The 124,884-nt window shown below is 37.5% G+C and overlaps 7 protein-coding genes and 1 long non-coding RNA gene across 12 annotated transcripts in view; 6 read left to right on the top strand and 2 right to left on the bottom strand.

Annotated features, from left to right (window-relative positions):
* The first annotated feature begins 4,651 nt into the window (after positions 1–4,651).
* Positions 4,652–10,271, top strand: LOC124154566. Its single transcript, XR_006863959.1, has 2 exons — positions 4,652–5,265; positions 5,983–10,271. It is a non-coding gene; the product is annotated as an uncharacterized LOC124154566 (long non-coding RNA).
* Positions 10,272–12,293: 2,022 nt separating this feature from the next.
* Positions 12,294–19,279, bottom strand: LOC124154568 (3-oxoacyl-[acyl-carrier-protein] synthase, mitochondrial). Its single transcript, XM_046528383.1, has 2 exons — positions 19,181–19,279; positions 12,294–13,778 (listed from the first exon to the last, which is right to left on the bottom strand). Exons 1-2 carry the CDS (start codon positions 19,220–19,222, stop codon positions 12,462–12,464), a joined length of 1,359 nt encoding a protein of 452 aa, XP_046384339.1. The 5' UTR covers positions 19,223–19,279; the 3' UTR covers positions 12,294–12,461.
* Positions 19,280–19,356: 77 nt separating this feature from the next.
* Positions 19,357–52,615, top strand: LOC124154567 (serine/threonine-protein kinase Sgk1-like). The gene is made up of 11 exons (XM_046528382.1): positions 19,357–19,448; positions 19,815–19,931; positions 20,022–20,117; positions 22,673–22,809; positions 33,294–33,434; positions 36,572–36,677; positions 41,098–41,265; positions 42,857–43,126; positions 48,701–48,874; positions 50,337–50,477; positions 50,597–52,615. Exons 2-11 carry the CDS (start codon positions 19,857–19,859, stop codon positions 50,825–50,827), a joined length of 1,539 nt encoding a protein of 512 aa, XP_046384338.1. The 5' UTR covers positions 19,357–19,448; positions 19,815–19,856; the 3' UTR covers positions 50,828–52,615.
* A 2,853-nt stretch (positions 52,616–55,468) lies between these two features.
* LOC124154569 (nicotinamide/nicotinic acid mononucleotide adenylyltransferase 1) lies at positions 55,469–81,497 on the top strand. Of its 3 annotated transcripts, none has more exons than XM_046528384.1 (9): positions 55,469–55,630; positions 55,873–55,955; positions 56,159–56,247; positions 57,073–57,207; positions 59,302–59,499; positions 59,622–59,723; positions 65,552–65,715; positions 68,998–69,274; positions 79,043–79,171. In XM_046528384.1, the coding sequence occupies exons 2-9, from the start codon at positions 55,880–55,882 to the stop codon at positions 79,067–79,069; spliced, it is 1,068 nt and encodes a 355-aa protein (XP_046384340.1). In that variant the 5' UTR covers positions 55,469–55,630; positions 55,873–55,879; the 3' UTR covers positions 79,070–79,171. The 3 variants fall into 3 exon arrangements, with proteins under 3 accessions (XP_046384340.1, XP_046384341.1, XP_046384342.1); XM_046528385.1 differs by lacking the exon at positions 68,998–69,274 and adding an exon at positions 80,585–81,497 and having other exon boundaries at positions 55,470–55,630; positions 79,044–79,172; XM_046528386.1 differs by lacking the exon at positions 68,998–69,274 and having other exon boundaries at positions 55,471–55,630.
* A 4,288-nt stretch (positions 81,498–85,785) lies between these two features.
* LOC124154572 (exosome complex component CSL4) lies at positions 85,786–103,986 on the bottom strand. The gene is made up of 7 exons (XM_046528389.1): positions 103,905–103,986; positions 103,651–103,862; positions 103,389–103,504; positions 103,189–103,263; positions 99,261–99,434; positions 96,214–96,295; positions 85,786–86,070 (listed from the first exon to the last, which is right to left on the bottom strand). Exons 2-7 carry the CDS (start codon positions 103,679–103,681, stop codon positions 85,940–85,942), a joined length of 609 nt encoding a protein of 202 aa, XP_046384345.1. The 5' UTR covers positions 103,682–103,862; positions 103,905–103,986; the 3' UTR covers positions 85,786–85,939.
* Positions 103,987–104,024: 38 nt separating this feature from the next.
* LOC124154571 lies at positions 104,025–107,977 on the top strand. 2 transcript variants are annotated; one of them, XM_046528387.1, is made up of 4 exons: positions 104,025–104,130; positions 104,826–104,912; positions 105,060–105,967; positions 107,140–107,977. In XM_046528387.1, exons 2-4 carry the CDS (start codon positions 104,831–104,833, stop codon positions 107,266–107,268), a joined length of 1,119 nt encoding a protein of 372 aa, XP_046384343.1. In that variant the 5' UTR covers positions 104,025–104,130; positions 104,826–104,830; the 3' UTR covers positions 107,269–107,977. The 2 variants fall into 2 exon arrangements, with proteins under 2 accessions (XP_046384343.1, XP_046384344.1); XM_046528388.1 differs by lacking the exon at positions 104,025–104,130 and adding an exon at positions 104,300–104,589.
* A 4,751-nt stretch (positions 107,978–112,728) lies between these two features.
* LOC124154573 (melanoma-associated antigen B18-like) lies at positions 112,729–121,285 on the top strand. The gene is made up of 5 exons (XM_046528390.1): positions 112,729–113,112; positions 113,188–113,353; positions 113,659–113,756; positions 115,957–116,088; positions 120,984–121,285. The coding sequence occupies exons 1-5, from the start codon at positions 112,891–112,893 to the stop codon at positions 121,071–121,073; spliced, it is 708 nt and encodes a 235-aa protein (XP_046384346.1). The 5' UTR covers positions 112,729–112,890; the 3' UTR covers positions 121,074–121,285.
* Positions 121,286–123,912: 2,627 nt separating this feature from the next.
* Positions 123,913–124,884, top strand: part of LOC124154574 (serine protease Hayan-like) — a 17,159-nt gene continuing 16,187 nt past the window's right edge. The window contains exon 1 of one of the 2 annotated variants that reach the window (XR_006863963.1): positions 123,913–124,884. This exon is cut by the window's right edge and continues 342 nt beyond it. The gene's annotated coding sequence lies outside the window, so the exon portion shown is untranslated. The other variant, XM_046528391.1, reaches the window with a different exon arrangement.

A 124,884-nucleotide genomic window follows, 5' to 3' on the forward strand; every position in this document is an offset into this window, starting at 1 on the left:
AGGGCGATATGCTGTCGCGGCGATAGCGAGAAGAAAGCGGAGGAGCACGTGAGAGGATTAGCCGCCGCACCACGAGCAGGAGCAGGCGGCAGTTTGGGATTGAATCGGGTACATCTCGTCGGAAGTGACTGCGGCGAATCCATCCTGGGGGCGCTGATTAAGAGAGGCCTCCACCTTTTGGCCTAACAATTGTGACGTCACATTTGTGAAGGAAAATCTTCTTACGGAAAACTTCGTGGGGATAAATCTTAAAGTCGGGCAACCTGCAATTCTGCTCTTAAATTTATCGAGTCATCAACTGCATAGATTTCCTAAAATATTCCTATTATTAGCATTACTTCCTCGTAGTGGTATACAGTTTTCAAGGAAAGCGGCGACGGCAAAGGTCATTTTGCACCTCCTAAGTCAATGATGTACAGTGGCGCCGACTCCATGGGGCCTGAGGGGGCCCGAGCCCCCTCAAAAATTCGTTATGGATGTGAGGAAAATATGTGTCAGGCTTGTCGATTTTCCCCGGAGTGTCCACATGTCGAGACTCGAGTTATCAGGGTTCTTATGCTGATCATATGACTCTTCTAAAATGATTAAAAAACTTAAAACTCACTACTTATATAATTTTCCGGGGCAAGATCCCCGGTTTGGCCCCCCCCCCAATATTTTTTGTAAGTCGGCACCCCTGATGATGTAACGTATCGATCACTATCTCTGGGTGATAGGTTGTAATTGATTTGAAAATGGCGATAATGCGTGCATTATTTTTTATTTCTCTCAGGTATATTCCTTATGTTTTTAACGTGGGGCCAGTTTCCTTCAGAAACAATGTGGGGTTTTCAAAGCATTCGGCGTTATCGCCAAGGATTTCCGGGAGATCCCTTCTTATTCCAAACTTTTCCCGCAAATCCCGATATTTTATTGTTTATTTTACGTATTGCGCCTGAATATCAGTGCTCCTTTCAATACTACCCACTCACTATACTTGACTTAAAGGCTATTAGTCATGAAACGATGATAACACTGTCGCTGCTTCCTACTTCGGAGCCTACCAGGTTCACATCCCGGCAGAGATTTCAATTGCCTCGTGAGCAATTTTTGGAGAAGACTAAGAAATAAAGTTCATCACATGAGACGAATTCATTTTTCTAGCACCCTCTTCGGCCCTTTGATGAAAATAAATTACAAAATAATGGATATTCTAGGGTTCCCCTCATGGCTTAGGGTTCATCGCATCCATAGTTTCGAGTTCCGACTCGAACTTTGTCATCATGGATGCTGAACCTTGTAATCATTTATCTTCCCTGAAGGTGAGGACTATATAGGTACTCGAATCCTTGCAAAAAATCCAAGCATTTAAAGCAAATTGAGGGATTTCCATCCGAGATATATGGTATATCGAAAAATCTTCCATCTGATTGTATCAAACCTCGAACTGGAAAAAAATTAGGGTTGATAGTAACCATTGAAAATTATTTTGGTCTCTAAGAAGTCTTTCGGAGAGGTGGGAAGCGGCCCTCCGTGGAAGTTCAGGAGTATCCTTGTGTTGTGTCCATTGATTTGACGATATTGAGAAAATATGTAAAGAAGAGTATTTAAATCAGGATAGTGAAATAATCAGTTAACTCGCCTCGACATAAAACGTGATATATCTTCTCTTGACCACTGAAATTATAATTCCTCCATGTCTTTCTCATTATTCGACCAAACCTCAAGCAAGAAAATCGACAGTAAACCTTTGACCATATTAATCATCTGTTTTTTCTGGATCTTTAATTGGTCTACTAATTGCGTGGCTCGAACTTTAATAATTATGAAATACATTCATGATAGAACTAACCACTTGGATATGCTTGTATGGCTTCAAATTAGAAACTTATTAACTCTTTAAAGATAAGTCATATATATTAGTTTCATTTCACCGCTAAGATATAACGTAATAGTCCTGAGACTCCTTCCAGACTGATAGCTATAATTACAATGACTTTATTTTGGTTTTCGATGTTTCATTAGTATAATGTTGGTGGAATTCTTTAGCGACAGTTCTCATGCTACTTCAGTATTTAAATTTCATACGCCAGCAATGGAATAATTTTTAAATATAAGATAAACATAAATTATTAATAAAAATAGCCTGCTCAGGAAAACCAAAATCATTTATTAAAATTATTTCTGGATTACTATTGAATTAAACATCTATTACAGAAATTCCTCTCCAAATTTACCGTACGATGAAATTCCACTAATTTATCACGTAATCCAGGATATTATTTAAAAAGGTAGAATATGTCAATGGCTGGAATGGGACAGCATGCAATTCATGGCTAGATTTAACGTATCGCCGAATAAAGTCACTGAGGCAAGCTAAGCCGAATTAGTCCCGGGCGCACCGGGAAAACAATTATATCTGCAGGGCGATGACTTCCTTCGAACAGGTCTTCGGCCATCCCTTCCACCGGAATCCATGGGTGCATGTTTTTCTGAAGGGGAGCACACTCAAATGATTCATCTCATGCGAGCCACCCGGAAGGTGGGGGAGGAGTCCATGTTGATTGTGTCAATCTCTCATATGAATAAGGGTTGGGCCGTAGAGGCTCTTACCCTCCCATCCTCCGCGGATATTGCTGCTAATGGGAGGACGGTAGGAGCCCTTTATCACCACCCGGGCATCGGGGGAGAGGTGGTGGGGGGAAGAGGGGTTAGCGTTAACTGAGGCGGTCGGGGGTGATAGGGGGCGCAGGGGGAGGGGAGAGACAAGAGTCGCGATGGGCTGAGAGTCGGACTCGGCGAGACGCCCGTGTACCCAGATGTCTCTCCTCTTCGCCACTATATGAACACTACGGCCTCCGGACCACGCCTCAGTCACCCCCCGACAACTAACGGTGGTGGTTGTGAGTCGAGTGCAGGGGCTGTACACCAGGGAGGAGTGTATCACCGCGGGATTGATGAACACGAAGACCTACGGGCCGCAGTCGACGAGAGGAGTCCGCCGCGATAGGAGAGAATCGACTGCAGTGTGGGCCTCGTGACGAATCCGCGATCACGCGCCGATCTTTGACCCTTTTGAAACTCAGGCCGGGACCCGAGTCGGCGGCTCGTGACTCCACCTTTCGGAAGAAGAGTTCTGCCGATGAGTTCGGGGCAGTGAGTCGAGGAGGAGCCGTGATTGAGTGTGCGTCGCTGACCGCCGGCGGACGTCGCGACGCCGAACGTCGACGTGTCCACGAGAGGGCGACAGTACCTCGGACCCTCGAAGCCGTGGCCCCACGGCGGGGCACCCTCTTTATCTCCTCGCTCGCGAGCATTATCCGCGGAGAAGGAAGGGACAGGAAGAGGGTGGACGAGAGAGGGAGAGGGGAGAGGGATTTCCTCATAGAGTGCTTCTGTCGCCCGCGGAGTGGGTGGACGCCGCAGCGGCGGGAGGGCTCGCCAAGGCCGCAAGATTGGCTCTGATTGGCCCTGGCATCCCGAGGCCGGCGGAGGCAGGACGTGGTCATTAGGCACCGCTCCACTTGGGGCGGCAGCCTTTCTTTTTTACTCTTATTCCCCTTCCCCCCACGCCAGTCATCGCCGGCCTAGGGTTCCCACTGCATCGCCCCGCAGCTATCGCCACCGAAGATGCCGTCCTCGGAGGGAACAAAAAAGCATAACAAGGGGGGGCCTTATCTCTGCGGTATGTTTTGAGTGACAAGCACCTTCGTTGGAATTCCCGTGGCATACAAAATTGCCGGAAAGGTTAGTTTATTTATTTAATTTCCTAATAGTACGATTCCAAATCGCTTCACTAATGTCATCTCTGTCCCGGTAATAATTATTTTCACAGTTAAATTGCGTGTTTGGATGTTTTCCCATTGTGATCTTGGACTTTGATCTACTGAAAGTATCGCGCAATGTTCAGTCCGACAATACGTTTTCAAATAACTTACTAAAATACGTTTTCCTTGTGTCATTCTCCTCCTTCAATTTAAGTGAAAGAAGCGACTTTGACACTCGGTATAAATTATTTAAAGATACCTGATTGTCCTGATACCAGAAAAGGAAAAAAAAATAGTTTCCACGTTAAAGTAAACATGTGTAAAGTCAAAAATATGTTTACTCACTAAACGGGTACAAGGCACACATGTTATTTTTCAGTAACTCTGTCCTTTCGTGTCCCAATGATGCTCACTAATTCATGGGAATTGATTCTCAGGAAGGTTTCTATAAATAACGCGCGACACAAGAACCCGTTAGAAACATCTCTTATCATCATGAACCGCGCATGTTTTGATCAAGCAGTGCAAGTAAAAAAAAAGCTTTCATAAAAAATGTCACATCCGTCTTGTCAGCTGCAATCGTCATATTTATCCAATATCAAGTCCAATACGTATTTTATATCGGTGACCATTTTCAAGATTATTTTTGTTGTATATTGAACGGCTAATAAAAAATTCCCTCGGCAGAAATGAAGATCTAAATGGACAGGGCTGGTTTAAGCGGTGAACAAAGTACGCGTCCGCCTAGGGCGCCAAGTAATAGGAGGCACCTAAGCGCTGGTTTTGAGCTTTTAAAAATATCACATTCGATATATGAGAGCAAGTACGTATAAATTAACGCTGATATTTAAGTCTCGACTCTAATTCCTAAAGTATTTGATTTATTTTAAAATGTATCCAAAAGGAATCCCTACTACCTCTCAGTTTATTTTTGAAATGTTGTTCGCTTAGACTAGAAAAATGTCTAGAAACGGCCATGTACCCGGGCTACTGATGGACACTATGGAACAGTGGCGGATCCAGAGAGGGGCGAGGGATGTCCAATTTACGCTAGATGCTTACACTAGTTTTGTTCAGTTGTCGAATTGATATCTACGGAAAGGAGGGCCCCCTAGCCTCTACCTTGTCCCAATCCCTGATTCGCAACTGCTATGGAGGGGACACAATGGTTCTACATTGAAGGCCGGAGAGATGATCGTCTCAGTGAAGAAGAAAGTTGCAAGGCAAGAGAGCGATCGGCGGACACGTGGGCTGAATGGCGGGTGGGGAGATGGCGCAGCACGGGGTACCCTGTCCCGTTCCTAAGTACTAGTGCCGCAGGAGCGTGGAGCCGCATCCTCCTGCTGCTCGAGTGCTTATCAATGGGACGGCTCTGCCACTGCTTCATCCTCGCCCCGTGACCATCCCATCAACGCATCCCACAACATGCGCCTTCTCCCCATCCCAACGCGGGACTAATTGCCGCTCATCACACCCACGACGATGATGTAACGGAGTCCAGTTTGCAGCCCTCGCACACGTAACTATGCACGCAGCGTGTACTTATAATATTTGAACAAAGTGAACGGGGGCGGTCTGGGGAGATGGGGCTCATAATGGAGCCATCCTTACCGGATGGTGCGGGGGTCTTCCGTCGGAAAATTTTAGGATATTGCATGCACGGAAATGGATTTTGACATTATTCTCGCTCTTAAAAATTGGATGAAAGATAATACAAAAAAATTGCAAATTCGTAAGATATATACTATGAAAAGTGAGAATTAAAATTTAATAATTTTAAATGGTTCTATCGTCTATATAGTGAATTTGTTCCTTTAAACTATATTGAAATCTAAAAAAAATCTAAAATAACCATTTTGAATAACCTTTAGGGCCCCCGTGCACTGGCAACTTTTACAAAGCAACTGTTTATTTGCTTGGAGGAAGTCCCAATGAAACACACAGCAGTTGCGGCAACTAAAAAGTCGCCCGTGTGCGGGGCCAGAGTCAATGCCGTGTGTTTCATTTGAACATCCACAAAGCAACTGAATAGTTGCTTCGTTAAAGTTGCCAGTGTGCCCTTTTAAAAAAAACGTCAGATTCTCTTTTATCTACTGACACCTATATTTTTGTATATAATCTTTTTACACTCAGTATGCTGTATACAAAGCAACTAATGAAAATACAGACTTTTATCATTGCAAAAAAGTTGGTTCAAGTAATTCGTGTCTTTTTTTTGTTTTGAATTTCATAATAGACACAAACATTGTGGGGGCAGGGGGGGACCGAAGCTTAGGACCCACCGCGATTGCTGACCAGCCGACCTAGCCAGACCTCCCCGACTAATTATGACACCGAGGAGGATGATGTAATGGTACAGAGTTTGCAGCACTCGCCCACATAACTACATGCATGCAGCATGCACTCAATGTTTGAGCAGCGTTAATGTCATGCATCTTTGTAAAGACTCAGAAAATTAAAACTTTCAATTTCTATAAAAATGGGTTAACTTTGATTTTAAACAGTTTAAAACTACACATGGGAATTCAAATTTTTCCCCATGATTTAAAATATATCTCCACATATCCTTAAGAAAATCACTCACAAAAGAAAATCTAAGACACTTATCATATTTTTTCACAAGAATATAAAAATTTATTACATGGTTTTTCAATTTGCATGATTATAATAAAAGAGGAAAAACTATTAGTCGATGAAATTTAAACCTTTAAAAAACATTTCCCTTCAAGCAGTTTATCCTCTGAACATGCTGAAATTCAAAGCACATCTGAATGGACCATTCCCGGTAGTTCCTGGAATATATATTATGTATAGCGCGGTTGAGAAAGAAGTCAGTACATACTTTGAAAGCTTCCAAGTTTATTTTCCAGTGTGAGTCTTTTTTTGTGTCTATGTGTTATATATATATATTCCAAAAGTAGAGGGAGGGAAAGGATAAGAAGGAAGAATGGGGGAAAGATGACAGAGGCAGAGGTAGAATAGAAACATAGTTAAGAAATATACATCATACAGACCAATAAACAAGGGCTTACCCAGGATCAAAACTAGGGGAGGCAAGCCATGTTTGTTCAAGTTATAGGTAAGATTTAAGCATGGAAAAGGTGAATGAAACCAACATTTTAATGAAACTGTAACAGCTCTTTGTTAGTTTTTAAAATTATTTGCTGGAAAAAATATTATTTTTCAAACAGACATTTGCTATTTTTGCTTCTAAAGGGGGGGGGGGGGCAGCTGTCTCCTCCTGCCCCTCGCTGGGTACGCCTGTGCCAATACAATCAATATTCCACAAACTTGAATCATGTCACAAGGTAAAAAAGTTTCAGGGAAGGGTGTGGGGTTATAAAGCCGATCATGGATTACATCAAAAATAGGGGAATGATAAACATACTAATTTTCTTTCAATAAATCAAATTTATTCCTCTTCTTTCTTAATATTTCCCACTGTTCAACCGCATCTAATATTTGTCTCCTTTTTCTTTAAAAGGAATACTTTTTACATCAAAATTGGAGAGCTGGTTTCCAAAATTCATGAACTCATTCTTATGACCAAAGCGGTGCTGAACGTGTTAATATGGAGGAATTTGGAATGCAATGGGAAGGATGCTATGTGTTTGTAACTATTCACATTCCACAAGTTATTCCAAAGAATTTTTATATGTTTTTTTTTGTTTTACAGACAGCGGCCACCATTGATTGCCAATCAATGATTCAGTCGCATTGCCCTGGCCTGATGTTGCTACTGCATCAGAAAATGTAGTATAGCATTGCTGAAATGAGCAAAGGCAAACACATGCTTTTTTAGATTTATTCGTGTAAGTTCCTTAAAAGAGTGCTTACGAGTAACTCTCTGCCCCACCCCATGATAACTATAGTCTCTCATGTAAGCAAGCATCCTAATGTATATATGATTAAAATTATGTATATAATTTTCTGCTATGTTCCTAATTTCAGCAGGACATAAGAAACTAAGAACATTTCATCCTCTGGTTTTAAGGGATTTTTTTCCTACACTAGACCTTTTGGGTTTTCAAGACAACTTTTAAGCCCTTTGGAGATCACACCCTGTTTACACAGCCTAAGCCAAAAATTCCACACATGTGCTGTGTGGAGATGTAGGTAGTTGGAGGAGGCACTTCCATTGAAAAACTTGCTTTTCTTGGAATGGTCTCGTAATTACCCTCCTCACTTAAAAATTAGGGAAATGAAGAACTGGGATGAGTGTAGAATACAATGGATATTTAAGGGAAAAGAAAGATAATTTACAGTTTGTGAAACATCTCTTGGGCAAAAACATTCACAATGATATTTTTCTGGACATAATCCACTCAGAGGACAGAAAGAGGCAGGGTCCTGAATTTCAAGGAAGAAGTGAGCGAATAAAAGAGTATTTCCCAAACGAACACTTGCAATTATTTTCCCTAATAAGCTTACTAAGCTCAATAGGGAAATGTAACATTCACTAATGCAAATCAAGCACCTAATTGTCTGCTCTGCCTCTTTATTTATAGTGGCAGGGCAATTAGTAAGTAACAATTAGGACTACTATCTGCAAAATAGGAGCCTCTCAGAAATAACCTGTAAATTGTGCACATCTATATAGTCACTTATATCAACTTTTCCTCCTCATTCAACATTCCTCGAACGAAAACATTTTAAATTAAAAAACATAATTTACCAACCCCAATGCATATTCTCCATTCACCTTCCAACTTGAACCTTCACTAACTTTCAGTGTAATGACCAGGCCTATCCTTGTTAACCGAAATTACTGATCAGAATAACAATTCAATGCGTAAGTCTTTTCCCTCACAATGTTCTTCCCTCCTCATTCACCCTGAAATTACCACGGATCATAAAATCGAAGACGGAAATACCAAAAAAGCCCCACTTCAGTGATAGAGGAGCTGCTAGCTCAGAAAATCAGAATTACTAAGCAATGGGTATGCCTGTCCCCTCTCCATATTCTTCCCTCATCCACTGACCGTACGGCATTGACCATGGACTTGAACATTCACTTGAAGATGGGAATGCCAAGAAAGCCCCAAGCCCCACTCAACACAACCCTGCAGTCAAATTTTTACTGCTCAATTTCCTACCCATAATGCCGTGCAGCATTTCCTGAATTTTTTGATGCCTCTACACAAATTCTAAACAAATCAGACCAGCAAGCATAGAAAACTCCTTGACCATCCTTGTCATGATCAGCACCACTGATGTGCCAAGCAAATGAACCAGATTTCTCGGCCTTCCCTAACAATGGTATATTTGGCCATAGCTAATTTTTTACAAATACATATTAAAATAGCCCCAAGTGATAACAGGAGGAGTTGATTATTGTGATAAAATTATTTCAGCTGGGAGGAGTTGGACCACTATCCCACTGACGATGCAATGCCAAAGAAAGAAGGGTGATGAGATCAGCAGTTGGGTATCCGGAGAGGCCAACCACCTGACCACTGGGAGTCATTTGGAGAGGGGTTTTGTTTTGAGGGGAGTACCTTGAAGGATGTACACACAAGACCATATCTTCCCAACCATTTCTTGAGGGTTTAAAACCCTTGAATTCCCTCACGCTCCACAGCCTTGGTCTACACACCAAATCCTTCCCAATACTGGTGTGGTACAATGTCTCAAAATTTTAGTAAAGAAACAGAGTCCAAAGCAGCAGAAAGATTAAATGCATGATCAGGAAGAGACCGCAATGACTGTGGAGTTAACTCATTAAGTATTCATTTTCACAATGCTAATTGATGGCAAAATCTAAATGCATAAAGAGAATAATTAAGAATTTAGGGAAAGTTAAGGTTGGCATTATTATTTTTAGTAAGCTTACAGAGAATACGAGAAAATTAGCTTTACTTAAGAATGAGCAAGTTTCTAAAATTTTAAGCATTCTTGACATTCCTTTCCAAATTCTGAGACAGGTCTCTCACAAAATATATTGAACATGTTCTTTAGTTGTAAGCCTGCATCTTTGCCTTCCAATTTATTTCTATTTTTATACCTATTTCTGACTCCACTATTCCCCAATTCATATCAGCTGTCTTTTCTTTCCACCCAGATTTTCTTTGAATATTGAAAGAACTGTGTTATCTTGAAAATAATGTAAATCCACCTTGGAAGGTAAATGGTCAATGGCAATCAGCCTAATTGTAGTTTCCTATCCTCCATAGAACAATGACTATCTTCACTATGTAATTACACTTGAGCTCTCACCGATGAATCTCAACGGCATTATAAGTCTTTCAAGGTTGCTGGTTGAAACTTAAGATGAAATTGGTCTTTTTGACAGCAGGTATTCAAATATGTATAAACAAGAATGATTGATTTCTAACTATTCGTCCATAAGATAAAATTTTTAATGATTCAAGCTGTTGCACTTTCAGCATATATTCTATCCTAAGTGCCTGGTCCTATTAAATAAACTTTTGCATCGATTCCTACAATTTCCACTGTTAGGACCAAAGCCTCTAAGTAATATTGTTGTGTCAATATTTTGAAAAATAAATGCTATTTATCCATTTTGAGTGTTTGTTGTCATTTCTTTGGCCTGCAATTTGTTAATATGCACGAAGACAAGTTTGTGGCAATTTCATGGGTCTCATAAGAAATTGAGAAAATATAATTCTCACACTTTTCCAGAATAATGATCTATGGATAAAAATTACTGAAAATTTATCAAAGGGTCATAACATTTTTTTCTTCCTGATCCCTGCCCAAAAACATAGGACTACAACTACTGTAAGTTTTCTTTTCATGAACTTAGTGATTCCAATTCAATAAAAATTGAAAAACTCACTCACTAAATAAGATATGATATGGTTTTTTTAATTTAAACTAAAGAAAGTGGAAATGAAAAACCTTAAAATATTACCTATGAATATTTAATTTCATAATAAGGCCTATTTATAATGTAATCTAAAATTAACTAAGGATTATTTTACATCATTACAAATATGAAATGCGATATAGAATACAGTAGTCTGGCTACCTTCTTTCATGATTCTATAGCTGCTGGCAGGAAGTCCTAGAAACGTTCATTCACCTACCGAGCAACTGCCTACAAAGCAGTGCACTCCCTCACCCCTTACTGAACGTTAGAGGGGGTATGTGGAAAAGTCTTTTTCCTTTCAAACATATACCTAGGAAGGGAAAAATTGCACTCAGATGCAGGCCTATAAAAGAGCTAATTTCTTTTTTTCAGTAAGAAATAAACAAACTGTTTCAATTCCATTCTATGGACTGTAATCTGATGTATAGATGTAATGTAACTCAAGAGATTTGGTGAAATCAATATGAAACCAATACGGAACCTCTCTTCAGTTTCTTCCAATGTGAAGTAATGCAACCACCTATGTATGCCTACAGCAAATTATTAAGAATTGTGCTTTTCAAAGTGGCTTTGAATAAATTTATGCCATATCTTTTGTCCATAAATAAAGCTACTGCCATTATTTTGGCATCACAACTAGACTGTCAACAATGTGGGAGAAGAGAATGCAGATTAAACCCCTTATGATTACTTCCACCTTGAGAGATAAAATTACATTCCACGTGATCTGCTCCCACACTAAGTGATACCCTGTGACTTTTAACTAACTCCATCCCCCTTAATATCATCTACCTAGGATGAGGGGCTAGGGTTCAGGTCAGAGGAGAATGCCCGGTACCTTCAATCCGGAATTAAAACTGCAAACATTGGCCCACTCCTTCAAACTGTTGCCAAAATTACTTATGTTTCCCTTAACTTTGAGTATTGGTACACATCCTTGTTGGACCACCTTCTCTTCTTTCTTATAACTATGGAGAATTTATTCCTATGAGTTATAATAGCTATTGAAGCCAAAATACTGATTACGTATTCCTAAGTCCTTTTTGGCAATCCAATATATGAATCACCAATATGTATTTGTGACATGTAAAGATATAAAATTATAACTACTACTGGCTATAGAGACAAAGTATAAAGCTATAGAGACAATGGAAGTGGAACTTAGAATTCAAGTAGGACCCGGTATGTTTTTACTTTCTGTAAAAGCCTGTAAGTTACTGGTCAGTGTATTGGCCTAATAACTAACATCAAAAAAGGGTTGAGGAAAAATTTTTAAATTCTAATTCAATTAAATCCATGCCCAATTCTCAATCAAGAAAATCAATAGCCCCTGCTCTAATTCTGAACTTGTGTTCTTGCAATTTCAAAAATGTTTTCAATGCTGACCTGCGCAATGACATGCCCCATGTAAAACAGTCTTATTTAAGAATATACAGATAGACCTCAATTCCAAATTAAATGTGAAAATCATTAAAAGATATTTGATATCAAGAAAAAGGTACTTGATATCATTGATGTTTTTTAAATCCCCTTACAGACAAATTTAATGATAAAAACTTAACCTTAACTTCCACCAACTATATTAGTGTTTAAGTTGAAAACCTATTTAAACTATTGATGGAATAGTAAATATAATTGCAGTTTGAAACAAATGCTGAAGCTATTTGAATATCAAGAATATCTGAAAGGAAATAATAAGCACAAAAACTATGAAGTTTAGTTAACAATTGGTTCATTAAATCTCTTCAATTTAATATCATAAATTCATGTACACTTTGTATAGTCAATATATAAATGTTTACATCTCTAGCATGATTTTGTGGTTCTCCAATTAGCCACAGATAAAACCCAGAGTCCTAAATATAAATACATACAAACAATATTTATTTTATATATTCTTTAAAACATAGAGTAACATTAGTTCCACCAAAACCAAATGAGTTTTTCAATGCAACTCTGCAGTTCAAATTTGCATTTTTCCACAATTGCTTACTTTCAACAACAAATTTTAAATTTTTAGCCACGTCTTCACCTACCACATCTAAATTTAGAGATGCGGGTAGATAAGCTGAGTGCACTGCCATTACAGTGAATACAGCTTCTAAAGCACCAGCAGCACCTAACAAGTGTCCATGAGCCCCTTTAGTAGATGAAATAAATGGATTACCTCCTAATAGTTGTATAGCCCGACTTTCAGCAGCATCACCCAATGGAGTTGATGTTGCATGAGCATTGATGTATCCAACAGCATCAGGTTGCAGTCCTGCCTCCTTGAGAGCTGCAGTCATGGCACGAAAAGCACCAGCACCATCTGGAGGAGGAGCAGTGGCAGGCCCTGCATCACTAGACCTTCCGTATCCAACTAGCTCCGCATAGATACAAGGTGCCCCTCGAGCAACTGCATGGTCCAATTCTTCTAGCACTAGAGATGCCGAACCTTCGGACATCACAAAACCATCTCTTTTGGCATCAAATGGACGCGAAGATTTTGAAGGACTAGAATGAGACTGTGTGCTGAGGGCTCGCATACGACCAAAGGCTGCGATTGAGAGAGGGCCAATTGGAGCCTCCGTACCGCCACAAACCATGATGTCAGCCTCCCCATACTTGATGGCACGGAAAGCATCCCCAATGGCATGGGCACCAGAGGCACATGCCGTAGATGTTGATAAATTAGGGCCCCACAGACCAAATCTTGAGGAGACATAGCCAGCAGGCATATTGGGTAAGATTCGTGTGACAAAGTGTGGGCTGACACGATTCAGTGCCTTGACAGAGTTTATTTCTTCAAGGTCAGGCATTCCTGCTCCAAAAGCCACTCCACTTCTCAGTCTTATATCATCGGACTCTATTCTCAAAGCGGCATCAACGATTGCTTCATCTGCTGCTACCAATGCAAACAATGAAGCCAATGATATTGAACGTATTTCCCCCTTTGAAAATATTCCTTCAAGATTTAGTTGTCCAGGGAGGGATCCCCTAGGGATTCGACCAGCAACTTTGCATGGAAGACTTTTAAACTCATCTCCCTCCAGGGCAACAATTCCACTCTTCCCTTCCATAAGCATTTCCCATGCTTTCCTTAAGCCACACCCCAAAGGAGACACTACTCCCATTCCAGTAATCACCACTCTCCTCTGATCATTTTTCATTTGAGAAAGCCATCTCACCATCTTTGGAGATGACATTTTGACAATTCTCTGAAAAGTAGTCACAGTAATAAAAAAAATTGGTAAAATACAGGTCTTAGATAGTAATTTTGCAATAAAAGCATTACAAAACAATTCACAACTTTAACCCCTCCACCCACCTGAAAATATTTAGATAGTAATTTTGTAATAATTATATAGTAATAGATAGTAATTTTGCAATAAAAGCATTACAAAACAATTCACAACTTTAACCCCTCCACCCACCTGAAAATATTTAGATAGTAATTTTGTAATAATTATATAGTAATAGATAGTAATTTTGCAATAAAAGCATTACAAAACAATTCACAACTTTAACCCCTCCACCCACCTGAAAATATTTTATTTAGCCACAGTGACTGATTCAGAAAGTGAAAAATTACTTATCTTTGATGGTGAACTTAGTCACCGTTTAAGAAATTTTCAAGCAATGGTTGATTAGGGATTTTAAAATATTTTAATAAAAATAAAACACACTCCCGATTATACGGTCTAATGATGGGGAGAGACGGCACGAATAATCGGAAAACACAGATAACCCAAACTTTCACTTTAATGTCTACTAATGTTCATATTTTAGGTAAATCAAACAATATATTATTATTTCTGTGAATATTCTGTTATTTTACATTCTTTCCCAGTTCCCTAAGCCAGGCTCCCTCCGCCAGGCTCCACGTTTTCTTCGCCGAACCGTGAATTTTTAAAATGGTGATTACATGATTGTACTCGTACTCCTACTCTCCATGTAAGACCTGGTTTCAAAAACCACGCATCTGTGGCTGCATGATCACGGATACAGAAAATTGGTTTACATGAATGCTTCAAAACCACTGCGCAACGTCGGAAATTACACTGTCAGGCATCACGTCACGTAGTCGTGTCTCGCACAAGTTGCAACCAGGGGTGCCGACTTACAAAAAAATATTGGGGGGGCCAAAACCGGGGATCCTGCCCCAGGTAATTTTATACGTAGTGAGTTTTAAGTTTTTAAGCATTTTAGAAGAGTCATAAGATCAACATTAGAACCCTGATAACTCGAATCTCGATATCTGGATATTCCATGGAAAATCGACAAGCCTGACACATTTTTTCCTCACAACTATAACGAATTTTTGAGGGGGCTCGGGCCCCCTCAGACCCCATGGAGTTGGTGCCACTGGTTGTAACTGCTGTGGGACGTGTATCCATGATCAAGGAGCGTGGTCGCACATTGCAAGGCTTGGAAAACAGGAACACGGAGCTCTCGTGAATGCAGCAAGCATGCAATGGCTTTCGTTTTAAGGAGGGGATTCAAATGGTAATAATAAGCCTGGAGTATCCTAGCATTGAAATGCAATAATTCCGGTGATTTTGCATCTGATTTTATTGTTTTGTATAGATCGCGGAAAGCCTTGGACGACAGTGAAAATCATGAACGGATAATCCACAACACGGATATGAGGCAGCCGGATAATCGAGAGTCTGCTGCATAAGAATATCATTACACATTATCATTACAAAATGAAATTTTCTGAGAGCACTCGACAAAACCAGATACTAAAAAAATGGTAGAGGCATTAACCCTTCCACGCCGGACGTCGGGTGGAGCCGACGGGCATTTTCAAACCCATAACACCTGACATCGGGTATGGCTGTCGCGGAGTTTTTAACGCAAACGAGTGGACGTCGTCTCTGACCAACGCAAGGGAAGGGAAGTGACTGCTGTCTGACGCATTCAGACCCAGCCTGACACCCAACTCAGCGAGTCCTTAGAGCCACTCCTCGGCAATTAAGCCCGACCCTCCCACTCATTTACGACCATCCACACCGCAGGAATCTGTTGCGAAGAGGTTATATTTTCAATAGTTTTTTTCAATAATATATTTTATTGCATACTGCAATGTTGTTATACTTTGAAATGAATTCATCGATTGTTTCTGTGTAAGCAATTTTTAAATGAAATTTTAGCACTAAAAATTACGGAATTCCGGGCTTATAGCTTTATTATCTTGTGTTTACTAACTTTGTTGTTATTAAGACTAGCAACCCATTTAAAATTCCACATTGCTTAAAAAACGTTAGTAATTCTTTTAGAAGAATAAATTATTGAAATTGAACTGCAATGTTTGTTTGAAAAAAATACTGGTAACGTATTAAGTCGACCGTGGATTCGTGCTATGATAGGGTTTGAGGGTCTAGTCCAGTGGCCGGGGTAAGGGATGGGTGCCCCATTGAGCTGTGTCCCAAATCTGAGAGACGAAAATACCCAGGCAACTCAAAAAAAAAAGATCTCCGTACAGAGACGCTCAAAATATTCTTATTCTACTCTTAGCACGAAAATGTTTTCCAACTGTAGGCACCAGTAGGAAAGAGTTAAGTAATGTACTAACAAGCTCATGAAAATTTACAAAAAGTCCAACTATTGGAGATGCAATAAGAAAGTAACATTTACCTCTTTTTCTACTCCTTAAAAGATATAAATGGAAAGATATCAGAAGTCATCTCAATGAAGGTCACTTTTTTTTCATAAACAATACCAATCTATATGCCTTCTTGTTTGGTGGGACTTGCAGAAGGTATAAAAAGTAGAAGCCAACTGCTCATATTTCTCAATCTCCATTCTATCTGCTACATTCCAATGACCCAACTATCTTTATGGACTCATACCTCATGATTGCAGAGTAAAAGGCACACAGCCAGGGAGGGAAGGAGGGCTTTCGAGGCTTGAGACCCCCACAAATATTTTACTGAGTGGCAACTACATACATCTGCTAAGGAGTCCATTACCCCAGAGGTATCTATCAGCTCACTCTACATTTTTTTTATAGGTACCAATTTATATTGATATATCACAATATCTGCCAACAACCAACGATGAATTTGACAAATGAAAATGAAATTCCAGGATTATTTAAGCGAAATATATATGTAGCTGATTTTAAAAAATTACATGGTTTTCCGTTGTCTGCAGAATGACAACAAAATATCAATACAGACAACCCAAATACTGCTTATCTGCTTTGAAAAAATTTCTAGCTATGCACCCACTGAGCGATATGCACATAATGGAAGAAAACCATTAGAGTCTAACGTAAAAATATGACAGCTTATATGATGAAAGAAACGACTCAGTTTTTCAAAAACCAATGTTTTTAGATTGAGATCCAACCACTTTTTTAGATTGTAACAACCACCCACAATCAATAATTGGTACATTTCAAGTGAATATAATACCTGCCATAAGGGACATGATTGATAAAATTATCCCAAACACAGGTTCAAATTATTTAACAGATTTCACAATAGCCTGAAACCCATCTGATTTCTGGCTGAAATTGGGACAGGGTACTGACTAGAGGCCAAAGCCATGGACAGGAAAGAATCCCATCAAGCAATGCAGTTTCATGCATGGGGATCATTTGGACCATGTCAATTACGAAGGCCATTTTTTTTAACCTCTGATAGCTCAGCAAAAACACCATAAAAGCTACAGGAGGGTACAGCGCAGATAAGGTAATTGCCCATCCTACACACCACGCGCTCAAGTCATTTCTGACCGTAAACTGTTAAAGGTAAGTAGCAATCTCATCAACTACACAGCCTCAATTGATTCTCCTGCCAAGTATGCATTTGTGGAGCAACAGCGAGAAAACTCGTCGAATGGCTTCAGCACTGAAATGTCTTCTGATGCCGATATGCCGATAAAAAATAATTTTTTAATGCACTGTGGCTAGAGTGTGAAAGATTACGACCACTCCCATTCCAAACGCAAGAGGAGACATGCTGACTTCTGGTGGTGTTCTGATCCATGACAACGACCATCATCTTAGCACTGATGCAGCCCAACTGCTCCTTCAGCAGTTTCAATGGAGCATTTTCGATCACCCAACTGTCGGTTTGAGCAACCAAAATGCCGGTCTATTGCCGTGTGACTCCCATCTTTACGCTGAAATGAAGATGTGGCTTGGAGGGAAGTGTTTTCAAACGGGCGATGAGCATCAGGACAATGGCAACATTCATTGGAAGTCATAGGTGGCAACATTCTATGAAGAAGGTATAGTAAAGCTTGTCCACAGCAATGCCAACTTCCTCGATCGCCGAGGAAAAAGGGTGTGGCATGGGCCTATTTAACAATTGAAGCGTTGACATAGGAAAGGTAATAAGTCACTAAATGTGAATTTTATAGGAGATGAAAGGAAGAGGTTTGCCAAAATTGTAAAGCTAATATTAGCGTACAAACTTCGTCAATCGTAGCCACTGATATATTGTACCAATTGACTTTCTACCTTGTCCATGCCATTGGCATGCACTACCTTCTTCATGAAAAAAGGAATTTCGATTTTTTTCCGACTTACTACTTAGCCATGTCAACGCTTCAATTGATTTAAGGTATATACCCAGGGTATTTTTGTGAAAGCTAGAGGATTACAAAGTTCCCAATAACTGACATAAGTATCAGGAACAAACCTTCATCATATAAGCTAGAGAAATTTGTCTGAAAACTCATTCCCTTGTTCTGAGGTCTGCTCTTGGTATTCCCTCCTCACTGAACCCTTCAAAGTTCCCCTTCCCCTTCCTTTTATCAAAACTTTGAATCTGACATCAGCTTCCATCATTAAAAGAATGTAGCCTGAATCTGAATTCACTGGGAAGTCGAGTGATTTCTTCACACTGATCCTAATCCTCTGCCTCACCATTGCACAATCTTTATTATTTCTACCGATATCTTTCAGATAACATAAATCTATACAACCGATTTTCAAGGAAGTAGGTGATCCAAAATCTCATAAATCTCGCTAATGCAGAAACAAAAATAATAGCCTTTCGCTAACGTTCCATAATACACGTCTGTGTGTTAATGTGACTGCCATGCTTCTAGTTGAGATCTTGGTTGAGATAGTGGACACACTTGGATACCATGACAACAGAATAAATTTCCACATTTTCACGATGAGTTATCACAATCAAAAACTAATTTTTGAAAGAGGGTATAACATGCTTTCCTTAATTAACCCTTTATAATCAGTACACGACATGAAAATAAGATGTAAAATCGAACGACCCAGTCGCTCGCCCACGAATCTATAAGCATTTATGTCAACAAAAAGTTGTTGTGGGAGACAATAATCGCTACGAGGGTGCAGTATAAACAATTCTTAAATTAAAATGGAAAGTTTATCTCCTCATTTCCTGTTTCCATAATATGCCAGGGCTTTGACGAACCGCGGCAAAAGGCGAGTGGATATCACAAAAACACATGGTAAAAACAAGAAATCAAAGAAGGGAAATGCGAATCCAGCCCGTCGTCGACAAAATCATACTGTAAATAATCTAGTGAAGAATTCAATAATATATTCATTGAACGTAATCGCCTCACCGCGTCTCGCAATGGCATTGAAAGGAAAATTCGTCACAATAAGTTTTCCCCTTACCCAACGGTGATTTGCGTTCCAACATTTCCGAAAGATATTCATGAAGGTACACGATTTCTATAAAAATTTCCCGGTAATCAAAGACACAAACTCGCAGGTGCAGCAAAAACTAACTTTTTACGGATGATATTCCGAACGAAAACATTAGACAAAAGAAAATCGTAAATGATTGCCAGCCTGTGGAACAGTCAAAAAGAGTGGAAATGAGTAATCAACTGATATCCCTGATATTACCAAGTGATGCTAGCACCCAGCTTGGGCGGCTCTGGTAAGAACTTAATTGTTAAGAGATGTGAGATTGAACTCCGTTATTTGGAGGGTATTCTTTCGGTTTGAAGACAACTTTCTGATGACCACAACTGTGGTCGTTTTATATGCATGTCTCCGAAATCATCTTATCTAATGATTCTGACGGTGAATACATGGGAGTATTTTCTTCTAAGTAGATCCCTATGTATTTATATACTCGCTTTATATGAATTCTTGAGGAGACAATGATTTTAGCATGCTTTCATTAATTGTTTACTGGGCATTTCCTGAGGTTCTCATGTGGACATTTTCGCATACTTTTCTTGCTGCTGGAAGACCACCAAACGTAGTATTTCTATTAGCAAATGTATTTGCATTTTTACAGTGTGTGTTACTAGAAAAATTACGGTGACACTTCGGAATTACTATGTCCTCGGGTAGAGAAGTTGTTGATATATCGGTGAACGATGCGGAAACTCGAGAAAAAAATAAGAAGTTCACGGCAAGTGTTACATGAGAATTTTATTTAAACATATCATGACTGTAAATGAATGAGGAATAGTATTTTTTAAAGAGTAGAGACATCTTTCAGGTGTATAAGGTGCTCGTTAATGGTGATGTCGGCAGTTGGTACGTTTTTCGTCGCTACAATGAATTCCACAAATTGTATGAAACAGTGAAGAAGCAGGTAAGAGAAGTTCTTTTTTTTAGCGATTTACATTTAGGCTTCCGGTGTTAGCTGTAATTGAAAATTCTAATGACGAATAAGTCCTCTCCTGTCTCAAGACTGCATGCGATTCACGATGGATATATAATTAAGAAGTATGATTCAATGATAATAATCTTCGTTGAAGCCATCACTTGCCTCACAGCTTGTGTTTTCTTCAGCAGTCTCTTATAATTATATGCTTGAGGAAAGGAGTTAGAGCCATCAGCGAAAGTTGCATACATTTGGAAAAACATTCCAAAATTGTGAAATGTGTTTCATAGGAATTATTTAAAACTACAGTGAGACCCGTTTTAAGTGACCTCCTAAGGTGTTAAAGGAAAGTGGCCACATATGGAGGTGACCAATGAATGAAGGGTACAGTTTTTAGGAATGAATAAATGTATGAACAGGAACGATTATCTGCTGAGAGCTTTAATATTTTAATTTCAGTTGTAAATGTCTGTAAGTATGAATGAAGCGATTTATGTCTCGTTTCATCTTTGTGGGAAGAATAGGTGTTAAGACCCTATGTACGTTTCCTCAAGGCTCTTTGAACCATAGATTTTTAAGATTAGAAAGGAGTCATGCCCAAATGATCGGTAAAAGTATTTTGACAAAGGTTTGGTGCTGGTCACTTAAGGATTGGCCGATGGGCGTACCCAGAATCAAAACCAGGGGAAGGGAATGGGGGGGCAAGCCATGGTCGTTCAAGTTGTCACATTTTAGCATTTTTGTGTAATGGGTTAACGCCCTTAACAATAAACATTATTATCATCAGAAATAGTTAACGAAACAAAAACTTTAAGAACATTATGACATCACTATATTTGTTTATAAAATTATTTCCTTGAAAAAATAATTATTTTTATTTTATTTCCATGACTTTTACTAATTTATCATTTTTCTACAAAAGAAAATTTGTGCAAATACATATTTGGTTTTGAACTAAATTTCTTTTCACTTGAGGGGGGGCAGCTACCTCTCCTGCACCCTGCTGGGTACGCCCATGGATTGGCCGTTGGCTAAAACAATGTGGTCACTGGTAATTCAAGGAGTGGGTTGCTTAAAATGGGTGGTATTGACTTTTATTATGTGGAAAATACTTTTGATTGAAGGGAAAGTGGTGACTTGTGGAGGTGGCCACTGAATAGAGGTTAGGGCATTTTTTTACGGTATAATTATTACTACTGATTAAAGCCATCAATAGATATGGAAAGTATCTGAAAGGATTATTTAGAGATGCCCTGGAGACCATGGCTCCCAAACATTACAGAAGGGGAATTTGAACCCCATGATTCCCCATTTGCTGTGGTCTTGGTTTTCACAACCATTCTCTCTCCCTCTCCTCATTTCCTTTAGAAATTTTTCTTTCCTCCACCACCATTCCTCAAAATATACTGTTTGCAATCCTTTGCATCTATGCCCACTCATTGCACTTCCCTGATGTTGTCCTTTGCTATTGCTTCTATTGCCCTCATAGTCTAAATCACGGGCGTCGCCACCATAGGGATATATTTATAGGGGGATGCGTCCCCCCCCAATATTTGAAAATTCAATTTTGTCCCCCCCCCCAAATTGTAAAAAAATTTAATACAACCCTATTTGTCCCCCCCAAAGTGTTGATGCTGACAACGTCAATGGTCTAAATGGCACACACGCATCCATGTCTAAAATCCTTGACGTCATAAATTATTCTGTGCGCTTTCCTTCTCTTCACCTTATCTCTCTGGCCTAATTTTGCTATCATAAAGAACTTTCTCATTTTAATTTGACTTATTCTGAACCTCATCTCATCCTGTCCTCTCATAGTAATTCGATTTGGTCACCATGTCACAAGGCTGTAGCAGAGACTTAGGGTGGGGAGGGATACGATTTGAGGGGGCCTAGGACTCTCTGAAAAATCTTAGAGGGTTAGTACCCCTCTACCTTAGTGCTAGGTATGACCACCCTCCTTTTCAATTATAATCTGTTGCACATCTCATTGATTTTCACTTGGCATTCTTGTTGCTGGCCTTTGCTCAAATTATACTCTTAAAATGCATTACATGTATTGCTAAAGTTATTTCATTTTGGACTGGAATTTTTAGTGTTGGTCATCTTTGAATTGTTAAGGTGTGCTGAGGAAAAGGATTTAATGCCCTTACTTTTATGTATTCATTTACAGTTTTTGAAAAGACATCTAAATAATGCTGCTACAGAGTTGCTTATTTGACTCATAGTTCACCAAAAAATCTTAACCTTTTCAGTGGAAGTATTAACTCTAGCACATAAACTCGTACAGAACCTATCTAGAGAAAAGTTTATAAATGTGTATTCCATCAGCAGAAACGAAAAGCTAGCTTCAGAAGTTGAGTGTGGTAATATTTAGCACGTGAGGAACTGTGGAGTGAAAGTGACACTATGTGATTATCATTTATTCTTGACTTATTTGTTTTGGTTATGCTAGCATTTTACTTTATTTTCACTTGGGATGTTTTTTGAATGGGATTTGGTAATTTTAATTTCACAGTGGATAATTGTGCGCTTTCTTTTAGTTTCCACATCTAAATTTGAAATTACCCGGTAAGAAACTTTTTGGTAATAACCTAGATCCTGCATTCATTGAAAGCCGCCGGGAAGGATTGAATGCTTTTATTCAGAAACTGGCATCTTGTGAACCTGCTCTGAAGCTGTAAGTGTTTCATTAATGATTCTCGTCCCCTTTGTATGTGCTCTATTTGAAATGAGTAATAGTAAATATGTGTACTCAGTGCTGTAGTTGGGAAAAAAATTCATGCGGTACTCACCAAAATTTGCCAACAGCTGAACATGTATTATAAGTCCGGCGGCGATTGGAATGTCTAACTCTAACTCCTATATTAGCTCCAAGTTGTGCCACGAGAAAACTCTGAACAAGTAAATAAACATTTCCGATTTTTCTTTCTGAATTCCATTGGACGATTTACAGTAGGGCTGGCTTTTACAGATTTAAAAAGGTAGTTTAACTAGTATGCTTATAACGAGTTTGGATTTTAGGGGGCTCGCCATACCAGCCCAACTAAAGCACTGTATGTACTCTATTTTCTAGTTAGAGATTTTGTTTGAGTTACAGCTTGAGATTTTCTCTGGATGTATTTGAATTATTACAACTGGTTGGATTGTGGGTTATCGGTTCAACTTTTTTCTTATAATTCAGATACTTGGGAATCCTCTTAAAACAATAGAAAATGCCCTGAAATTACTCATCATGGCGATGAGTAAATTCAGGGCATGAGTATGGCGATTTTTTTTATAATAATATATTTTATCAGATATGTTACATATATCGTACATGTGCTATAAATGTTAATCATTTTGCATGCAGAGCTTTTTGAACATGGGGAAGGTGTGAGGTTGATGCTCATGAATATGATAAATATGTAATAGCTGTGCTCAAAGCCATGGCAAGCTTTCCATCAATTAGTGTCTGGAATCATGTAATGTATCTATGATCTTATGGTATTTAAAAAGAGTTGCCAAGGCCTATACATCTACAACACCTAAAATGTTTGAACATGAATTGAATGCATATGGGCAGTTCCATGGTGTCGGACGTAGAATTTGTACAAATATTCTCATTGTTTTGTAATGTTTCATTTACTTAAAAGTATTAAAGTTAGTTGTGAGTTATATCACTTGAAAGACCAGTTTTCTAGGAACATTTGGACATATAACCCATTACAAAAATATGTTTAATTATTAGTGGAATAAATAATTTCTTTGGTGTCGGACGTAAAGTGTACAAGTTTCACTTTATTCTTTTTCAAACTTTTATTCAAAACTCTACGATTTGTGAATGCCTATGCAAATGACAAAAATTATGATTATTAAATGGACTATAAGCTTCAAAATGGGACCAATTTCACCTTTATTGATTGAGTAGTTTTACTTCAAGAAATATTTTTCTAAGGTGTCGGACGTAGGAGTTTTGGTGTCGGACGTAGAATGTACGCATATTAAATGGATTTTTGAGGAAAAAAATTGTAAACCCTTATTATATTTTTATTTTTACAATATATATATAGTATAGTACTTATTAAAACAGATTATTACACAGAAGTAATTGGTATATCAATATTTAAACCCTAAATATAATTATGACGTACTTATAGCTAGCCTGGACTAAATGAAACTGGTTCTATAATACTTTTAAATTTATATTGTTGTCTTGTTCTTCCGTATTGTTCAGGAGACACAATTTTCTTTATAATGTCTGTTTTTAAAGACTAATGCAGTCTTCATCGGCAGCCCAGAAGTAGTTTGCACCTGACTTGGAGCAGTGCATTACTTTCACCACGGCTTCATTTCCCAAAACAGATTGAACTTCGCCCGGATAATAGGTATCATCATACCAACAACCCAGTCCTGCATTGTTACTAGGTCCTTAAGACTTATGATTGTGATGAGTGTTGCGAAATCTTCACAAACTTCAGGTTCTGACATTTTACTGTCAGAATCAAGACGTGGTACTAGTCTTTCTTTGCGCTTCATAGTGTCGTCACTTGTTTCGCCAACTAGCACTAATTAGTTTGAACCAGCTGGTGTCGCAGAGTGCACTTTGTGTGTATTCAACATCGGAATGGCTGACTCCCAGACATGTTGCACTTCATGTGCCTTTTCTTGCACATCATTACTAGACAAATAAATTATCACAATGTTGGGGTTTCTTAAGGTTGTATCAGCAAAGTTATCTGCAGGGCTGAAAACGATTTCTGTATTATTTGCTTTGGCATTATTCCAAACACCTCTCTTCATTGTTCCTCCTATCCAATCTACTACCCCTTTCCCATGGGAGGTTGCGAAGTAGTACCAGTGAAAAATTAATGTCATACTTACTCTGAAGTAAAGGAAGAACAGAAAAAATGAAACGATTCTTGAACTGGGCTGATGTTCCATCAGAAAAATTGTGTACCGTCGAAATATCCGCATAAACAGATTTCAGATGTGCCAGAAGAAAGCTCACATAACAATAAATTTGATTTTTTGTGTGACCAAGGTCATTGGATACAATAACAGAGCTCTGGCTGATTCCTTCAGAGATCCAAGCGTGTGTTATGAAAACTGTAGCCTGACTGTGAGTCCAATGGGCCGAATGAATTTTGTTTTGATGAATAAGGGTGACATTTTCCGAAAAATCCATCTGTATCAGTATTTTACTTTTGCTTTAAGTTTTTGAAATACATCAGCTTGTCTTCTTTTGATGTATGTATAAGAATATATTTCGTCTGGGGTTTTAACTCCTCAAATGCTTCATTAACTGAACTAACTATTTCAACTTTCTGTATCTGTCCATCAAACTTTTGCCATTGAATGTACTTCAAGGGTTCGTTGTCACCCATGGGCTTGAACAGATATATCTATCTGATTTACGCAATCATTGCATTTTCTTGCATACAGGTTTTAGATTCTTAGTTACAAATAACATGGCATAAAAATGTACTGTATTTTGTTGATAGTCCTGTATGTGGCTCTAAGGCTGTTAGCAACAAGCGAACATTCTCGTGATAAGAGCAAACACAAACGTTATGTGGAATGTTTGAGAAACATTTAACATGTTAAGGACGAAGGCTGCAAAATTTTGATAGCCCTATTTTAACATTTGGGTTTTTATCTTTGAAAATTGTCCAAGCTTGTTTTAAACTCACAACTAGGTATCGAGTGTGATCGTGTATTTTATTTTTTTGCTCATATTTTTTTCTATAAATAACACGGTCCTTCCAACCAGGAACCTGCCAGGTCACAACATCACTGTTGTAAACTTCTACAACTTCTTTATAATAAACTTCATTACAGGCATCCCCCGAGTTACGTAAGAGATGCGTGTCGGCAGACTATGCGTAAGTCGAAATTTACGTAAGTCGAACCTTTGCGTTGGCGCTTCAGAGATTGCTGTATAACAAGTTGTATCGTACAGGAATGAGCGCAACCACATACGCCACCACATCCATCGCTAGAACTGCAAATTTTCACGTTGATTATTGACTTGGGATTTATAAGCGATATTTCTACAGAAATTAATGAAATTTCCTTCGAGGAATGACAAAAATGGGTCACTTTGTTATTTTTAGCACGTAAAAAACTCTATAACTATTCGATATTTTTTCTACCATAGGTTGTACAAGCGAATACAGTAAAACTTCGATTTTACGCACTTTGATTTTACATCAAGTCTCGTTTTTACGCAGCGACACTCAAGTCCGGCCGGAAAGCATAGGGAATTGCAATGGTGAAACTTCGATTTTACATCTTTTCTTGATTTTACGCAGTTTTTCGATTTTGCACAGCATAACCCCAGCCCCAAAGAGGCCGCTAATCTTGATTTTACGCAGTTGTATTTCGACTTTTTTTTAAAATCCCGACTGAAGCAATATGAAGTTAGGTTATTTATTCGTCTCAATGGGTTGCAAAAATGAATACAGGAACGGTTGAAATGACGTCGCGCTGTTGAGCGAGAAACTAAAAACATCGCGAATCTAATTATTGCTTCCCCCTGCGCCCTCTCAGTAATATTTCAGTCTCCTTTACGAACGCGAATATCGCTCTTAGTTAAAATTTGCCGTTGAAGGATATCGAAACCTAAAACATACGGCAATCGCCGTGTATTCGTAACTATTATTGATTGACAGATGATCGCCGGAGATATTAACATTATCACCTTTCGTTTATTATTCGACTTATTGGTCGACGCTGTTTATAACATATTTATTGCAATTACAGTAGATGGTCGTTAATCAGGAATTATGAACTACGGAATATCTATCCCCAACGGAAGGTTTTCTAGAATTTTGCCAACGCTATGCTTTCCGTCGCCCCAGCGAAATGAGTCGTTAAAAATCCTCCCGTGCCAAATTTTGGCTTCCAAGATGATCCAATAAAGATAGTTGTACTCTTAGTATGGACGTAAGTCGATGGTGATTCAACACGATGGTAAAAGCAGCATGCGTTGTCTTATTCCGCGGGCTAACCCCACATCTGCGGGACGAATGGAGGCGAGGGAAAGTTGATTGCGCGGCGCGCTTATCAGAACCGACTCAACTTGTATCTCATTGTCAGTGGGTTTAAATGAAACATGGTTGGATCTTGAATAGCTATTAGCTTAACTCCGTTAGATGGCAAGCGTTTATTTTTAACGGAACGGGAGTTAATGCCCTCGGAGAATAACTCGCGTCGTCAATCGTCATGTAATCATTGAAGTCAAATTCAAGACGTGAGTGATAAGGCAGTCCCTTTAAATTCAGGAATGGCTTAGCACCATTAAATCGAAATACAAAAAGTGTCCGGTGTTGTTATCAGATATGGGGAGCAAAATATTACGCGAAGATGAGTCACACATCGGCTTGTGAGTCGAAGGTTCCGGCGCTGAATTCGCGGAAGAATGCCGACAGAGAAGCTATCCCCGGTAGATTCAATCTACTAATGCTAAAATTTAATGGGAAAATGATTTTTTAATGCGTAAAAATTATAAAGAGGGAAAATTTTTCCGGACTACTAATCATTTGTTATTCATCACTGGCGGCATGACGGTAGTTTCGCCGTTATTTAAAAAAGTGATCTAAACACCGGAAAAATCTGAATTACCGAATTTCCCGGGTCCTGCGTGCTCCGTATTACCTATGGTATGCTATTTGGAAGGAGGTAACGGACAGCTGGGGTCATTAGCGCCATGAAGTAAGGGCTGGGGGGATAGGAACCCTGTGTTGGCATTAGCCAGGTTGTAATGATAGGCTCAAAAGGGACCAGGACTTAATGTCCCATCTAATGGACAGAGTGGTGCACTGGAAGTGCCCTCCACATTACACTCAAGTAGGGATAGGGCCATCTCTGTGATGTATAAGCAAAATTTTGCTCCCTGTCAATGGGGTTAATTTGGGTGACTATCCTCATATATCTCATTTCTTCAATCTCCAATCTTTTTTTGTCTGCAGGTGGTTTTCCTGAAAACTGCTTTTTATGAGAATATTTTCGAAAATTAGCTTCTCTGCGAGCATTTAGTATCACCATTCCGAAATTTATCCAGGGTAACAGAAGTAATTTTAGTGCCAGAAATGCTGGCAATTCAACCATGTTGTTCAACCAAGGGAAACATTGTTCAGGAATGCAACGTTGTTTCTCTTAAGGTAACACGTCATCTGTGGTGTTGCTTGTGAGTAAATGAGATTATTAGGCTTCAATTTCTAACCTCCATATGAGTAATTGAATCTGGGAAACATATATCTGATGCGATCGAAAAGGATTTCATGGTCTTTTATCGTAAAACCTCACATAGGAGACTTTTTCTTGTTCCGGTTCTGGCTTAAATCAGAACTATACGAAAGTGTAAGACGAAGCATTCTAAAAATAATGAGCAAGTGTTATCCTGAAAACTATACTCCACCTCAATACCAACTCTTGATTTTACACACTTTGATTTTACACAGTGCCCATATTTCGGTCCCTCCAAATGCGTAAAATCAAAGTTTTACTGTATATACTTCTTCGCGCTCGCATTCGAAAATTAACGTAATCATTTGAAATACGGTTATCGCTTACGTAAGTACGGATTTACGTAAGTCAAGACATACGTAACTCGGGGGATGCCTGTATTATCTACAACTTTGCAGGTTGAAGATGTATTTATAACTGAAATACAACATGCTTGGCTTAACAATGTGAGCCTAATGTGGTTTACAACATTGCTGTTATAGTGAAGTATTTTTTCTTAGAGTATAATAAATTATTAATACCAGATTTCACTTTTAGGTTATCCTTTATGGATTGTGCTTAACTTTAGTTTAAATAAACACAATTCCTACCAATGATGATAATAGTCTAATAATTGAAACTTAATACAGCCAATATAAAAGAAGTTTGCAGCATTTAAAGGCTGGTGTCGGACGTAGAGTCGGACGTAGACTTCTTTTTCTACGTCCGACACCAGTATAAAAACAAAACTATGGGACATAATATTTTTCAACTCCAGGATCCTTTAGCTATAAATAAACTCACTTTAAATCTTAACTTTCATGGTTTAAAAAAATTTTGTGTGACTGCTATAAAACTAAAACTCCTTTTTTGGTGTCGGACGTAGAACGAATTGTAACTCAAAGTTAAACTACTCTGTCATGGTAACTAAGAGAGTTAAAAAGTTGTAAATGGCAAGAATGTTTTATTTGGTTCCTTAATCAGCCAAAAACATTAACTTTGGTTTGATATGATTTTTCTTTTTTATTCCATTTATAGTAATATGACGTTATTGCAAAAACCAACTAGAAAAACACTAAATAAAATTGAAAAATAAAGTACCATATCTTTTTATTGTGGAAAAATTTCCTAAAACAAATACTAGAACTTTATAACTGGTACTTTTAGCTTTCCAAAAATGTATAATACATAGGGGTTTGAAATAAAAAAATAATAGTGTTGAGGTTTACCGTTTTGTGGAATTGCCCATATGTTTCCAGTGGAAAAAATGTGTTACTCTGAAACTCATAATAATTAAAAATTATTCCTTATGTGAAACTTTCCTTAAAATATACATTTCTTATAGTTTTAAACATATCCCTGTCTTTCCTTATTTAAAAATAAATTCATAATTTATCTGTGTTTCGTTTACTGTGAGAAAGAGAACTCCTTGTAGTTGTTGCACCTTTATCACCAGAACTTTAATGCCATTGAGAGATGGGGAAAAGAGAGTAAGGGAGAGCTCAGAAAAGTTCTTGATTATTCTCGAAAAGGGGAAATGAGGAGACAGAAGTTGCTGAAGGTGGGGAAGGGGGCGTGGCCGATGACAAATTCAGATGGTAGCTCACAAATATATGCACCAATCTCTCTTCATTCTCCCCCCTCCCATTCATCCTTTGACATTAGTGTTTTGCTTAAACTGCATCATGTAATCTGGAAATGTTCAAAGTTGTCTTCCTTAGACATTTTTGCATAGTTTCAGACCTCTAGAGTGCTCTAGGTATAATACATATTACAAAGGGGAACTTGCATGGTTTGTCGATTGCAATAAAAACTATTTTGTACAGGTAAAATGGATATATTAGCTTGCAAAAATACCTAAAGTTTTCCATTCATCATTTTAAAAAAATCACAAAATCGACTTAAAAATCGAGCAAAACTTCTCTGAGCCGACCACTGTGCGAAGACACCCGAGCTTTGCCAAGGCCAGGTGTGACAGCTATAGTGCCTAAACTGCTGTAGGGAGTCAGGAAATATGCTGAGTGCATGCTATAAACATTGTTTTGGTGGAGTATTTAGCCACTCATCGTCCTTGTTTATGTGCTATTATTCTTGGCTTTTCCTTGGCTTGGCAATAGGAAGTTTTCCTATTGTCATTGTCCATGATTATTACTTGGGATATTGATAATGTGACATCAGCATGATGAAATACAAGCGTTTTACCTCATATATGTATTTCCGTTATCAGAAAAATGGATAATGTTGCCACTTGTTCAAATAGTATACCTGAAATTGATGCCACGACCCTTGTAGAATTTGTTATGACTAAGTATTGCTATACGTCAGGGGAAATTCCTGACGTAAAAGAAACTTTTAATATTGGAGGATAACGAGCGGTTTAATTATGCATGAATGCCTCAATTTTCCCAGTTTATTGGGATGTTCCATGCTTCAGTGCATTTTCTAACAATGTACTACTCTGTGTATTCCATTTTCATCTAGTTTTATGTTTAGGTCAAAGCACTTGCATATTACTTGACGCACTTGTAGATTTTCAAGGGTTCTTCGAAAAGTACCTACGTTAAAAATTTTAATGTTTAAGTTTCAACAGGGTCACTACCCCTGCCTTTGCAACAAGGGAGTTCAATGCAGTAGTGATGGCATAAACGACTCTTTTTGGTGAGATTATTGAAGTGAAATATGAACTGTTTACCATTAAATGAATACCTACTCAATTGAAAATCATAGGTAGACTCACTTATGGGTTGAGTAGGCACACTTGAGTCACCCGTATTAGTGCATTGTTCAAGGGTGCAGCTAGGAATTAAGGCTATGGGGGGTTTCAGGCGCAACTAATACTGGGGAGCCAGGGGGGTATGGCATACCCACCAGGATGGGAGTGGGAGGTGTGGGGGCCCTGCACCAGAAAATATTTCAGATAAATGGTTTAAAATGGTGAGTTTTATGGCCTTCTGAGGGATATTTTATTAATCCTTACACTATTGTATAATTAATATTAATCCAATTGTGTAAAATACATTAAACTTTAAAAAATTTATGAGCTCAGGGGGGGTTTATATCCCCCAAAACCCTCCCTCCCTGTGCCACTGTCGCTGTTAGCCAAGTGGTAGACTGCTTCAGGCAATGCCTTCATAAGCTTATACAAGCCATAGTATTGAATTTGGCAATGCTGCATTAACAGAGAAGGTAGTCCTATTTGTCCTATGGTGGTCCGATTCTCTCCTGCTGAAAATCTATCGCAAACACTTAGCTGGAGAGCCTTAATCACAGATAAAAACACTTAACTCCTGTGGAATAACAAATCATCTGTTACTCTGCATTCTTTTCATGTAAGTAGCAGGGTTGGAAAGCTAATGCCAATTCAGAGAGCCAAGAGAAGCACTTTTCTATAATAATGAAAAATAACTTTTGGGCTGTTATCTATGAAAAGCGATGGACAGTGAAAGAAACACAAGACATGCACCTATTGTTAAAAGAAACTTTTATTTCTTGATAATGTGACAGAGTTTCACGATAAGAATTCACAGCAAAACAGTCTTCACACAACTCACATGTGAAATTACGAATCGGTTCTGCTGCCAATACACACACACTAATCTCAATAATATAGGTAAATCCACAAACGATATACTAGTACACACCTTAAAAATATAATGGGAGAGAGGCACATACAATAATTAATAACTGGAAGTCACTACCATTCATATATTCTTCATTTACAATCACAGACTTCGCTATGATGAACACTACTATTTATTCACTGATTTGAAGCCTTAAATTAGTACATGCAAGTGGCACAGGTGACTTTTCTCTATACTATTCATTGATTTACTAGAAAAACAAACTTCACACACAGCTGTGATCTTGATAGCTTGATCGTGAAATGCCATATCTTTGGTGAATATCAGAGGTGAACACGCCACTACAATTTTTACATTACTGTCAGACATTTATCGCTAGCATAATAGCTCTTTTTACAATTCAATCATGATGGAACACTGATTAATACAACATTTGGCCAATATTTTTCAAACCTGTCAAACTTTGTGCATTGCCACCACTGGCACTGTGATTATCAGCAATAAATTAACAGGAGTTGTCACATTGAAAATAACACTATTTTGGCATAAAAGATGTTCGTAGAAATCTCCAGCGAGCAAAAGTTGTATTGACTGGAATTCACCTTATACTACAAGCACAGGCAGTCCTAAACGACGAATTTTCCGGTACCTATGAAGAAATGGATGAAGTTATTGTATATAAAAGCACAGCGGGCATTAGAAAACATCAAAATTGTTCTAATTGCATAAATGAATGAGGTGCCATCAACATCAACTTACAATTGACATATCCCCCTCCAACTTCCGTAGCTCAAGACTTCAACAATGTTATTTAGGTAATATTAAAGTTTTGGTTTAACTGCTCCAGTTTTATATTTTATGTGCTTACTCAGATATTAATATTATAAGTAATACAAAATATGAGGGCTTCCAAGCCTCTGTCATCAGATATTTTGCTTAAATTTGAAAATAACCAACACATCTCACAAACGAAGCTCCCACAATTGCTGGCAACCATTACTAACAATCACAAAAAGTGCTTCGGGTGATGTTTCGGCACAGAAGACGTCACGTCACCGTCACGTTCTTCAGCAGTGGGTTGGGGGGTGAGGGAGTTTTCGGCATGCTTTAAAATTTGTTTTATTTATTATTGAATATATCGCAAAGGAAAACTCAGATTTACGTGCGGTTTTCTTTGCTGAAATCAAAAAATAATTTTCTGTCCGCCTGTGAAACAAAAAAAATCATGCAAGTTCCCCATTAGAAGAAATGAGGGTCAGACCATGTTTAGTTGTATAGAAGACTTTTCTGGAGATCTCAGATCTATGTATTTTCAAATTTGCATACTTCTATGTTGGAAGATGGAAGTTCATTTTTTGTTTAAATTCTATTTCAGGCAAGATGTTAGGACATTCCTGATGTTAAATGACTCGGCTACACTCAATAAAGATTCCTTGTCAAGTTTTCCAGAAAATCAAACTTCAACTGACCAAGTAAACAAAAGGAAAATTGATCTTGGGCCCTCTGAAAGACCTCAGTAAGACATTCGTTTTGAATTCTCTTTTATCAGCCTGCATTCCTTCAATGGTTACAATTACTCCAGGTTAAAGACTTAATTTTTATTTTCTTATTCTTTATCTCAAAAGGGTTTATTGTAGTGTTGTCCATGATCAGAGCATTATTTAAAAATTTTTAACCGTCTGAATTTTAGCTTCTTTATTTTACCACTCCAACTTACACATTCTATAAAACTTTCTCTGTGTCATGACTCTTGTTCTGTCTGTTTTTAATGCTTCCAAGATTGTGTGAGCATTTTCAAACAAATGATGGACCTGTAAATACCTAAGTTTCCTCAATTGGAGTCCAAGTTGGGACTGTTCCTATAAAGTACATGCTAAATTAAAAAGGAAAATTATGATTAAACTGTTCAGAGTTGAGGCTTTCAGATAATCTGGTTTTGTATTTCATGCTTTTCTCAGACTCTTTAATTGCGGTGACAAATAGTGTGCACAATGTGCTCAATGGCATACTTTGAAAAATTGTTGGCCCATTTTTGGCAGAACATCGGTAGCACACAGCACAGTGCTGGATGGAAATGGTTGCCATGAGGACAAAAACCACAAATTCATTAATGTAATTACTTCATTTTCAGAGTACCTCAGGGGGGATGGGTAATAATTCTTCAAATAACTCATCGGAATCGTGTTATTGAATTTTTGTTAAGATATTTCTGGGCTTAGTTTTGCATGCAACTCCGTCTGGCTTAGGCTGTTAAATACTTGGTTTTTTAAGGAAATTTGCGAAAGAGAGAAAAAGAAAAAGGTTCATTTGTTCTGCTTTCATTGATGGTGGAAATTTCAAGTACAGGAGCCTTGATTACCTGTTATTCCGATATGGTTGGTTGGATTATCCACCTATTACTTTCTAACCACTACTCCATAGCACTCTCTAAATCTCCCTTTCAAACCCTCCTCTATCCTCCTCCTTCCTCTATCCTTCCCCCTCCTTTTCCTCCTCCCTCCTTATCATCCTCCTATCATTTCCCTCCTCAAAGCAATTTGTTTTTACATGAAATTCTAATGCCAAATTCAAGGAAAAATTGCAATTTTGATAATCCTGATTGAGTTATCTATTTCAGATATCTACACCCATGTCTCGTATAGCGCAATTTCGATTAGCGCAATTTCGATATAGCGCAAATTCGTTCCTCGGGGAAACATTGCAACGCAGTGTAGCCTAATCAAAAATCTTAAACGCTCTCGTGATAAAACGTGAACTTGCGCTAAGTACACACGAAATTGCTATCATTTTACGCATATTAATAGTATTGCTTGCTTCAAATCTTCTAATTTGTTTATGTATTAATCGAAATCTATTGCTGTGCAATGGCCAAAAGCATTACTCGTCATTGGGTCCAGATAGCCAGCCTACCGAAGTAATTTATCTCGTCTCCTTAACAGAATGAGTTAATTTAGATCATTAATTGAGCGTGGGGGTAGTGGAAATGAGTTTTTTTTAAGCAATACTGGTTGAGACGTAATTTTTGCCGTCATAGGATATCGGGCGATTGACTTCCAGGTAGAGGGTCTACGCTAAAACCTTCAAGGTCATCGGTATTCACGGAGGAGAAATGGAGCGGTGGCCGAGTTGCGTATGAATAGCATCAACACATAAAAGGGTCCGCTATAGAGTCTTAAACACAATAGTTCCCTCCCCGCAGTCGTAGGCCCTCTGTGTCTCAAGAATACAGTTCAGCAGTAGAAGGTGATTTTGATAGAGCCATGCCGAGTAAAAACCAAGAGAAAATGGCAAAAAATAGGAATGCGGGTAGAAAAATCAAGAATTTATCAAGAAAAACCATAAACCTAGAAGAGAAATTGATATAGGCCAATTGCTTTGAAAATGGAGAACGTCAAAGCGATATTGCGCGGAAGTTTAAACGCACGATGCCTTATTCTGAATAAAGACGAAGTTAAAACATCAGTGACCTCAGCCGCACCAACTTCAACCAAGCGGTCTACACATACGGAAAGTTCAAAGTGATTCAGTACAAAAAGACGAGAGTAGTAATCGTTCCGAGACATTAAGTGAAAGCTCCGGTTGGTTCCAGAATTTAAACGGCAAGCAGGTATTTTCAGTGCAGCAATATCAGGTGAATCTGCAAGTGTTGATAGCGCAGTCACCACAACATTTTCTGATGAACTCCAAGCTGTGATTGAAAGTGGCTCCTTTCCCCCTCAACTAGTTTTTAGTGCTGACGAGACGATATTCTTTTGGAAAAGAATGCATTCTCGTTCATTCATTTTCAGGGAAGGAAAACCTGGGTCAGGTTTCAAAGGCATTTAAAGACTGTTTCACGTAGCTGCTAATGACTCGGAGGACTTTAAATTAAAATGATTTATCATTCATAAACTCCGCTAGCTATGAAATGGCATTCAAAGTAGCATTTGCCTGTCACTTCGATGAGCGACAAAAGGGCCTGGGTGACACAATAGTTGTTTTTAGACTGGTTTGAAAAATCGTCAACTGCCGGCAATGCATTACGAACCCCTGAGATAGCAGATGTTAGCCCACCCGCACGACAGGAGGGAATTTAAAAAGCACGTAAGAATTTTTTTTAACGCGAATAAAAGTCTTCAAATGCGTGCTTACTATCTTTAAAAATGTTTTAAACTATAAAAATTTATATATACAATGTTTTCTAAGGCTATTTATGGGAATATATATGTTTTAGAGGAAATTCAATACCCAAGACCTATGCTACCAGGAACACATCCCTATCTTCCCAATGTTAAAACGCTCTCGTACAACGCAAATTCGTATAGCGCAAAGACCCCAAGGAACGCATCCCTTGCGCTATACGAGACATGGGTGTATTTGGCCTTTCCCTCCATTAGGACCAATAATAAAAAACACTTTGCATTCCTATTGGGAATAACTATAACATTAATGAATTTTTAAAATTAAGCATTTTCTTAAGGGATATGGCTTATGGCCTATTTTGTTGCTAGTGGTTTGACTCGTGCCCGGCATTTCCCTTGTCAGTTCATTGATCCAGAGTCAACTTATTCAATTAGTTAAAGTAGAGATGAAGTTGTTATTGACATTATGTGCTAGGTTAAAAAATATTTGTAAAAAAAATGAAGTGATTTTTGTCTCTCTTCCTTCTCCCAGAGTTAAACCAAGTGATTTTGAATTTTTGCGTGTTATTGGAAAAGGAAGCTTTGGAAAAGTATTATTAGCACGATATTGTGCTGATAAAAAGTATTATGCAGTGAAGGTATGTACAAAAAGTCATATTCCATCATCAGATTTATAAATACTCTGTCACTCACCATTCACTTACCTGAGGCTTTTCTATTGTTTACCTTTTCCTAAGAAAAATTTCATGCAATTCTCGATTTAAATCAGATCTGAAATTCGTGTGGTGAGATCTGGATCAGTAATTTTGACCTAGTTGGAAACTGAAGTTCCTGAGCTGGAGTGGATGGAACTGCAGTTCCTTATCTAGATTGAATGTGGAACAGCTTTTCCTGGTCTTGATATTGTGGGCACAAAAATAACTGCTTTTATGTTCCATATCATTTCCAAACATTCCATTTCAGTGCCCTAACTGCTGGTTCCTAACTGTCTATAGAAAAGACATTCCATGCAGTCCAGATGTAAAATTTATTTTTAATGGAGAACTTGCACATTTTTTGGAAAAAAGTAGAGGAGATAGAGGACGTTGAATCTTGCACAAAGCAAAAAACCCGAGGGCTTGGTAATGCTTCGTTCCCGAGATAAAAATTCTCAAAGTTGTTGAAAATCCAACGGCGTGAAAAACGGCATTCGAAAGGGGGCGTGGTTGTTTCCAAGGGTCTGACGTCATATATGCCGTTCCGAGGACTCCGAGGCAGTACTGCAGTGGGGGCTGCCGTTCCGGCCGCTTCCTCCGGGACTCTCTGTGCGGCAATTACGGAGAAAAGGAGCTAGGGTGGAGAAACTTTTTAAAAGGTTTTAAAAAGAAATTGTAAAGCAAAATCCATCAAAACGTTTTATTGAAATCAAAGGGCTTAAATTAACAGGGGGAATATATTTTTTCTCCAGAATTCCCTGACCCTGTTAATTCGCTAAATTTTTATCATAATTGACAATTTTAATTTCAATTTTGGAATTGACTTCGTACCTAGGGTCAGCAACGCACAATATTCCTTTTTCCTTCCCATAAAGCAACATTTGGAGTTGCAATTGTGCATGGCATCTACTGCCCACTTTCCCACATTTGCTAGTATAATTTAACTTGCATCTTTCAGATGTGGAAAACTTAACCTCTACCACATATTCAGAACTAATGGCATCAGGCGATGCCACAAATTCAGGGAGTTCAGCCTTCAATAAAAGTCCTGTACTTTCAAAACTAAAACCCAACTCTCGTCTTAATGACTTAATTACATCTCCTTCTAGGTCTTCCCCCCTCTTCATTGGCCCTGTGATTTTAAAGGGTCGAGCACCCATCAGCTGCTCTCAAGGGCACCACCACCATCCATATTACAGTTAGCCACTGCATAAATCTTTGAGGCACCCACTCGTGCATACCTCAACTTATGCCACAGGTGACATGATGCCTGCCCAACAGTCAATGATGATGCTTGTAAAAAAAAGGGCAGGGTCATTTTATACTTAGCAAATTGAATGAAGTCCTCATAGAGCTTATTGGTCAAATTTTGAGTTATAAATAAAATGCCCAAATGAAATAAGCCCAACTGCTCAAGTGAAGTAGAGGGAGAGTTGTAAGCCAACAGAACACAATGATCGTTATTTTCCCTGCAGTCCATCAATACCCGGTCCTTGAAATCACCAATTCCAAGAATTGGGTCCACAGGCTTCAAATTTCCTAGATCAGTGGCCTTAAGGAGTTGGTTTCTTACACTAGACAAAGGTGGTTTGTGCCAATAGCACTCAACTTCAGTTGGGGAAGGCTCTAAGCTCTTGTTGTGGAGCCACACTAGGAAAGTCAAGGCATGCTTGCATCCCCCTTAAACATGAAGTGGTAAACATTGCATCATTAGTCATCTTACAGAAAAATAATTTACATTTTTTTAATTTTTATTTTACATATTACCATAGATTCTACGTGCATATTTTGTCCATAAAAAACGTTGGTATACATCTAAACGTTGATGAAATTACATTAAATTTAAGAGCTACTTGAAACCACTACAAATAAACATCATAACATAAAGGTACATACATACATACTTATAAATCCATTAACTGTGGTCTCAGCAACTAATAAAGAAATGCATGAATTAGGTAAAAACTAGTATTAATGAATCATTATGCCGAAGCATTATAATTACCTGACGACACTGTGCATTTGTGATAGTCTAGGCTCAAAATCATTTTCGACGCTTCGTCGAACACCATGGTGGCATTATAATTTTTGGCCGTAACTTTATGTTCCGGACAAATCTCACACTTCACCCGGCATAAATTATTAGATCTTTGTAATCGCACACGTCCAATCATGCTCTCAATGTATTCTTTTCTCATTGATCTGGAATAAAGATTCATAATGTAAACATTGCGAAAAGGTCATATGTATTATCACAACTTTGCTAATAATGACGACCTACTGCAACAGAATTCACATGAAAACAATTCATGCATTCATTTATCTAGTAAATAATTTAAAATACTTTATACCTTTTATATTTACTTAATTTATTTATACTTAATACCGCAAAGCCTTTACATTTCGTAGTTCAGCTGATGTGTACTGTTAACAGCTCATTAAGTACTCCTACATTATAAGAGAGTCGACTTTGGGCAGATTTGCGGACTCCACACGAATATATCCAGCTTCCATGCCGATAATTCTCTTAAGTGTGAAATAATAACAGCTAGCGTACTTCTTTAACTTGTACTACAGCGCAGGAGATGTATATCCTAAGGTAAATCCACTTTCCAGCGTCTCGAACTGGTAAACACTTTGTTATGCCTGGTTACCATGCCACGGAACCGCATATATGACGTCACGCATCATAAATGCCGTAAAACGATATCATTATTTTCAGGGCGCTACTGTTCAATTAATATGCGTCACTCAGGTTAAAGAAAAGTATACATATTAAAGATTTTCGATTTTCTATACGATGCATGAGTTAAATTGGCTGTACAAAATCCTTGCAAGTTCTCCATTGGGTTTTTTATGTAGAATTACATTCATCACTAACATTGGTAACCCATACTGCATGCTTAAAATATTTTATTGTATTGGTGTGCTTACTTTGAATGCAATTCTTTAAAGAAAATCTATTGCCTTTTTATTTGCCAAATTTGCTCTTATGAAATATTCATTGCTGTGATGGGCCCTTATTTCATTTATCTACTGCCTTTCAAATTAACGTAAGTGCTTTTGTTTGGGTATAGTGTGTGCCAGTCATAAAATGGTGATTCAAGGGACACAGAGGACCTCAATTCCATTTTTCTTGAAGATGATTTTTTTAAATCGTAATGATTTGAAAAATAATTAACCAGTGGTAATAGTAAATAATTAATAAGTTTTTGGGTATCTATCTAAATTGTCCTTAAAATTTCTTGTTAAAATTATGGAAACAAAATTTAATCTTACTGTATTTCTGGGAGCCTTAAAAATTTATTTTGTCACGTTTGGGTAAAAGAGAATTTTTACATATTTTCCAGAATTGTCTTTTTTGTGTGTGGTTGAGTTGATGATCAATTGTTTGAGGTTGTGTTTCCTTAAAATGTTATTGACTATTGAAGTTAGGATGGATTTCATTTAGCAAATTCTTGAATGTAGTGCAATTCTTAAGAGGTTGAGGTGCTTAAAGGAACAATTAACAGCATGTGTGTTAGAGAATGGAAGGCTGCTAAACTATCACAAAGATGGTTAAATGTTGAAGTATGCATTTTAGTTTGTAGTTAAAAATGTTACAGATATTTATTGGAGCAATTTCATATTCTAATACAGCACACTCCCGATTATCCTAATGGCTAACGATGGGGAGAGACGGCACGAATATAATCGGAAAACACAGATAACCCAAAATTTCACTTAAATGTCTTGTAATGTTCATAATTTGCGTAAAACAAACAATGTATTATTATTTATGCAGTTATTCTGTTATTTTTGAGTGCTTTCCGGCCTCATTGAGGGCTTGCTTCACCAAGACGCGATCTTTTTAGTGGTGATTACATGGTTGTATTCGTATTATTAATGCTCCATGTAAGGCCTGGTTTCGAAAACCACACATCCGTGGCTATGTGATCACAGATACAGAAAAGTGGTTTGCATGAATGCTTCAAAACCACTGCTCGACGTCGGAAACAACACTGTTACGCACCATGCCACATAGTCGCGTCTCGTCAGGTTGCCTGGTTTGCAACTGCTGAACTGCCCGATTTTATTTTTTTATAAAGATCGCTAAAAATCTTGAGTGAAAGTGAAAATCATGCACGGATAATCCGCAACACGGGTATACCATAGCTGGATAATCATGAGTCTGCTGTATTTCAAGAATGTAGAGCTTATAGATCTTGAAAATGTGTGTGTTAAGAAATTAAGCAAAAATATTTACTCTATAATTATTTCATTATGGGTTTAGCTTACATTGGTGACTTTATGTTGGAAGATCTTTTGAAAATAGTTTCATTGGGTCCATGATGCATAAATTCATTGCCATTATTTTTCTCAGGTTCTACAAAAGCGTTTGATACTGAAGAGGAATGAAACTCAACATATCATGTCTGAAAGAAATGTTTTGCTATCCAATCTTAAGCATCCTTTTCTTGTTGGTCTCCACATCAGTTTTCAAACTCAAACCAAATTGTACTTTGTTTTAGACCTGGTGAATGGAGGTGAGGTAAGTCAGACTTATGTGGTGATACTGCATTTTTTATATAATTAATCTGATTTTAGGGGGTGCCTCAATAGGATCAGTCTTTTAGGCCCTAAATTGCAATTTGTTAAGAAATTTGTTCGAAAGAAGGGAGAGATAAGTTACCTCGCAAACAATCATCCTGCTTCATCTATTCAATTGTAAGTGAGAAATGAGAAAATGCAAAAGTTGCTGTCCTCCTTGCATGAGTTGGCGACTTTGTTAGATTCTCCAATTTCTTAAGTTAATCATGGAAGGCCTTTAATTGAGGGAAGGATTCGCTCACAAGAGTGTAAACAACAATTAACTGTACAAGACTCACGCAAGGAGTCACTTGGAGGTGGTGATGTGCTTGGCATGAGCTGGTGACATCATCAACTTATCTGATAAAGAGTTAAGGCCATTTACTGTTCATAAATGATAGCTGGAAAATTAGGAAACAGATCAGAAAAGGAAATAAGTGTAGGTCCCTCTATAATTCCAAATCTATTGCAAAAACAATATAAAAAAATTGATGAAAGAACCCATTTTGAGAAATTTACAAACTCTTTGAATTTGCCTGAATATTATATTTTGGTTATGAAGTAAGGATAGTAATTTGTAATTTCTCATACATTATCATGCATCCCTATAATATGCCCAAAAAAATTAGACCTTTTGATGACAGGAATGTGCAATTGCACGATCAAATTGTTTCATTAGCCAGTGGTGTGGAAGTGTTAAAGAATATCACCATTATTGTCTCTCACCAGGGTGTCCAGATCCCTCATTACCCATCCCAGAGGATGCTCTACGCTGAAATTTTAAAGTCATTTCCTAATACTGTCTTCATTACTTGCCGTGATTAATCATTTCTGAGGAAATATTTTATGGTAGATGGAGGAAATTTGCTCTAATGGAAGTGGAGCACTATATTGATTTTGTTCCTCCTTTGAATTTGAATCACAGCCCATTTCAGTGGCATTCTCCTAAGTCTTTAAATGGATGTAACCATTTTTCACCATACAATACATAATATTTCCACGTAAAGACTCACACTTCAACAGCAACTGTGAATGAAGTGGCTGGTATCCTGAACAGGATGCAACCCAACTCACTTACCTGTATACGAGGCCACTTTGATAGCATGAAATTTGTTTTTCCTGTCACAGGAAATGCAGAAAATTCCTCCAAATTCCTTTATAGATCAGACACATTTTTAACACTATTTGTAGAGATTGCTACGTTGTTCGGATTATATATTAGTGATTATATTCAAGAGCACCTTGAAAATTGTTGATAAAAACATCTATTACCTATGATAGGATTAATATAATGTGGCAATAAATTTAAATATACTAACAGAATAGCTTTTGTTGGCACCAAGTTGTATGATCCACAAATATTTCATTAGTAGAAATAAAGACCTTATTCTAGCGAAAGTACAATACATATTTCTATAAAGCATTACCAGTAAATCGAGTGTGGTATTTTCAAAATTATGAGCCTATTTTTAAGCATCTAAGTATTTATGTATCACTGTATCTAATGAAAGCAACTGTGTGATTTCAGCTAATATTTGGACTTATTTTTTCAGCTTTTTTTTCATTTGCAGAGAGAGAGAGTGTTTTCAGAGCCTAGATCCAAATTTTATGCTTCAGAAATAGCATCTGCGCTGGGTTACTTACATTCTAGAGGAGTTATATACAGAGACCTTAAGCCAGAAAATCTTTTGCTGGATGCTGAAGGCCATGTAATTCTCACGGACTTTGGGCTTTGCAAGGAGGGCCTCTCTCATTGTTGTGACACTACTTCTACCTTTTGTGGAACTCCTGAATATCTTGCTCCGGAAATTATTCAGAAACAGGTGATGGTGATGCCAATGAGTTGGTCATTATTTCTTTATTGAGTAATCATTTTACTCTGAAATATTCAAGTTTTTTGGAAAATAACTGCAGAATTGGCTGTGGTGAACCTTTATGGATTCACCTAAAAGTGTGCTCAAATCTTCTACTGTAAAATTTTCTGCTGTTCAATCAAAACAATGGTTTCCCATGACAAGTTTTAATGACACTTCTTAAGCATTTTGGTGTGTAAAAATTATTCCAAGTTTATACTCTGGGTTTATGCAATCAAAGATTTTTAAGTCATATATAAAATTCAGGGGTTTAACATACTGCAAAAAGTTATTTATGTTTGATTAATCATCCTGAATATCATTGACCCTTAAACCATCCTGAAATAAGACCCTTAAAAATTTTCTCACTCTCTACACAACTCGTAAGCGTCACTACCTCCCGTATCCACTACCTTTCCACCCCTACCCATCCCTGCTCCCTGCCATCTCACATAGATGGGTGCCATTTTTTTTTCTACAAAACTTTTACATTCAGCTTGCCTGCTGGGTTTTGGTTTATTTCACTTTCAACCAAGATTTTCCTGCTTCAAAGTTGTATTACCCCAATGAAAGCATTGCACTTTGGCAGATACATATTTAAGTTCATATTCACTCTTTGCGTGTCCTAGACAGAAAAGTTTGTATTGCTTCTATAGTTGTGTTATGTTTGATAAATAGGGGCACCAAATTTTTGCGAACAGCGAAACGCGAATTATAACGCAAAATTTCCAAGGCTGCGCGAAATTCACATGGTTCCGCGAAATATCGCGTTTCAGCACTTTTTCTGTGAATTTGGCACGATATTTTCTGCCATTGCTGATAAAAAATACCCCATCACTTCAAGGTCTATTTAAAAACCGGTATCAAGAACTGATCTAATAAAGTCGGTGCTTTGCAATCGGCTCGGAACTGTGGCGAGGATTTGAATTTGACGCCTAAAGCCGAAACGGTCTGCAGCGTATTCATGGCCAAAAAGTGAAAAAAAAGTAAAAAAAACGCATGTATTACTTTCCGATTGCATGGCGTCCATGTTATTTTTCTTTTGAGAGTTGCTTGCTAACTTGCGGATTTAAGGGTTCGTCAATTTGTCGCTCTCGCCAACATTGTAACATTCTGTAGCCGCGGCCATGGAAGGAGGAGGATATTACCTCCTCCTACTTCCATGGCCGCGGCCACGTAGGCCGCTTTCAAACAAGCTGACTTTTCGTCTGCCACCGTCCACAGCACGGTGACGTTCTCTCAATTGACGGTCTCTATGGATATCTTCAAACGAGTCGAATCGCGCCGTTGACGGCACGGCGCCCATTTCAATCCGGCCCGGCGATGCGCCGTCTACTGAGGGTGCGGTCCGTTGAACGCAATATAGACTAAGCTCCATTGAGGCCGCTTTCAGACGAAACGACCTTTCGCCGGCCGCCGTTCATGTGAAATTCAGGCGGCTTTCTGATGAGATGATTCTCTGCAACGCCGTGTGCAGTGCCGTGGACGGCGCCCGCGGAAAATCGTTTCGTCTGAGAGTGGTCTAAAGATTGATTAATGTATTATTAATACAGTAATTCTTCGACAAACGAGCAAAATGCGTTTCGAGAGCCTATTCGTAGTTTGATAAACCTATGCAAGGCGTGGAAAAGGGTGGTTATCCTGCAGAATGCAACACCGCATTACATTTTTGCGTTAATTCATGGCTGCTCAATTTATCCAGTGTCGCTGTATCCTCGTGTTGAGCAGTTTATTTTTGAGGTTATAAGAACTGTGGCAGTGAAGCATGCAAATAATTTGTCAATTAAAGCAACAATTTAAGCTAGCTACATCACAGAATGTATTTTGATCTGACTTACAAGTTACAACAAAAAACCTGGTGAAAGAACCAGTGGCTGCCTGATGTAATGAGACATATTGGTCGATCATACATTCTTAACAACATGTTATTTAACTTTTTTAGGTGGCAAATAAAATTATGGAGACATTTTTTTACAGAGCTTTCCTGCTGATTAGCATCTTTCGTGAAATTATTTTCATTCACTTCTTGTGGTTGTTCATTTAAATTTGCTATTAATTCAGATAATTAGAGTTCATCCTTGGAACAGTATTGAGAACCGGTGGGGGAGAACCAGACCGGTATCTATCGAGAACCGAAAAAATTTAAGAACCGACTCAACCTTAATTTATTGAATTCCTTTACCCTAGTCAGCAATGCACAGTTTGGAAAAGAAAATGAATCTTCTCTTAATAGTCTCAAAAAATCTGTGCAACTTTCCATGTGTGAGGTCCTGAAGCAAATAAGTCGAAAGACTAATATAAAGTTATCATTCCTTGTACACAGTGACCCAGGGAGGAACATTATTATAGCCATAGGAAGATTATTCAACACAAGGTCTATATTGACAACTGATGTGAAGGACTTAAGCACAATTGTTACTAATGTCCTCATATTATCATTGACAGAAACTCAAGAACTTCTTGGCTATTCTGCTTTGAAGGATTCTGTTAGATCAGTTCAGGAAGAAGGAAAAGAATTTTCAGTACTTTCACTTATTCTTGCCCTTTAAAATGATTTTCCCCATTTTGTAGAAAATTATGTGAAAACCCTGTGGATACCTGTAGCAAATGTAGATGCAGAAAGAGGTTTTTCCATGTATGGAAATATAAATAAAAGAGCCACTAAACTTTCAAAAAATTCCGAATTAAAGTCAAGTTTGACCAATGGATCTCAATTCCAGTAAAAGAAGGATTAAGCCAATTTTAAATTCCATAGCGTGAATAATTTCAGATGGCATATTCCAAAAAAAACTTTTATAGATAGAAGCAACCTATTTAGTAGATAAATACATATTTGTGAGTGTTGATATTATATTTTTGTGTAAGACCTTAAAGACTTTTGTTATCAATGTGTTAAGTGAAAACTATACGTTTTTTACATCATGCAGGCCAATGAGACAGTGAAATTTAGACCAATCAAAAATATTCCCTGTCTGTACAACTCTGACATTTCTTTAGCGTTATGAGGTTGAAATATGTAGATACATAGCAAAGAGTGTTTATGGTATATGTATCTAACAAATGCTTAACTTATTCCTTTAGCATTTGCTTTGACTCTTCTTAATCAAGGTTTTTACTAGAGATGTGCGAATAGTATCCGCGAATACTCGAATACCTCGAATACTAGAAAGTATTCGATATTCGAGGTTTCGAATAGTTATGCAAAAAGTACCGCCTCGAATACCTTGAATACTTTGAATTTCGCGTCATACACTGTCGCACGCACGTCGTTGGTAGTTGACTCGGAAAAATGTAGAGAACTATAGTCATTTAGTGCTCGCAGCGCCGTTTTACGCAAGTTGACGAATTACATCAAATTCGTGGATTTTAGCGGTGAAAAGAGTTCGACGAGGGGAACCGAAAATGGTCGGGTGAAAAAATCCGAAAATCCCCGATTCCCCCCACCAGGAGAACCTCAGTGCCGTGGGATAGCAACCTTAGGGCATTTCCCACAATCCGCTATCCCCCTCCATTCAGCACTCGCCTCACCCACTCTGACGCTTTCCTCTTCTCCGAAATCAAACAAAAGGTCCCAGCTCGCGCAGGGATCGCATTACGAAGACCCCTGCTTCGAAAAAAATATTGAGTTACGAGAACAATAAAAACGTGTTTCACGCCCTCCCCCCTTTTCTCACCCACTGACCTTTTTCTGGCTACCTGCTTCGAAGTTCCCCATTTCTGGAAGTCAACTGCTGCATGAGTACCGTGGGATAGTAACATTAGCGCATTTCCCAAGATCCGCTGTCCCTCTCTGAGGCTTTCCTCTTCTTCGAAATAAAGAAAAGGTCACAGCTCGCTCAGGGATCATATTACGAAGACCTTAGCTTCGAAAAAATACCAAGTTACACGAGAACAATAGAAACGTGTTTCGGGCCCTCCCTTTTCTCCCCCACTGACCTTTTTTTCCCTACCAGCTTCGAAGTTTCCCATTTCTGTGGAGGTCAACCGCTGCATGAGTCATCTATTTGCACAAAAGGTGTCTAAGAATGACTTTCGTCAATTGATGTTACACCTATATTGAATTGAAATATTAGTAATGTGCACGTAATTTCAAAAAGAATAAGACCAAACACGACGTATTTCTGAGTTTATTTAAGCATTTTACGCAAAGAAATAAATGTCAAAATACGACGGAGACTTAGCATTCTGGCGAAACTCGATATGAGCAGCAGAGCTTCTGGGAAGTTGATGCGGTATTTTTTTCCGAAAACATATATCAAGTTACAATTTATGAGTGGTGCTATAAATCTTTATTGTTACAGTCCCAGACAAAGGGATATTTTCTCAGAATATTTGGTTTCTCCCTGATAGCAATTCCAATTCATCTTCTTATCTCGTGAGAACTCCCAAAGATGGACTGAAAATAATTGAAGAAAATCTGGTGGAGAAGAGCTTGTATTTTACAAAATGCCTCAGATTGTCAGCTAGCACTTGGCAGCAGGAGTAGGGGTAAGGCGATGTTAGTTGAATTAATTATATGCCCAATTGTTTCCATAAAATTAAAATATTCATTAATCAGCTAAATTCCTGTTCGAATCATTTAAAGGAAATCAAAATTACTCCCCAAAATCTTGTGTTGTCTGCTACATAGGCAACCGAGTCAAACATTCCAGCATTCATCATTTAGTATTCGAGGTATTCGAAATTCGAGGTATTCGAATATTCGAGCAATGATTTAATATTCGAATTCGAGAAATATGCTATTCGACCCATCTCTAGTTTTTACCATTAAAAATATATTTAATATTGTAATAAGCATTTCTATTGTTGAAATTAATGTTGTGGGGATAAAAAAGGAATATGTATTTATGATGAGTGAATTTTTATGACGAAACTGTATTTTTTGTGACGAAATTTTAAACCGAAATTGACAAATTTTTATGACGAAATTCACAGTTTTTATTCACCGATAATCTTTGCCCCTATTGATAAGTTAGTATCAGAAAAAACTCGGGGTTTGTGTTTAATATTTGGTCTAGTCTGACCTTGATGTACTCACTTTCAGAGTGGGCTGTGGGTTGAAGATTTTGAAACTCCCAAAATGCATTCTTATTGCCGCCAGAAGCTCATATGAGATCAGATTTACCTTGAGATGAAATATATAAGAATGTCTCATCCATCATGGTATTGGTATTATTCACCATGATATTGACATATAGGGACTTCTTGTGAAAGGAATTGGTATGATATATCATCAAAAATTTCCTGTGATGTCTTGACTTCCATGAATCTCAAATGGCCACTGCCTGTGATGAAAAATAGGGGGTGAGTAGAGGAGGACATCAAGGGACTTGTAGAGACTCATGGATGGATGGATAATCAAGTGTTGAATAATTGGTGCTCTATTGTATAGTTGGGACATAAATATTTGTTCTTTTGGTAAGAGAATTTTATACAGAATATGATAATAAATTCATGAAAATACCGGTGTAAATAGGTTAAGTGGTATGAATTATACAAGCATACATATTTCCTCATTTAATTAATTCAATGATATACTTTCAGCCTTATGATCTCTCTGTTGATTGGTGGAGTCTGGGTGCTGTCGTATATGAGATGCTGCATGGATTGCCACCTTTCTATAGTAGGTCAACTTCAGAAATGTATGAAAATATTTTGAATAGGCCTCTCAAAGTGAAATCATCAATTTCAGAAGCTGCGAGGGATTTCCTGACTCAGGTAATTTTAAGTTTTACTAATTAGTATTTTTTTAAAGTACAGTGGAAGCTCATTTTAGTGAGTGCAGCATGTAGGGAGAATCATTTTATAACAAGAGATTTTCAGTGTTTCATTTAAGGGTCATTCCATGTCAAATCAACTAATATTTTGACCAAATGAAACCCACTGACTCGGATTTTCATGAAACTTGCCACAATCCTTGATCATACATTCTGGTATGATCAGAGATTGTGTAAAAATTTATCCTCCAATTGTCAATTGTTTATGAAATAGAGCAATTGAAATTTGGGCATGCCCCCTGAAGTGCTGCAACTTGCAACGTATGGTGATTTTTATTTTCGTCCATAACTCCATTTCTGTGCAATGAAAAGTCATGATTTTTTTCTATAGCTAAGTAGTCCATAATGATCCCACGATTATCATTAAATATTCATTGCATGAAGAACTTCAGCTGCAAAAAAATAAAGATTACAAAAAAATCTCGCTTGTACCATTTTTCAATGTCAGCATCCACAGGGAAAGGCCTTGCAAATACAGACTCATGGTTCAGTTTAAAGGAATCATTAATGTATAAGCAAAGATCCTGAGAAAAAAAGTCATGAGTCCGGCATTCCTTTTACTAAAATAATTCTTATAAATACATTTTCAAATTATATTTTTTAATAAAGAGTCACATTTGACTCAGCATAACAAAAAATAAAGGTTTCCCCAGGGATCATTTCGCCAGCGAAACCTTGAATTGAATGGAATTGAGTGTTATCACAAGAATCGAACATCACAGAGGTGCAAGTAATAATGGCACTGAGGCTATTCACGGACGTCTTCAGAGTGTACGACAGTGCATGAGCGATACATTGGCTGATTCTGTCCTTTCCAAAAAAAGTTGAGTAGAATACATGGGAATGATTGAACTCTCATATTAACGAATTTGTACAAAAACTCAGGTGCGTCTTTCACTGGAAAAAAAGTGGTAAAATAAGGTTAGTTTATGAGAGGCATTAGTGTTTCGAAACAAATGCATTAATTTTGAAATCAGCCGGTTGAAAGATGATATATTTTTACATGGTGGAGTTAACTAAAGTGGTATCATAAAAATTAAAATTTAATTTTTATAATACCATTTCAAAGTACCTTGAATGTCTTTAATAATGCTCATTTCTTAAACCTTAACATTTCAAATCTCGATTCAGCGGTTACCTCCTTTGATTGGCCCACTTCTTTCCACTCATTGGTTGCTTCTGGCAGCTTTTTCTACATTTCAATCTTTTGTCACATTTTTTCTGACACGTTAATAGTTGGGGAATGGTTTCCAATTTTTTCATGCCAGTCATTGTAGAATTTCATGATATCCTCTGTCTAGGGTCTTTAGCACATGCTATGATTGTATTGAAAATGAAATAGTAAGTCCTTGCTAATTCAGTTTTTCACGTTTGGTTGTTTTCATTTGAAAATCCAAATTTAGTTGCTTCAAAAAGATCCTTCACTGCGACTTGGGTCTGGCATTGGAGATTGGGACGATGTGCGCTGCCATAGATTTTTCGCATCTATTGACTGGGAAGCTCTCCTGGAAAAGAGAATCAAACCTCCATTTTGTCCAAATGTTGTGAGTATCACTCTCAATGCTTGCTTAAGCTGCTCTTGAAGTATGAATTGTTGTTTTTGCTTTATTTTAATATTCATGAGTCTAATCTTTATTCCTTGCTTGTTAAAATTTTCCCATAGACTGGAGCATTGGACATGAAGAATATTGATCCGGAATTCACTAAGGAACCCGTTACATCATCTGTTGGCATGTCTTTAGCCTCTGGTGGAGAGGAAGGAAAGGGATTAATTGATAGAAGAATTAGCTCGGGATACAATGGAGTTTTATTTTCAACAAGTATTCGTGATGCTGAGGAGAATGAAGCTTTTGCTGGCTTTTCATATGCACCACCTGTAGATATCTTCCCATAATTTTTGTGATGCTTAATTATTATTGATCTCAAACTGTTTTCAGTTACTTATGTGATAATGCATTTATGCCAAAAAAACGTTATCAGAATATTTGAAGAAATTCGACCACAGGAATGTGTTGTAGGAGAAAGTGATTTTGTTCTTTACTTATTATGGCAAATTCATTTAGTCTGGTTGAAAATGCGATATAAAATATGACCACTTTATCATTAGTAAAACAATATTTTTTGCTGGTTGAGAAATGTATTTGGTCAGTCTTTTTCTAATTCAAGGATTTAGCTTTTCATTTCAACTGTTTGATAGCCTGCGTGAATGTTTGATGTGCTTGGATTAAGTGATGCAATTTTAATACCAAAGTGGAATTTACTTTCTATTTACTCTGAGCAGTAAATAATATTTTTCTTCGAGTCATTTTTTGCATGTTTATTGTGAGAATATGTTGAATTTATTAAATTTTATCATTTGTTACACTTATGTATTTTGATTTATTCATATTACTGAGAAATTATAAAAAATATCCCTGATTAAATCTTGCAGTTCAGTTTCAATATTTTCATGATTATTGTGTTGAATGGATCCTCCTTTTTAGTTATGGAAATCCTAAATTTATTTTGTAACCATTTATCATTTTCAAGGCCACAGTTACTGGGAAAAAGATGGGAAGGTCTCAAACCTGCTTGAAATGTTTGGGAGTTACAATCTTAAGTGATTTTCCCCGTAATGCACCATCCCATAGCAGTGAGCCCTATCCAAGTGGTTCCCCTTCCCATCTCCTTTTATCTACACATGGAATTTTCTCTTTTCGTATCTTATTTATAGTTACAAACTTTTATTGCTCATCTTGTTTTAATTGTTGTATTAAGTTATATTTGTCTGACAACTTACATTATTCATGGTAGATTTGAGGTGTCTCAGACATTTGCTGTGATGATTTTTAATAATATATTTTCAATTACATATTAATATTTTATTTTCCAAAATATATGTATACAACTATGAAGTCAAAGGTGGATATACAGGGTGAATATCTAAGTGATCAAAGAATAACTTTCCTATAGTGAGTATACATTATTTACAGGTGTCTGTATATAATTACATATTTTGTGTTTATCCAATTTATTTGATTTTTGCTGTTATATCCGGTAAAAGTTGTACTGGCTATCATATAATGATAAAAAATATTGTATAATACTCGATTGAATGTCTCCATAATCATCTCTTGTGTAATTAAATAGGTTTTCAAAGTTGTAATAACATAGATCATAGGACCCAAATGCGAAAAATCAAAAGCATCAGTTTCCTGAAATCCAGAATGTTTTAGGGAGGAGGTTGAAATGATTTTGGCTTGTGTGTTTCTTTTATTTGAAATGGCCACATTATATTATTTTTTCACGTGGCTACCGAGTCCTTTTTCGTGAGAGCATAGTAACCCATGATATTCTTAAATTCAAAAATTGTTTGGCCATAGGCTTTCCAGACTTCATGTGCTGTACTGTATATGTTGGGTTTTCATTTGTCAGAAACGATTTGATCTCAGTATATTTATCTCGGGTTTATAGTTCATTTGAATGAAAGTTGTTTCTTTTCCAGAAAGGAGGTCCATATGCTTTTGTAATGCTCAGCCGGAAAGATACTTCTTTTACTGAGCCATTCCATCAGAGACTGAATTATATTTATAACTGAGGACAAACTTGTTGAGAATTAGCTTTTTAACTTGTAAAATATTGTATTTGTGTCAGTCGAATAATATATTTTTTCTATTTAAATAATAATGTTTGTTAATATTGATTGTGTTTTTAATTGTGTTGCTTTTTCCAAGGGTAGTATGGGCACTTTTTTTTGGCAATGTTTAGACCTTTAATGGTTATTTGACCTTTATAATTTTGAGTTGTGTTCCTACCCTCAAATTATGGTGGGTTTCTAATGGCCTCTTATTTTATTGATATTCCACGAGGCTCTATTAAGTTAATCGGAAAAATGTAGTAATCAGATTCATGAATATTTCATTGAAATAATTTTTATTGTAATCTTCCGGGACTTTCCAAGCGGGTTTAAATTCAATCGAAACCAAATTTCTAAGAAGCAACTTATCACCCATATTCAAGGCTGATTTTCGGTATCTTGTAGTCACGGTAATGGGTGAGGTGCCTGAATGTGCCATTGTAACTGAGTTGACTTAAAGTCGTCTTTGCCATCTGTCCCAGCCAGTTGGGGGTGTTAGACTGGTTGAAAGGAAATGGGCATTGAGGGTTTGGAGGGTATGGAATATACTTAGATGAGTGTGGAGTCCAGCAGGGATTTTCATGAAATTTGTAGAAAAATCAGTGAAAATTCGTGAGTTCGAGGCTTTTTTAAACCTAAATATATGTTGAGATATGAAGTGAAACACTTTGCACTTTCTACATGTGCAGCGAAACATGTCAACTGTAGTGTAATAAATTTTATGTGGAAAGTGCATAGTGTTTCACTTCATATCTCATTATGGATCTCCACAAAGTATCTGCCTCATCCATCCAATTCTAAATACATGTTGTAAAAACGTAAGTATATGCATAGTTTTAGGCATATCTTCAATCTTAACATCATATCTATTTCGAAATCAAACACATATGAATGACTTAGAAAATCATTAGTTTGATTTTTTATAGCTTTGAAAGTCCTAGCTGTGTCAGCATGTAATCCGAGCCACGTCTTCACTTATTGATTGAATCAGACATCACTGGCCATCTTTGTCTAGTCTAGGGGACTCATTGGTGCCGGTGGTCAGTTTTCCCTCAAACTTAGATATGCTTATGGTTTATTCATTGCATCACCATCTACTGAATATGAGGATAGCTTGCCGATGTATTTGCTGCACTAGGTTGGGATGAAGAGCATTATTTTCCTATGACAAAGGCAAGGAAGTCGTAATAATCAAACTAGGGTAAAAATCAGGGCCGACTCTAAGGGGGGCCCAAGGTGTGGGGCTCTGGGCCACCCGCCAAGCATAAAGGCAAATCTCACAAAATCGGAAAAAAACTTTAAAAAAAACATGTATTGTGGGATTTGAAGTGAAGCTAAGTTATTTTTGGTTCACATGCAGTTATCAGCATATAAAATATATCAGCTGATAAAAAAATACTTAATTCATTGGAGTAGTTGTCTGCAGCAGTGCATGCAGTTGTACGTACCTACTGCCTGACAGCAATGTACTCCAATGAATAAAACGGGCCCCTGACCACCCACATCCTAAATCCAGCCCTGGATAAAAGAAATAGTAAAATACATCACTGTTGAAAAAAGATATTACATTTGTTGTTAACTTTTGAAAATTTTCCAGCCAGGGGTTGCACTGGGACACATTCTTGTGGGCTCGGCTGGGCTGAATTGTCATCATAATTTGAGTCCCGGATATAAGAAACTGGATTTGTTCTATTAGAAAATATGATTGTGAAATGACTTGAGGAGTGCCCGATGGAGTTGAGCATGGGTTAGAAATATTAGGATTGGTCAGTCCCACTTTTATGCTAATTTTGACTTTGGTTTGGGAATTAGAACTGGTTCTCAGTTCCAATCCTTCATTAGGTCACATTAATTGTTTACATTTTCAAATATTTTTATAATATTTTAATAGCTTAAGAAAGTACTGAGAAACATAGACACATGCAAATGTCTTAAATTTTTTTGTTATTTTAACATTTCTTTTATTTGTAGGATTGATAAAATATCAGCACATAGCTAGAGCCATTTGTATAACTTCATTTTTGTGCCCATTTAGCTGACAGAGTGGCTTCAAAGCTGGTCTGGAATGTTTTTGTGATTGCTCTGATAGGAGTGTGGGAATTAATATTAATTTGCACACTTCTATCTTAAGTGCACTTATAGGCAGTCTGACATATTTTATCATTCTGTGAGTTTTGAGTGGTACTGAGCGAGGAGATCTACTAATAAAAATTTTGGACTGCTATGAGCATCCAATTTGTTTACTTTTTCAACTAAGAGTGGTTATTGCTCCCAATGAAAAAACAGGCAAATGGTGCACGTTATTTTATTCATGACCTCTTCTAACAAAAATGTATTTGATGTTGGTGTCATATGTAGGAAATCTTCAAGTATTTGACGTAGTGTGAGTTTGAGGAATCAATTAAGTTATGCATTCAAAATAATTTTAATCTCTATAATCCCATAATGTTGAGTCCCTAATTGTCTCCTTCCCGAAAGACCGATAAGCGGTCGAAAACTATAAACTATGTGTCTATTTATTTTATTTGTGCCTACATTTTAGTGGCACTTATAGGCAAGGTCGAACCTGCTACTCGTGTGTTCCCAAAGGATGTTTTAAGGCCGTTTTGCACGGTACACGGAATTGCGCAATCTGACGTAGTACATACAGGTCGTAGTACGGTACGTGCGAAGGCGCAATCAAAATTGCGTCGTGTAAAGCGGTGAATTGCTGGAACACATGCGTGGATGCGAGACGGAAAAATAGCCCCTCTTCTAATTTGTCCATGGATTCGCGCAATTCCACGCCATTTTAGAAATTAATGCAGCTCTAACCTGCGCAATTCTATGCCCCGTGTAAAACGGCCTTTAAATTGGCGGTTCGCTAACACGCTCGCTGCTCTTCTTCCTTCGACGCAGAAGTAGCAGAAAGCCGCAAAAACAGAAGAAGGTAGAGGTAGCGAGGCACGAGAGCTGACAAAACTTGCGAGAGGGTATTGGGATCGTTAAGAATTTGCTATTTTCACCTTCGTCATGTAAATTCAGCGTAGCTTTTGTAAGCACCGTGGGTTTCGATTTCCGGTTCACAAAAGAATGTAATTGGTGAGCAGTCCCATTTATTATTTATACTTCCCTTATATTCACCCCTATAGATTATTTATGGGGTTAACAATTCAAGGTGACTCATATATTTTATTTTTTCATTTCTATCTTTGAGCCAAAATTGCTGCATTTTAGATTTCATGAATTCCTTTTGTCTCAATTTCAAGTATTTTGAATGTTTTTCTTAGAATATTTTTTTCCTACTTATATAGTTGCCATTTCAAAGTAGTTTTTTTTTGCAGATTAGTCATGGCACCATCCAAGGTGTTACTTTTGGCATGTGGGTCTTTCAACCCACCAACGAATATGCATCTTAGAATGTTCGGTAAGTAGTTTATTTTTATTTATGAATTCCAAGTCATTATTTCGTGCCAATTGGAATTTGGATTGGATAAAAGAAAATTGGCATTGGAATTTGAAAATCCTGATATTTAAGTTATGTCTCGTTGGGCAGCTAAAGTAACTCTGTCTCAAATTTATGCTCCTCATTTTATCTATGGGCGTTAACGTATTTTCTTGTATTTTCAGAAATTGCCCGGGATCATTTTAGAAAGTTTGATTACCATCAGGTAGTTGGAGGTGTTATGTCACCTGTTCACGACTCATATGGGAAAAAGGTAAATATTTTAATCGTGTGTCGTCGTTTATGGAAGCATCCTATTTTTTCCTCCTTAATAACGAAGTCTGTGCGGTGGGATAATGATCTCCATAGCGTTCACGCCGGCCGTGACAAGTTTGCCGCGACAAACCTATAACAAGCAAATCATATGCTTGCCTTAAGCTTGGTTGCTACTTCGGTGTATGCTAACTCCGCGTTATTTTATGTGGTGAAAATTATTAAGTAATAGACCAGCCTAGATATGCAACCAGATATTCCCCCATTTGCTTCAACTCTCTTTATCAAGTTTTTATGGTTATAAAACTTGATTGAAAAGGGCTTAAAGGTGTTCTGCCTTCATTCCACTCCTTGGCCTCTTCGAATTTATTGTAGTTTTTCTTATATGAATACATAAATTATTAAAGTGTGTGATATAGCATTCTATTCAAGCCACTTTTTTCTCATGTGGAAGTAGCAATGCAATTTTAACTTCATATGCTGCAACCTTTTCTGAGATGCTTTCATTTTACTCAGTATTTTTTTGCTTTAAGCTAGGATTGTCACATAGTTTGGCAGACAGCAATACATGGATGGCACTCCATTGTCACTTGTTTGTATGACACTCGTAAACACCTATAGTCTATGTATATAGTATGGTGGGCCTGTGCATCACCCTACTGGGTACAGACTATAACACCTGTTCTATTAACTGTTGCATTGCCACAGAAAAATATTTCACCAACATAGGAAGCTTTGTTCTTCATATTAATGCTTCAGTAGTGTTATTACTTAGTTAATTACTCTTTGATTTCATTTATATTGTGTAATTTGTATATATTTTCAGAGCTTGGTATGTGCTAATCATCGTTGTGCAATGTTGAAGTTGGCCCTGCAGAGTTCAGGGTGGATTCATATATCAGATTGGGAATGCCAGCAGGAGTCATGGACCCCCACAAGGCAGGTCCTTGAGCATCACCAGGTATTTATATAACATCCTCTGTTTATTCATGCTTCATTGTTCAGCCAGTTAGTGAAGTAAATTTGTGCTACCCTCCATTAAAACCCATATCCTTAGTTAAACCGATGGCTACATTCACAACCGGTGGATCCATTACCAACTGAAGGGGTGGCTTGGAATGGATTTCTCCATTTGTAGTGACTGCATTTTATACCATGGTACCCATAACTTGAGTTCCAATTGCGACAAGAGCAAACTCAAGAATTAACTAATGAGTATGTATCCTTGACTGTAAATTTTTGGACAGGTCCAGGCATGTCATTTTTCAAAAATTTTCCTGGACCTTCCGTTGCCTGGAAGGGGGGAGTTCGCCACCCCAAGCCATCCCATCCCCCTCCAAAGCATAATCCTAGTTACAGCACTGGCTTCAGCAGAGAACTTGTCTTTGTTTGCACTCTTCTCCCAGTGTCATTCCGTAGGCGCTCTCTCTATTTGTTGCTATTGACCGTAACATTATACAAACGCTATGAAAAATGACTTAGGTTTAACCTCTTAGAAACCAGGTTTAACCTGCGGAAAACTGTTGGTAATAGAAAAATTTTGTTATTCCTATGTTCGTAATATCAAGGTTCTACCTTAAATGACTGGAAACTTGAAGTACATTGTGTGATGTCCTCTTGTGACAAATTCTTTACATTTCTAAGCCACTCCTCTAATGAATCTAAAACACTTGGGTACTTCAATCATGAAGAAGCTCTACTGCAACACATTCATATTTCCCTTCACCAATGGAATATCGATCATTCATTCTTTGTAGCAAATGCAGTTTGGGTCTTCATCTTCCTCATTTTTTCAATCTCCTCTGATATTCTGTGATATAACTCCATGTCCTTGCATCTAAAGACATTTAGTCAATGGTTCCATTTAATTTTTTTCCACTGTGCTGCAAATTCAGCATAGAGCATGCAAACAATGTCACTCAAATTTTAGAAAATTACCACAGACTAGCCCGCGCTAAACTTTTACAGAGTTAGTTGTTAGTAGAGATGTGCGAATGGTATCCGCGAATACTCGAATACCTCAAATACTGGAAAGTATTCGATATTCGAGATCTCGAATAATTATGCTAAAGGTACTACCTTGAATACTTTGAATTTCTCGCCATACACTGTCGCACGCACGTCGTTGGTAGTTGACTTGGAAAAATGTAGAGAACTTTAGTCGTTTAGTGCATGCAGCACCGTTTTAGGCAAGTTGACGAACTACATCAAATTCGTGAATTAGAGCGGTGAAAAGAGTTTGATGTGGGGAATCGAAAATGATCGGGTGAAAAAAAACCGAAAACCCCCACCAGGAGAACCTTGAAAGATATGGTAGTTGAATCAACTGTATGCCCAAATTGTTACCATAAAATAAAATGTTCGATTAATCAGCTAAATTCCTGTTTGAATCCTTTAAAGGGAATCACAATTACTCGCAAAAAATCCTGGATTTCCTGCTGCACAGGCAACCTAGTCAAACATTCCTGCATTCATCGTTTTTTTGTCCATCCCCATGAAAAATGATAGATTAGGGTTCCACTGTTTACCATTTTATTTTTCCATTCAACTAGTGAAATAGAAGAAGAAACGTACGTTGAATTTGCTTTGCGCAATTCTAGTATTGGAGGTATTCGAAATTCGAGGTATTTGAATATTCGAGCAATGATTTAATATTTGAATTCAATATTCCACTTCAAGAAATCTGCTATTCGACCCATCTCTAGTTGTTAGTCCTCAACAAATGTGAAATTTCCGTAAGCACTATGGTATTTGGCTGACTAGGGTTCAAACTGGGGTCATTTTCAGTTTCAATATATATTCAAGGTTGATTTATACAGTAGACTCTCATTAATACGAACAATGTTATTACGAAGTACTTGGATAATTCTTTGAACACTTGCTGTATTTTAAGACAGTTTATTATTTTCATTATTTATTTCCAATTATTATTTGCTTGTTAATTTGTGCAATCACCTGAAGAAAGTGCAAAATTTGGAGGGGAATGGTAAAATTAATAAGTCTCCTTATATTAATTTATCAGTGCTGTAATCCTATTTCCTATGTCTTGTTGCAGGAAATTGTTAACTCAATGCTCAATGCTAATAACGAGGTATCATCTCCAAATAAACGTCAAAGGAGCGATGATTACTCATGGGTTCCTGATGAAATCCGTTACTCATCTGGAGGAATTGAATCTGTTCAAATGAAATTGCTGTGTGGAGCTGATCTGCTTGAGTCATTTGCTGTTCCAGGCCTCTGGAAAGAAGAAGATGTAAGTTATTAGTAAATTAAATCATGATCATTTTTTTCTCTTCATCAAATGAACATAGTGACATTTGATGATGTAAAATTTTTATTTCAAGAAATTATCAATTTGTTGTTTTCTCTTCACAGATTGAAGCAATTGTGAATAACTTTGGACTTGTAGTTGTTACTCGTGATGGCAGCAACCCCTACAAATTTATATATGAAAGTGACATTCTCTATAAATTGCAGGTAATATATTGAAGAATATATTCATGTATGGGATATTTCGTATTTTTGTTTGTATTAGGAATAATCATTCATTTTAATTTCATTCCATCTGTCAACACATGTATTCTATTGATAAATGTTGGGTATATTAGGACCTTTACATCTCAAATCAGATAGATAGTACAAAATCATGTCAGCTGACCATCGCCAATTTCTCTAAGGGTTATATATATGTATGCATGAAAGCAGTATCCTCATGATGAATTATGATCTTTTTAGTGACTTTTTATGCAGTCACACACACGGGTGCAAAGTTAAATACACAAATGGATGAAGCTCGCCATGAAGTCAAATATTTTTTAATGGCGAACTTTATCCGTTGGTGTATTTATCTTTATATCAGCTTAGAACTGAAATGATAAAAACTTGGAAAATTGCTGAGTCAGTTCTCAGAGCAAAATATCAAAAATCACGAAAGGCGATTTATAGATGTTCATCCATCAAAAATGGCAATAAGAAGCACAAAATAATACCACTGCAGAATTACTCAAAGAGATGCAGCAAAAGATATTCAACTGTGTCATTGCTACAAACCAAGAGCATTCGTGTGCTCAAACTTTGCTCCCTATCCTCACAAGAGCTGCTAAGCGTTACTATGAGAAGCCTAATGAGCAGGGACTCGCTGGCCTCGGTGGTGACTAGCCTACCTAAAAGCCACAGCTGTCTCCATTGGAGGGGATTAGCGAGGGTGGTCGTGGCAAGCAGAGTTGCCAACAACAGAGATACTCCACTACAAGCAAAGCTGGGGCTTGTTTTGAATGGCTTTACATAATTTTTTTGCAACAATTGGAAAAACATCCATTATACCCTTACTTTCAATTGTTTTCTGGGTCGTTCTCAAGTCTTCTTTGTACTTTTCATTTTGATTTAGTCATCGGTGAATTCAGGCTTCACCATTGGATGAAAAGAGGGATACAGGTTTATCTATTTTGAATATCTTCTTATGAAAACATTACAATTATGGTTATGACATAATTTTTAGAGGTGGAAGTAGGGAAAAAAGGTGGACTTCCCCTAGCAATTTCAGATGATACACATCATGATTTAATAACTTACTCGAAAATATTCTTCTTGTAAATGAAAGATAGCAGAAACGATATTTTTTCAAATTAAAACTCAAGGCCTGTGGGAGTTGTGGTTAACATCATCCTATTCTGAGAAGAGTCTGGATCCAAGAACCTGATATCACTCCTCAACCTTTTCCCATAGGAATAATTTGATCACTCCAAAAGAATCTTATTGTTCCACTCCATTATCTAACCTAACTATAGTTGAAATTAGCTAACATGATATGCGCTTCTTAAGAATTGCGGTAATCGCGTGGAAACTCTGGCCATGGCTTTCACTGCACGTTTCTGCATAGAGGAGACTGTGGCAGCAGCTAGCATTACCCCAAAAAAAGATGCCATAAGTTAGGTGAGGCATAATATATCATTTTCAGAGTATCAATGGCAGTTACTTCGGCCAGTTTTCTTACAATAAATATGCCAGTGGATAGTTTATTCATTATATAGTCAATATGTGATGACCAGTCAAGGTTGTCAGTGAGGAGAACACCTAATAATTTTGTTGAATGTGTCCGAGAAATCACATGAGGACCATCATTTAAGATCGTACTTGAGTTACATTGAGACCGGTTGCCATGGAACTGAAGAAAAACTGTTTTGTCAATGTTGACTTGCAGGGCGTTATCATGACACTATTCAGACATGCTGTTGATACTGCTTTGGGTTGTATTTACTAGGTCGGTCCAATTTAACTCACTTGAAATGATCGAGGTGTCATCTGCATATAGAATGGCATTTTGGAGGAGGGCTTTGTCTGGCAAGTCATTAATAAAGATTAGGAAGAGCAATGGCCCTAGGATGGAACCCTGCAGTATTCCTGCTTTAACAGTTAAGGGATTTGACTTGACTACTGTAATACTTTTTGCTGTTCTGGAGGTATATTTAAAAAGTTGCTTGCGGTCAGTTAGGTATGATGACAACGAGGAGAGAGCTTTCCCCAAGATGCCCACTGACTGCAGTTTCAAGAGGAGAGTTGCATGTTTAATGCAATCAAAGGCTTTGCTTAGATAAAAGAAAACACCAGTTGCTAATTTATGCTCCTGAAAAGCTGTGCATAGTTGGTCTAATAGTTGAAAGATGGCAGTACTTGTAGAGTTGGATTCACGGAAACCATGTTGAGCATTGTTCAGTATTTTAAACGTTTTGAGATGACTCATCACACGATGGTAAAAAAGTTTTTGAAAAGATCTGGGAAGACTCCAAAGCATATAGAGGTCTTGAATATGTCAAAAAGGGGACCAGCAATGTCTTTGGCAACATGCTTAATGAGAGGCATGGGTATACCATCAGTACCTGCTGACCAACTATTTTTGAAGGAGTGAATAATCCGAATAATTTCAGGTTGCGTGCTTGGGAAGAGAAAAATGTCTTGTTTGGGGTTGCCTGCTTTGATGTCAATTATGGACCTTAGGGTTGAGGGTGAGTAACAGAATTGTTTATTGAAGCTGTCTGCAGTGATTAATAGATCAGAACAAGGAGTGCTATTGAAGAAGATCGGGGGGGGGGTCAGGGTTCCACAGGAGGATTTTGAGTTATCTTTGATCACTTTCCATGAAGCCTTTATAATGTTGTTTGAATTTTTAATGTATGTATCAATTTTAATCCAATGAATTCTATTCCAGGTGAGATATTGGTAAAGATAAAATTTGAAAAATATTGACTGAATTCTTGATTTGGTCTTCTACATGCTGTCGATGTGGGGATACATATGGTTGAATTTTACTGGCGCACAAAATTATTGAAGATTCCCAGTTGTATGAAAAATTTTCAACGGCTAATTTTCTAAAGATTGACTTTTTCTCATTGTTTCCTTGCTCACCTTTATAAAACACCAGTGAGCTTTGCATTAAATTTTTTATCGCTACACCATTTTCCCATTGGCCAGGTTATCAGTATAATCATGCACCTGACTTTTCTTTGCCTCATTGGTAATGGTGACATTACTCTTCTGTGATTTTCGTCCCTCATTTTCATGCCACATATATTTCCATGCACAGCATACTCCTGATTATCTGGGCTAATAATGGGGGAGGCGGCAGGAATAATCGTAAAACACGAATAATCCTAACTTTCACTGTAATTGTCATAATTAAGGCAAATCAAACTATCAATTATTAACTATGCACATTGTCTGTTATTTTAAATCGCTTTCCAGAATCATTTAGAGCTTTCATTCCCCGACCGCGATATTTTTAGCGGCGATAACATGATTTTACTTATATTCCTATTGCTCCATGTAATACCTGGTTTCTGAAAACCACACACCCGTGTCTGAGATCACGGATTCAGAAAATTGGTTTGCACAAATGCTTCAAAAGTTCTACGTGACGTCAGAAACTACACTGTCAGGAACCACGCTACGTAGTCGCGTCTTGCGCAAGTTGTCTGGCATGCAACTGCTGTGGGACGTGGTTCCTTGATCACTGAACGCAATCATGCACCGTGATGGTTATATAACATGAACACCGAGCTTCTGTTAAGGTAATGGGTGCGCAATCATCTCATCGTACCGTAGCGATTATAGGAAACCTGGACTGTTGGCAATTTGTCTACACAGGCAAGTGCCTGGTTATAACTTATGCCATCTATACTTCCACTTCCCTCGCTGCCTTCATTCTATTATTCCCTACCTCTCCAGTTTGACCTTGATTAGTCTCGGCATAAATATGTCCGAATGTGACGAAATTCCCTTTTACAAAGAGGATACTAATGGAAACAATAATCCCATTGTAGCCTTGCATTAAAATGGTGCATTAAAAAAATGGTGCTTTTGTGTCCGATTAATTTTTTATAAAGATTGCGGAAAACATCAATGAAATGTAAAACTCGTGCACAGATAAGCCGCAACACGGATAAACCGCAGCCAGATAATCGGGAGTCTGCTGTAGGTCCTTTTTAATCATTCTAATTTCCAGCATGGTATATGACTATACATGGCCATGTTACTACTAATACATTTACGGCTAATATTGGTAGTACCATGGAAATGGCATAATATGTACAAAGCACATGAAGCTGATGCTTTGGGTTTCTGCTATGTAGTTTAGGTAATAAAAATTTCCTGGTACATATTTGCCACAAATTAAATACAGTAGACTCTCGTTATTACAAAGTTCACGGGACCGAAAAACCGGAGGTTCGTAATAACGAAGTTCGTAGGAACGTTTCTTTTAATAATCAACGAAAAAATAGTATATTAAAAACGCGATTAAATTACGCGGATATGTATATATATAATATATATACTAGAAAATTCGTTTCAGTTTTTCAACAGAAGAATGCGGCAGGACGCAATCGAGGGTTGATATCTTTCCGAATACATTAAGTTAGATGTTCAAACTAGATGCCTTCCAAGACCTTGTTCCTAGGTTGATGAACTTACAGTCTGGCCGCCGAGAGTTGTCCAATAACAGACAAAATGGTCTGGGTAGGGGGCAAGGCTGTCAGATAAGAAAGGGAAACGCTTACAAAGGGTTCCGTGAAGAAAAGAACCGGAAGGGACGATGAGCGTGAAGGACCAAGAGGAACGATCACTTGTTTTCGTTATTCGAAGAATGGGCTTATTTTGGTGGATCAGGCTTATTTAGGTGCTCCTTTATGCATTTGACAACGTTGAATGACTAGGCGAGGGTGTGAGGTGCGCTTGGGGGACAGCGATTGGCTTTAAACCGTGCTGGAGCTGGATTATCCGCCCCTCCTATTGTGTCGTAATCGGACAACTCTCGCCAGCCGGGCTGTATGCAAGTTATCGAGGAGTACGGTTATCCTGCAGAATGCAACACTGCATTACACGTATGCGCTAACCCACTATTGTGACGAACTGATCTATCTGGGCGTGCAATGCATCCGGAGCCGAAAAAATAGCTCCCCGCGGTGACGAAGAACGGGCGAAACGCTGAACAGTTCCTAAATTCACACCGGATTCAATGATACCTTGTTCAGATTGTAATCACGGTGAGAGTTTCTCAGCCCCACTCCGCGTAGTATCGGCCAAATTGAAAGGCGCCAAATTCGAAATTTGAAATTTTTGAATGCTCGTATCTCTGAAAATTCGTAAATCGAATGTGCATAGGAAGAGGACTGACTGTACATCCAATTTACGAACGGTTATGAGTGGGTCACCATGACTTCACAGAAATGAAGCTTATTATATGATGTTGCATGTAAACTGAATAAAGAACCATGATTGACGCTTTTAGGCGCAGTACACGAGAAGAAATTAAACGTGGCGCGTTTATTAAAACTTAAGTGTAGTGAATATCCACCTAAATGCCGTGACTTGTGCGTGGAACTTCGTAATAAAGTTCTTATTGTAACTGCCGGGACCGGGACTGAAGTTCGTAATAACGTAATAACGTTTCTTTTTAGATAGGCCTTTTCGTCGGGACCAACTATTTGCTTCGTAATAACGAGAACTTCGCAACAACGTTGTTCGTATTAACGAGAGTCTACTGTATTTGGAGTTGGGGCGAAGTGGCCGAAGTCAAAGTTTTTCATGGGGCCCAACATATCCAAGTAGAATATGATTTATAGCACCTCCTAGAGGTTCCACCACTCAGCAATCTACTCTTAATTGATACACATCGGGCAAGGTTCACTACAACAATATGGATTATGAATGTGAGGAAGTCTGCTTTGTATAGCTTTTATTGTTAATTGTTAATATTTATTTTTTCTTCAGTTGAGGCTATTTTTTTAAACAAGCCTTTTGCTTCATTACAGAACAACATAACTATAGTCACTGAGTGGATTTCAAATGAAGTAAGCTCAACAAAAGTGAGAAGAGCAATTCAAAGATCAGAGAGTGTCCGATATTTGATTCAGGACTCTGTTATTGAGTTCATCGAACAGCATGGTCTTTACAAGAGTGAGAAGGATAACAACAAGTGAGTAATTTTGGCTGTGAAATTTTTGCACATGATGCTTTTTAGCCTTTTGAATTTTTTTTTGTAAATGAAAATAAAATTGGAATTATTTTAGTTAAGTGTGTGTTCATTTATTTTACCTCTCATTCTTGATGTGGTATGATTTAGCTATGCACACATTTTTAGGTCGTGTTGTTTGTTTGTGGGGACATATTATGTAGGTTGTGGTTTTTCCAATATACAAGCAATTAAAGTTAATATCCAAGTTTAGGTGTTTAGATGACATTTTGAACATGGCAAAATATACTTTTTGTTCACTATGAAATGAATCTGGTTAGCCTCTTATTGTTGGTGCCATCGACCTGTGGATTTCAACATAGCTGTCGTTGATGGTTTCTGGCGATACTTTATGGAATTTAATCATTTTGAATGAAAAACAAAGTTTAATTTTTCGTTCAAAATATATAGTTGTCTTTAATTGTTTGCTATACATGTTTTTTCCTTTATTCAACTATCTAATGTCTCATTTAAAAATACATGTGATAGTGTTGTAATTCTGCTCATGCCACCTTGAGCCTTCTGTATTTTAATCGGAAATTGTGCAGAATTGAAATTTTTCTTCATGATTTAAAACAGTTTAATTTAAATTTAGTGTTGGCTAATATGGCTTACAATTTTACTATTCTCATGCACCTAGGAGTAATTCTTACAGAAGTTAACTCTGAATAATTGCACTGATCTATTCCATTAGTTATTATTGCTTTTATCATCACAGATTTCATTGCATGAGATTTTATTGATAAATAACTCTCTAGTTGTTTTCCTTCATGCAGTGACATAATATCTACATATTCGAAGTTTAGCAAGCGTGTGATGAACCAACTTCTTTTTCAGAATATGTATCTGTTTTTACAATAATGTGTAAATAATCCAGATATCAGTCGTCCAATATGTTTGTTAACTCAATGCATTCTAAACACAGGAACGTTTTCATTTGAATCCTTCCTCTAGAATATTGTATACCTTAAGTATGATGATGTGGAAGTTCTTTACTGAGTGAATTATATATTAGACTTTTTGAAGTGAAAGTGAGAAACTTACTGTTTTAACGTCATTTATTGTTTTTTATCAAAGTGTTAGTAAGTCCTAAAGCGGGTGTAAATTTAACAGTGATGAGTATGTCATATTTGCTTATTTGAAGTGTCAATGTATGCATTAGGTACAATGGGAAGGGTGATCAGATATTTATGAACTTTTAGGATATTGCAACTAACTTTCAACCGTGCTGGTATAGTGAAGAATGCATATAAAAATGTTATTAACTCAACTTAACCACTGAGAAAGGAATAACCAGAGTTCTTTATGGTATAGGAATATCGTGGCAGGTTTATTGGTTTATCTATTCTGGATGGACTTTCAGTGGCAAACGAAGTAAATTGCTCCTCTCAATACCTCCTCTTACTCTCTGCCAATAGGGCACCAGCTTCTGGCTTTGAGTTCTCAGTACGTGCTCTGTCTTAGAGGATCTGACTGAGGCACTGCTTGGGTAGTATGAATGCATGCAGTTCATTCTTAGGCTTTCACATTCCTATCAAGGACATTAAAACACCTTGAGCAAACTTGAGCATTTCATGGTGACGAGTCAGCAAGGGAATGGAAGGTGTTTTATGGTTCAAGAATAAGGAGGGTAATCCTGGGTCTTCTCATGGGGTCTTATACATAACCTTGAACTCATATTGAAATTTATTTCCTAAGGCTGAAGGGCAAATATGAATGAAAAATTATGTAAACTATTTTTTATTTCTCAGGAACAAATAAATTAAGTTGTAACATATTATTCGTCGGTAAATTTAATTTGTGATAAAAATTCATTCATTTTGCTGAACTGCTTTTGTGAAAATAAGTTTAAACTAGGTACTCAAAGTAAATTTACAATTTGGAAGGCCTTCATGTTTTCATCCCTCTGTATTGGAAGAACACTAGCTTTCTGGCTTGAGCATCAACGTCTTCCTTTTATTTGATTGGTTTATTTTCCATTTAAAGAAATTACCCAGAAGGGTTGATAAATTCACGTTCATCATTCTTCAGATTTTGTAAAAAATAGCAATTGTGAGTTAGTGAGGCGAGTTCTCTCGTCATAGCAGCCAAAATTTCTCCTACGGTCTTTCGGGCTAAGTAGTTCAAGAAGTTCACCGTGGAGCACTTTACCAGGGTGATATTTCTGCCAGGTACCCTCACTTCTCATGGAGATGGTTGTCATTGAGGAAAACTGTGAATGAAAACATCAGAGGAAAACCTGGAAGATAATCCACGTGAGCCCATCACAGTGAAGATATAAAGGCTGTTTTTCACTCAACTGTCTCCAGGCATTTAACACTGGTGGGCTAAGTATTGTTTTGAAGCTACTTGGAAAAGGTGTTACTATCAAACAAGTCAGGAAGCTCTACTACTGCCTGCCATATTCAAAGAATGCCGAAGTACAATGTAGACAACATTGATCCTAGACAGTGTAGACAACATTGCCCCTGCATATTTCTAGTATCCCAGAGTGGCAATAAGAAGCATATTTGGCAGTGGATGTGACATTAAGACACCTACAGTTCAGTGGTGGAACTTTTTGGGCCTCTGTTTCGTTTGCATATTTTACTTTGCTGAGAGAACTCAGATTATTCCTTTCTCGGTGACTAAATTATGTGCGTAAGCTTACTTGTCGTCTTGCTGCTATTGTGGTAAACTTTTATATTCTTAATCCGTGTTTTTGAAAATTCATTTCATTCTGGCAATTCCATATAAGGACTCATCCCTCTGCCAGAATAAAAAATTTCAAGCCACAAACTGTGGTCATGGTACCAACCATTCTTAATGAAAACCGATTGGAATAGTTCCAACCAGTATCAAACACATCCTCTTGGTGAGGAATATGAGTCACACTACACAATGTATATAATGTAGCGTACTTGTTCCTCATCAATTGAGATATGAAGCCCATCTTACTTGCACCACCTGATGCATTTAAGACCTTATATTTCAAAACGCATTGTTTAAAACCATGAATTTTATGAAATCATGCAGAAATATATTAACACAAGGTGGCTAAATAGCCTTGAGCTGAGGGCTGTGAGAAAAATTCCTTCCCCTCCAAAGCAAAGTGGTTGAAATAAAGTTAGACTAAAGGATTTAACATACTTCACTTTTCGTATTGGTCTTACATTGGTACTTATGGTCCTTATCTTTTTCATTATCTTGCATTTAATGAGAGTTTCCTTTGCTTTATGCTTTCGCATGGAATTTGGATGAAAACAGTAAGTATGAAATGAAAAGTCTTTCCTTCCTCACACCATCTCCAACTGATATTGTGATGGACTCTCCAAGCCCCTTGTACCCTCCTGGACATAATAACAACAACCTGGCCAATCAGTCGAATGTGCAGCAGGGTATCATGAGGGTGAATAGCGAGGTGAAGAGCAGGGGATCTTCAGTAGTCATTCTGACAGGTTACCCTGGTGCTGCCGTGAAGGTGTATTCAAAAGGAAAAGAAGGCCTCAGTGAAAAGAGAATTACTGACAATTCAGTGACAGAGGTGAGCTCTAAGATTCCTTCTCCAAATCATGAGGGAGGACCAAAATGCGAAAAAAGCAAAAAAACGCACAAAGAGGTTAATGATGATGCACATACAACTGAGAGTGAGGTACAAAAAACCGAAGAACCAGTGGCACGTGTTCAGATTGAGATTACTAAAGATGGTATTAGAGTAATTAGTGATAAAGAAACTACAGTTTGATTGTAAATATTGTTAGCTGGTACAAATTATTGATATTTATGAAATGAAATGCCAAATTTCTATTTTTACTCTTACTACATATTGTGGAATGGTCATATGATACATATATTGATGAATTTCCTGTTTTTGAACGGGTTGTGTTTCTGGATAAATTAATGGGGTAGTATTTTCATCTATTTTTTACTTTGTGGTTACTATTGAAGCAGAAATTATTGCATCTAGGCAAAGCATGTAAAGATCCATATTTCTGCAAGGACAAGCTCCCTTAGCCTCATACTTTTTTCTTGAGGAGACTACTATTAGCGGCTCCAACACTTTGGTTTGGTCCCATTACACAGCTTCTCCTTGATGACAAGAGGCAATTGCATCTGTTAGGACACTATTAATATTTGTCACTTTAAGTTCAGTGATTTTGGCTCTTATGGTTTGCCTCAATTTCCCGCCTGGCTAGTAGTGTTTAGCAGAAGTTTAAGGTGATGGATTTATAATGGTGGAGGACTGGGGTTCACTATTTTTGAGAAGCTCTTTGCATCTTGCTGTTGTGAGCATAAGGTGCCTTCAGTATGATTTTTTTGTAGTTGTTAGTATTTCAATGAAAAATCTCTCATTTTGTTTCTCTTTAAGAAATATTTAATTTCATTCATGGTGGTGACAAACTTGAATTTTGCACTCTTGCTAATGTTGATTCATCCTGTGATAAGATAAGTAATGATTCCAGGCATAAGAATGTTATGAAAGAAGCAATCTTGATCAGAGAATTTGACTGTGAAATGGGGCATTCCACTGAATTATATGATGCAGCAGGTGAGACCATTTTTATGCATAAATCTGAGCACCTTTACAATAATAGAGTCTGATGTGATAGAAGAAAATGTCTAATCACACTATAAAATCAAGCTTATGGTATGGAATTCAATTCATTTTATTTTAATGGAAGGTCACTTAAATTTTTCATTGAGGGCAAATTTTTGTCAGCCACAAGTATACGTTTTGCTTATGAATGACAGGAAAGTTAACTTGAATGTCAGAAGCAATGTAAATTACCACAGATTATGTGCAAGAGATGTTTTGAATGCCTAATTATGCTTTAAAGAGTGGATTTTCATTACTTAAGTAGCATTGAATTTCCGCCTTTCAAAGGTGAACAGTGAAAACAGAACATAAAATCAAATTTATTTCAGACCACCATAATTAAAGAATACCTTATCCTGTGTGGATGAGAAGAACATTCATAAAGTTTGTGTGTGTCTGTTAAACACCTTTGTTAAATTTGAAATGTCACCAAATCATTACATATGAGTTGTTGCCGGTGTTGAATACATGTTGCCTTTAATCAGGAATTACCTCTTGTTGATTACATGAATCTTTTTTCTGATGAAATTATGGCTCATGAAAATGGCACATTTATGTTAGAATAATGTTTGAAATATGTATTCGAATTCATTTTCATTGTCTTATATGGGTAGATAACTCCAAATAGTTTTTTTATTTAGGTAATGGACAATAGTGGTAATTAGTTGGATTGGTAGCTGAAGAGCATTGAGTGAGAAGGTGTAATGAGAATATAAAAGCAAATTCCATCAATCTACATTTTATAAAAGGGACCCTTGATAATGGCACAGTATGTGGCTATACTAGTCGCATCAATAAAATTTTGAGGAATACTGTTTCCAAGTTATAAGCTCAGTATTATGACAGATATCTCTTGGGGTAGATGAACGGCTGAGCAAATATTAACTGCAGTGGAAGCTTGTCTTACTGATTAAGGGATATTGTAGATTATACCATTATTAACCTTCTAGATGACAGAATATTCACTACCTTAGAATGCCAAGTGAAGCAATTATGGGTCAGAATGGTGGAGAGTTACTCCCTCTTAAATGTGAATATGTATTGTCTACATTTAATGGGGAATTTGTAAAATACGATGGTTATAGGTGGATCCCCTGTCCACCCCTTATTACAAAACATGCATATTAATCAGAGCTTTTTATACCAGTAGTGTTTGGGATTCTGTCGTGAAGTTCCTTCATTGGAGTATAAACTTCGAATTGAGAAAGAGAAGTCTGTATTTGTGGTATGTACATCAATTATTGCTTCCTATAAATTTCAGTGCTGGTATGATGGCTAGTCAGTTATTTTATAAACCAGTCATAGTACATATAATTTAAGTATTCCACTATACTACCCACAGAGATAACTATGTGGAGACATCCCTGTCAAGGCGAATGATTGCATTCTATGGATTTTGTGCACATTTATAATATCTTTTGATGGAACCATATTTTTATTTATACTTATTTTTGTGTATTCATCTTGGGAATTAGTATTAATTTGTGAACTTTATTTATTTTCCTCATCTATGCATGTCAAATCTCCTTGTGGAATTTGGTTCTCTATATGCATGCTTGATCCGTCTAAATTAATTCTATTTTTGCTGGTTGCAAGATTTCAGTTAAATTCAAGTCAATGGGAGAAATAAGAATTTGGTTATATATTTTGCACAATTTTATTAACCTGACTGGTTTCAGCACTCCCTACTCCATTATCAGTCTTGGAGTCAGTAATGGATACAGAAACAACTCGAGGGGGGGGGCTAAAAAGATATTTTGTGCTACCTACACTTTTAATGTAGTAAAAAATTATCAAGTTACATGCAAACTTTATGATAGTTTCATTTAAACTGATCATTCGCATATACAAGACAATGCTATCTTATGATATCAAAAAGTTACAATTTTGGTTCTGCAATGTTCGGGCAAGGGGGGTGTGCACCCCCCATATATGTATATCCACCATTCCCTGGAGTTACCCTTGATAATGGCACAGTATGTGGCTATACTAGTCGCATCGATAACATTTTGAGGAATACCGTTCCCATCATGGAGAAATTTGAATAAGTCCTAAGACAGGAAATCCAAGTACCAATTGAATTCGGTGCAAGAAATATCTCTGAAAATGGTGTTTCAATTGTGTTATATTTTTGGAGACTCTTAGCCTAGCCGTTGGTGGTTTAACCTGTTTACCTCCCCTGTGTTGATTTCCTGAGGCAATCGAAAAACCAATTTCAGAAATACTTTTCCCACCAAGTACAGTGGAAGCCCACTACAGCAAATTCGGCATAATGCGAGAATTGGGTTATAGCGAGTGGTAGTCTTTGTACATACAAACAGATTATATTTTCCATAAAATATAAATAGGATTTAGTGAGGCCAAAAAGTTCCTTCCAAGTTATAAGCTCAGTATTATGACAGATATCTCTCGGGGTCGATGAACCGCTGAGCAAATATTAACTGCAGTGGAAGCTAGTCTTACTGATTAAGGGATATATGTAGCAAGAACTGCATTGTATCAAGTTATTGAAACTGTACCACGAGAAGGCCAATGACTAACTAGAAATACAGGTAGAGGGAGGTCAAGAGGTCTCTGCCACACTATGTATGTACTAGGTATTTTGAGCCACAAGCAATATCTCTTTAGAGCAGTGCATAAGATATCTAGAAACCCATCGGGGTCACTCATTTTACCAGTGATAGCAGAAAGAGTAACTCTGAAAAGAGGTGCACGAAGTTTATTGCGGCAGCCAAAAAACTTATTGGCTTCACGGATACAGTACAGGTGATCAAATCGCTGTGCACAACTCAACTGAATGAATTCCCGGCTTGCATGCATGGAGCACATGTAAAATCCATTATGTTAAAATGAACTTCATGGGGGGAGAAGGCTTGGTCTGCGTGCCAGGCTGCCTGTCGTCAATCAGGGGCAGTGTCCAGAGCTCATTTTGGCCACGTGCGGGAGTGTTGATTGCTCTCAAATACCACGGGTGGCACCATTGCATTGCGAGTTCACTGGACCCTTGTCTGGTTATGACTACCTCTCAAGCGATTTTGTGCGATGTCTTAGTTTGGCGCAGAAATGGGGAACTTGGTTTCAGCTGACGCACAGAGCTTTGACACTCAGCAATCCCTGATCCGTAGTCACGTCGCTACATATCAAACGACAAGCACCTAGGAATGCATGGTTTTGTGGAAACAAGACCAGTAATTGTTTTGCGATATTTTATTCGCAAAATTATGTATAACTACGTAAGTTTAGGCAAACACAGATTTTTTACTCAGTGAATTGCACTGATACGAAAGTAAAGGTGAATTTGGGAATTGAGGGGCTTCACCTCAGCTGCCAATATATCGAGCGATTTTACTGTTTCTGAGCACTCATTTGATCAAGCTTTCTCTGCTTAGTGGGCATTTGGATTTCCTCTCTTCTAACTTATTTCCTCTCTTCTGACTTATTCACGTTAGCCAAGAAGTAGCTCATACTTCATTATTAAAATGGCAACATTTAACAAACAAGTGTCAGAAACTGTTCTTGAACCAATTAGTTGTAGTTCTAAATGATTAAGTTTTAGTTCAATCTTGTACGACAGCTGAATATTTTCAATAAATCTGGATATTATGTTATCTAATTCTCTCTGATGAATGGAGTTTTAGGCCTTGAAATGTAATTGAATATGTGTAACAATCATAAATTGTTATTGAGGTCCTTACCTTAAAGAGGGATCTATTTTTAGTAGAAATGTGATGGTGATACCCAGGATGATTAGTCCACTATGTGTGTGTATTTTTTAAAAATATTCTCTCTTTTAGGATCCAAGTATTCATTATTCAAGATTACTTAGTAAAGAAAAAAATTCATAGCTAATTTTTCCCTTAATTAATTATACTTCCCAACTTTGACTTTTCTGTGTCATTTTTAAATGATTCCTAAAAATAATTCAATTTACCTACTTAGGAAATAAGTCCTCTAAGCTATTGAGCCACCATGGTATAGTATGAGGAAATAATATATTATATATAGCCCAAATATTTGAGCTAAAAAGACATGTATTTCTAAGTTAGCAAATTTCTCAGACTTCTTAGTGGAATGGAGTTACAATCTGTGATGGAGTAGTCACTTACGTACTTTAACAGGTAGTGAAAGTTAAGCATGAATGTTTGCATTTTGAGATTATTGATATTAGAATTTATAAAATCATGTTACTAAGAGGTATCTAAAGTGATCTATTTTCACTACCTCTATTCCCCGAGGTTGTACAATGTACAAAATGCTGAAGGGGAGAGGTGGGAATTGAGTTCTACAGCCACAAAGGTTCAATATGGAATTCAAAACACAAATGGCTGCATATTACGTCCCAATGCTCATCTTAACATGAATCAGTGTTGGTGTTTGGGAAGGGGAGAGATTCATCACAGAGACCGAACCCCAGCCTCTCAACTGGAAAGGGTTGAGGTTGGGGTTTGGTCCCAACAGTGAAACTCTCCTCTTCCCGCACACCAATACAGAAATTCATTTTTAAAAGGTGAATGAGTGTAACAATAATAATAATAATATTGTCTTTATTTCCATATGGTCTTAAAGACATTGGGAGGCGTCAAATTAAAAAAATATCTCATTACATTAGAGAGAAACAAATAATCATTACACAAAAACACGCAAAACTAACACATGACATACGTACATTCCTAGAAATTTACAGTTCATTATATTCAGCAATGCTATAAAAGGCATTCTCAAGAAGAAAAGACTTTAATTGCCTTCTAAGTTTTACTAATTCAGAGATTCATTTAAGTTTAGGAGGAAGATGATTATAAATTCGAGCGCAAGTAAAATGTGGCTTATTTTCCTGAAACAGGAGTTGAATCTCAATAGGTGAACATCCCTATTCTCTCGGGTGTAATGAGAGTGGAAGGAGCTATTTGGTCAAAATATACAAGAATTTTCCTTAACAAAGGAGGAACATTGCAGAATGAATAGACAGGGACTTTAGGATTTGAAAAATGGTCTGCCATGTTCTCTAATTGAGATTCCTGCGATAGCTTTCACAGCTTGTTTTTGCAAAGAGAAAAGTTTGCTAGCCTGGCGAGAATTTCCCCAGACGATAATACCATATGTAAGACTGAATTTCAGAAAAATACAATAATTTTAAGTATTCCTGCAAGATAACTGAAGTGAGTCTGCGAATCATAAAAAGTCCAGTTGCATTGGGTGGTATTACAGAGCCATTTGAGTTTTTCATTCCATATTTCTGTAGAATAAGTAAATCTTGACTCGCAATTTGAAACAATATTAAATAGGTAAATTGTACACAACAAGAAAATCTGAATTCATGAGACCAGGAAGTAAATTTCATATGGACTAAATGAAAATGCAAGTATTGTAGGCAATCCGAGTGATTCTTTCAAGATCATTTGTTTTTGTGCATGTATTTTCATGTTCTGGCCTTTTTTCAGTTCTCTGCACATCGTGGCATTTTGCAAAACCTTATGATGCCTCTAATGCTAATGATGATATCAGATTTGAAAATTATGACTAATTTAAACTTGCAAAAGACAGAAAAGGCTGAAGCCTCAGAAATTTTGCGTAGGTACTCTGGCTGACATTTCGTTGGAATTCTTATCCAACTTCCTCAGGCCTGTAGTTAGTCGCCATGTTCAGTAAATGCCAGAAATGTATTATGTTCTCGTTCGCCTTAGTTACCTCTGATTCGCTGAGTAGGTCACAATGACCTCGGTGAGGAAGATCAGTGTAAATATCAGGCACTAATGGAACACAGCATCAAACCTCAGACACGAGGATGTGGGAAAAGAATTCCAACAAAAGATAAAAATTCTGCGATCTTAGAGATGATTTGTTCAATGTATGTAGTTATTTTTCAGCTGTGATACTTCCTCATTAAATGGATCTTCCACTGTGGTTTTCACCATATTCATTACTATAGTAATAGTATAGTAATATATTAGCAGGCTTGTGTAAGGTGTTTTTGGGTTGAATGATTTAATAATTTTTAACGTAATTCTGTCCATTATTCATGGTACATAATTTGTGAAATAATGTCTTCCAATTGAGATCACAATATTACATTGATATTAAAAAGGATTTTTTGGGTTTAGAAGTGTTTATATTGCTGTTGCTGAATTGTTTATCTTCATTGCACACCCGAATTTTATCAGACCCAAATCAAATTCTCCCTTGATAATTCAGATTTGTATGCAATTTTGACTTTAGGAAAGTATTAGCTCTTCCTGAATAAAAGCTTCTCAATTAGTATGCTCTATGGGAGAAAATTTTCCACACAAATGGAGTAATGCCACTGTTGCATTCAAAGGGAATTGGTTACCTTTGTCATGTCTTACTACTTGGTCTAATTAATATTGTGGGAAATTCAAACATTGTATTAATGTTTCTCATGTATCATCATAAAATCAGTGATAGAAAAATGGCGGCTTGATTTCCCTAGAGTATAAATTGCATTGGTTACCAGAGTGGAGTTGCATAAGGTATCACCTAAATCTTGCATGGACTAGAACTGAATTAATTTGACCATTCATTTCTTACTCGCATTAATCCTTGAGTGAAAGTGCTTTCATCGTGATCTGATTTTGCGAGACTCAGAGGATTCTTCTGCGAGTTTATAATATGCACTACGCTATCTAAATTCTGTAATTGTTTGGGCCAGCACAAAAAATATGTATGGGAAAGATGAATTATCAGTTTTCATCTCCTCCTTGAATGAAAACAAAAAGATGGCATTGCCGACTTTGAATTTCTCCATTCATGAGGAATATGTAGAATAACTTTAGAAAAGAACCTGATTTTTCCTCAAAGAAATAGTGGCAGGAATAAATTTGTATGGAAACTTTTTCCCCACCAAGAGGATATTGTCTTCCTATTCTTTGTATCATGTACTCACTGCCATGGATAAGTGTAATCTTCCTGATGGGTTGACATGAATGCAAAAGACTGATTTATTTGGCACTAATTTTTCTGGAAGTTATAGACAAGGCTGATAATTCTGTCTTGGTCTAAGGCTTCATGAGCTACCCAAAAAAATCCATCCGCTCCCCAAATGAATGAATGGAAGTATTTTTGGTTACAGCCTCAGTAATCAAGTTTGAACTAATTTGTCTGAATTTTGTAGTGTGCGTAATTGGTATGCTCTGTTTATTGGCATTCGAAAGAATATAGAATTTGAATTGTATAGAATCATATGGACTCCTCAGCATTTTGTCATTGTGAAAAATATTGCTGAATATCATCTAAATATTTCATCCATTGTCGTAAATCATAGTCTGAATTAAGTGCCACATTTCTCTTGGAATAAGAGCTTTCCTACAATGTGTACAGTATTTTATAGTTCTTTCATGTAAGAAAGTTTTTCTGCCCTTCATGGTTGTTAAGGTGTGTGATTTACATGGTGCTGATTATGTTAGTAATTCCCTTAAGGTCTATTGGCATAGGTGATTTTGTACCCCTTGTTTACTTGTGTGTGCTTATAATACTATAACTATACTTGTACTTGTAACTTCCTCCTTATCATGTGTACGTATTTACTTTGATAATCGGAAACATTGTCTGTGCAGTCATACTGTTTATTGCATTGAAATATAAGACATGCTTCTTGTTGTCAGAGTAATGTCTTCCTTCGTTAGCGAGTTGGTTCCATCAGGAAATCAATTGTATGTATAAAGTTAATAATATGTGACCATGTAGATTGCCAAAGTAGAAGAGAAGATGATGTTAACTAGAGCCTGCTCGTGTTTTCTTGGAGGTTCCCTAATTTTTAGAACAAAGTACAAGCAGGCAGTTTCCGCGATTGAGTCATATATAAATATATCTAGATAAAATTGGACTTACTTCTCTTGGAGGTATTCATTACTCTCCTGTAGCTCCCTTCTTGACAAGTTTTTATTACCCACCCCCAGGCAATTTTTCTGGTTCTCAATTGCAGTTGCCAACTCAAGACAGTGAAGAAACGAGCAACTCACACTTATGAATCGAAATGATGGATCCTTTGATATGGCCTGAATCCGGAAAAAAGTACCTAATTTTCTCATGGTCTTTCACAGAATATTGATTAAACAATGTTTTTGTTGGTATGTGAATCCTCTCGTTGTGTGTGTTGTTGATAAGTGATGTACCTTGAACTATTATTAAATTTTTCTTTTACGAAAGTGATAGTTATTTGATAAGTGTTCCCTCTTACTTAAGTACTTGAGGCATTTTTCTGAGTAAAATGGAGATTCAATCTGTGTGTATGACTAAAAGGGTAGTCCAAACCTTATATAAAATGAAAGCTATGAAAAAAAATAATAGCTCTAGTGAAAAGGTTTTTGGTAAATTAATTAATGGCTTGAAAAATATTTTTAAAAAGTTAATAATCTAGAACTTGCGTTGCAAATAATTTTGAGCAATTGAATTTCCATAGAAATCATTGATTGCAAATTTTTGATCAAATGGTTTTGCCGTTAGATGGAATAGGTATGGATATTTATAACTTAATAATTATTTTTGTCAATATATTTATCATTTATCTTCATCTAGACTGTGTATGTATAATTATGCAAATGCTGTAATTTTTATGTTTTTTGTTTAAAGAAGTGATATCATCCCATGTAGCAGTGTAAAAAAATGTACTCCATTACATACAGTGATTTTTTCCTTTGGCATGTGCAGTGGTTATAGTGATGCTAAAGAATGTTGCATGAATTATTTTCTTTGTCATTTCAGGCCCTGAGAAGTGCATGCCCTCTATAAGAGATTTGCTGATACTGGTGGAAATGATGAAATGTACCCGACCCTTGAAGCCTGCTTTGCCTGCTGCTCTTGTTTAACCTTCAAATATGTAAAAGTTCTTAATGTAAGGAAAAAAATCCTGCATGTTAGGGGACTGAAGACAATCTGCACTAACTCCCTAGCTTTCGTTGTTCTAACAATCATTGTTGTATAAAAGCAATGATAATGTTAATATGAGTAGTTTTAATCCACTATTTATGGATTTAGTGAAATAATTAATAGCATAACCTTTTGCATGCAACTCTTCTAATTTATCAAATTCTTAATTGTGCTGCAAGTGTAATGCGGCAGCATTAATTAGTGATCTTGAGAGCTTTCGTTTTGAAGCCTGTAACCCAGTAACTTGCATACTTTGTTTACACTATGTGACAGCAGGGTAGACTGTGCACACTGTTGTTTACTGTCACAGTTTTTAACTGTGAAAGCAATCATGGCACATCTCAGATTACAATGCAACCCTTTGAAACGTGGAGACAATGTTTATTCCGCATCTTGAGTGAAGCATTGCGATATCATTATTCGGCAAACTATTGTGTGCTGTAATGATTAAACTCTGTTAATATCTTTGAATTTTTTCTCGCTGCACGCATTATATTTGAGGATAAGATGTGCCTTACTTGGTATTATAGAAATGGGCTCAAATAATTATGATTTTTTCAAGAATACAATTACCATGTATGCCCAATTTCTAGATTGCAAGGTTTGCACAAGCAAAGAAAGTATGTACATGAAACATAATGCGTCCTTAGCCATATTTTTCTACATCAATTTATACATAAATTGGATTATATTCCTCAAATTATTTTAAAGTACATGTTAGTAGAGATGTATGTATGTTGAATAATTTTCCTAGTAAAATGTGTAAGTAGTAATTTAAAAGAGCAAAAATTGGCATGTAACTTAAATTTTCCCCTGATTTACATAATCATTTGAGAAAACCAGTAAAGTAATGGATCATAATTTTTCTAACAAAAAAAAGTCTTTTAAAACTAGCTTATTCAGACCTAACTAAAACTGAACTTCTGTGATTGTCTAATAATGCAATTTTGTTGATGATGCATGAAGGTTTACAACTCTTGTCCATTGCATTGTTTAATGTTTCATATGAAATATGTTATTTCCTTAAAGTTGATAAAAGGCAGCAGATTGTCTATACAAACTATACGAGATAACTTCATTATGAAGAGAAAAGGTGCCATAGACTACAATTGAGTAAATGGTATTATTGTAGGTTCAACTCCACCCTCCACTATAATTATAAAATTCAAATAAGTTACTGATATAATTTTATTTCCAATATTTTCTATTAATTTCTATTTGCCAAAATAACAAGATTTTAGCTATTTTTGAGAAGAAACAGGCACATTTTAACCATGTTGATTTTTGGGAATTTAATACATTCCATGTCATTTATGCAATATTTTTTTTTAAATAGCAAATTTAGGTTATTTGACCATTGCTGTTTCCACGTTTCAGCATCATCAAAGCATATTGGCTGTACCACTGAATAGAATACGACATTTTTCTTCCCCTGCTGGCATAATCTCAAACTTTATTCATCTGAATAAATTTTGATGCATGGCCCAAGCATATTGGACTGACGTTGTGCTGATTATCTTCTACGATATTTTTTAGGTATTTCTTTAAATCAATGGGATTTTTTTCCAACTCAAAGAATTATGTAAATATTTATCTGATGTATTTCTATAGAATGATTAAGTGTAAATGATTTTCCGTGGCATGCAAGAACTTAGATTATTTTTTAGAGATTTGCTTACTTATTACTTAAAAGTTGGATACATACAGGTATTATATATATTTGTCAGTTTTGCAGAGAGTGGTGCATAAAGGATCTTTTCATTAAACTATAAGTATTTGATAATTTCTTTTGCATTAATTTCTAGTCATGTTTTATTACATTACCCTGTTCCACATTAACTGATTTTTTACCACAATTAGTTTTCAGTGGAAATGTAAATCAATTGAAATATGTACAGCAAGTAATGATAATTGATCCATGCCCTCATAACTTCTGTCCAGATGCTGAAAGGATGATTGGTAAAAAAAATAAGACAAGCTCAGCTGACAGATTTGTCCACTAGCTCTATCAAACAAATTCTAGTATGTATAATTAAAATCACTCATAGCTAATGCTATAACCCATGCACCAGTCTATTCAGAGAGATCTCCTACTCTATGTTGAGGGAAACTTAACTATGCTTTCAATTATTCAATAAGAAAAGTTAAGCCTTTATGTTGCGGATGTCTTCTTCTGATAATTATGATATTGAAAATAACTCTTGTTTCTAGTATGTCTTTTCAAAAATATTGCCTCCATGCTTACCAATTTGTTATGCTTTCTATACAATAAAGAATTGTCAAACCTTAATAGAACTTCTTTTAAAGTTGACATGAAAATTGGTCAACTCTCCAATGGTCATTTGACCTGCAATTGCTAGAAATAATCAACTTAAGGTCCTTCATCACCTTCTCCCTGATCTTCGTTTTTGTAGAAAATTACGCAACTGGTATTTATGACTCTTTCAATAAACATAGCAGAAATCACTTAGGTCATTTATAAAGAGCATGCAATCTGAGTCATGCGTAGCGATTTTGCCACTTTTTTCTTTGGTGGGATTGTGGTACTGCAAAAAAGTTTCAAATCATTATCAGTATTAGAGTTACAGTTATAATTAATACTGGTTAATTTTATCAGAATGTCTGCATCCAAGTTTGAAAATGTCAACAAAATTGTCATTCTTAGCATCTAGAAGATATACCATCTTCTTAGTCCAAGTAAGTACCACTTTTGATTTTTAAACTTAGGCAAAGAGACATTAGTAATGGCAAATATTAATGTAAACCTAAATATGCCACATATACGTATGCCCATTTTTCATGGACTACAAGACTGTACTCATACAATGCTCAACTTTAAACACATTGTGGCGAACAAATGTGCATGAGAAATGTGTTGTAAAGCCCTAAAGAAGCTAGTATGCATCAAGGATGTATTGGTAAGGTCCTCACATGAAAAAACTAACGATTGGTGCTACTTTGCACTCTCCAGGCCTCACCTCTAATAAATAGAAAGCATATGCATATAGTACATGAAGATTTAATCTGGGAGCTAAACAAATTCCAAAGGAAATTGGTAGAACTCTTTACAGACTACTAGGAGTGAACAGAGAGCATTAAATAGCTTATAGATGAATTAGGATGGGAGCCCCTTGGCAAAGTGAAGTGTGTGTATTGTGTGAGCAATTAAGACTACATTTAGAAGAACCTTTAATTAGAATAGATTAAAACAACCATTTAGGATGGCATGGGGAACATAACAGTAGAACCTCACTTAATTTCTAGGTCCAACAAATATGATGGAACAAGAGAGAGATTTTCCTAAATGGATAGGTTTAGGAATTCATTTTTCTCCGAAGCAAAACAGGACTTGTTCTAGGTACATCAAACTCAGGCAGTTAAATATCACACAGCATGCAACTACAGTAAAACTTTGATTTTACGCAGTTGGAGGGACCGAAATATGGGCACTGTGTAAAATCAAAGTGTGTAAAATCAAGAGTTGGTATTGAGGAGAAGTATAGTTTTCAGGATAACTCTTGCTCATTATTTTTAGAACCCTTAGTCATACACTTTTGTATAGTTCTGATTTGAGCCAGAACCGGATCCAGACAATCAAAAAGTCTCATATGTGCGCCTTTACGGTAAAAGGGCATGAAATCCTTTTCAGTCGTATCAGATATATGTTTCCTGGATTCAATTACTCATTTGGGGGCAAGAAAATGATCCCTAATAATCTTATTTACTCACAAGCAACACCACAGATGACGTGTTACCTTGAGAAAAACAACGTTGCATTCCTGAACAATGTTTCCCATGGATGAATAACATGGTAGAATTGCTAGCATTTCTGGCACTAAGATTACTTCTGTTACCCAGGAGAAATGTCGCAATGGTGATACTAAATGCTCGCGGAGCAGAGGAGCTAATTTTCGAAAATATTCTCATTAAAAGCAGTTTTCAGGAAATCCGTTTAACTACCTGCAGACAAACAAAGATTGGAGATTGAAGAAATGAGATATTTGAGGATAGTCATCCAAATTAACCCCATTAACAGGGAGCAAAATTTTGCTAATACATCACAAAGGCTTTACACCCTATGGGCCTGGGTTCAAGTCCTGACAGTAGCAGAAACTTATCAGAGATGGCACCTTCATCTTCGACCTGAAGACGCTGGCAGCAGTGCCAGCGAAACTATAGTCATCACCAACAAACCTATGCGGTTGCACCGGAAACATTGTTATCAGAGATGGCCCTATCCCTACTTGAGAGTAATGTGGAGGACACTTCCAGTGCACCAGCAGATGGGACGTTAAGCCCTTTAAGGCCTATCATTACAACCTGGCTAATGCCAATATAGGGTTCCTATCCCCCCAGCCCTTACTTCATGGCACTAATGACCCCATCTATCAGTATCCTCCTTCCAAATAGCATACCAAAGATAATACGGAGCACATAGGACCCGGGATATTCGGAAAATCAGATTTTTCCGGTGTTTAGATCACTTTTTTAAAGTGAGCTATTTAAATAACCGCGCAACTACCGTTAAAAATTATTAATAGTCGGAACAATCTTTCTTATTTATAATTTTCACGTATTAAAAAACCATTTTCCCATGAAAATTTAGCATATAGGGTATAGCTTCTCTGTCGGCATTCTTCCGCGAATTCAGCGCCGGGACCTTCGGCTCACAAGCCGTGTGACTAATCTTAACGTAATATTTTGCTTCCCCATGTCTGATAACAACACCGGACACTTTTTGTATTTCGATTTAATTGCACTAAGCCATTCCTGAGTTTAAAGGGACTGCCTTATCACTCACGTCTTGATTTGACTTCAATGATTGCATGACGATTGACGACGCGAGTTATTCTCCGAGGGCATTAACTCCCGTTCCGTTAAAAATAAACGCTTGCCACCTAGCGGAGTTAAGATAATAGCTATTGATGTTCCAACCATGTTTCACTTAAACCCACTGAAAATGAGATACAAGTTGAATCAGCTCTAATAAGCGCGCCGCGCAATCAACTTTCCCTCGCCTCCATTCGTCCCGCAGATGTGGGGTTAGCCCGCGGAATGAGACAACATATGCTTTTACCATCGTGTTGAATCACCATCGACTTACGTCCATACTAGAAGTACGACTATCTTTTTTGGATCACCTTGGAAGCCAAAATGTTGGCACGGGAGGATTTTTAACGGCTAATTTCGCCGTTATATTTCGCTGGGGCGAAGGAAAACATAGCGTTCGCAAAATTCTAGAAAACCTTCCGTTAGGGATAGATATTCCGTAGTTCATAATTCCAGATTAACGACCATCTACTGTAATTACAATATATATAAATAGCGTCGATCAATAAGTCGAATAATAAACGAAAGGTGATAATGTTTATATCTCCGGGGATCATTTGTCTTAATCACGCATGCACGGCGATTGCCGTATATTTTAGGTTTCGATATCCTTCTACGGCAAATATTAACTAAGAGCGATATTCGCGTTCGTAAAGGAGCCTGAAATATTACTGAGAGGTCGTAGGGGGAAGCAATAATTAGATTCGCGATGTTTTTAGTTTCACGCTCAACAGCGCGACGTCATTTCAACCGTTCTTGTATTCATTTTTGTAACTCATTTAGACGAATAAATAACCTAACTTCATATTGCTCCAGTCGGGATTTTCAAAACAAGTCGAAAGACAACTGCGTAAAATCAAGATTAGCGGCCTCGTTGGGGCTGGGGTTATGCTGCGCAAAATCGAAAAAACTGCGTAAAATCAAGAAAAGATGTAAAATCGAAGTTTCACCATTGGAATTCCCTATGCTTTCCGGCCGGACTTGAGTGTCGCTGCGTAAAAACGAGACTTGATGTAAAATCAAAGTGCGTAAAATCGAAGTTTTACTGTATGTAAATTTTTTAGTACTCTTTGACAGGTTAATGCCAGGTAGCCTAAAATGTCCTCCTACTTGTTTATTGAGGTGACTTGTGGGATAGAAAATAGATATAAAGCAGGATGCAGTTCTGAATATTCTGAATAGACACAATTTTTTTCTTATAAGAGTTCAAAATAGGCCAAATATCTGAAATGAGGCCAAAATTGGGTCCATAGTTGCACACAGGGGAAGGTGCTAACTGCAGTACAAAGCCACAGATGAGACAAAGCTGAGCAAGTTATTCTGATTAATGTCACTGAAGGGTAGGACCATCTTTAAGAATTTGACCATTACTGGACTTGTGGATGTAGTAACATGTGCATTTCTGGAGCTACATGCATGGTTAATTAAAAATTAATTACGGAAACATTACTGGGTTTGCTAGATTATCACTACAGGAAAAAGTTGTGGGACACATTTATCATGAATACATGAAAAATGATACGTAGTCGAAAAGGTTATTACTACTCAGCACAGTCAAAAATTATTAACTAGACTTAAATATAGCATCTAATGAGGTGATCACTCTGTAATTGAATTTTATCCTTCCATACACTACTAAGTCAGTAATCTTACCAGCTGACAAAACCCATTTCCAGTTTTTTTTATTTACACATATGACATTACGAGGCCTCTTCAATAAAGTTATAACTGCAATAAAACAATACAAAAAATTTATAAGAGTCAAAGGACCTTTTATTTTAAAAATACTGACGAAATAGGCAGCCTAGTCTTAAATTCACAAGAACAGAGTCAAAGCATAAGGCTGCTATATTTGATCTAATAAACTTGAAAAAAAAATATTCACATTTTCTTCAAATAAAATTAATTAGTTTCTTTTGAAGCACTGTCAATAGGTATAGTTTCAGGTACTACTTTAGCCACCTTTCTAGGTTCCTTATTGTAAGTTTTAGGACACTGCATTTCTGTCCAGCTGACAGGGACCATGGCAATTCCTGCAAATTAAATTATGAGTCAATAAATAGTAAAAATAATATGAACTCTTATTATTAATCACAAGTTCATAAAAAGTTTAGGGAAAGCTAGTAATATGAATAATCGTGAACATTAAAAAAAGATGTTAAAAAATAAGTAAAACACATGATGTATGACCAGATAAAGAGTTCATGTCTCTTATAAATTTCTAATGCCCCAAAAAAGGAAAATCTATATGTCCTGAGCCCAAGGAGATTTCTCACCAGGATGCTTCACTTCAGGGGAAGAGGATCTTTTTCTGTATTACTCAAGCAGCAATATTTAGTATTACAGCCAAAGTTCTCTCAAAATATTTAGACCGTAACATAGAACAGACTATGAAAGACTTTGGCCAATGTAAAAAGTTTGACCTTATTGCAGTGCCAAGGAAAAAAATTGACAGTCACTGCCAACGGTAGTGTCGTACCAGCCACCCCAATGAGTGAAGGCTGAGAAAACTTTCAATTTAGTCACAAAATAAAGTAATTTTTAATGATGCTCCCCAAAGTAATGGCTTAATAAATATATAATGGAACAGTTATGCATTTGAACTGTCAATTAATATTCTTTGATACCTGTTAACACATAAGATTTCCATGACATTGATTTGCAGATGTCTCCATGTCTCCTGGTTTTCACTGCATGGCATTGTTGGTACTAGGTTTCTTACACAACAGTTACTGATGACAGTTCTGACTTGGTGGAGTTCTGCCTAAGAAAAACCTACTTTCCCCGGAACGCGAATTTATATGAAAAGGCAGAGGGGGGCGAGTATAGGTTCTAAACTCTCTTCATTAGAAGCTAATTTTTTTAAAGAAAAAATTTGAAGGGGATGCCAAAGGCAGCTACAGTAAGAAACCAAAGCTGTTGCAATGGTATGAGGTTGATACCTTTGTTATCTCGCCACATAAAGAGCAATGATTACAGGACTTCTTATGATATCTAAACACCCAACTCTGCACCATCAAATTCACAATGGAATAATAAGAAAACAACCGCTAGCCAAGGAAGCCATAGAATCAAGAAGCTGAACAACATGAACAGAGGAGACGTCCACCCTCTCCACAGCTCGTGGATGAGGGTCATATGAGAGAGGAAATGAATCGACCAATCCTCATCCAACAAGAAGGAACTGGCTCCAACATCCCCTATATAATTCAATGAAAAAAAACCTAATCCTGGCACTTGACCTGAGGACCCAACAAATCCCACAAGGTGAAACCCAGAAGCGATGGAGACTTCTTTGATACCTTGTAACGTTCACCCTGAAAACTCCACTGGGCTTGCCTTAACCGGCCGGTTCCACGGTGACTCACTCTCCCATTTCCCCCGTATTCCCTTCGCTGGGCGTGCGGAGTCATGGTTCAGGCAACCACCCCTCCCCTTCCCAAATAAACCTTCCCCTACCCACACACCCACCTCCCACCAAACCCCCCTCCCCTCCTGGATAGGTCGGTGGGCTGGCCGGGAGAGCCCAGGCAACGATGCGTCAGCCAGGAGGCGAGTCTGGGGAGAGAGGCGAGCGAATATGCGTGTGTGAGGACGGGGAGACGGAGGACAGACAGAGAGAGAGTAGACAGGAGACCGGTCGACAGTGGTCGACTCAGAGAGTGTCCAGCCTACGCATAGAGATAGCGCCCGAAGGATATTAAGCCGTATCTCCCGACGCTCTTCGGTAAGTGGATCAGCCTCATTTTTGCAAGTGCACAGCATTGGGTGCAATCAACTGGTTTCTGGCCGGATGCTAAGACATGGGTCGATCCTATCTCTTGTTCTCTCCAGGGCAAGTACTCTGGGGCTGTGGACACCACTCAGGTGATTTCCTGGATATACGTAGCTGAGATTCGGCTGCCTTTTGGCAGATATGAGCCGAGATCCAGCAATCTCCTGTCTCAGAGATCCGGCTGCCTTTTGGCAGATATGAGCCGAGATCCAGCATTCTCCTGTCTCGAATCTTCAAGTTTGATACCAGAAGAAAAGACAATATTCTCATGGTATCTTGTATGTATGTTGCACTGTAATTTATTGGTATTTGTTGAAAAGGAAATCTTTATGTTTGTTAAATTCTGCAATAAATTAATTGCCATGTTAAGTGTGACAATTGTGTGAAGCCTCCCTTCAGTGCTGTCCATAGGAAGGCAACTCTGGTTGCCTGGCGCCCATAAAATTGAAATTCCTATGAGGTCAGCCCACGACTCAAGAGATCGGAGCCTGCCGGGAGCTGCCGGGTATTAGCATGGTAGGCGGTCCCATCGGATCATAGGCCGAGGGAAGGCGTGGCAAAATGGCGCCCAACGTGGGGCGGCAACGGCAACGTCGACTTGCTTGACGGCAGTTTGAACTTTGATTCATTTTACTGGAGAGGCAAACTTAGTTTAAAGCATTTATTAGTTCCTTACAAGATCAAGGATTGTTTAATTGACTCATTATTACGTGTCTTATAATTTGTGTTGAACTGTTTAAGTGAAAATTGTGAAGTGCCTGCTCTTGAATTGTGCTTAGAGGCTTGAATAATGTTGTGATTTCAAGTTGTAGACACTTAAGATTTAATTTCAAATTTTCTGAGTTGATACAATCATTTATTGATTATTATGTAGTGTATGTCAATGTATAGGTTAAGAAATATCTTGTGGAATTGATTCTAAAATTTGTTTAAATTTTCTCTCAAGTAACAGGGTATAAAATTAAGCCAGAAAGGCAGAGGTATTCAGTGGATGGATCAGACTGGAGAGTGCTCGATCTTCGCCTTGAACGATTTGGACTTCCGGGGAAAGAAAGGAAATTTTTCCAGCCGGAGGAGAGCACTCGAGATTGGTGAGACCCTATGTTTTCTGTGATTGGCCAGAATGGAGGTTAACCGTTTAACTAAGGATGAGCTGATCTACGAAGTCGGAGTGCGCGGGGGCTCGGCTGGTACAGATGAAGGAATAGATGTTTTAAGAGGGGCTCTCGGAGAATTATTGCGTAGTGACCAACCAATGGGTGGCTTTAAGGAGGAAGAAAGCGTTGAAATAGAGTCAGAACTTTTAGTAATTGAATCGAAACTCACTTTAGTACAATTGGCCATCCAGGATATTAAGAAGGGTGGGAAGGAAACCTCGCCCAGGAGAATTAAAACTCTGTTGTATCACTTAAATAACAGGATTAGTTATATCTTTCCCAGGTGTCAAGGGGGAGACAGAAAAAAGGGTAAAGAGATTTATCGCAGTTTAAAACAATTGAGTACATTGTTTAGTAACTTAGGAGAAGGAGTAGAGTACCAAAGTCCAGATATATGTTCCATGTCCTCTTCTTCAGGACCAGAAGTAGAAAGACAAAGCTTACAGGGTCATAGGAGACCTGAAGTTAATGTTGCAACAGATCAGTATGAAAATTGTCAGGATGTTAATACATTTCATAGAGAGACTCGTGGGAATATGAGAACAGACCGGAATTATGAAGGTAGACCACAATTACATAAGTGGAACATTACATTTAGTGGTAGTCCCTCAGAAAGTGTAAATGCATTTATTGTCAGGATAGAGGAACTTGCAATAGCCCGTGGAGTGTCAGAAGCTGGATTGCTTCTTGGGGCAGTGGAATTATTTGAGGGGCAAGCTCTACTTTGGTTTCGGTCGGTGAGGAATGATATCTCTAGTTGGGAGGAACTCAAGGTTATGCTTCGCTCAGAGTTTCTTCCTTTGGACTTTGAGGAGAATTTACTCCAAGAAATTAGAAACAGGAAGCAAGGGATGACTGAGTCAGTGGGGACATTCATAGCCTGTATGTTAGGACTATATGATAGACTAAGTAAAGAAGTCGGAGAGGAAGAAAAGTTAAGTCAGATTAAAAGAAATTTAGCTCCCTATTATCTGGAAAAGTTAGCTTTGCAACCAGTGTTGTCAATTAAGCAATTGAAATCGATTGGCAAGGAACTAGATTTGAATAAATTCCGTATTGAACAATATGAGGCATCAAAAATGAACAAGGTTAGATCTTTAGAACCCGACTTGGCCTTTAATAAAACTTTCCAATTTAGGGCATCTCAAAAACCATTGGTGCAGTCTATAGGGATAAAAAGAGAGGGTATTAAATGTTGGAATTGTGACCAAAATGGGCATAGATTCTCAGAATGCAAATTATCCTCTAAAATATTTTGTCATCGCTGTGGGTACAAAAATGAAATAACCAGAAATTGTCCAAATTGTAGAAGGGGTAATAGAACTGATAGAACTTATAAGCCACAGAGACAGGAAAACTAAGGAGAGAGTCCGACAAGGGGCACTCGTACTCTCTAAATTATTTAGTTCCCCCCTATGTGAATCTAGACTTGGTGAAGTTGGAAATGGAAAGAGATAGTAGGATTTATCTGCCAATTTCAGTTTATGGTCTGAAATTTTATGGATTGTTAGACTCAGGAGCCACTCATTCAGTTATTGGTAAATCAGGTTGGAAATCTTTGTCCAAACTTAAGCTGTCTCTTGAAAAACCCACATACTCTAGTATTCAAGTTGCAAATGGGAATAAATGTCAGGTAAAAGGAATAGTGAACTTACCTGTAGAAGTAGAGGATATTACCAGAATATGCGAGTTTTTAGTGGTACCAGATATCACTTATGATTTCATTCTTGGTGTTGATTTTTGGTGGATTATGGGCTTACAACCAAATTTATTAAAGGGTACTTGTAAACTGGAAACACCAATCAGTGTTAACTCTGTGGAGTCAGTAATCTCTAAGCGCAAGCTAAATGAAAATCAAAAGAGTCAATTAGAGAAATTGATGAGAGATTATCGAGAAACTATAGGTAGAAGGGGGATAGGTTGTACCAATTTAGTGGAACATGTAATTGATACAGGTGATTCGCCTCCAATTAAACGGCGTTATTACTCATACTCTCCCAAATTATTGGAAATATTGCATAAGGGCATAGAAGAACTATTAGACCAAGACATAGTAGAAGTTTCAAATAGTGCATGGGCATCTCCTGTGCTATTGATTAAGAAACCAGATGACTCCTATAGATGGGTAGTAGACCTAAGAGAGGTGAACAAAGTATCTAAACCAGATGCTTACCCTCTGCCAAAGGTAGAGGATATTCTTGTTCAGTTGCGAAACACTAGGTACTTGAGTTCATTGGATATAAAGTCCGCATTTTTTCAAATTCCCTTAGAAAAGAAAAGTCGAGAAAAGACTGCATTTGTAATTCCAGGGAAAGGCCTGTTTCAATTTAAAAGAATGCCTCAAGGTTTGAATACAAGTCCTGCTACTTGGCAGCGTCTCATAGACAAGGTGATAGGGGAAGATTTAAAACCCTTTGTGTTTTGTTACTTAGATGATATAATAGTAGTGTCCAATTCATTTGAACACCATTTAGAACTTCTCTATAAGATACTCGATCGTTTAGATAAAGCTAACTTGACACTGAATTTAAATAAGTGTTGTTTTTGTAGAAATGAGTTAAAATATTTAGGTTACTTGGTAAACGAAAAGGGACTTCAAGTAGATCCAGATAAAGTTAAGGCAATAGCTGGATTTCTTCGTCCAACCAATGTCACTGAGCTTAAGAGGTTTATAGGGCTCGCTTCTTGGTATCGAAAATTTATTCAGAATTTCTCTAGCATCATGCAGCCTTTGAATGCTTTAACTTCCAAAAAGAATAAGTATGATTGGACAGAGGAATGTGAGCATTCTTTTAAAGTTATTAAGGAGAAATTAATATCTGCTCCTATTTTAACATGTCCTGATTTTTCAAAAGAATTTGAATTACATTGTGATGCTAGCAGTCAAGGTCTAGGAGCAGTCTTGTACCAAGAAGATAAGGTGATAACTTTTATTAGTAGGGGCACCTCTAAGGCAGAAAAGAAATACTGTACTACTGAACTTGAATGCTTAGCTGTATTGTGGGCTATTGAAAAGCTGAGAGGATATCTTGAGGGCTATGAGTTCACTGTGGTAACAGACCATGCTAGTTTAGTTTGGTTAAATAATTTAAAAGACCCCAGAGGGAGATTGGGTCGTTGGGCTGTCAGAATGCAGCAATACAGATTTAAGATTGTGCATAGAAAAGGGAAGGAACATACTGTTCCAGACGCTTTATCTAGAAACCCATTACCGAAAGATGGGATAAGTTTAAACTTAATTACAGTCATGGGAGAGAGCCAAGATATTTGGTATGAGAGTCTGAGAAAAGGAATAATAGATAAACCTGAGTCATATCCAAAATTTAAGGTCCAAGATTATCAGATCTATAAATATATTGATCCAGGTTGGAACCAATCTCATCAGTGGGTTAGAATCATCCCTAAGGATTTGCGGAAAGAAGTAATGATAGAATGCCATGATGATCCGGCAGCAGGGCATTATGGGTGTCTGAAAACAGTTAGTAGACTAAGAAAATTATATTATTGGCCTAAGATGAAGGCAGATGTTGTCAAATATATTAAAAGTTGTGATATTTGTAATCAATACAAGGCTACTCAGAATGCACCATTGGGATTCATGGGAGATCAAAGACTTGTTACAAAACCTTTTCAGATAGTATCATCTGACATTATCGGGCCTTTGCCTAAGTCAATTAATGGATTCATGTATTTAGTAGTGACCTGTTGTATGTTTTCAAAATATGTAATAATGAAACCGATGAGAAAGGCAACCGCCGACAATGTTAGAAACCATTTAGAGGATGATGTGTTCTTGAAATTTGGGGCTCCCCATACTTTACTTTGTGACAATGGTGTGCAATATAAGAGTAATAAGGTTAAAGATTTATGTGAGAAGTATGGTGTAAAAATTATGTATAATTTTTATTACCATCCCCAGAGCAATCCCACAGAACGAGTTAATAGGGTAATAAAAACCATGATAGCTGCATATGTTGGCAACAATCATCGCCATTGGGATAAAAATTTATCTAAAATTAATTATGCCATAAATTCTGCCGATCATGAAGTGACAGGATGTAGTCCTCATAAACTAGTATTTGGGGAAGAGTTTTTCTTAAATGGGACGTTAAGGAAAATACAAATTAATGGAAGAGAGATTCCAGATTTTCAAAATCGTAGAAAACATTTAGAACACCTAGAGAAGGTCAAGGAAATAAGAAAGGAAGTTGTTGAGCGATTACAGCAAGCTTATAAAAAGAATTCCCATTACTATAACCTGCGGAGGAGAGATGTGAATATAGAGCCCGGACAGAAAGTTTTAAGGAGAAACTTTGTACAATCCAATGCTGCTAATTACTTTTCTTCCAAATTAGCACCAAAATATTTAGGTCCTTATCTAGTCCACTCTAAAGTAGGAAATAAGGCTTACCTTCTCCAGGATGAACAGGGACTAACAGATGGTCCCTGGCATATAAAAGACTTAAAGCTGGTGTAATACAAAAATTTTTTCCAGGGAAAAATTTTTTATTTAGGAAGGGGGGGAAGTGTAACGTTCACCCTGAAAACTCCACTGGGCTTGCCTTAACCGGCCGGTTCCACGGTGACTCACTCTCCCATTTCCCCCGTATTCCCTTCGCTGGGCGTGCGGAGTCATGGTTCAGGCAACCACCCCTCCCCTTCCCAAATAAACCTTCCCCTACCCACACACCCACCTCCCACCAAACCCCCCTCCCCTCCTGGATAGGTCGGTGGGCTGGCCGGGAGAGCCCAGGCAACGATGCGTCAGCCAGGAGGCGAGTCTGGGGAGAGAGGCGAGCGAATATGCGTGTGTGAGGACGGGGAGACGGAGGACAGACAGAGAGAGAGTAGACAGGAGACCGGTCGACAGTGGTCGACTCAGAGAGTGTCCAGCCTACGCATAGAGATAGCGCCCGAAGGATATTAAGCCGTATCTCCCGACGCTCTTCGGTAAGTGGATCAGCCTCATTTTTGCAAGTGCACAGCATTGGGTGCAATCAACTGGTTTCTGGCCGGTTGCTAAGACATGGGTCGATCCTATCTCTTGTTCTCTCCAGGGCAAGTACTCTGGGGCTGTGGACACCACTCAGGTGATTTCCTGGATATACGTAGCTGAGATTCGGCTGCCTTTTGGCAGATATGAGCCGAGATCCAGCAATCTCCTGTCTCAGAGATCCGGCTGCCTTTTGGCAGATATGAGCCGAGATCCAGCATTCTCCTGTCTCGAATCTTCAAGTTTGATACCAGAAGAAAAGACAATATTCTCATGGTATCTTGTATGTATGTTGCACTGTAATTTATTGGTATTTGTTGAAAAGGAAATCTTTATGTTTGTTAAATTCTGCAATAAATTAATTGCCATGTTAAGTGTGACAATTGTGTGAAGCCTCCCTTCAGTGCTGTCCATAGGAAGGCAACTCTGGTTGCCTGGCGCCCATAAAATTGAAATTCCTATGAGGTCAGCCCACGACTCAAGAGATCGGAGCCTGCCGGGAGCTGCCGGGTATTAGCATGGTAGGCGGTCCCATCGGATCATAGGCCGAGGGAAGGCGTGGCAACCTGTTATAGCCCATGTATCAGTGGCATAGCTAGGAATATGCTTTAGGGGGGGGGGGTGGGATGGCCTGGAGTGGCTACCCCCCACCAGGCAACATAGGGGAGTCTGGGAAATTAAAAAAAAAATGACATGCCTGCAAATATATTTTACATCATTTTGGCACTTAAAATTCAACTTTAAGCAGATGCAGTTATTACATTGTCAAAAATAGACAATGATTTTTAAATATTTTTTAAATTTCTCTTGAGGCTATGGGGGAGGAGGGAGGGATATATACTCTCATTCCCCCCCCCCCATAGTAACACCAATGCTATGTATGCATAATTTTTTGAATGCTTTGCATGAAAGGGGAAGCCACTTATTTGGGGCAAGGAATACTGGTCTTGATAGGTCCAAATTAACCAGAATGTACTGTACTGGATTTCAGACGATACGACTTTTCCCCGGCCACCGTTCACATGAAATTCAGGCGGCTTTCAGACGAGACGGCTCTTGCAACGCTGTGTGCTGTTCCGTGAACGGTGGCTGGCGGAAAATAATTTCATCTTGGTGGTCTTACGATTGAATTATGTACACATACTGTAATTCTGTGACAAACAAGCAAAATTTGTTCTGAGAGCTTGTACATAAGTTGATAAACCTATGCAAGGTATCAAAAATTGTGGTTATCCTGTAGAATGCAACACTGCATTACAACTTTTGCGTTAGCTCACAGCCGCCCAGTTTATCCATGGTGCCGCTGTACCGGCGTGTTGAGCAGTTTATTGTTGAGGTTATAAAAACTGTGACAGTGAAGCATCAGAATAAGTTGCCAATTAAAGCAACAATTTAAGCTGCATCACAGAATACAGAATATATTTTGAACCGACACACAAGTTACAACAAATTAACGGATGATGTCGCCAGAAGCTGTGGGAGTTTCACTATTGATCCTGCTGCTACACAAACTATTTATGCAGCATGTAAACTGTGCTCCAAGCATATTTTGCGAAGCCCTTCAAAATCAACATCCACCACTACTGTTATTATTTAATGCCCGTTCAGCACTGCAGGCAATATTTCTGGCAAAAAAAGAATACATAATGGAAAAATGTTGAATTTTTTAAATAAAAATTCGGTGAAAGAACCAGTGGCTGCTTGATGTAATGTGACACTTCCGTCGATCATGCATTCTTCAAACAACATGTTATTTAAAACTTTTATTTGACAAATAAAATTATGAAGACAATCTTAAGTTTTTTTTTAGAGAGCTTTCCTTCTAACTTAGATCTTTCCTGAAATTATTTTCATTCACTTCTTGTGGTGTTATTTGAATTTGCCATCAATTCAGATAATGAGAGTTCATCCTTGGAACCAAGAACCGATGGGGGAGAACCGGACCAGTACCAAGAACCGAAAAAATTTAGGAACTGACTCATCCTTAGTTATTAGACCTGAACAAATTCAACTCTTTTCTTTTAAGAAGAATAGAAAAGTTAGTCCTTGAATTTATAAAAGAGGGATACTACTGTATTAAGCTTTATTGTAGGAACTGTGCCTTTGCGCTAACAATGACATCTATATCTACTTGATGCTGGGTGGATTCCATTATAACTGAGACATCTGAATAGTTTCAAAACCAAAGAGTAGTATCATACATAAAAAAATGATAGAGGAATCCACAAGAAAAACTTGGAACAATACTAACCTGCTTCACTGTGAGCAATAACAACACCAAGCTCATTTTCTGCAGTGGAAAGCTGATAAGAATGTATATCAGTGGTGGGAAGCTAAGACATGGTCAAAGATTCAACTAATAAATCAAGTCCAAATCAAATAGAAATGATATCAATTCACCTAGATAAAAAATTATACAACCATATACCTAATCTATAAATATAAAAGAGAGTTGAAAATCGTGTTAGTCAGACCATTTATAATTCAAGAACGGCTGCACCGATTTTTAATGATATTTGGTTTTTTTAGATTCGTCTCCCTCCCAAATAAAAGAATAGACAATAAAAAATAGTGAAAGTTAACGAAAAATTTATCTTCATCTTAGGGGTATAACTTTAAGAGTTGATAACACTGCATCAGCAGTTAAGTCTGTAAAAACAAATAATTAAATTGTTTTATGTAGGTTCGAAGATTTTCGTGGCGTTGATTAGATGATCTCTGCATTCTATTCGGGTTTTCACCGCATCCTCAACGGATGCGGTGAAAACCCGAATAGAATGCAGAGATCAATTAAATTGTTTGTTTTCTTTTTACCCATTTAAAGACTGACCTTTGTAACAATACAACATTTTAATAGTTAAATATATTACAAAAATGGAAATTATATTTTAAAAATTTAATTTTAGCTAATAGTAAGGCCATCTCAAGTAGACACTTCACTACTATGCTTGTAAACAAATCTCCAACAAATTGAAGACTATCGGTAATGTCTGTGTTCCTTTCGACAAATGAAGCAGTTTGATTTCATTTCCTCAGAATTTTTGCAAATTCGTTTCATCGGAAGGTGAGCTCAACAACAAAGTGTTCCCGAAGATGATTGATCACCATAAAAATCACAAATGGTTGATTGAGTGGGCAATTTAGATGATATATAATGAAGATGTGGATGGTAAATCAGGTAAATGGTAAACTAGGTAAATCAGGATAAAATATTTGGTACTCTACATCCATTGAAATCTATTGACTGTTTCACAAATGAAGACAAAGTCACCAACAACTCATATGAATTTTTAAAGTACTTGGATGTGACTGGCTAATCACGGCACAATTTACAGTGAAAGGTTGGCTCGGTGTTCATGATGCTTCGAAACCTAAACAAACCAAAACTATGCATTGGAACTCATTTGCTGATTAAATAAAGGCATTAATGAATGTGATGCATGCGATTATTCTCAAATGAAAATTCAACAAAGGTGAGGAAGTTCTCACTCCAAGGATTCCATGATTACAACTTATATGCCTTTTTGAGCTTAAAGACATTCAATTTCCAATTCGTGTTGCATTCGTGACGATGATTAACAAATCACATGGTCAGTCTTTCAGTTTTTGTGATGCTTGTGCTCATGAAAACCCATGATTTCCTCATGGTCAATTTTACGTCGTACGTTCATAATTTGGTGAGCCATCATGCATATTTCTTTCTTCGCTTCAGGGGCACAGCTAGGAACTAAGGCCAGAAGGTTTTAGGCACAATCATACTGGTAGTCAGGGGGGTATAGAAAACCTGCCAAGGAAAGCGAGAGGTGCTAGGGCCCTCCCCCAGAAATTTTTTAAGACAAATGGTTCAAAATGGTAAGTGTTATGGCTGTGTGAATAGTTAGGTATATTTTGTTTGTGAGTCATCCGTCCCCCTAATATTAGTTACAAAATTTTTCACATTAAAATATTTTTATAAAAAAATTCTCTGAGCTCTGGGGGACTTATCCTCCAAAACCCCCCTTGCTGTGTCACCGCTTCCCTATATTTATTTGGTTTCATCCCCTTTACCTTGTGCCTGGTAACAGAACAAAAACTGTTGTATATCAAAAGGTGCTTGACTCAAGAGATTAAGTCCACTGCGTAGGGCACACCGTGGAGTGTGTACGCAGTGCATTTTTTCCAAGCAGAGATACTATAACTGGTGCGCCTACAGTAATTTCATACAAATGCTGCTTCCTAGGGACTTTTCTTACACGATTTTCAGCATCAGTTAAGCGTCGGTCTAGCGCTGTGTTAACTTGCCCCATGAACGGGCGAAGTTGACGCAACAGACTTAGACCTAAAAACATTTTTTTTGTGATTAATAACACAAATAGCCAAAAAACTGAACGCATATAATTTTGACTTTATTAACTGCTTTATAAAACCACAATGTCCAACATTTCTTAAGTTAAAACATCAAAATTAAAAATTTCATTGAAAAAATCCGAATAAACACGCTCCGATCCACCCTATGTAGATTCAATAAAGAAAATGTCTTCCTGAAAAGCAAATTTGAAACTTATTCACGTAGTTTTTATTGACTTTGTTTCCTTATTTTATTATAATAAGTCAAATATAATTAAAAACAGTATAGCCGCTCCTGATTTATAAATGGTGTAACTAAACTGTTCATTGATAGGTAGGCGGTACGAAGTTTGCCGGGTCAGCTAGTTACTATTATAATTCATACATGATGTCCATATTTTTGTAATAGAAGATAGACTTTACCATGGTCACTTCAGATCAGCCCCTGTTGGCCCTGGGAGGGAATCCTATGGGAGAGAATCCAATGGAAGGGGTCAAAGGAGAGGGGGGAGTCTCAGGGGCCGGATTCTGTTTCCTGTTTGTTATTACACCACCATGGGATCCTAAGGAATAACTTGTAGGAAATAGCTAATTCTTTTGCCAAGCCTGAAATTTATTTCTGAACAAATAATAAATTAGCTCAGTAAACACTAATAGAGGTTGCAATTCAAAAACGGATTACACTAGTGGAATTGAGATAGTCTTTTAACTTAGCATTCATGCGTTATTAAGTTACAGAATTGCACCACACATGGAGGCTCTGAGGAGAAGGGTCAAAGGTGAGGGCTCCAAGAATGTTGTTCAAAAGAGGAGGAACAAGGCTGAGGCAGTGGAATTCATTACAAAGTAATTATGCAGTACAGTCTGGTAAGGCAACATATCAATTTATCCAAGGTGTTGGGAAGCAAAGAAACCACAGAGGCCAAAAAGGATAGTAAGTACATAGTAAGGATGATAAGAATAAAAGGATACAACTCGAGCCAAAATAATATCACCAGGCCGAAAGCATTGGTACATTTCAATTGAATCCTTCTCAAAGGCACGCACATCTTCACGCCGCAAAATTGCTCTATAAGGGCGAGTGAGTACAACATCTCCTATACATTTAATTGTGCATTTGCTGAAGCGAGGATTCACCATCATTACCTGAAATACAAAAATTGGATATCAAAATAGCAATTTTGTGTGTGGGGTATTTCCATTAAATTTATTCCAGTGTGTGGTATGTGGTTTCATAAAATACCCACATAAATATTCAGATCAATTTTAGCAAATTTAATTATAATATTCCCTTTTTATTTGCATTGTTTTTACATTTTTAAAATATGTAGATGCTTTAATGTCCTGTTATTGGTTCGTCGCATCATGATGTCAACTTGCACACAAATTAAATGAAAAGTTAAACTACTGCACTTGCAAATGCACTTCACATCAGCGGAATTTCAATGATGGAGATGATATTGTCTTTTCACTTCAATCATCCTGTTTCTTCTCAAACTCTTACTATAGCACCGCTTAGTAAGTACTTAGTACTCCCTCCAGACCTTCTTGCGTGGAATTTTCTCTGATGAGGTATTTTCTAGCATCATCATAAATTTTTCAAACTATCCTTAACTCCAAAAAGGTTTAATCAAAATTTCTAAATTAACAATTATTTAAGAATTCCTGAGAGAACAGAGAATCATTGGTTACCAAACAAATGGCAAGGAGCAAACTTTGGGTTTCAATGTAATGAGTGCAAGCTGACCTTACATATAAAATATTATGGGGGCCATATGATTCACAAGAATGGCAATTTCATAGATTTTAATAATAAGTTGATGATATCTCAAATGGATATAAGGCTTTAAATTTAGTAGAATTAAGAATTAATATATTAAATAATTAGCATAGAAGTATAGATTTTTTGGATGTAATTCCCCTAAAATGAGCAAATATTCTATAACGTCATGATAACACTCAACAATAGTTTCATAGCATTCATCGTAACAATGGACACAAATAAAAAATCTTAAAACTCTGAGGTACTAGTGTATGTCATACAAAATCATCATCGGTTACACCAAGAGCACATGTACCAGACATGGCAGCACAAATTGAAGGAAAACATTAATAAAAGAGTTGTCCCAATCTCAGCATCACACAAACATATAAGATATGTTACCCAACTACCTCAACGCAATAGAAAAAAAGGCATTTTCAGATTTACAGAAAGAAACAAAACAATGATCTGCACCATTCACTGGCAGAGTTGTAGTTTGTAGCTGCCAATGATTTCTTTAACCTCCGGTATTTTTATGTAGTTGTAAAGCATAGGAGTAGAATACAGATCTGCTTTGAAGCAGTGAGTCAAAATGGACATTTCAATAGGGATACATAATTAATTTCAACATGGTATGTTAACAATGAGGAAAAAACTTCCATGTTTCATATTAGACAAAATGGGTAAAAACTGCAGATAACTTAGCAAATATTGAGAACAGGTTAAAACTTAGTCCTTCATCAAACCAATGCATTCTTCATAGATAAAAACTTCAGGATTAGCTATATTCTAATGACTTCTTGATAGCAATAAGTCATTAGAATTCAGCTCTATTCCCTGCATGCAGAGAACTTTGGACGACTTGGACTAGGTAGAAAGATTAGATAAGGAATTTCAAATTTATTAGGAGGTATTACAGTACTCTCGTTAATGCGAACAACGTTATTACGAAGTTCTCGTTATTACAAAGCAAATAGTTGGCCCCGATGAAAAGGTCTATCCAAGTTATAGTAAAAAAACGTTATTACGAAATTATTGTTTTTACGAAATTACGAACCCCAGTCCCGGCGGTTACAAAATGAACTTTATTACAAAGTTCCACGCATAAGCAACGGCATTTAGGTGGATATTCACTACGCTGAGTTTTAATAATTGCGCCGCGTTCAAGTTCTTCTCGTGTACTGTGCCCAAGAATGTCATTTATCCTTTTTTATTCAGTGCACACGCAACATCATATAATAAGCTTTGTTCCTGTGGAGTCATGGTGACCCACTCATAACCGCTCGTAAATTGGACGTACAGTTAGTCGTCTTCCTACTCACATTCGATTTATGAATTTTCAGAGATAGGGGCATTCAAAATGTTCAAATTTCGAATTTGGCGCCTTTTGATATGGCCGATGCTACGCAGTGTGGCGTAGAGGAACTCTCACTGTGGGCACAATCGGAACATAATGACATCGAATCCGGTGTGAATTTAGGGACTGTTCAGCGTTTCGCCCGTTCTTCCTTACTAGGAGGAGTGATTTCTTTTCGGCTCCGGCTGTGTTGCACGCCCAGCTACATCAGTTCGTAATATCGAGAGTTAGAGCGCCATTGTGATGCAGTGTTGCATTTTGTAGGATAACCGTACTTCTCAGTTCCTTTCCTACAGTCCGGCCGGCGAGAGTTGCCCGATGACGGCACAATAGGAAGGGCGGATAACCCTACGCCATCATGGTTTACAGCCAATCGCTGTCCCCCAAACTCACCTCACTCCCTAGCCTAGTCATGAAGCGTTGTCAAATGCATAAAGAAGCACTGAAATAAGCCTGATCCACCAAAACAAGCCCTTTCTTTGAATCTGCGAAACAAGTGATTCTTCCTCTGGGTCCTTCATGCTCGCCGTTCCTTCCGGCTCCTTTCTTCGTGGAACCCTTTGTAGTCGTTTCCCTTTCTTACCTGGCAGCCTTGCCCCCTACCACAACCTAGATCATTCTAAGTGCCATCGGACTACTCTCGGCGGTCGTACTGTAGGTTTATCAACTTAGGAACAAGGTCTTGGAATGCATCCAGTTCGTATATCGGAGTTACTGTATTCGGGATGATATCAACCCTCGATTGCATCGTGCCGCAATCTTCAGTTGAGAAACTGAAACGAATTTTCCTGTTAGTGTATATTTCAGCGTAATTTAATCGCCTTTATTAAAACCTGTTTTTTTAATAAGAACTAACACTAAGAGTTTTAAGCGTCAAATAGTGAAAACAGAACTAGTTAGCCGCAGGCATGCCTACCTGATAATGATATTCCCTAAGTCCTGCAAACAATTTTCTGGCGTGGCCCCCAGCACCCTTGGAAGGCAAACACTGATCGCTTCCCTAATAAACATACTAGTATAGCTTAAACTTCATGTCTTTTATAATTTGCAAGTGCAACACTACCTCTTTTCACCACAAAAGTCACTCAATGAAAATCAAATCAAATGAAATTTAACTACATCCCAGAATGATGCTCTACTCACAAGAATACAGGTAATCAGTGTTCATCGATGGGTAACTTATTTTAAACCAATATGTTAATGTGATACTATCAATTTTTTTCCATTTCATATTTATGTTAAGACTCCCTAAAAAGATGAGGGACATGCACATTTTTAGAACCCCTTCTAATTCCTTACTTTCAATCTCCAAACTCAATTAACATCATTTGGCCTACCTGTATGAAGTTTTAGATACACAATCTTGAAAAAGTGCAGTTAATAGTAGTTTTTCATAAGAAGAAACTAGAAATTTTAGGTGAACTGCATTGATATTGGATTTGGAAATAAATTTAAAAATGTACACTATCTCAGTCTGCCACAAGCTTTCCCACCTTTTATTCCTACATATATTATTGATCCTTCATTATATTTATATTCTGAAGTTCAGGTGGCATAACTGACAAAAATCATTGTGACTTCCAAGAACTCACCATGCCATACGATTAGACAATTTTAAAATCAGACGCATGTGATGGAAAGATACCAACAAACATGCAAGTAATACTTCGAGCAAGCAGATTGAATGGAGTGAAAATTATGAACAAATACACAATTATTTCAAAATTACTGAGTAAGTTTATGTCTCAAGTTAGGAATAAATACATAGCAGTTGTTCATACCATTGCCGTCACAATATCTCCTGGGGTTGGCACAATGCTTTGGTCATTACTGCTGTGGACTTCAATTACAGAGGACTGAAATGAAAAGGCAAATTGAACTATACACATTCATTAATTGCAACAAAGTTTTAATGGTCAGGAAACGACAAGGTTCCTGGGTTTTAATCACGACAAGGTTTCTGGGTTTTAATCACGCCAACCTTCTCCTTTTCCACGACGTGTACTTCCCCAGCCAGAGTACTGTATATGTAACCTTGTCTTTCGTACGTGCCACATCCAGATATGTGCATGTCATTCGATAAGCATAATCTTTGTCCTGAAAAGCCAAAATTGAAAAAGTGAGAGCGATTCCTATCGAAGTTAAAGTATAATGATGAATAGCAAGTTTTAACAAGTAAAAATATGCGCCAAAATAATGGTGACAGGAGTACACACGTTAGTGAGAGTAGATGTGTGACATACCAGGGACACAAATAAGATTTGTTGGAGCCATTTCTGGATTTGAGAATGAAACACGGTAAAAATCAGCACATCGGCCAGCTCACATAAATCATTTTACGAATAAAAAAAATACGCAAGGGTCTAAAGATCGTACTATAAGAATATACCCGTTACTTTCGTTGATGACTTGTAAGCTCTTGCCTATTTACATGGCCCGCATATAAGGGCCTTGCCTTGCCCAAGGTGGTAAAGGAGTACTTTCTATCACCTTGTGCCTTGCCTACTTATTTTCGTTTTCGCCTGGACCGGGCGACGCTCAAAGGAAATGCATTTGTTATAGCGCGCGTCGATCGTCCTTTGATCACCCCCACCTTTCATCCACTTGATTGCGCTAGAATGCGAATGAAGCTGTTGAAAGATAAACCTAATAAGCCCTCAGAGTGACTCTGAGGATAAACCGTGGCTAAACCTGTAGTCTGATAACTGCATTCATAGAAATTGGTAAGAAATATCACCAACAGTGCTGTAAAAATTGCAATTGCCGAATATGTGGAACGTTTTGTCGTCGTTTGGTATCCTTTTATCTCTCGTATTTTGGGAGTAGGATATTGGCAGTATGTTAACAATATGTGATCTCAGTCAGGGCTCATGTTCTTTTCGGGATGGACACGGTTGTTAATTGTAGCTGTATGTCATTGATATAGGCGGTCGAAGTTGATGGCAATGGTCTTGAATTACGTTCATTTTATTTGTTCATCGTTTATTGGCTAAATGGGTTGTGCGTTGGCGCAGCGAGGCCTGGCAGACGCATACTTTGGGTTTGAGTCGTTTTATGAGATGTTCCAGTTTATTATTTCTTGTGTAGAGTATAACGTATATTAAATTGATCCCTGTGAACAAGCCTTAATTTTGGACCCAACCTGATTACCAATGACTGTCTCTGCTGTTACTAGTACTAAGGTTAGACAATGAATATTTCAGTGTAGTTGTCCTAAACATTCCCATTTGTTGCACGACCTGATTATGTACCGCGTTATGGTTAAATATTAATGCTCGTTTTCAAGGCTGTTCTGTTAAATTTAATTTTGAGGGCTATTGGGAACTTCAATATCAACGCATTTAAGTTATAATCTTAATATGTTACACGTTTTGGTCGTGAGCTGCATTAATGTTGTTTATGGCCATTTTTCATCCAGGCACAATGGACAAATGTGAAGTATTTGAGATCGTGAAGTCTGTCATTACCTCTCAAAAGGGTGGTGTTCTACTCAAAGATATCAATAGTAAGTTTGAAATATATCTTCGTTTTCGACCTTTCTTGATTTCCATGTTTATATATTTATTTATGACGATAAATATTTAGCATGATTTAAAATTTTCATTGAGATAACGCCCTTAATGCTGATTTCTTATTTTGTCATTCATCACAGGGGATTATAAAACTTTGGCTGGTTCCCACATTCCTTACAAAACTTTAGGTTACCGTTCCATTGAGGAACTTTTGGGAGATATTCCGGAAATCAAATCACACATCAACGATAATGGACAGCTTTTGTTTATTAACAAAGGAAAGAACTGTGAGCATTTAGTGAAATTGGTATCTAAACAGAAAGGCTCTAGTTCAAATAAATTGCAGCAGAGTAACCCGCCCAGCAATCTTAAAACGAGGAAACCCAGAACCTCTGATATTGGTGCCTATAAGTATGTGCAAAAGGAAAAAGAAAACTCTTTCAAAGGCTTAAGGAAGAGTGGTGTTGGTGAATGGGCTGATTTTAAGGAACCGGCATGTGTCCAGAGCAATTTTCACGAGCCAAAAGCGGGTGTACATTCGAGAAAAAGTATGGGTAATTTTTATCCAAATCCAAGTGTACAAAAAACCAAGGAATGGAAACCATGTGGCCAACTTGAGGAATCAGTTCAGCTGAAACGCGAAAAAGATGATGATTTTGACTGTGTCGTAGGTAATCGTTCTTACCATTGTAAACCATTGACGTCATTCCGAAGAAGAGAATCTTTCCATGGCTTCAGCAAACATGAGTATCGGGATTTTGATGGATTATGTGACTGTCTGGATGAACTACAATTGAACGAAGGTGGTGACGTCGGAAAAGACTATTATGCGAATGAACGTTTCTACAAGAGTGATAAAGGTGCATCAAATCAAAAGCTGAAGGCCTCTAGGGCTGGAAGATGTGACCATTTAATAAATGTGCCAAATGTATCACATGGAGATGGTGCCTTCAGCAGTCCAACTAGTGGGAACCACTTCATGCATCTACAAAGTCAGAAAAATAGACAGTATGGAAGTTTGAAGTATGCTCCTGAATTTGATGACTGGGTAAGCAATTTAGTTTCAGGTGATGTCCTTTATCATATTCGCTGCAATAGCCTTATACCTGACCATTCTGTTCGTTTAGACAGCTATGAAATACTGTTTTGTATACTCATTTCTGGTGATGTTCCTAATCTCATTGTTGTGGTAGAATAATTACCTGGTGATGGTATTTAAAAACAAAAATTTGTTTTGAATGAGTATGGCTATTTTACTGCTGAGATGCTTAAATATTCTACCTTTGACATTACGCTGGCACTAGCTTTCAAGGATACATATTGCATTTCTATATTTTCTGTAAGGATCAACTCTCCTAGTTCAGGTTTCAGTGTAACAGAGCATAAGAGTGACATCTGATTAAATCATCCAAAATTTCATAATAGGGACAAAACATAGCCCTCAACTTGACTGTGGTAAGAAAAGATCCTGCCGGGGTGGTATGACAGTTATTGGGGCCCTCAGTTGAGAGCATCTTTCTGGGCCTATTTTATGGGTGGACGGAACCTGTGAACCAAGTTACTTGCAGCCTATGGGGTGATGAACATGTAGGAAGACTAATTTCTTCTGGGTAATCACGAAAAATTTCTTCCAAGTAGCCAATTAACCACCACTGGGTAAAGGTAAATTTACTCTGCATCTGCTTGATTGGGCACATTCAAGGGGAGGGAGGTCTTATAGCTCTCGCTCAGCTGGGGAGTAGGCAGCTACATATCATATTCTCAGCCTCCCTCAATGGAAATATTGAATGAGCACAACGTATGGGCTTTTAGTATAACAGCCCTAAAGAATGCTCTGAGTAAAATTTCTTGCCTTGCCATTTCATAGATAGTATTTTAAATTAGGAGGCATAGGGAGATTTAGGCGGGTGGGGGGAATGTGCCCCCCAGACACTTAAAAAATAGACTAGATTAATAGAATAGATGTTATCATTACACTCATTTTATTTTTTGTATTACGGAGCCTCGATCATTTAATTTAATAATTATAACTTTCATATCAAAATAAAGAGAATATTATCTTCGGTAATTATTGTATTTTGTTTTAAATCTCAAATATGAGAAGACCTGTCAGACCCTTGTGCCCCCCCAGAAAAAATCCTGGATCCGCCCCTGTTAGGTGGTGTGTATGCATTTTTTTTGCTTTCAATGGTTACTTATTGAATCATATCTTCTTTGTAGGATGATTATGGTTACATGGATAGTCGTGGATTGAGGAAAAAGTCAAGGTTGGATGAAGACGATGGCGATTTGGGAAGAAAAATTAACCTCATCAGTGGGAGCCTCCGAGTGACCATTAAAAACTGTTGAAATTCAAATTTGCCCAATTGAGGTATATTTAATAGTTTTTCATTCCAAGGATTCATTTTTAAGGGTAATTTCAGTTTTGTAACTGAATCTGCTATCCCAGATGTTTTTTTCTTATTTTGATTTATTCTTTTTTCCAATACCCACCTGTTTACATGATTATTACAATTTAATTGTTCTTGCTATGTCTACTCCTATGTTCCTCCCTTTCTCCTTTTGTAAATACATGTATGCATATATTCATAATGTTTACCTTATCTTTTTATAAATTGGATAATTTGTATGGAGTAAATTACATTGGTATTGCTGTTGAAACTTATTGATGTCATTGAATCCTACTGAGATTCGCCTGTTAACTCTTGATGAACTGTGGAAAATGGTGTTTGAATGATATGTGAACTATGCAACGTCTGTGTATTATGTTTGCATACATGATTTCATGGATAATAATAATTTAGGGTATATTTTAATGTTTATTTAAAAACGTTAGGTTAAGATGATGCGTTATTAAGTGGAAAATACATTCTGTCGTGGAGGTTCTTTTCACATTTTTATCTCCTAAATACAAGGGCATAGTGTTGCCAATAGGAGCAGGTAATTTTACAATGCTCTATGTTTGCATTGTTCAATAATGTGTAGTGATACAGAAAGTGATGCCTCTTTTTATAGTGGAAATATTTTTTTAGTTGTTTACAGTAAACTGTTTCAGTAATGTCGTTTCTTATTTCCTCTTTTAAAAATCTTCAATTAATTTATAGCTGGTCTTAAAGCTAGTGCGTGTATCCACCTGGTTGCGGTTTGTGGGTTGACCTCAATATGTAAATTTTTGGTGTGACACAAGTGAGTTTATTTGTCAAATAAGCAGTCTTGGACAAAAAGTGATAGCATTCTAAAGGGGTGTTGCTTTATCCTTTGGTATGATAGGCCGTTCAATCTATTCTCAAAGTCTTTGAAGATGCTGTGAATTGGTGACAGGAGGCCACCAACAATTATCCTTCCCATCACCCAGAAGAGATGGTAGTACCCCTTCTTGATGTTAGTGAAGGTGGAGACTGTCGCGGTCAACACAGCTATAGTTATGCCTTGTAGGCGAGGTAACATTTTCTTCAATGGCTGTAGTTCTGTGATACCTATGATAGGCAATAGGAGACCACCTTATAATTATCCAGAGGAGACACGGACACTACACTCACCCAATTCCAAGACATGAAACTCTCTTGTACATAATATTTCAGAGGTAAACTAGTCCCCAGTTTGGATCTTCTTTGGGATTACCCAAGATGGTGCGATGGTCAAATGTTACTTAATTTTAACGAACATAACACGGAACATGAGATCACTTCGAACATGTGGATGAATTGTTGATCAAAGTATGAAATTTCAGAGAATAACTGAGGTCGTACATATTTTTGAATCCTGTTGTGAAATGAAGGGGATCAAAGTAGGAGTGGAAGCTGCCGAGTCATATACACAGGATTTGCAAGAGGCAATACTGGAATCAGGATATGGCTCAGAAAGGTTGGTTTGTGAAAAGCTTCCTGTGGTATAATGAAAGATTAATCGTGTTTAGGATCAAGACAAAACCTGGAGGTACTGTAGTGGTTGATTTGCCAAGAACTGACTATGAAGCTGTGGAGGATGTCTATTAAGATATGGTAGAAGTAATTAAGCTGGTAATTAAGGTAAAAATTATATTGCATTAGCAGGCGACCCAGCGTTGCTCGGGAAGGATAGTATCCTCGGAAGTGGGAAACTTGGAATTCATGGTCGCATGGTGAAATTTTAAAGTAATGGAACAAAGCATGTATGATGATGGTATGCATATGTGACCACAAACAATGGGAAAAAAGTATTTCTGTATACCGTGCTCGAGATCAGCTTATACCCAGCTCCACAACGTTGATCGTTATGTGTGTCTGTACTGGCGTAGACCAATAATGCCGCGTGAACGCATGCCTGAGCTAAAAGGTTTGCACCAAGAGGGTTAATAGTTAAGGGTAGAGTCCTTTGAGTATTGTTTTCCCTTTGAGCATGTCTAGAGGTGTATCTATCCGGCAGAATGTCCAACCACAGACGTTGTGTGAAAGTACGTAAAGAAGGTAATTGGAGGTAAGAAATTGAAGCATCGGAAGCTTCCGAAAGTAGCACTTGAGGGTTTGAGAGCATGAGATGCACCTATGTACAAACTTCGGTTGGAAAGAGTGCAGCTGTATGGAAATGCATAGAGGACAGAAGAACAGACATCCTCTTTTATACGTATGGAATGGATTAGGAAATTGGACTGCTGTCATCATCAGAGGACTAGATGAAAAAATAGTGAAAATATGGATTTGGATAAAGAAATTAAACAGGAGAAAGGCTACTGGTATTATTCACAGAGCAAAGGCTTGTGGTTGTGACTACTCTTTGGAAAGCACAATTGGTGAAGTAAACATTAGAAGATTTTAAAATATTTGCCCTGATGGGGTCTCCTGAATAGGAAAGGTAATGTTGACCATTCTAAAGTTTTGATGTGGGTTACCCCCAAAATCCCTTACCCCTTAGAATACATAAACGTTTTTATACGTTTTGCACCCTGACTGTGTTATTTACTCAACATTTTTATTTCTTCATGGATATCTTGCACTTGGGCACTATAGGTTACCATAAGGATTGCTAAGGGGCTATATCTACCAGACCAGCCCTCATGGCAGACGGTGCCTCCTGCAAAGGGGCTCTCTTCTGCACTTCCTGCTGCCAAAATCATTAACTCCCGCAGCCAAAGAGTTAATATTGATAAGATTTCAAATAATTTAAAATGTCAAAGTCATCAGTCAGACTCACAAATCAAATTTTTTGCTTAGTTCAAAGTGTCAATCTGAATGGACCGTGCATAAGTAAGGAATATGGAATACCACTATTAGTTGTAACATATGTAAATGAAGATAGCCATGAAGGACTCCAAAGGAAAAATAAATAACCAGTTGAGTAAATTATTTGTGTCTATCCCTTAATAGCAACAAATTGTTATTTATCAAAAGGTGCAGCGTTGGACTTGGGAAAGTTGGCCTCAGAATTTTATAAAAAGTGAAGATGCAACAACCCTCGGTAATCCCTAGTATTGTGTGGTGCTGGTGTATGAATAATTTACAAAGTTTAATTAAATACACCATGAAAAAGTTTTATAAAATGCCTACCCAGTGAGAAATGAGTGGTGGAATCCACGTTGACTCGTGGATATATGGTGGTGGTGGATATTGAGTGGTTGGACCCACGTGGAATCCACGTTGATTTCAAATGGATTTGTGGTGATTAGCATAAAATGTTAAAAAGAATTTCTAATTTGTGGAACTTAACCCTCTGGTGACATTGCGTCATTTATCATCCTGAAACCACACTAGTTATGTGAAAATGTATCGCACATTCTATTTTTATATAATTCGTGGAAAGGCAGCCATGAGAGCACATGAAAAATCGTAGACACATATATAAAAGGTTTAGATATAGAGTGGTTGAGGTTTTAATGGTTATAGGACAGCACCTCCTGCTGTTTTAATTTTTCCACCAAATTTCCACGTGGGTTCCACATTGATTCCACGACCAAAAACACGTGGTATCCACGTTACATCTCCACGTGGATTCCACCACCCATTTCTCACTGGTTACAAGTTTTTTATATTAGATTGTGGAAGAAATTCATGTAATTTAATTTTCTTTAAGAGCTCTTGAATTCTATTAATTTTTCAAGGGATATTTGCAAAAATTGTCTAGCCTTCATCATTATTTTGTTATGGTTAATCTCCTAAGTTTATTAGCTATTAATCACCACTTTAGAGCATTTATTTAACTGGATTAAAATTCTGGAAAATTGTAAAAAATATTTTGCCCATAAGAAACAGGTTTGTGAGATACATTTTATTTAGGATGGACACAAGAAGTGAGTGGCTGATCACTGTTAACAGCAACCAAAGGTTATGCCAATAAAAAATTGTTCACGGATTTCTCATAAGCATCCGCTGTAGTTTAGACTACTTTAACCTTCTGGCAGGCATAATATTTGAACTCCCGAGTTCATGTGCAATGTACCTGATCGGAACATATAAGAAAAGACATTATTAAGTCAAAGCATGGCTCAGAGCTTCAACTTGAAACGTTAATGCACTATTATATTAGTGTAGTCTAACACTTAAACGATGTCTTACGTGTAGTATACACACCCCTTCATATAGCTCTGAATTGATCCAGCAAGAAGGCTGTATAGAGTGTTTCAAAACAAACAGCTACTATGAGCGTCAAGGATTTTTGCCACCTAATAGTGCGAAGAAATGAAAAAGCACTCGTGCTGTGCCTAGAAGGTTAACTAATATCCCGGATGATGTACATAGCAACGAACCTATCAGAGACGTCTCACTATGGTCTCGAATATTGCATATGTTTTAGAGATGCAATCGTGAGACGCTCAGAAATTAAAAAAAAACGCATGTAAATGCCATCAATGCCTTCCATATATATCTTTCGGTGCAATTCTGCAGTTGCGATTATTAAAATCGCGACAATTAATATGGGTTTCTATTTGCAAAAGGTCATCCATCAAAAACTTGTCGCGAAAAATGATCAAGAAAAGTAGGCCATAACTGTATAATTTGCATATATTTATTTTTTGCCTAAATTTATAGCATACCATAGTACAAAGTCTCACGAGACATCTCAGGGACCATTTTTTTGGACACAGTGACATCTCAGAGATGTGTCTGAAGTTCTCAGAATGTCTCTGAGACGTAAAATATGTGATATCCACTACGTATTTCTGCTCTGTGGGTAAGAACCAACCCAGCTGTATAGGACCATGATCTTTAGTTAGGGCAGGAACTAACCTTATTCTCCCAAAAAAGAATCCGTCAGGACGATAAAAAGGACCTAAAGTTGGACTGGGAGTTTGACAGTCAATATCAATTGATATGTAAACAATAGAATTTTATCTTTGTAACGATAAGAATCTCACTGAATCAGTGGCGCCGACTCCATGGGGCCTGAGGGGGCCCGGGCCCCCTCAAAAATTGGTTATGGGTGTGACGAAAAAATGTGCCAGGCTTGTTGATTTTCCCCGGAGTATCCAGATATCAGGATTCGAGTTATCTGGGTTCTAATGCTGATCATATGACTCTTCTAAAATGCTTAAAAAACTAAAAACTCACTACTTATAAAATTTCCTGGGACAAGATCCCCGGTTTGGGCCCCCCCAATATTTTTTGTAAGTCGGCACCCCTGCACTGAATATATACTATTCAATTTCATTCTGAGAATTATGAGCCGTTTGGTCAATTATAATTTACTTGTAATTATAAAATGCAGCGTGGAAAATTAAATGGGCTTGACTTGTGCTCATTTGGTTAACAAAGTGGAAGCATTGGATGCGGGTGCAACAGGGTACATTTTAAAACAAGCCGCGCTTTTTGAACCGCGAAAAATAAACAATTGCCTAACGGTGAGCTCGACCGATTTTGGGTGACGGCATCAATACATTCATCCGTGATTGTTGTTAGCGGTTGTATGAGATAATTTTTCGGTGTCGATTTTTATCAGAGTTACTGTTCGTTTTATCGGACATTTGTTCAATCTAAATTTGGTGGTATATTTTAAAGAGAGATGAGAGGGCTCACTGACGAAATGTCGGAAAGTCAGTCAACTGAGACTGAACTGTCTCCCGAAGAGCTTAACTCATTAGTTAATGATACAGCTTTGTACATTCTCCGCGACGAAAAACTGTTCAACTTAATCAAGCGGCAAGATATCGTAAAATTTGTTCTTAAAGAAAAGAAGAGACACTTTATAAACGTGATAAAGAGGGTGAAAACCATGTTGAAAGAAGTGAGTTTTAAGTGCTACTGTTAATTAAGTACATAAATGGATATGTATCACAATTAATAAAATATTCGATTCCAGACCCTGAACTTAGAACTTATTGACATCGACCCAAATAAGCAGTACGCATTGGTCAATCGCCTGCGTTGTAAGGAAAATGTTTTTCCCAGGGAAGTAGAGGCCGATAGAACCTTATTATTACTGGTTCTAACCCTAATTTTCATGAGCAACGGAGTAATGGCTGAAAGTAAGTTATATAGCAATAGAATTCGTCTACTTCGCGGTTTCTACGTAAGTGGTGCTATCGTATTATGTAAAATTCAATAACATAACTGAGTTCCAGTTTGCGATTTACTGCCTGTGAAGGCATTTAATCTATCGTGGTAAATGCCTTCGACCGCTATGATGATCTTTATTGCATGATATCAATAGATAATTGATTAATAACTTGATTTCCTTACTCATGCAGTTTAAGACTGATTCTATTTTTTATCGAAGAGTAATCAAATTCCAAGTTTAAAATTGTTTACAGTTTTCTATTTTTTTTTTCAGGTTCTCTTTTTGATGTGTTGAAGCATTTGAAAATTTTAAATCCCAAAGTTGATAAAAAGCATGGATATTTTGGTGATGCTGAGGCTACAATTAAAAGGGTGATCCAATTATTTTCTTTAAACTTTTATAGAAATCCCCGTAATTAAAAAAAATACTTTCTTGATTAATCTCGTTCCATCATCTTCAGGTTCTTGTGTTTCATTTGATAATTTTGCAGAACTATTATTGACTTAAAATGAGAATACCATAGAGATAAAATAAAGGATTTGGTTGCACAGTAGGATGAATACTTCACAAATACTAACCCAGCTGACTAGTGGGTCAATTATGTAAATGACATTGGGGTCAAATGTATTGTTGTTACAACATGGCCATCAAATAAATTGATGATTGACTATGAATGTTACAGACTCCAAGTGACCATTGATGCCAATGACACCTATGGCATTTATATAATTCACCCACTCATTTATACTCGACGTCATAAACCTCTGACGTGGAGTATTGAGGTAGCTATCATCATCACTTTTTGTGATTATCCAGTTTAAAATAGCTACTCAGTGATTGTTTGATTTAAAAAACTTGTTTTCTGACTCATTCAGATGCCAATCACTAATTTAACAAACTTAACAAAAAACATGAAACTTCATAGACCAAGCAACTTAATTATTTGATGTGCAGGATTAATAAAACACAAACAACTTCATTGCTTACCTACCTGGCTCTGAACTAGTTGTCAGAATTCTCAAGATGAGAACTGTAGGTAGAGAGTGAGAAGTTCTTCCTGAGAGAACTCTGCAGCCATTGTCTATGGTATCAAGTAGTCAATTTCTTTGTTGAAGCTTTTGTGGGTCATTGCATCTCTTGATGATATTTTTCGGGTGTGCCCTGTGTACTTATTTGGTTCAATGTTTGTGGCCAGCTTTCTTTTTTTGTGGATTTACAGATAGATTTTCTTGGAGGATATTTACAAGGTTTTATGGAGGAAAGGAGGTTGGAAATTTGGAAATGTGACCAGAACTTTTATAGGGACAGTGCCTTAAAAATCAGCCACACATGGGATCCTGCTCTGAAGTTATATAAAAATTAAATGACAACTCCTTCACCTCTCCCTTTCAACCTCCTGCCCTCCATGAACTCTTATAAATACCTTCCACGGAAAACTATCTTCATTCCCTCAGGGACCTCAAAAGTGACCAGCATTAACCACAATATCTTTGGCAGCAAACAGAATAAGTAAGTGGGCACACCCAAAAAACATCAACAAGTAGTCAATTATCTTGTCATTGTACCTTCAGGGAAAATCATATTGAAGCTTTTCTTGATTGGCATCAACTAATTACCAAGGTGTCATTGTCGTGTGATATCTACTGGATCCCATCTTCTTTTCTTTTGTCATAGTTTTATGTATATGCAATTGCCATTCTAGTTGTATGATTATTTTCAGCTTATGATGTAGCCACTGATACGTTTTTATGATTTGTTGCATTAGCAGATCAACCTAATTTTTTTTGTGTCTGATACACTCCAAACCACAATGCGAGTTACACAAGGTAGAATTCTTTAGAGTACGGTAATGCTCCTCAAGGCATAATGTATTAATCTCGTTGTTTCGCTCTGATCAAGATTTATTGACTAGGCTAATGGGGAAGGAGCCTTATTTGGTTTGGAAACATCTTTTATGAATCCTCTCCTCGGGGTGAATTGTACTTGGATCACATACAGAGAGATGTCTTTCTGCCAAGCTACGTCTTTGGGTCCAGCCTTGTCATTTTAGTTATTGAATTTATAATATACTGCATTATCTCGTGTTCAACCGAACAATTCGGTCCTTGAAACCTTGGCCATCATTGATCAATTTACTCATGTGCATACTTGGGAAAAACTCATTGTGATTGTGCTTACCAAACTTGCAAAAAAATCCCTGAAAAAGTCCTATAGTGAGCAAGAGTTTCCAACCCACTCCTCATTTCCTCCTTTCCATTTTGGAATTTTGCTCTTTTAGAATAAACACAACTTTACATCTTGTTGCACCTAGTGGCAGGTTTGAATCAAAGGCCAAATTGCTACCACTCATACTTAAAAAACATCTGGATGAATGAGGCTAAAATTATTTCTTGGTCACTGTGAGATCATGGACAAAATATAATGTAAATTTCTTGAAACCCTTACCTGCAAGTGTAAAGGTTTGGTTTATTCAAAATGATGGAATGAACTTAAAGCGTCAAGACCCATGTATACTTTATTACTTTTATTGCTGCCCATTTTCTCCAAAATGTTATGAATTGACAATTTCAGAAGTTTATACGATCAGCATATTTGGACTGGAGTGTCATTCCTGGAACAGACCCTGCTGAATATGAGTTTCGATGGGGTAAGAGGGCTGACGAAGAAATTAGCAAAAAGGAGATATTGGAATTCGCTTGTAAGGTGAGTGTTAATTTTATATTTGACTGTTTGATGTGCTTTTCTCTGTAGATTCAGCATTTTTGTTATTGCTTACTCTTCTATGTACCTTGTACAATGGTGGTTATTATTTATTAATCTCCATCTAAAAAGGTGCATCACTTTTGCTTGAAAGATGTTCATACCAAGGATTCCTTTAAACTTCCACCTATTCATTAGGGTATTTCAGTGATCAAAGCCAGTAGTTAATTATGGTAGACTCTCTTAAATGCAAACAGCATTATTACAAAGCAAATTGTTGGTCTCGACAAAAAGGGCTATCCAATCTATAATAAAAGAAACATTATTACGAAGTTATAAACCCCAGTCCTGGTCCTGGCGGTTACAAAATGAACTTTATTTCGAAGTTCCATGAGTAAGCAATAGCATTTAGGTTGATATACACTACGCCACGTTATCATCATTGATCTACATTTAAGTTCTCTTTCTGTTCTGTGCCCAAGAGTGTCAATTATGGTTCTTTCTTCTGTAGAACATACTTCAGTCCTCTTCACATGCACATTCGATTTATGAACTTTCATAGATACCAACATTCGAAAAATTCAAGCTCGCCTGAAATTTCAAGTTTGGCGCCTTTGGAGTTGGCCGATGCGATGCGGTGTGACATAGGGGAACTCGCACTTTGGGCATAATCTCAACAAAGTATTATTCTTTCTTCCTGTGGACAGCGATTTTTTTCGGCTTCAGCTACGTCGCGCGCCCAGCTAGATCAGTTAGTCCCAGCTCATCACAAATGTTGTGTTAACGCACGGTTATGATGCACTGCAGGATTACTTCTCCCCTCTATGCCTTGCTCGAGGTTTATCAATTTACGAGCCAGATCTCAGAACGCATCACCGTATATCGAGGACTTGCTGTATTCAGGAAGATATCAACCCTCATTGCATCATACTGCATTCTTCAATTGAGAAAATCAAACGAATGTGCTTTTTTTATATATTTGCACGTAATTTAATTGTGTATATGTATTATACACTTGACTCTGAAGCTGTTTCTCTGTGCGATTATAAGTACAGGATATTGAAGAGACGAGAACTTTGACAAAGAGTGTTTTTTTTCCCTACGATTCCCAATAGAAATGTTCATATGCACTGCACTATTACTAAGTTCACAGGACCAAAAAACCAGAGAGTATTACATTTTTGTTGAATAATGGGATAGCCTCTGAAGTGAGAGAGGGAAGGGCTCCTTTTGCCCTCTTCTCCCTCCCTTAAAATATCTGCTATGTCCTTGTGTTGTATGTATTGTATCATGCTGACATTTATCATGAATTGTTTGGAAATAGTAAAGGGAAGAATGTCTGGGAAGTTGTAGATACAGCAGGCTGCGGTTTATCCGGGTTGTGGATTATCCATGCATGATTTTCACTCTTGCTCAAATTTTCCTGCAATCTTTATAAAAAATAAAATTGAACGCAAAATCATCGGAATTACTACATCAAAGCGAGGACACACCGGGCTTATTATTTCCGTTAGAATCCCCTACGTAAAACGGAAGTGATCGCATGCTAGCTGCATTGACGGGAGCTCTGTGTTCCTGAAGCATTCGTGCAAACCACTCTACTGAATCCGTGATCACACAGCCACGGATTTGTGGTTTTCGAAACCAGGCCTCACAAAGATCATTAATAGTACAAGTACGACCACGTTATCGCCGTTAAAAATATCCCGAGCTGGTGATGAAAGCTCTCAGGGTCATTCCATGTCAGTTCATCCAGGCATGACACCCACTGACTCGGATTTTGATGAAACTTGAAAATATTCATCCATCCGTGTAGGAATGAAACAGTGTAAAATATTTTTTGGTTATCTCTAATAGCTTTTTTTTACAACCATTTGAAGTTTGGGTGAAACTGCAGTTTTTCAATGAATGCAGTCTCCAGAGGCACTTGTGCCTCCAGGGGGAAATAATTTGTCTCAGCCATAGTTCTCATCCGATTCTCATGAAAATTTGCAGGTTTACTATAGAAGTCATGAGGATTCCAAAAACTAATTGAAAAATATCCTAAGGGATATTGGAAATTCTCTAACAAATTATAATATCTCTGCTATGTCGTCAGCAATTCGCAGCATGTTAATTTTTTCTCCGTGAATATTGACACCCGAAGCTTTTTCCTTGATTTCATTGATGGCTTTCTCTATGTAAACATTAAAAATTAAGGGGGAAAGCACACAACCTTGTCTCACCCCTTTTCTTAATCTTGCTTCTGCACCGTTTGGTCCGCATTAGATCACAGCTACTTGGTTTTTTTACAAACTATGAATAATTCTACGATCATTGTAGAGTACGCCGATTTCTTTCAGAATTCTAAGCATTGAATTCCATTCCATGTTATCAAATGCCTTCTCTAAATCGACAAATGCTATGAAAGTCGGTTTGTTTTTCTCCAATCTCTTCTCTATGAGCATCCTAAGTGTCAAAATTGCTTGCCTTGTGACCCTGCTTTTCCTAAATCCGGATTGGTCCTCATCCAGGAATTCTTCTGCTCTTTGTTCTATTCTCCTGTAAATGATTCTTGTCAGAATCTTCGACTCATGTGTCGTCAAGCTTATGGTCCTAAATTCTTCGCACTTCTCAGCTCTCATCTTTTTGGGTATGGGAATGATGATTTTCTTCTCGAAGTCACTAGGTAAATCTCCTGTTGAGTACATATCGCAGATAGTTTTATACAGTTGAGTTAAGACCTTTTCTCCTGTATTTTTTATTAGCTCTGCTGGAATGTCATCTATTCCTGGGGCCTTATTCTTTCGCAGGTCTCTAATTGCAGCGTCAAATTCCTATCTTAAGATGCTTGCTCCAAATTCATCCTTTACAACTTCACTTCCTCTTCGATAACTTTTGAGCTAAGCTTGCTTCCGTTGTATAATTCCTCCAGGTATTCCTTCCATCTCTCGGCTTTGTCTTCGTTTTCAATTAGAATGTTTCCATTCTTGTCCCTTATGGTATTACATTTTGCGTTTCGTTCCTTGAAATGGTTCCTCACTATTCTATAGGCCGCTTCCACTTTCCCTTGTATGAGGTTATTTTGTACGTCCTCACATATGTTCGTCATCCACGCTTCTCTGGCTTTCCTCGCTTTGTGGCAAATCTCGTTCTTTATTCTCTTGTAGCAAGCCTGTCCTTCCTCACTATTCGTATTTTTATACTTTCTCTTTTCTTCAATGAGGTCTAGGACTTCATCCGTGATCCATGGCTTTTTCTTAACACATTTTCTTCTCCCTAGAACTTCTGTAGCAGCCTTCTGAAACCCACTTTTTATGTTAGTCCAGTTATTCTCGACTGATTTTTCAGACTGATCTAGTCCTATCTTGCACTCCTTTACTTCTTGAAAGGCCTGTTGATTTTTTGGCTCCTTTAGTTTCTCTAATTGCCAGGCGTTCTTTGCTGATTTCTTGAATTTCAGATGGCATTTCATCATCACTAGATTATTATCACTGTCGATATCTGCCCCCGGGTAGCTTTTACAGTCCTTAATCTGGTTCTTAAACCTCTGCTTCACTAAAATATAGTCTAGTTGAAATCGTCTTTTGTCTCCTGGCATTTTCCATGTGTATCTTCTTCGCATGTGATTCTTAAATAGTGTGTTGGCAACCACCAATTTGTGTTCTGTGCAGAATTCCAGGAGCCTTTCTCCTCTTTCATTTCTATTTCCTAATCCATATTTTCCGGTTATTCTTCCATCCTGACCTTCGCCGACGACAGCGTTTCAATCACCTAAAACAATAAGGTTTTCTTCTCCCCTTACCTGTTTGATTACTTCCTTGATATCATCGTAGACGTCTTCAACTTCTTCATCCTCGTAGTCTGTCGTAGGCATGTAGACCTGTACCACTACGGTATCTACCGGCCTAGTCTTTATCTTTACCATAACTATCCTTTCATTGTACTGTAGGAAGCTTTTCACACGCATTCCGGCACTCTTTCTGAGCATTATCCCAACCCCAGCATTACCGTTCAGGGATCCTGTGTGTATAATCCTATAGCTTCCACTCCAAAAGTCTCCCTCCTCAGGCCAATTCATTTCGCTGATTCCTAGCTCGTCGATATTCAATCTTTCCATTTCCACTTTGAGGTTTTCTAGCTGACCACAAGTCCTGAGTGATCTCACGTTCCATATACCTATCCTCATAGCTTTATTACAATTGACCGATGTACCCTCTCGGGTAGTCCCCACCCGGAGATCCAAATGGGGGACTAGTTTACCTCCGGAATATTTTACCGGAGAGAATTCCATCATGTCATTATATTAATTGAGTGGAGTAGCTGCAACTCCTCGGGATGATAATGTGGTGGTTTCCCCTTGCCTTCCACATGGCTGTACTGACCACCGTGGTCTCCACCTTCACTCATATGAAGAAGAGCTGCTGCCCTCTCCTCCGGGTGATGTGAGGCATAATTGTTGGCGGCCTCTCATCGCCAAGTCACAGTATCTTCACAGGTTTAATGTATCATTTATATGGCCTATCTCACCCAGGGATAGACCCATACCACCTCGGATTACCGCCGCATTTTGTCCACGACTGCTTATTCAACGAGAGAACTCGGTTATCTCGCAGCTAGCCTCTATATCTAGAGGTTGACCCGCCATCCGCAACTCGGTGGATGCACCCTGTGGCTTAAAGCTCAGCCGCGAGTTTACCTTATCAAGTACTAAATTTATACAACTTATAGCAGCTGTGAACATTTGATATTCTACTACCTACTCCTTTATTTGGAGATTTTAAATTCATAGATTGATTAGGATATGGCAGAATTTTTTTATCCCTAATTATGAGTAGAAGTAACTTGGTGATCACCTAACATCGAAAGACCTTGATGATGGAGAAAGTGTAATAGAAATGAGTGTATTTTTTTCCTAGGTAATTGGTGACACAGAGCCAGAAGCCTGGGAAAAGCAATTTGAGGAAGCAGTGAATCAAAATCGTGAAAGGAATGTCAGAAATGAGTGACTTCAGTTAAATAATATTGTTAGTCTTTGGGACAAACTTTGTTATTTTCTCAGTTTTCCTATGGATGAAGATATTCTCCAAATTCAAAGTATTGATTTTTCCTTTTATATATTATGATTTTGAATGTTTGAAAATATTTTGTATCTATGTATGCCTTGTGAATAGTTGTATTTTTATATTTAAAAAAAATAAAAATGGTATTTTTACCTCTAGTATTTCTTTCTATGGGAATTTCAGTTGAAAAGTATTTAGTAATCGTATTATTTGGTAACATAAATCCTTGCTGATGATGGTGGTCACATCCTTGTTTCCTCTTGTGTTAATTGATTTTTTGACTGGTTGTGGCCCTCATTTAGGTAAATTCCGTTACTATTATCTTATCATCTCCAACATTCACTATGTACATGTCCTCTTCTGCTGTTGCATATGACCTTTAGACAGCCTTGCACTTTACAGTGCAGTCTTCAATACTCTCTCCTTCACTATGCGCAAAAGCCTCTCTAAAGGATTTAAATTACATACAGTAGAACCTCGGTTATACGACCCTCAGTTATGCGATGACCTCACTTATACGCCGATTTTTTTTGGTCCGGTGAATAACCCCATATGAACCCATGTTTTTCCAACCTCAGTTATGAAACTTTTCACTTATACGACAAACTCGGTTACGAAACGTATTTTCCCAGTCCAATGAGATAAAATACCTCACTTATACGACTTTTCAGATAACTGCTCTACGAGAAGATTGCGGTACGCGCGCCGATTTTAGTCACAGGAGCAGGGGTAGTATGTGCTCATCACATAGATATGTCAATGAAGAATACTAAGTTTTAATAATGAGCGATGCTGTTTATTAGATATTAATTTTAACTGCAGTAGATGATCGTTAATTCGGAATATCTATCTCTAACGGAAGATTGTCTAGAATTTTCCAAGGTTATGTTTTCCGTCGCCCCAGCGAAATAACACCTAAATGAGCCGTTAAAAATCCTCCCGTACCAAAAATTTGGCTTCCAAGGTCATCCAAAAGAGATTATCGTATTTGCAGTATAGATGTAAGTCGATGGTGATTCAACACGATGGTAAAAACAGCATGCATGGTCTCATTCCGCGGGCTAATCCCGCATCCGCGGGACGAATTGAGCCGGGGGAAAGTTGCTTACGCGGCGCGCCGATCAAAATTGACCTAACTTGTATCTCAGTGGGTTTAAATCAAACAAAGTTGGACCTTGAGTAGCTATTAGCTTGAGTCTGCCTGCTGGCAAGCGTTTATTTTTTAACTGAACGAGAGTTAGTGCGAATGTCCTCTGAGAATAACTCGCGTCGTCAGTCGTAACGTAATCATTTAAGTCAAATTCAAAACGCGAAAGATAAGGCAGTTCCTTTCGACTCTGGAATGACTTATAACCATTATACCGAAGTACAAAAACAGTCTGGTGTTGTGATCAGATATGGGGAAGCAAAATATTACGTGAAGATGAGTCACACGGCTTGTGAATGGAAGTTCCCGGCGCTGAATTCGCGTAAGAATGCCGACAGAGAAGCTATACCCGGTAGATTCAATCTACTATTGCTAAAATTTTACGGAAAAATTCTTTTTTAGTGCGTAAACATTTTTGAGAGGGGAGATTTTTTCGAGCTCTTAATATATTTTTGTTCAATCATCACTGACGGCAGTTGTGCGGTTATTTCAAATGCTCACTTAAAAAAAGTGATCTAAGCACCGGAAAAGTCTTACAATTAGTCACGGAATATCCCGGATATCAGTGGCGCAACTAGGAATATGCTTTGGGGGTGATAGTACCTGAGGGGCATTACCTCCCCCCCCCCCTCCCCCCCGAGGCATCGGGGATTCCCGGAAAATTTAAAAAAAGAGCATGCCTGTAAATATGTTTTACATCATTTTGGCTCCTAAAATTTAACTTTGAGTAGATGCAGTTGTTGTTTATCAAAGCTAGACTTTTGTTTTAAATTTTTTTTTTTTCAATTCTCTGCGGCTTTGGAGGGGGATCTATCCCCTCATCGACCCACCATAATTACGCCACTGCCGGGTGCTCCATATTATCTATGGCATGGTATTTAGAGGGAAGAAACCGACAGCTGGGGTCATTTTCGACATGAGGTAAGGGAGGGAGTATAGAAACCCTGTGTTGGAATTAGCCAGGTTGTAACAATAGGCTTAACCAGGGCTTAATGTTCCATCTGCCGGACATGGTGTTGCACTGGAAGTTCCGTCCACACTACTTTCAAGCAGGGATACAGCCATCTCTGAAAACTTTCTGCCTCGGCCATGACATGAACCCTGGTCCATAGGGTGGGAAGCCTTCGTGATACATTAGTGAAATTTTGCTCCCTAGTTATGGGGTTAATTTGGATGACTTTCCTTAGGTATTTCATTTCTTTAATCTACAATCATGGGTTTGCCTATAGGTGGTGAAATGAATTTCCTGAAACTGCTTTTAATGAGTCAACTTTTTTAAAAAATTGGCTTCTCTGTGAACATTTAGTGTCATCATTGCGAAATCTCTCCAGTATGATAGCCTTGCAGATCAGTACCAGAAATGCTAGATGTTCAACCGCGGATAATGTTGTTCAGGAAGTGTAGAATTATATTTCTCTTAAAGTAACACATCATCTGTGGTGTTGCTTGTGTGAAAATAAGATTATTAGGCTTCAATTTCTTGCCTCCAAATGAGTAATTGCATTCTGGAAACAAACCGGCCCCTATAGGAAAGGATTTCATGCTGAATACCGAAAAACCTCACATATGAAACTTTTTTTGGTTTTCCGCTGAAAGTTTCATAAGTGAGGTTCTGCTGTAATTCTTTTCATAAATTAAGATGTATCTAGCCTAGAAGTAAAGAGTCTGCTCAGCCAAGATATTTTCATTCTAACGCCATAATTTGTAATTTAAACTATTATTTAAATATCTTTAAATCAATGTTTAGATATCTAAATGTATTCTAAAGTGGAAAATTAGATTTCTGTTTACTTTACCTGTACCTTTCTGCCTTTAAGTATAGGTTGATTGATATTTTCAAGAATTTTTACCATACCACTAAAATTTTTAAATGCTATAACCATCACACCCTTACATTCAACCTTAAAAAGTATCCCATCGAAACCAATGGTCTGGATTTTGCATGATAATTTAAATCCTCTTTCTTTATTTTATCTGTTTATTAGAAACGCAATATATTCTAACCCACGTTTTACAGCCAAAATGTTTATTGATGTAGAGTCTTTCATGTGGTGATAGCATTGAGAAAAGATTATAAATTTTATTTGCTGGGGAAGCACCAAGTTTAAATATTAGGGATTTCATTATTTCTATGTGTTTTTGGCAATTAAAAAACTACGAGCCTAATTTTCCTGTTTTCATGTATTTATGCTAAAAACTGAGCTAGCTCACTTGAAACGTTTGTGGTAAATTATCATGTTTGTTGGTTTTTATGCTGATCTCCCAGCAAACTCCTCCCAGCTAATGATAAATTTAATTCAAGGTATTTCAATTGCTTTTAATACTTGCACTGTTATTAACTCATTAGTTATGTGAGAAGGCTATGTTGCTTGCATATCTTATTTAACGTCAATTACTTTTTCAATGGTTGTTTTGTTAAAGTGAGGATTGAAAGTTCTTGCACTCTCCTCAAGCCTCATTTTCTGATTGTGTTAGATCTATGTATTTTTAAATCAGATGATCACTGTGTAGCTACAGTTAATCTTTATAATCACACAAAGTAACTTAATAACATCAAGGAGCACATCATCTCTATTTATTCATAAACAAAACATCAATCTCTTGAAATAC

Source organism: Ischnura elegans, chromosome 2, assembly GCF_921293095.1.
Source record: "Ischnura elegans chromosome 2, ioIscEleg1.1, whole genome shotgun sequence".
Lineage (NCBI taxonomy): Eukaryota > Metazoa > Arthropoda > Insecta > Odonata > Coenagrionidae > Ischnura > Ischnura elegans.

Excerpts from the sequence above, each read along its gene's own strand:
- LOC124154573 (XM_046528390.1), top strand. The coding sequence starts at position 112,891 with ATGAGAGGGCTCACTGACGAAATGTCGGAAAGTCAGTCAACTGAGACT. Across the intron at positions 113,757-115,956 it reads CTGAGGCTACAATTAAAAGG|AAGTTTATACGATCAGCATA; the intron begins GTGATCCAATTA and ends TGACAATTTCAG. Across the intron at positions 116,089-120,983 it reads TATTGGAATTCGCTTGTAAG|GTAATTGGTGACACAGAGCC; the intron begins GTGAGTGTTAAT and ends TTTTTTTCCTAG.
- LOC124154572 (XM_046528389.1), bottom strand. The coding sequence starts at position 103,681 with ATGGCTCCAACAAATCTTATTTGTGTCCCTG. Across the intron at positions 103,505-103,650 it reads AAATCTTATTTGTGTCCCTG|GACAAAGATTATGCTTATCG; the intron begins GTATGTCACACA and ends TTGGCTTTTCAG. Across the intron at positions 99,435-103,188 it reads GAGATATTGTGACGGCAATG|GTAATGATGGTGAATCCTCG; the intron begins GTATGAACAACT and ends TTTGTATTTCAG.
- LOC124154568 (XM_046528383.1), bottom strand. The coding sequence starts at position 19,222 with ATGAATATCTTTCGGAAATGTTGGAACGCAAATCACCGTTGG. Across the intron at positions 13,779-19,180 it reads GGAACGCAAATCACCGTTGG|AGAATTGTCAAAATGTCATC; the intron begins GTAAGGGGAAAA and ends ACTACTTTTCAG.
- LOC124154569 (XM_046528384.1), top strand. The coding sequence starts at position 55,880 with ATGGCACCATCCAAGGTGTTACTTTTGGCATGTGGGTCTTTCAACCCA. Across the intron at positions 55,956-56,158 it reads TATGCATCTTAGAATGTTCG|AAATTGCCCGGGATCATTTT; the intron begins GTAAGTAGTTTA and ends TTGTATTTTCAG. Across the intron at positions 69,275-79,042 it reads CTGACAATTCAGTGACAGAG|GCCCTGAGAAGTGCATGCCC; the intron begins GTGAGCTCTAAG and ends TTGTCATTTCAG.
- LOC124154571 (XM_046528387.1), top strand. The coding sequence starts at position 104,831 with ATGGACAAATGTGAAGTATTTGAGATCGTGAAGTCTGTCATTACCTCT. Across the intron at positions 104,913-105,059 it reads TCTACTCAAAGATATCAATA|GGGATTATAAAACTTTGGCT; the intron begins GTAAGTTTGAAA and ends CATTCATCACAG. Across the intron at positions 105,968-107,139 it reads CTCCTGAATTTGATGACTGG|GATGATTATGGTTACATGGA; the intron begins GTAAGCAATTTA and ends TCTTCTTTGTAG.
- LOC124154567 (XM_046528382.1), top strand. The coding sequence starts at position 19,857 with ATGTCCTCGGGTAGAGAAGTTGTTGATATATCGGTGAACGATGCGGAA. Across the intron at positions 19,932-20,021 it reads AAAAAAATAAGAAGTTCACG|GTGTATAAGGTGCTCGTTAA; the intron begins GCAAGTGTTACA and ends GACATCTTTCAG. Across the intron at positions 43,127-48,700 it reads CGGAAATTATTCAGAAACAG|CCTTATGATCTCTCTGTTGA; the intron begins GTGATGGTGATG and ends ATATACTTTCAG.